Here is a 118,297-nt window from a genome sequence, read left to right as displayed (position 1 = left end):
GACTCATATTAAGCATCTCCCATCCAAAATTAAATCTAGAATCGGCTTCCTATTTCGCAACAAAGCCTCTTTCACTCACGCTGCCAATCATACCCTCTTAAAACTGACTATCCTACCGATCCTCGACTTCGGCGATGTCATTTACAAAATAGCCTCCAACACTCTACTCAGCAAACTGGATGCAGTCTATCACAGTGCCATCCGTTTTCAAAGTTTATTTGTCACGTGCGCCGAATACAACAGGTATTTCACTTTACAGCGAAATGCTTACTTACTAACCAATAGTGTGGAGAAAAAAAAGTATGTGTGTGTGTGTGTGTAGGGTAAAGTAAATAAAGTAAAGAAATAAAATAACAGTAAAAATACATTTGAAAATAAGAGTAGCAAGGCTATATACAGACACCGGTTAGTCAGGCTTATTGAGGTAGTATGTACAGTACATGTGGGTATGGTTAAAGTGACTATGCATATATGAGGAACAGAGAGTAGCATTAACCATAACCATTTGATTACCTGTTCAGGAGTCTTATGGCGTGGGGGTAAAAACTGTTGAGAAGCCTTTTTGTCCTAGACTTGGCACTCCGGTACCGCTTGCCATGCGGTAGTAGAGATAACAGTCTATGACTGGGGTGGCTGGGGTCTTTGAAAATGTTCAGGGCCTTCCTCTGACACTGCCTGGTGTAGAGGTCCTGGATGGCAGGCAGCAATGCCCCACTGGGCCGTACACACTACCCTCTGAAGTGCCTTGCAGTCGGAGGCCGAGCAATTGCCGTACCAGGCAGTGATGCAACCAGTCAGGATGCTCTCGATGTTGCAGCTGTAGAACCTTTTGAGGATCTCAGGACCCATGCCAAATCTTTTTAGTTTCTAGGCTTTGTCGTGCCCTCTTCTCGACTGTCTGGTGTGTTTGGACCATTCTAGTTTGTTGTTGATGTGGACACCAAGGAACTTGAAGCTCTCAACCTGCTCCACTACAGCCCCGTCGATGAGAATGGGGGTGTGCTCGGTCCTCCTTTTCATGTAGTCGACAATAATCTCCTTAGTCTTGGTTACGTTGAGGGATAGGTTGTTATTCTGGCACCACCCGGCCAGGTCTCTGACCTCCTACCTATAGGCTGTCTCGTCGTTGTCGGTGATCAGGCCTACCACTGTTGTGTCATCAGCAAACTTAATGATGGTGTTGGAGTCGTGCCTGGCCATGCAGTTGTGGGTGAACCGGGAGTACAGGAGGGGACTGAGCACGCACCCCTGGGGAGCTCCAGTGTTGAGGATCAGCGTAGCAGATGTGTTGCTACCTACCCTCATCATCTGGGGGCGGCCCATCAGGAAGTCCATGATCCAGTTGCAGAGGGAGGTGTTTAGTCCCAGGTTCCTTAGCTTAGTAATGAGCTTTGAGGGTACTATGGTGTTGAATGCTGAGCTGTAGTCAATGCATAGCATTCTCACATACAGTAGATGTTCCTTTTGTCCAGGTGGGAAATGGCAGTGTGGAGTGCAATAGAGATTGCATTATCTGTTTGGGTGGTATGCAAATTGGGGTGGGTCTAGGGTTTCTGGGAAAATGGTGTTGAAGTGAGCCATTACCAGCCTTTCAAAGCACTTCATAGCTACGGACGTGATTAGCACAGGGCTGTAGTCATTTAGGCAGGTTGCCTTTGTGTTCTTGAGCACAGGGACTATGGTGGTCTGCTTGAAACATGTTGGTATTACAGACTCAATCAGGGACATGTTGAAAATGTCAGACACCTGCCAGTTGATCAGCACATGCCCGGAGCACACGTCCTGGTAATCCATCTGTTCCCGCAGCCTTGTGAATGTTGACCTGTAAAGGTCTTACTCACTTCGGCACAGTCGAACGGAACAGCTGATGCTCTCATGCATGCCTCAATGTTGCTTGCCTCGAAGCGAGCATAGAAGTGATTTAGCTCATCTGGTAGGCTTGTGTCACTGGGCAGCTTGCAGCTGTGCTTCCCTTTGTAGTCTGTAATAGTTTGCAAGCCCTGCCACATCCGACGAGCGTCAGAGCCGGTGTATTATGATTCAATCTTTGCACTGTATTGGCGCTTTGCCTGTTTGGTGGTTCGTCGCAGGGCATAGCGGGATTTCTTGTAAGCTTCCGGGTTAGAGTCCCGCACCTCGAAAGCGGCAGCTCTACCCTTTAGCTCAGTGCGAATGTTGCCTGTAATCCATGGCTTCTGGTTGGGGCATGTACGTACAGTTCCTGTGGGTACGCCGTCCTCAATGCACTTATTGATAAAGCCAGTGACTGATGTGGTGTATTCCTCAATGTCATCGGAAGAATCCCGGAACATGTTCCAGTCTGTGATAGCAAAACAGTCCTGTAGTTTAGCATCTGCTTCATCTGACCATTTTTTTGTAGACCGAGTCACTGGTGCTTCCTGCTTTAATTTTTGCTTGTAAGCAGGAATCAGGAGGATAGAGTTGTGGTCGGATTAACCAAATGTAGGGCGAGGGAGAGCTCTGTATGCATCTCTGTGTGTGGAGTGCAGGTGATGTAGATTTTTTTCCCTCTGGTTGCACATTTAACATGTTGATAGAGATTTGGTAGAACTGACTTAAGTTTCCCTGCATTAAAGTCTCCGGCCACTAGGAGCGCCACCTCTGGGAGAGTGGTTTCCTGTTTGCCTATTTCCTTATACTGCTGGCTGAGTGTGGTCTTAGTGCCGGCATCTGTCTGTGGTGGTAAATAAATAGCCACGAAAAGTATAGCTGAGAACTCTCTAGGCAAGTAGTGTGGCCTGCAATTTATCATAATATACTCTACTTCAGGCGATCAAAATCTGGAGACTTCATTAGATTTCATGCACCAGCTGTTGTTTACAAATATGCACAGACCGCCCCCCCTCGTCTTACCGGAGTGTGCTGTTTTATCCTGCTGGTGCAGCGTTTATCCCACCAGCTGAATATCCATGTCTTCATTCAGCCACGATTCCGTGAAACATAGAATATTACAGTTTTTGATGTCCAGTTGGTAGGATATTCGTGATCGTACCTCGTCTAGTTAATTGTCCAATGATTGCACGTTGGCGAGTAATATAGACGGTAACGGCAGCTTTCCTAGTTGCCTTCTGCGGGTCCGGACGAGGCGTACTGCTCTTCTTCCTCTGCGTTGCTTCCTTTTGCGAATAAATGGGATGTCTGCCCTGTGGGGTGTTTGGAGAATATCGTGTGAGTCCTGCTTGCTGCTGTTGTTTTTGTTGAAAAAATCTTTGTCTAATCCGAGGTGAGTGATCGCTGTCCTGATATGTAGAAGCTCTTTTCTGCCGTAAGATACGGTTGCAGAAACAAAATAATTTACAAATATTGTGAAAAAAACACATAATAGCACAATAGACCGTAAAACGGTGGCCATCTCCTCCGGCCGCATATACCTCGTTGGCTGGTCCTCGCTACATATTCGTCGCCAGACCCACTGGCTCCAGGTCATCTATACGTCTTTTCTAGGTAAAGTTCCGCCTTACCTCAGCTCACTGGTCACCATAGCAGCACCATAGCAGCACAAGCCGATTCCAGATTTAAATTTTGGATTGGAAAAGCTTAATGTGAGTCTGGGAGGATAGTTTACAGTCTAACCAGACACCTAGGTATTTGTCGTGTCCACATATTCTAAGACAGAACCGTCCAGAGTAGTGATGCTGGACGGGCGGGCAGGTGTGGGCAGCGATCGGTTAAAGAGCATGCATTTAGTTTTACTTGCATTTAAGAGCAGTTGGAGGCCATGGAAGGAGAGCTGTAAGGCATTGAAGCTCGTCTGGAGGTTTGTTAACACAGTGTCCAAAGAAGGGCCAAAAGTATACAAATGGTGTCGTTTGCGTAGAGGTGGATCAGAGAATCACCAGCAGCAAGAGTGACATCATTATACAGAGAAAAGAGTCGGCCCGAGAATTGAACCCTGTGGAACCCCCATAGAGACTGCCAGAGGTCTGGACAACAGGCCCTCCGATTTGACACACTGAACTCTATCAGAGAAGTAGTTGGAGAACCAGGCGAGGCACTCATTTGAGAAACCAAGGCTGTTGAGTCTGCGAATAATTATGTGGTGATTGGCCATGGCCAAAGCTTATGTGGTGAGTCGTAAGCCTTGGCCATGTCGATGAATACAGCTGCACGGTATTGTCTCTTATCTATGGCGGTTATGATATCGTTTAGGACCTTGAGCGTGGCTGAGGTGCACCCATGACCAGCTCGGAATCCAAATTGCATAGCGGAGAAGGTATGGTGGGATTTGAAATGGTCGGTGATCCGTTTGTTAACTTGGCTTTCGAAGACCTTAGAAAGGCAGGGTAGGATAGATATAGGTCTTTAGCAATATAAGTATTGGGGGTCTCCCCCTTTGAAGATGGGGATGACCGCGGCAGCTTTCCAAACTTTGGGGATCTCAGACAATATGAAAGAGAAGTTAAACAGGGTAGTAATAGGTGTTGCAACAATTTTGGCGGATAATTTTAGAAAGAGAGTGTCCAGATTGTCTAGCCCGGCTGATTTGTAGGGAATTGTCCAGATTTTGCAGCTCTTTCAGAACATCAGCTATCTGGAATTGGGTGAAGGAGAAATGGGGGATGCTTGGGCAAGTTGCTGTGGGGGGTGCAGGGCTGTTGACCGGGGTAGGGGTAGCCAGGTGGAAAGCAAGGCCAGCCGTAGACAAATGCTCATTCAAATTCTCAAATATCATGGATTTATCGGTGGTGACACTGTTTCCTAGCCTCAGTGGAGTGGGCAGCTGGGAGGAGGTGCTCTTATTCTCCATGGATTTTACAATGTCCCAGAACTTTTTGGAGTTTGTGCTACAGGATTCAAATTTCTGTTTGAAAAAGCTAGCCTTTGCTTTCCTAACGGCCTGTGTATATTGGTTCCTAACTTCCCTGAAAAGTTGCATATCGCGGAGGCTATTCGATGCTAGTGAGGTACGTCACAGGATGTTTTTGTGCTGGTCAAGGGCAGTCAGGTGCATGCTTATTTAAGATGGTGAGGAAAGCACTTTTAAAGAATGACCAGGCATCCTCTACTGTCGGAATGAGGTCAATATCCTTCCAGGATACCTGTGCCAGGTCTGTTAGAAAGACCTGCTCATGTTTTAGTGTTTTAGGCAGCGTTTGACAGTGATGAGTGGAGGTCGTTTGACCGCTGACCCATTACGGACGCAGGCAATGAGGCAGTGATCGCTGAGATCCTGGTTGAAGACAGCAGAGGTGTATTGGAGGGCAGGTTGGTTAGGATGATATCTTTGAGGGTGCCCCTTCTTTACAGATTTGGGGTTGTACCTGGTAGGTTCATTCATAATGTGTGTGAGATTTAGGGCATCAAGCTTAGATTGTAGGATGGCCGGGGTGTTAAGCATGTCCCAGTTTAGGTCACCTAACAGCACAAACTCTGAAGATAGATGGGGGGCAATCAATTCACATATGGTGTCCAGGGCACAGCTGGGGGCAGAAGGTGGTCTATAGCAAGTTGCAACAAAGAGAGACTTGTTTCTGGAAAGGTGGATTTTTAAAAGTAGAAGCTCAATATGTTTGGGCACAGACCTGGATAGTAAGCCAGAACTCCGCAGGCTATCTCTGCTGTAGATTGCAACTCCGCCCCCTTTGGCAGTTTTGTCTTGTCAGAAAATGTTATAGTTAGGGATGGACATTTCACGGTTTTTGGTGTTCTTCCTAAGCCAGGATTCAGTCATAGCTAGGACATCTGGGTTGGCAGAGTGTGCTAAAGCAGTGAATAAAACAAACTTAGGGAGGAGGCTTCTATTGGCAAAATAGGTATAGTACCCCCCAAAAATTATTCAGGTAACAGTCCTGTGTGGTCTAGACAGCTACCGGTCCTCGGCTAGCAGGCTAGCAGATAGGCATTCAGGGGACGTCGCGACGTGGGAGCCAGTTGAAAAAACCCCTCGGGCGGATTACGTCGGGAGTCCAGTCGTGAAGGAGTGGTGGGGCTCTGTATCGGCAATAAAAGGGGTCCAGGCCAATTGGCAAAATAGGTATTGTAGCCCAAGGAGTGGCTTTGTGTCATGCACAAAGTAGATGTCCTAACCGACTTGCCAAAACTACAGTTTGTTAACAAAACATTTGTGGAGTGGTTGAAAAATGAGTTTCAATGACTGCAACCTAAGTGTATGTTAACTTCCGACTTCAACTGTCAATTTTTCAACCACTCCACTAATTCTTTGTTAAAATTAACAAACTATAGTTTTGGCAAGTCGGTTAGGACATGTCGGTGTTTATTGACTGTACTTTTGTTTATCCCACGTGTAACTCTGTGTTGTTGTTTTTTGTCGCACAGCTTTGCTTTATCTTGGCCAAGTTGCAGTTATAAATGAGAACTTGTACTCAACTGGCCTAACTGGTTAAATAAAGGTGAAATTAGTATATATATTTTTTTAAATAGCCCAATACAGTGGCTTCAAAAGTATTCAACCCCCTTGGCATTTTTCCTCTTTTGTTGCCTTATAAACAGGAATTGAAATTGATTTTTGGGGGGGTTGTATCATTTACACAACATGTCTACCACTTTGAAGATGCAAAATATTTTTTCTGGTGAAAAAAAAAAGAAATTACACACAAAAAAACAGAAAACTTGAGGGTGCATAACTATTCACCCCCCCCCCCCCCCCCCCCAAAGTCAATACTTTGTAGAGCCACATTTTGCAGCAATTACAGCCGCAAGTCTCTTGGGGTATGTCTCTATAAGCTTGCCACATCTTGCCATGGAGATTTCTGCCCATTCTGGTGTACAGCAATCTTTAAGTCATACCACAGATTCTCAATTGGAATGAGGTCTGGGCTTTGACTAAGCCATTCCAAGACATTTAAATAGTTCCCCTTAAATCACTTGAGTGTTGCTTTAGCAGTATGCTTAGGGTCATTGTCCTGCTGGAAGGTGAACCTCCGTCCCAGTCTCAAATCTCTGGAAGTCTACAAACAGGTTTCCCTCAAGAATTTCCCTGTATTTAGTGCCATCCATCATTCTTTCCATTCTGACCAGTTTCCCAGTCCCTGCCGATGAAAAACATCCCCACAGCATGATGCTGCCACCACCATGCTTCAGTGTGGGGATGCTGTTCTCGGGGTGATGAGAGTTGTTGGGTTTGAGCAAGACATAATGTTTTCCTTAATGGCCAAAAAGCTCAATTTTAGTCTCGTCTGACCAGAGTACCTTCTTCCACATGTTTGGGGAGTCTCCCACATGCTTTTGGCGAACACCTAACGTGTTTGCTTCTTTTTTTCTTTAATTAAGCGATGGCTTTTTTTCTGGCCACTCTTCATTAAAGCCCAGCTCTGTGGAGTGTACGGCTTAAAGTGGTCCTATGGACAAATACTCCAATCTCCGCTGTGGATCTTTGCAGCTCCTTCAGGGTTATCTTTGGTCTCTTTGTTGCCTCTCTGATTAATGCCCTCCTTGCCTGGTCCGTGAGGTTTGGTGGGCGGCCCTCTCTTGGCAGATTTGTTGTGGTGCCATATTCTTTCAATTTTTTTATAATTGATTTAATGGTGCTCCGTGGGATGTTCAAAGTTTCAGATATTTTTTTATAACCCCACCCTGAACTGTACTTTTCCACAACTTTGTCCCTGACCTGTTTGGAGAGCTCCTTGGTCTTCATAGTGCCGCTTGCTTGGTGGTGCCCCTTGCTTAGTGGTGTTGCAGACTCTGGGGACTTTCAGAACAGGTGTATATATACTGAGATCGTATGATACTTAGATTGCACACAGGTGGACTTGTATTATGACTTCTGAAGGTAATTGGTTGCACTAGATTGTATATGGGGGCTTCATAGCAAAGCGGTGAATACATATGCACTCACCACTTTTCAGTTACATTTTTATTTTAATTTCACCTCAACAATTTGGACTATATTGTGTATGTTCATTACATGAAATCCAAATAAATATTCATTTAAATTACAGGTTGTAATGCAACAAAATAGGAAAACCGCCAAGGGGGTGGATACTTTTGCAAGGCACTGTACTCTTCTTCTCCATTGTGCATGACACATTGACCACCAACATTCTGTCACTAGGACAATATCTATATTTTAATGTGCACTTTGGTTGTACCTAAGGAAAGTCAGTCTCACCCTCAATTGTATTGTTTGGAATGGCATGTTTGTCCACTGACGCTCCCTGGCGGGTCTGAGGCGGGTCCCTTCTGCTCCACTCAGGCAGAGTGTGGGATTAACAGAAATCTTCAATAATATTCCAACCGGAGAATTCCTTTGTCTTTAGAAATGCAATGGAACGCAGCTACCTCTCACTGGCGCGTGTGAGACTGAGCTCATGGCACTCTGCCAGACCTCTTACTCAATCAGCTCTTATTCTCTCTCCCTGCACAGTAGAAGCCTGAAACAAGGTTCTAAAGACTGTTGACATCTCGTGGAAGCCTTAGGAAGTGCAATCAGACCAAACGTTGCACCCTATATTGGATAGGCAAAGACTTGAAAACCTACAAACCTCAGATTTCCCACTACAGGCCACTAACAAAGTCAACTACTCACAACTAAGGTGGAAAAATAGGCTGCCTAAATATGATTCCCAATCAGAGACAACGATAGATAACTGTCCCTGATTGAGAAGCATACCCGGCCAAAACATAGAAACAGGAAACATAGAAATAAAGAAACTAGAATGCCCACCCTAGTTACACCCTGGCCTAACCAAAATAGAGAATAAAAGCCTCTCTATGGCCAGGGCATGACATCATGACTCTCTGAGTTTGTTACACAAGTGACTCATTGCTGCCTGTGATCAAAAAATAATGTATTTGTGCTTGACAAAGCAGAACTGATAATGCTAATGTTATAAAGTAATCCGCTTTGCCTCTGTGACTGAGACATCTGTAACACCCTCTTCAGTTCAAGTCAAAAGTCAAAGCCCTGTTTTTGGGAAAGAATTGTAATGTACTCACAATGTCTCTTTTCTGGCACTTCTCCATGGGTCTTACTCAGGGACAGCGTTTCAAATTGTGGTTAGAATTTCCCTCCAACTTTTCCTCTGACTCAGAGACCATGACCTGTCCAGCTGGCTGGGCTGGGCCTGATGGGAAAGATAGCTATTGGCTCTGTCAGCATCATATTAGAATGAACTATGTGTGAAAGAATCATTTTTAGAATGGCATTTTATGCAGTACACCATTAGGTATGTGTATTGGAGAATACATCAAATTATAATCTCATTCAATTTACATTCACATTTACATTTGTGTAATCCATCAGATGCTCTTATCCAGAGCAATTTAAAGTAATGAGTGCATAAATGTTCGTACTTCTAATCCAGCCATCTTTATTCAAATCTATACTGAACAAAAATATAAATGCAGCATGCAATAATTTCAACAATTTTCCTGTTCATATAAAGAAATCAGCCAATTGAAATAAATAAATTAGGCCCTAATCTATGGATTTCACATGACTGGGCAGGGGCGCACCCACTTAGGAGCCAGTCCCACCAACTGGGAAGCCAGGCCCAGCCAATCAAAATTTGTTTTTCAGCACAAAAGGGCTTTATTACAGAGAGGAATACTCCTCAGTTTCATCAGATTTCTGGATGACTGGTCTCAGATGATCCCACAGGAGAAAAAGACGGATGTAGAGGTGGTCTGTGGTTGTGAGGCCAGTTGGACGTACTGCCAAATTCTCTAAAACGGCTTATGGTACAGAAATTAACATTCAATTCTATCGCAACAGCTCTGGGGGACATTCCTGCAGTCACCATGCCAATTGCACACTCCCTCAACACTTGACACATCTGTGGCATTGTGTTGTGTGAAAAAACTGCACATTTTAAAGTGGCCTTTTATTGTCCCCAGCACAAGGTGCACCTGTTTAATGATTATGCTGATTAATCAGTTTTTTGATATGCCACACCTGTCAGGTGGATGGATTATCTTGGCAGAGGAGAAATGCTCACTAAAAGGGATGGAAACAAATTTGTGCACATCTTTTGAGAGAAATATACTTTTTGTGCGTATGGAAACATTTGGGGATCTTTTATTTCAGCTCATGAAACATGGGACCAACACTTTACATTTCAAATGTATAGTTTTTGTTCAGTATATTTTATTTCCTGAGATTGGTACATACAAAACATTTAACTACATAAAAGACAGAAACATGAACAAAACATGCCCTGTATGTTAAGAGGGGGTGATTTAATAGTTCAGACAAACTGATTACACAAGAGAGTTATGTTATTATGTGTTTAAGTTGTTTTGTCATATAGGAATTCCTCACACTTAGCCATACCCTCTTTCCAAACCCTATCTAATCCAGCAGGCCTGAAGCGTATTCACTCTCAAAATAATCAGATCCACTAACCGTGCTGTTTGGAAGGGAGTGTGTTGAACTTTGAAGGGCTTGTGACACTCTCAGTAGTGGTGGTCTGAGATGGGAGGAAAAGGGACATATCCTGAGATTGCATGGCCTCTCTCTCTCTCGTTTCCTCGCATCTGGTTTCCATCAGAGGTGCCAAGACTGGAGTTACTTCCAGCAAGACACAATAGAGCACCTTCATGCAGTTAACCCTAGTCGTTGCTTGGTCGTAACTCTGCCTGAAGTGTTTTCTTAACACAACTCATTCTCTCATTAGCATTTTAAAGTAATTTTCTTTAGGAGTTTCATTGTGTTATTGCGCTACATGTTACATTTCCAATTCCACAGTACATTGGGTTCACTGACAGACAGTAAATGGCCGATATCAGTCAGAATCAGGAGGGCAACATTATGAAACATGACCAGATTAGTTTTGTATCATGTTGAGGCCTTGTGGATGTTTTCCTATATCTTCTGAGCTATGGTTATGAGACCTGGAATGACTCCGCAGAGGGACGTTCCACCGGCCAACAACAGCGCCTGTCTCAGAGAAATCAATGACGCAGCTAACGAGGAAATGAGAAGACAAGGGGCCTTCTCTGTAATTGCATCCACATGGTCGAGCTCAAAGATTAAGCTTTTTAAGCCCATGAGCTTCATTACTATTTTTGTTTCAAGTCTTGGAGCCTGTCTGGGACTCAGAAGCCTCATGGTGATTCACTGATGCATCACAGATACCCATTATGTAAAGAATCCCTTCTGATCAGTTCAGCTCAACAACATGTACTAAGAATATACCTACTCGATTGAATCTCTCTTTGCTCACTCTAACATATATATTTGTATCAATAGACTTGATATTATACTTTTTACTATAGGTGTAGGCTATGGATGGCTTGACAGAAGTAACTACAACAGTTGAGCAACATAGGCTGCTAAAGTATGGCACTGATAGGGTTGTCAATATTCCCATAGTTGAGGTAAGAGGCATAGAATGTGGGTCTCAACACAGAGCTTGTCTTGTAAGAATCACAGCATTTAATTAGTTACACATGTTACTCACATGTTAAACCACCATTCAGACTGAGCTCACCGTAAACCACCATTCAGAGCAGAGGAGGCTGGTGGGAGGAGTTATAGGAGGACAGGCTCATTGTAATGGCTGGAATGAGCCCGTCCTCCTATAACTCCTCCCACCTGCCTCCTTTGATTCAGACTGAGCTCACAGTAAACCACCATTTAGACTGAGCTCACATAAACCGTGCTGACGTACTGCCCTCTTGTGGTGTAAACATAGAACTACTGTCTGGCCTATGACAATACAGGGATCTATCCATGTAAAAACAAACAGGAAGGGCACAGAAATTCATAACATACACCAGAATGGCAGAGCTATGCTAATTAAGCTGCCAAGTCATCCCTGTTACAGTATTGATGACAAAGAGGGACTCTTTTGTAGCACTTTGGCAGCTGTGGCTGGTGCTGTGTAGGTGGTTTGTGTGTACTTGTGATTTGTAAGCAGTCTTTTATGTGGTCTGCTCTATATATCTTGTTGACTTCCTGAACACAATGACCTTAGATGATCCAAGACCAACAGACTCTGTGGTAGCATGTGTCCCAAAAATCCCCATCTCTTCCCATCCCTGTCTCCATTTCCCTCCATCTCTTACCAAATTGACCATCGCTTCCCACCTATCTCACCATTTTTTTCCAAACTGGGAAACAGCAACAGCTGTATTTTGTCTTGTTACAGAAAACTCTTATTTTGAGCATGATGTAGGCCTACGCATAAATCTTACAATGTTTGCAAATAAAAAAAACTCATACAATACCATTTGTACTCATTATTTTATTCATGAAAATGTGTCATTAAATTAAGTAGTAAAAACATTCAGTCTATAAAATACATTAGCTCATACTCAAGATTTTGTTTCCTTGACTGCCACCTTTTGGTGGATCTGAAACACAACAATCCAATTTAATTTGCTGGAATCAATATTACTGTAACCTCCCCAAGTACCATTTCTATCTAGAGAGAGATGCAATTACAGTATTCAGTATAACAGAGTGATTTCTATTTCAATATTACAACAAGTGATGTGAATATTGTGCCACCATAAATCAAGACCCTGTATAATGGTTTCTGCATTAGTTCGATGCATAAGCCATCCATTTTACATAACGTTTTCCAGCATCCTTTGAGATGAGTTAGAAATAACAATGACAAGCAGGTGTCCAGCACAAATGACCTATGGGCTACGTTTCCCATAACATAGCAGTAGTTCTCCACCAGTGGATCAGCAGTTGAGAAAGGAGTTTGTCCTAACAATCTGAATGACCTTCCTTGCACTGTAGCTGTATTCAAACTGTGTGTGTTCATGGAAGAAATGCAAATATCCTGCAAGGAGAAACAAGGGTGAATATGTTAGAGCTATTTATTATATATTCAAAGCAAATGCAATGGAAACGTCATAATAAAAACAATATTACAATGTATGATATTGATATACCATATTGATATACAGCAGCATCCACCTCCTCTGCCATTCCAGAGAAATCCATCTCAATGGATCTTGGGAAGCCGCTGTCCATTGTGTTAGTTTTCTCATTATAACTGTCAATAAAACACAACCAAGACTATAACCTGTAATGAACAGTTATGTTTGCAGATAAGATCTCTCAACCAGACCAGACCAGGCTAGACCAGACCAGACAAGACCAGACCAGTCCAGACCAGACTAGACCCATGCCAGACCAGTCCAGACCAGACTAGACCCATGCCAGACCAGTCCAGACCAGACTAGACCCATGCCAGACCAGTCCAGACCAGACTAGACCAGACCAGTCCAGACCAGTCCAGACCAGACTAGACCCATGCCAGACCAGTCCAGACCAGACTAGACCCATGCCAGACCAGTCCAGACCAGACTAGACCCATGCCAGACCAGTCCAGACCAGACTAGACCAGACCAGTCCAGACCAGTCCAGACCAGACTAAACCCATGCCAGACCAGTCCAGACCAGACTAGACCCATGCCAGACCAGTCCAGACCAGACTAGACCCATGCCAGACCAGTCCAGACCAGGCTAGACCAGACCAGTCCAGTCCAGACCAGACTAGACCCATGCCAGACCAGTCCAGACCAGACTAGACCCATGCCAGACCAGTCCAGACTAGACCCTACTGTCCTACCTCCAGTAATCTTCCTCAGAGAACAACAGTGTCTTGCCGGTGACTGGGATGTACACAGCAGCATCCACCGTCCGCACGGTCTTGGGGAGTCCCAGTTTAAAGATGTATTTGGGGTAGCCCTCCACCAGGTTATAGCCATTCAGAGCCCACATTCTAATACCTGGAAAAATATGAAAATTTGTCAACAAAATTAACCTATGCCTCTATACCGACATCAACTTTATTAGATATCTACCGTATACATGACATAAATGAGCAAAGCAGAATTGTAGTTGTATATTCATGATGACAGAGGACTATGTCAGAACAGTGTTGCCAGCATGTAATTCACCACTGAATATGAAGACCATGTCTTTCTCAGGGTACTCATAGGCAGCATCCACTTTGTTGGGGAGGAAGGGCCAGGTGGATTTGATCAGGGTTTGCTCAGGCTCTGCAAACTCGGGATGGAGACGCTAGTAAAACCTGCCATCAAATAGAATACATCAACACACATTCATTTTGTCCATTATAAGCTAATAGTTTTTGCAGAAATGTTTTTTTCACGAATGGTCACACTCCCTACCTGTCTTTGAAGATGATTGTTTCTCCTCTGAGCTCAGTAACAGCATCAAAACTCAACATGGGGTCACATTTGTTTGGGGCATCTGGCTTCGGCTTCACTTTCCTGTGCCTGGGGTTCGGGCCTATAGGATTGAACGACATAATGAACATTTTACAATATGACACAAGTGTATGGAATTATATTCATTATTTCATTTTCTGTCTACTTCTGTTTCTGTTTGGGTTAATAACTGGAACACTGACCATGAAGAGCTTGAATGCCGGTGATATCATCTTCAGACAGTGGGTTACCCTGGCTATAGGAGTAGACTGGGTACATCAGAGCCCCAGGATCAGTAGAATGGGACAAGCCAAGGGAATGGCCAAACTCATGGGTGGCCACCAGGAAAAGGTTGTAGGCTACAGGGGAGGCAATATGTTTTTGTCATGTCATACATTTACCTGATCCCCACATAAATGGACAAAATATTTACCGTCTTTTGACCAATGTTCATCTTCATCAAAGTGTGTGTCTCCTCCAATGTCTCTGCCAGGGGCATAGGCATGGGCTAAGAGACCGTCAGGGCCGTCGAAGGGGTTGAAGTCTCCATGTTCTAAAGACAAGGAAAGGGCAGGGAGAAAATGATGTTTGAGGATGGTTTCAGTAAGTGTTCCCAGCATGCCAGCATTCAGTTAATTTCTTCTATGACGAGGTCTTGCACAACTCTAAACAAGGATCACTGAATGTTTAACAAAACTACAGTACAATGATCAAACTAATCAAGATATTCTCCAAATATTATGTATGTATAGTCTTACTGAGAAAAATGTATCAACTTGTAGGCCAGAATAAAGAAATGGGTCTACCTTTGGTCCCAAATAAAATCATGATGTCAGCCTTCCCCTCATGCAGTTTCTTGAAGGTCAGAGGAGTGACGTCAGCCCAGATGCTGAAGGCGTTACGGATAGCTCTGTCCACATCAGCCTTCTTCAGATCAGGAGTATAATTCACTACTCTGAATGACCATTCAATGAGAGGAACCATATCTTAATTCAAAAGAGACTTGACAAGTTTTATTTAAAGAAATGAGAGATGATAATATCCATTGAATCCAAGGTCATGTGGTGTATGTGGATTACATTAACATTATTACACCAATACCATAAATAATTAACCAATTAGGGTTATGAGACACTATATCACTCAGAGTGTTTGAGAAGCCTCACCTGAAGGTCACAATGGTGTTCTGCCATTTGAGGTGTCGGGGGAAGTGGTTGTATTCCCCCACGTCAGGGACACCACACCTGGCCATGCTCATCAGCTCCTGGGTGTTAGCGTCCAGGCTCCCCGTCACCTGGAGGTTGAAGAAGGACTGCATCTCCCTGATCTTAGCCTGCATGGCGTCTGAAGACCTGTCGGTCTTTGTTCCCTGAAGTCCAGCTCGAAGGTTGTAGAACCTGCGGAGGTATTTCTGAAGAGGAAAGCAATAGCATAAGTTAACAGCTTCATGATATGTAGCTGTTTAAGCATAGTCATATGGAATGGATGTAATAAAAACAAGTGGCAATGTAAGGAGCAAATTCACAAATGAAACAGTTTAAAAGTGTTCAATTTGAGAGGTTATAGTATTTCAACATCTTCTGGCATTGTCTAATTAACAATTTTGTTTAAATAAAACAATGATACTTTTGTTTATACTATAAATGATTGCATTCATCCTTACTTAGAGTATAGGGATAACTGTTAAATCAATAATAAAAAGATAAATATTCAGGGAACCAAACAGACATCGATAAACAAAAGGACATCAGACCCACAGCTTAAGTTTTCTTACCTCGGCTAATAGCCACTTTTTAGTCTCCTCCAGTGATGATAGAGGCATAGCAAATGACTGAGCAACCACCACAAGGAGCAGTAAATCTGTGATTTCCATCTTGTCTTGTCTTGGTGGCGTCCAGGAGCCAAGACTGTATTTATACTGTGTGTTTTAGTGTTTTTTCTAAGTGTGTGTGATTCATGTAAAAGTAACTGGCCACTTCCTCCTCAAAGACTGGCTGAAACTGCTGGTAGGTCAGAAAATGGAGTGCTTGTGGTTTAGTAAACTGCTTTGAACACACCCGAATATGCAGTGATGTCACATTGTTTTTGCCAAATGTTCATGACAATTTATTTTTGTCAATGATAACAAATGGCAAGTTACCAGTCTCATAACTTTTGTGTTACTATTTTCTGTTCTTCAAAAGAGAAATACATCTAAATGTCTGTATAACTAAAAAAAGTATATTTGGCTTTACAGAAGAAAGTGAATTAAATATTTGATCTTAAATGGTCAAGTACATACATCTTGATGAGTACACATTCAACTTTCAGACACCCATGACTGTGATACACTTCCATGTTATTTTTTGTTGTTGTTGAGCAAGACAGAGGATGACAGTTGGTGGCGATAGATAAATCAGTTAAAGGGATAATCTACTCGAAATACAACCCAACCTAATTTTCCACGTGCTGGTAACTTGGCAGGACAGAATGTATGGATAAGGCTAGCCTGTGTTTTGTAGAAGCAGAGTTTAAGTACTGGGGCAGGGCAGGTTAAGGCATGCCGCATACCCTGTCACTTGTATGTCTGCTGCCTCTGTGAGTGTGTGTGTGTCTGTGTGTGTCACCACTTGTGGTCATCTGTCTGCTGTAACAATGGAATTCCTGAATCCAGACTCTGAGCCAAGAGGAGTATTTTATGGCAATTCACAAGTAACATGACAATTAAGCAGCCTTACAACAGGCATGTAAAGAACAACCTTAACTGCAATTAACCCTACGTTTGTGACAGAGTTCATTGGGGTTAAAAGCTTGCCAAACATACACAGTGCACCTGTTGGAGATGCTGTTAAAGTCTAATATTGGTATTTATGAATATAGGCTGATGCTATTATACCTATATCACTGTTTTATCGCAGATACATGTGGCTATGTTGAGAGAGAGCATGAGCCAAACTGTTTTAGACTGTGGCAACAGAGCCACTGAGCTGAGTCATATTGAGGGGAAGGTTGCTGTAGGATTTTTGCAACTAACTAAGATGGTCACCCACATTAACAAACACAACTAACTAAAACATAAATAATACATCCAATTAAAACATTAACGTATCCAATAATACCTTTAAATCACTGATGGTAGAATGATACAAAAGATATTTGCCTTTAAAAATGCTTATTTATTGATTAGAGGGGAACAATGGGGTCTTTAAATAACAATGCAATTTACAACTTGATAAGAGCTATTGATAAGAGCTAGGTAAATGAGTAATCCGTTTGAATAAGGGAATTGTAAATAAAAATGACACTTATTTTATATATACCAGTCAAAAGACACACCTACTCATTCAAGGGGTTTTCTTTATTCTTACTATTTTCTAAATTGTAGAAAAATAGTGAAGACATCAAAACAATAAAATAACACATATGGAATCATATATTAACCAAAAACGTATTAAACATATAAATGTCGTAACATCTACTTGGATCTATCTACTTGGATCGGATTCTGCCCCAAGAGGTTTCTAAATGTATTTTTCCCAAGGGGTGCTTTCGAGAGATACCCCTCATGAATGATTGCGTTGCAGCTAGCATTAGGGGAAGACAGTGTGGTCAGTGGAGGAGGCACGGTGGCCTGTGACCATGCCTGGTTGGTTTTCCAATCCATCAATGGGAGTTACCGATCCATCAAGTCTGCTCCAAGTAGCAGGGTTACAGTTTCGAGGCTGGTAACATACACAGGGTGAACGAGCGATACGTCCTTGAAGTGCAGTTTCAGCATGACTCTCAATGTAGCAGCTAACCGATAGCTGCAGCTGTACATAGTCTATCGGTAAATAGCCCACCCAATTTACCTACCTCATCCCCATACTGCTTTTATTCATTTACTTTTCTGCTCTTTTGCACACCAGTATATCTTCCTGCACATGACCATCTGATAATTTATCACTCCAGTGTTAATCTGCTAAATTGTAATTATTCGCCTACCTTTTTTTTCTACTGTGTTATTGACTTGTTTATTGTTTACTCCATGTGTAACTCTGTGTTGTTGTCTGTTCACACTGCTATGCTTTATCTTGGCCAGGTTGCAGTTGTAAATGAGAACTTGTTCTCAACTAGCCTACATAAAGGTGAAATAAAAAATAAAAATAAAAATAAATATGTGAGAGACGAGGTAGTCTGAGTGATCCCTCGAAGTGTAGTGTCGCATTGTTCCACTTTTAACCAACGTTTAGTTGGCTTCAAAGCCCCTTTGAGATCATCTAACAATGTTTGAGAGATGAGTGATATTGACGCACCCGAATTAATCAATTAGCGCATGACAAGTTAAGCAGTCCTCCAGGACTGTTTCCAGGTATGGCCGTTTAGATTCGTGGTTAGTGGACATATTCCCCACAAACTGGAGTGGTCGTTCGCAACGAAGTGATGTGCGATTTCTGTTCAAGGTGGAACCAGATTGATTTTTCAGATTTTGAGTGGGCTTGACTTTAACGAAACGTTTGACTTTTTTCTTCGCAACCTTTGTATCAGAGTCTATAGACAAAGCCCGGGAGCTTATTTCTTGATCAAGCGAGCCCTGGATAGGGTCTTGAATGAGAGCGGGAGAAATTTGAATTTTAATGTCCTTGCTATGGGTGTTAATTCCTGCGGACCTGGTGTCTGGTAATTCCTCGTCTAGTTCTTGTGACTTATATTTTACCCTTTCCTCAAATTGTTCTCGCTTTAGTTCTTCACGTAGTGGAACTTCTGGAGAACATTGGTCTATGTTTTGATCGTCCTTCAACCCTTTGTTACCCTTGTGCTCTGACACTTTTTGTGGGTTGGGTGCAGGAACGTAGCGAACAGGTCGATTATAGCGGTAGTCGTTTTGATGAAGACGTACTTTATTTACGTAGTTATTTCGACCGTGGAGGTTATTGGAATCATGGTTTCGTGATAGAAACTGTTGTTGTGCGTCATCTCTCAACGCTCCAATACCTGATAATGCAACCTCTAACTGGAGTGAGTGTTCCTGGTCAAACTTCAAAACCGAGTGGTCAGGGCTCTTAGCGTTGTGAACTTTTGATCAAAAGCTGTGCTTGCAAGCTCTCTGAGTTGTAAGATAGGCAAGCCAACGTGGGCGGCAGGGCCCAAGTAGGTAATGAAGGTAGGATACATATTCGACAGGAACATTTGTTTAAAAGGTAACAGGTCTTCCATGCCTGTTTCAGTGAGTAGGCCAAAGTAAGCTGAACGAAGCCTATGATAGTAAGCTTGTGGGTGTTAGTTCCGAGCTTGTTTGACGGTGTTAGCCAGTGAGCTATGGTGTTTGTGAGTCGCAGAACCACTGAATTCTAATTTCAAAGCTGTGGCAAGTTTAGCGTAGTCATTTAGCACGTGTTGCTGTTGAAGACGAATTAACCTTGTCACTTGTCTATTCGACGTTCGCTTCAACAGGTAACCAATGTCAGAACCCTTAGCGTTCGGGTAGCCATCCAACGCGTTCTCTATGTCAGCTAGGAACGTCTCAGTATCGTGTGGCTGACCTGGAACGGGGTCAAAGGTGGGGAAATTATTGGTGAGTTTGTCAAGGTATTCCGCTCCAAGCGGGAGGAGAGGGTTGGCTTCATCCTGTGGAGAGATTGGGGCCGAAAGGCCAAGAGGAGAAGCCAAGCCTTGTTGTTGTTAGCAAAGAGGCACAATATTACTCAGTGCCGGATGGACAAAAAGGAGAAGACTGCAGGACACATGAGGGAGGCAAGGTCTGAAACCTATCTTCTTTACTCCTGTGAGTACAGGGCTCCGGTTGCTTGGATTGGTAGTCACGCTGTAGAGCGTGACCATTCTGGACTTCCTCCAGATGGTGCCTAAGGGTGGTATTCTGCTGTTTTTTTCCCTTTGTTGTATTTCTGTGTTTGGCCTGGTATGGTTCTCAATCAGAGGCAGCTGTTGATCGTTGTCTGATTGAGAATCATACTTAGGTAGCCTGTTTTCCCCATTTTGGTTGTGGGTGATTATTTTCTGTTTTGTGCGTATTCCTTACAGAACTGTTTCGTTTTCCCTCTTCATTATTTTTGTAATTTCAATGTTCAGTTTATTTTGTTTATTAAAATGAACACTTACCACGCTGCACCTTGGTCCTCTTCTCCTTCACCTGATGAAAACAGTTACAGAATCACCCACCAAAAAAGGACCAAGCAGCGTGGTAACCTGGAGCAGAGGGTCTGGACTCCTGGAATTGGGAGGAGATTTTGGAGGGCAAGGGACCCTGGGCACAGGCTGGGGAATATCTCCGCCCCAAGGAAGAACTGGAGGCAGCAAAAGCTGAGCGGCGGTGATATGAGGAAGTAGCACGGCAGCGCGACAGGCACGAGAGGCAGCCCCAAATTATTTGGGGGGAGGGGCACATGGGGAGTGTGGCGGAGTCAGGTTGGAGACCTGAGGCAGCGTTGTACTGGTCAGGCACCGTGTTATGCGGGGGAGCGCACGGTGTCGCCGGTACATGCTCATAGCCCAGAGCGCTATAGGCCAGCCCCCCGCAAGTGCCATGCGAGAGTGGGCATCCAGCCAGGGCGTGTTGTGCCGGCTCAGCATGTCTGGTCTCCGGTACGCCGTTTCGGCCCAGGGTATCCTGCGCCGGCTCTGCGTGCTGTGTTTCCGGGGCGCTGGGAGGGTGCAGTGCGTCCTATGCCTACGCTCCACCCGTGCCGGGTGAATGTGGGCATTGAGCCTAAGGGAGAGGTGCGAGTAGTATGCACCAGATCTCCAGTGCTCACCCACAGCTTGGTTCAACCTGTGCCTGCACTCTGGATGGTCCGGGCTAAAGTGGTCATTCAACCTGGAGGAGTGGTGCCAAGGCTGCGCACCAGAGCTCCAGTGCTCCCCCACAGCCCGGTCCATCCGGTGCCTCCTCCACGCACCAGTCCTCCTGTAGGTCTCCCCAGCCTGGTGGTCCTGTGGCAGCCCCACGCACCAGGCTGTCTCTCCGTCTCCTCTCTCCAGGCCATGTCCGGGACTGCCAAAGCCGCCCGTCTGTCCTGAGCTGCCAGAGCCGCCCGTCAGTCAGGAGCTGCTGGAGTCGCCCTTCACTACGGTGCTGCCAGAGTCTCCCGTCTATTCCGGGTCCGCTGTTAGGGTCCCCAGTACGAGGTCGGCGGCGAGGGTTTCCGCTCCGAAGGCGCCACTTAAGTGGCCCAAGACTATGGTCCATATCTCGATATGGTCCATATATCCATATCCCGCTGTAATTGCAATGAGACCTTGGTTGAAAATCTGCCACCTCCAGAAAAAAAACAGGAAGTGGAATTTCTCAGGTTTTTGCCTGCTATATGAGTTCTGTTATACTCACAGACATAATTCAAACAGTTTTAGAAACTTTAGAGTGTTTTCTATCCAATACTAATACTAATATGCAAATATTAGCAACTGTGACTGAGGAGCAGGCCGTTTGATATGGGCACCTTTCATCCAAGCTACTCAATACTGCCCCTGCAGCCATAAAAAGTTAAGCACCATAGATCAAAGCTGGATGAAACCCAAACACTGTTGTGCTCAAAATATATCTTCATGAACAAAAAGGCACAGGGCGGACGCAAAGTGCAACATTTAAGTACTCAGGAAATAGTAGGAGAGATTCCTCTCAAGAAAACAAGTAACATTTACAATGAACGACAAAGTCAAATGGCAGAGGGAGTATATATACAGTGAATGAGTGAGCATTGGAACCAGTTGTGTGTAATGATGACGAGACAAGTCCGGGTTGATGAGTGTGGGGTGTTTGCCAGCAGTAGGTTCGGCAGCAGATTTAAATGCCGGTGACGCAGAACACCTGAGTTGGACAGGAGGGGGAGCCAAAGTGAAGACTTGTGTGACACCCATGTTCTTCAGCCTAATCATTTTGTCTATTTTCCCCTCTTAATTTCGCTGACTGTTTTGACTTGCTAGTACACATGTAGCCCATAGCCTGTTTTAGTGAAATGTCATCATTGAATGTTATAAGAGCTTTCTTTGTCTGCTTATATGCCCCCTTTATTTATCAAATGGTTCTGACTTGGTGGATAGGGAGATTACTGTAAGAACTGCCCAGGTTCTGAATTATTTCGTTGTACATTTCAAAAGTGCTGAACAAATTGTTATATTGACTACGTCCGTCTAAGCTCGATCATTTACAAATTGCCTCTTATCTGCTCAGGGCTCCCTTTTGGCATAGTTGGAACATCTCAATTGTCAGTAGTCTACAAAATTTGTTTTAGCAAGTCAGCCATATCAGCTTTGTTTTAAAAAAAGGCAGTAAATAAGGCTAATTGAACTGTTTCGCTGATAGCCAGGCATAGTAGTGGTAAGGATTCACTCCATGGTGTTGAAAAGATGTAGGCCCTAACAGTTTGTGGGCACCGTTTGTCACTGTTATGGTGCAATTCATGTATTGATTAGTGTTGTGTTGTACATTGGCTTTGCTGGCATGCATAAAATAAATAAAAAAATGTGAGTTTACCCCACCAGGATTTACATGCTAAAATTACCATTGCAAACAGCATGCTCTACCAACTGAGCCACACAGCACCACAGGACCAGAATGGTTATCTAAATGTTAGAGAGAGACAGGGCAATAAAAGATCCAGTGTAATAATAATCTATACTGGGTCATACTGGGTTCTGGTCCAGGTCACATTTAAGGGCAATTCTGCCACTTTTCAACCTCATATTCATTTTCTCCAGCACTTCACCAGAGTCTACACATGTGGAAAAAGGTGCGTTTCCATGACTTGTGGTTAAAAATATAAGAAAAGTCTTAATAAATGTTTCTCTGTGACTCACAGGGTATAACTAAAGGGAAACAACATTGATTTAATCAGTTAGAACACATCAGTCACACTATCATTAGAGACAGCAGCAAGGACACTTCTTTCATAAAACTATATATATACACTGAACAAAAATATAAACGCAACATGCAACAATTTCAAAGATTTTACTGAGTTACAGTTCACAGAAGGAAATCAGTCAATTTAAATGAATTAATTAGTCCCTAATCTATGCATTTCACATGACTGGGTAGGGGCACAGCCATGGGTTGGACTGGGAGGGCCCACCTACTTGTGAGCCAGGCCCACCCACTGGGGAGCCAGGCCCAGCCAATCAGAATGGGTTTTTCACCACATAAGGGCTTTATTACAAATAAGAAATACCCCGCAGCAGCTTATGGTAGAGAAATTAACATTTCATTCTCTGGAAACAGCTTTGTTGGACATTCCTGCAATCAGCATGCCAATTGTATGCACCCTCAAAACTTGGCATTGTGTTGTGTGACAAAACTGAACATTTTAGAGTGGCCTTTTATTTTCCCCAGCACAAGGTCCACCTGTGTAATGACCATACTGTTTATTAATCAGTTTCTTTTTGCATCTGGAAAATTTCTGGGATCTTTTATTTCAGCTCATGAAACATGGGACACTTTACATGTTACATGTTACATGTTGCCTTTATATTATTGTTCAGTATGAATAATCGACAGGATGCTTTGTAATTGATTAATGAAGTCTGCAGACATAGACAAGCTAAGATGTTCTGTTTATGATATAGTGTGTGTTTTTAGCTTAAGTATTAACTATTAGAACAAATATGGGAGAGGACAATCTGAATGCATTCTCAATCACGTCCCCTTGACTGAAAGGAAAACTGGAAAAGTAGTTGTCATTGTCCGCAACAATCCGTTCATTATGTCACAGTTTCCCAGCTTCACCATCTACATCATTTAGCAGATGCTCTTATCCAGAGTGACAATGGCTGCATTCATAGAGGCAGCCCAATTCTGATATTTTTTCCACTAATTGATCTTTTGAGCAATCAGCTCAGCAGTGAAATAGATGTGAAAAGATCTGTTACTTGTCAAAAGACCAATTATTGGAAAAAATATCAATATTGGACTGCCTGTGTAAACAAAGCCAGTCAATGCATTCAAATAAGGTAGGTAAAACCACAACAAATGAGTCATTAGAAGTAAACATTCCTGGGTGGCTCAGTGGTCAAATGCACAATAGTGCTAAGGTTTGAAACTAGATTGTGTCACAATCAGCTGTAACCGGGATCCCCATAGGACAGCGCAAACCCAGGGAAGGGTTCGGAAGGTATGACTTTCCTTGACTCATTGTGCTCTAGTGACTACTTGTGACAGGGCCAGGCGCCTGAAAACTGACTCTGGTCGACAGTCTAACGGTGTTTACTTCTAAACATTGGTGCAGTTGACATCCGGGTCAAGCGAGAAGTGTGATAAAAAGTAAGCGGGCAGGCAGGTCATGTTTCAGAGGACGTATGACTCAACCTTCGCCTCTCCTGAGTTGATTGAGGAGTTGCAGAGATGCACCAAAGGACCTAATTTGGTGAGAAACATGGGGGAGGGGGAATACGCTCAAAAATATATACAGTGCCTTGCGAAAGTATTCGGCCCCCTTGAACTTTGCGACCTTTTGCCACATTTCAGGCTTCAAACATAAAAATATAAAACTGTATTTTTTTGTGAAGAATCAACAACAAGTGGGACACAATCATGAAGTGGAACGACATTTATTGGATATTTCAAACGTTTTTAACAAATCAAAAACTGAAAAATTGGGCGTGCAAAATTATTCAGCACCCTTAAGTTAATACTTTGTAGCGCCACCTTTTGCTGCGATTACAGCTGTAAATCGCTTGGGGTATGTCTCTATCAGTTTTGCACATCGAGAGACTGAAATTTTTTCCCATTCCTCCTTGCAAAACAGCTCGAGCTCAGTGAGGTTGGATGGAGAGCATTTGTGAACAGCAGTTTTCAGTTCTTTCCACAGATTCTCGATTGGATTCAGGTCTGGACTTTGACTTGGCCATTCTAACACCTGGATATGTTTATTTTTGAACCATTCCATTGTAGATTTTGCTTTATGTTTTGGATCATTGTCTTGTTGGAAGACAAATCTCCGTCCCAGTCTCAGGTCTTTTGCAGATTCCATCAGGTTTTCTTCCAGAATGGTCCTGTATTTGGCTCCATCCATCTTCCCATCAATTTGAACCATCTTCCCTGTCCCTGCTGAAGAAAAGCAGGCCCAAACCATGATGCTGCCACCACCATGTTTGACAGTGGGGATGGTGTGTTCAGCTGTGTTGCTTTTACGCCAAACATAACGTTTTGCATTGTTGCCAAAAAGTTAAACTTTGGTTTCATCTGACCAGAGCACCTTCTTCCACATGTTTGGTGTGTCTCACAGGTGGCTTGTGGCAAACTTTAAACAACACTTTTTATGGATATCTTTAAGAAATGGCTTTCTTCTTGCCACTCTTCCATAAAGGCCAGATTTGTGCAATATACGACTGATTGTTGTCCTATGGACAGAGTCTCCCACCTCAGCTGTAGATCTCTGCAGTTCATCCAGAGTGATCATGGGCCTCTTGGCTGCAGCTCTGATCAGTCTTCTCCTTGTATGAGCTGAAAGTTTAGAGGGACGGCCAGGTCTTGGTTACACACAGGTGGATTGTATTTATCATCATTAGTCATTTAGGTCAACATTGGATCATTCAGAGATCCTCACTGAACTTCTGGAGAGAGTTTGCTGCACTGAAAGTAAAGGGGCTGAATAATTTTGCACGCCCAATTTTTCAGTTTTTGATTTGTTAAAAAAGTTAGAAATATCCAATAAATGTCGTTCCACTTCATGATTGTGTCCCACTTGTTGTTGATTCTTCACAAAAAAATACAGTTTTATATCTTTATGTTTGAAGCCTGAAATGTGGCAAAAGGTCGCAAAGTTCAAGGGGGCCGAATACTTTCGCAAGGCACTGTATATCCACAGTAAAACGACTTCTATATCAACATAACCTGAAAGGCCGCTCAGCAAGGAAGAAGCCACTGCTCCAAACCGCCATAAAAAAGCCAGACTACGGTTTTCAACTGCACATGGGGACAAATATCGTACTTTTTGGAGAAATGTCCTCTGGTCTGATGAAACAAAAATAGAACTGTTTGGCCATTATGACCATCTTTATGTTTGGAGGAAAAAGGGGGAAGCTTGCAAGCCGAAGAACACCATTCCAACTGTGAAGCACGGGGGTGGCAGCATCATGTTGTGGGGGTGCTTTGCTGCAGGAGGGACTGGTGCACTTGTGCACTTCACAAAATAGATGGCACCATGAGGAGGAAAATTATGTGGAATTATTGAAGCAACATCTCATGCTTGGTCACAAATGGGTCTTCCAAATGGACAATGGCCCCAAGCATACTTCTAAAGTTGTGGCAAAATGGCTTAAGGACACCAAAGTCAATGTATTGGCGTTACCTTCACAAAGGAGCGGCAGGTACCTTAGTGGTTAGAGTGTTGGACTAGTAAACGAACCCACTGTTCCTAGGCTGTCATCGAAGATAAGAATTTGTTCTTAACTGACTTGCCTAGTTAAATGAAGGTTAAAAACAAATCCCTGACCTCAATCCCATAGAAACTTTGTGGGCAAAACTGAAAAAGCATGTGCAAGCAAAAAGTCCTACAAACCTGACTCTGTTACACCAGCTCTGTCAGGAGGAATGGGCCAAAATTCAACCAACTTATTGTGGAAGGCTTCCTGAAACGTTTGACCCAAGTTAAACAATTTAAAGGCAATGCTACCAAATACTAATTGAGTGTATGTAAACTTCTGACCCACTGGGAATGTGATGAAAGAAATAAAAGCTGAAATAAATCATTCTCTCTACTATTGTTCTGACATTTCACATTCTTAAAATAAAGTGGTGATCCTAACTAACATAAGACAGGGAATTTTTACGAGGATTAAATGTCAGGAATTGTGAAAAATGGAGTTTAAATGTATTTGGCTAAAGTGTATGTAAACTTCAAACTGTATATATATATAAAAAGACAAACTTTTCTCAAAAATGCTGCTATCCTCAAAATCATTGCAAGACAAGTGTGAGTGTTAGTGTATGAAGGACAAGTACAACAGTACAACAGTAAGGTTGTTATTATAAGGGGGGATCTCCTTCTTCATCCACTCCTTCAGCCCAGGGCAGAGAGGTACAGTGGCGATAGTCTCCACTCCTTCTCTGCCTCCATCCCCCTCATTCTCCATCCCTTCACTCCAGATCCAAGCGGAGCAAGATCTTGTACTGGTTGGAGTCCTGTGAGGAGGTAAGAGAGAGGGATGATGAGGAGATGGAGGATAGGTGGAAGCGGAGGGTAGAACTCCTTTCCTTGGGGGGGGGGGGGGGGGACTAGAAAAAGGGGACTAGAAAAAAGGAGAATAGGAGAACGGGAAAAAACACTGGTTGAATTGGACATACAAGACCAACTGGCCCAGAGAGACAGGAAACACAGGGATAAATACACTGGGGAAAACAAGAGACACCTGGAGGGGTGGAGACAAAAACGAGGACTGGTGAAACACATCAGGGTGTGACAATCATCATCATCAGCAGCAGCAACAGCAGCAGAAGCCGCAGGAGGAGAGGAGAGGAGGAAGTACCCTGAGAACATTCACACATCACACACACACACAGGAAAACACACTAAATATAAACATATACATGTGGTTCTGACACACAGAAACACAAAGAAAATTCTGATAGAAATGTACTGTGTATAACAGACTGTTTTGTGTAGATCGCAGCCCAGCTCTCACCTTTCCTGTAGTCCAGGTCTGTCTGTCTATCTGTCTTGTAGGTTTCTGTGGAGGCATTTTAATGACATACAAGCTGATGACATTCAAGGTGATGACATGCAAGGTGATGACACACAAGTTGATGACACATAAGGTGATGACACACAAATGATGACACACAAGCTGATGACACACACCAGATATAGACAGTACATACTGTATGCATGTACACTGAGTGTACAGAACATTATGACATAGACTGACCAGGTGAAAGCTATGATCCATTAGTCACTTGTTAAATCTAATTCAATCAGTGTAGATTAATAAATATTGTTCATCCTTGAGATAACTGAGACATGGATTGTGTGTGTGCCATTAAGATGGTGAATCGGCAAGACAAAATATTTAAGTGCCTTTGAACGAGGTATGGTAGTAGGCGCCAGGCGCACCGGTTTGTGATACACACAAACATGGATATCTGATTTGTCTGTGTGTATCTGTCTATCTGTGTACCTGTCTTCTAGGTTTATGTGGAGGCTGGAGACCAGGGTGTTGATGATAAAGAAGGTAATCTGGCGTAGGTCCTGCCACATCCAGAACCCTAATACAACCAGCCTGACACACACAAACACAGACACAGAGAGAGCGAGAGAGAGAGAGACAGAGAGAGAGAGGAATCAGGTCAGACAATGGGAACAATGGGCACTTTTACAAATGCTTTGGAAATGTTAACATATGTTTCCCATGTCAATAAAGCCCATTGAATTTAATTGAATTGAGAGACAGAGAGACAGAGAACGAGAGACAGAGGAATCAGGTCAGACAATGGGAGCTTCCGATCTTTGTGTATTTGTGTGTGCGTGTTACCTGTGCACGTTTCCAAGGAGGAAGCTGAGTAGCAGATTGAAGGGGAGGAGCATGTATGACATCACACGCATTGGGGTGTGGGTCCACAGCAACCCCATGATGTTGCATAGCAATGCTGAAACACCAATCACAGCCTTGTAACATGACACATCTTTATTAAGATGAAAATAACAGGCCACAGTCTGTCAAGTATTCTGAAAAATAAATCTAATTATCACTTAGTTAGCATGATGTCACTCGGTGTGCATGTGTACCATACCTGTGTGTATCCAGGTGGGCAAGGCTAGATACATGACCAGCTCTGGGGTTGCCAGATTCCAGGGTAGATCTCCCCATTCAAGAGAGTCATTTCTCTGATCGCCTCTGGTCTCTGTCGGGGAGGACCACTCCTCTTCCTCCTCCTCTTCTTCCTCCTCTTCCTCCTCCTTCTCCTCTTCTTCCTCTTCCTCCCCCTCCTTCGTTTGCTCCTCTCTCTTCATCTTTTCCTGCCTCTCTATTTGTTCCTCTTCTTCTTCCTCCTCCTCCTCCTCCTTAATTTGCTCCTCTCTCTTCATCTTTTCCTGCCTCTCTATTTGTTCATCTTCTTCTTCCACCTCCTTCTCCTCCTCCCAGTCTGTTTCCAGATCTGTCCATCCATCAGGAGGAGAGGACTGATGCTCTGGTGGAGTGTTCAGAAGAGGCAGACATGGGACCAGGTCTGGTAGTGACAGGAGAGAGAGTGCGAGGAGAGAGAGAGAGAGCGAGGAGAGATTATTATTATTATCTTTAATTTGCTTTGGCAATGTAAATACAGTATATGTTTCCCATGCCAACAAAGCCCTTTGAATTGATTTGAATTGAATTGAGAGAGAGAGAGACACACACAAAACTAGATCACCTATTGGGAAACAAAGCAAAATGTATTGCTATCTGGCCCGAAATTGACAGTACACCATGGCAAAACATTTGACCATGATTACTGATCAAAACCTTGACAAAGTACAGACAGTGAGCACAGCCTTGCCATTGAGAAGGGTAGATACAGGAAAACCTGGCTCCCTGTAACATAAAGGCTATGCAGTCACTGTGCTATATTGTTGCCTGGCATCAAATGAGGGACAGTGTCTGACAGACCAACCAACCTGCACATTTCTTTGTGTTATTTACTTATTTTCTTACTGATATCCATTCCTAATTCAACCCCAACAATTTAGAGAGAGAGAGAGAGAGAGAGAGGCAGAAGATAAGAGAATTGAAGAGAAAGAGAGAGACAGAGATATAAGTCAGGAGAAGTGAACAGAAAGAAAGACAGAGAGACAAAGAGAGAGGCAGAATAGCAGTGAAGAGAAGGAGAGAGACAGTCACAATTATATTATGACTCACTAGCTATATGTCACATAATATCTGCTTGTACCATCATAAAGACTCATCGATACAGAGAACACATGACATGACCTACCACTGGTTTGTAGAAAGTGAAGGCCATCACTGTATCCACTGTGGTAGGCCTTGTCCAAAGCCTGAGGAGAGGATAAAGGTCATAGAAACAAACACTCTGGACTATCATTGCTCCACATCCAACATACCCCTGTTGAAATACAAGATACCAAACCCATTCACAAGGTTGTTAACTCTTGAGGTCCCACTCATCTCCACAATGATTGGTAAATCCACCTTAAGTTTATTTCTCTCTTATTTTATCCAGGTAAGGTGATTGAGGACACATTCTCATTTACAGCAACAACCTGGGGAACAGTTACAGGGGAGGGGGGATGAATGAGCCAATTGTAAGCTGGGGATGATTAGGTGACTACAACAGTATGAGAGCCAGATTGGGAATTTAGCCAGGACACAGGGGTTAACAGCCCTACTCTTATGATACGTGCCATGGGATATTTTAGTGAGCCAGGAGACCTGTTTAACATTCCCTACACAGGGCAATAGTGCCTCCTACTGGCCCTCCAACACCACTTACAGCAGCATTTGGTCTCCCATCCAGGGACTGATCAGGACCAACTCTGCTTAGCATCAGAAGCAAGCCAGCAGAGGGACACAGGGTTGTATGGTGCTGGAAAGATATGAACCACATACCTTACAAAACCAATTACACCTGCTTTCCCTACTGCCGATATGGCAGTTTAAAACTGTTGTTAAATAACTTCACTGAAGTGTGACATTGTCTCAGTTACTTATTATAACTTGTTTTAATAACCTGAAGTAATGTTTTTATAGCTGTCTTGTAGTTTATCTTTTTGGAACAGGAGTGGAGAAATTATTTTTTTCTTTCAGCATCTCTTGATAAAATGTGAATGTGTGTTTAAGTGTTATCTTTAACACTTATGCGAGCAGACAGTACTTCAACCACATAAAATACACACCTAAGAAGAACTGAAGTCTTATCAGAAACATGTTTTATAGTTTTAACAGCTTTTTATTTCCTTAAAACCTGTCAAACTGATGACATTTAGACATTTTGCACAGGAACAATCTTTCCACTGTTTGAGTTGTTGCATTTTCTCCCCAGTCCCTAAATGAACCAGGCAACTTTACCGGCGTTAGCTAGATTATAATGCATTCATTCTATCAAAGTAAGACATTATTCTGGTGAGCTCTACTTTATTTAGTCTTCTAGAGCAACAAGTTATGACAGGAGAGAAGCTGCATGTATCCAACCATAGATGACAAATGGCCTACCAAAAGTCGAAAATTATAAGCAGAAACGTATCTAAGTTAGGGGTGAATGTAGCCCAAGCGAGTAGACTATACCGAGAATGCAGAGTATCACCAAAGTCAATTATTATGGAATTATTATGGTGCATCAAACTGTGCAGGTAGCCTACTTTTACTTTGCATTTATGGTCCTTTCTAGCTTGAGTAAACAATAAACAGATTCATAAAAAAATCTTAATCTTTACACTGAAATAGGTTCTGATAGTAGTGTTTTGAATATGTCAGTGTGATCTGGGTTGTCACTAAGTTAGATCAGTTTGATGTGTGTGTCTCATTTGTATGATGAGTTTCATTTTGAGCAGGGAGTACATTGTTTTGACTGCTGTGTTTCTTTTTGCAAGATGTCTGTGGGGTTTGGGGAAATTGGCTAACTGTTTTGTGATTAGAGTTGAGTACCTGAGATGTAGTTTCAGCAAACGTGTGTTAACAATTGGGAAAAACTGTAATAAAAGTTCATAAAAATACAGCATTATGACATTTACTGTACTGCAAGTGATGACTCTACAGTACTCCTATCCTTCTGATATGCTTATGAGCTTCCACCCATAGAGATCCCATTACATTTCTAGAGGGGCCATGTCATAAACCCTCAAAGTAAAATTTTGGGGTGAAAATGGTAGCCATCTTGGTCAGTGATTAGTCCAAAACTATCCTAATTGGAATGATTGGCAGTAGAGGTGTAGGTGATGCATTTCCTGCTTTTTCTTATGCAGGAAAATAAAAGTCATGAGATGCATCAGCAATTGAAAAATTACAGTTGTAACTCCACAGAAGAAAATATATGATTATTGTTGCTAGGCAACCAGGTAGCGCTTTTAACTTGCGGTTTGTGCCCACCTTTATCCAGAGGTAATACAAAACTTATAGCTAGTGTCTAAAATAATGATATGGATTTAATATTTGTCAAATTATTGAGCATGTCCTGCAGATTATACTGAACGAAAATATAAACACAACAATTTCAAAGATTTTACAGAGTTACAGTTCATTTAAGGATATCAGTTAATTGAAATGAATTCATTAGGCCCTAATCTATGGATTACACATGACTTTGAATATAGATATGCATCTGTTGGTCACAAAAAAAAGGTACGGGTATGGATCAGAAGTCAGTGAGTATCTTGTGAGTCCACCAATTGCCTCATTCAGCTTGACACATCTCCTTTGCATAGAGTTGATCAGGCTGTTGATTGTGGCCTGTGGAATGTTGTCCCACTCCTCTTCAATGGCTGTGCGAAGATGCTGGATATTGGTGGGAACTGGAACATGCTGTCATACACGTCGATCCAGAGCATCCAAAACATGGATGATATGTCTGGTGAGTATGCAGGCCATGGAAGAACTGGGACATTTTCAGCTTCCAGGAATTGTGTACAGATCCTTGCGACATTGGTCTGTGCATTATCATGCTGAAACATGAGTTGGTGGCAGCGGATGGACCTAAGGATCTCGTCACAGTACCTTTGTGCATTCAAACTGCCATTGATAAAACACAATTGTTTTTGTAGTTTATGCCTGCCTATACCATAATCCCACCGCCACCATGGGGCACTCTGTTCACAACGTTGACATCAGCTAACCGCTCACCCACACACGCCAGACACGTGGTCTGCGGTTGAGAGGCCTGTTGGACGTACTGCCAAAATTCTCTAAAAAACCACTGGAGGAGGCTTAAGGTAGATAAATGAACTTGAAAGGTTTGAGAAATTAACATGAAAGGAACAACCCTGGTGGACATTCCTGCAGTCAGCATGCCAATTGCACTCTCCCTCAAAACTCGACACATCTGTGGCATTGTGTTGTGTGACAAAACTGCACATTTTAGAGTGGCCTCTATTTTCCCCAGCATAAGGTGCATCTGTGTAATGATCATGCTGTTTAATCAGCTTCTTGATATGCCACACTTGTCAGGTGGATGTATTATCTTGGCAAAGTAGAAATGCTCACTAACAGGGATGTAAACAAATTTGTGCACAAAATCTGAGATAAATAAGCATTTTGTGCAAATGGAACATTTTCTGGGATATTTTATTTCTGCCGCATGAAACATGGGACCAATACTTTACAAATAGAATAGACTTTTTGTTGTTGTTGTGTAAAATAAGCATCAGAAATGGTCCTTATTTAGCAAATCAAGATCCTGATATGGACCTCATTCAACAACATAATGCATTGTAACTGAAAATATATTATGAGGGCCTACCGTCAGAATTTGGCTCATATTGAGAAAATAAGATGTCCACATCAGGATCGTGATATTTAGTGAGTGTTAATGATTTAAGAGCAAACATTATACATTTACTGAACACAAATGCAATAATGTTTGCGTATGGTTGAAATGTCAAAACTCATGTCGACATTTATTCTTATTGAAGGAGAATGCAGTTACACAAATCTGCAAGGAGTTAGTAGAAACCATATTTATTTAAGCAAGTCAGCCATATCAGCTATTGTTTTTAAAAAAAGGTAGTAAATGAGTCTGAATTAACTTTTTTTGCAGACAGATGCGGCTCCACTGATAGCCAGGTGTAGTGGTGGTAACGATTCCCTCCAAGATGCTGAATGGAAAGCTCCACTGTTGGGACAGCTTTATGTTGGCACAGTTTGTAGACACTGTTTCTCACTGTTATAGTGCAATTAATATATTGTTTAGTGTTGCGTTGTGACTGTTCTGGCATGCATCAAAATGTACATGCCAAAATCACCACTGCCCATGAGTGACAGAACACTGATCCAATCACAGCACAACTATAAAAAACGACCAAAGCATACGTTCTGTATTTTTGCTGGCAGCCCCTCCACCACAGAAAGCACTGAACTAAGCTGAAACACCTGCATTTTGGAGCTGCCTTACTCAAGAGACCAAGTTTGTAAGTGGCTTTAACGATTTTTTAAAATTTTTTACATTGTTTGCAAACTGATATTTAACATAAATTATTGTCAGGGTGGGGAATTGCAAATGTGAATTGGGCAAAGCTGGAGGTAATAATGCATTTTGATTATAGCTTATTGAGATGCATGAAAAGCTTGATTTTATGGCTCTTTTAAAGCAAATTTCCTGCAAATCAATGATTCATGTTCACTACTTGGTCAATTGATTTGAAGATATAATCTACGCAAATACATTTTATGAATTGATAGTTCACCTCCCTGTTTTATTTTATTCGCTCACGAAATAGTATTTCAAGAAGATCGAAATGCATAGGTTATTTAAATTAAACTGATTGAGATCAATCAAATGATTGGCTTGCAGACGCAGTTTCACCTGTAAAACATTAAGAATTATTATAATTCAATTGACAATGATGATGGCCTATTTTGAAATGAGGTATGCCTAACTTGGTTTTTGAGGGTACTAAAAGTAGAACCTTTTCTTGAGACAATATCTGTGGGCATCAGTGACGCATATTCATGGATGTCAAGGGAAGCCAAGCTTACCCAAAAAATTGAATCTAGAGCAAAACATAATTGACAGAAAAAACTTGTATTGTTGCATCTTGTTGTACTTTGGTGACTAGCTAACTAGCTCAAATTGTTTCCCTTTCCTAAAGTTGCATAGGGCTAGGCCCCTTTTTTCTAAATTTTCTGCCTGAATGACGTGCCTAAAGTAAACTGCCTGTAGCTCAGGCCCTGAAGCCAGAATATGCATATAATTGGTACCATTGGAAAGAAAACAATTTTCCGTTTGTTGAAATGTTAAAATACTGTAGGAGAATATAACACAATAGAAATGGTAGGAGAAAATCCAAAGAAAAAACAACCAGAATTTGTTTTTTTGAGAGACCATTCTCTAAGAAATGCAAGAGAATTTGAAAATTAGCTCCGTGGATGCAATTCCTATGGCTTCCACAGGGTGTCTATGTTCAAGGTTTCAGGCTTGTAACTTCAAAAACTAATAAGAAATAACAGTTTTAGCAGAAGGACACAGTCTTAGAAATCCGTGTTTGTGCGCGCCATGATGTGCGCGCAAATGACATGCGCCATGAAGAAATTACGCACCTAAAATTGGTTTCCTATTGAACATACTTCTTTCCAAAATAAATATTATAGTTTGATTACATTTTAGGGTATCTGAGGAGTAAATAGAAATGCATTTTTGACTTGTTTAAACAAAGTTTAGGGGTAGATATCCGGATTCCTTTCTCTGCAAATTGAACGAGTGGTTAACTCAAATCGATGGCGCCAACTAAACAGACTTTTTGGGATATAAAGAAGGATTTTATCTAACAAAATGACACTACATGTTATAGCTGGGACGCTTTGGATGACAAATCAGAGGAAGATTTTCAAAAAGTAAGTGAATATTTAATCTTTATATGTGAATGTATGAAACCTGTGCTGGTGGAAAAATATTTTGATGTGGGGCGTCGTCCTCAAACAATCGCATGGCATTTTTTTGCTGTAATAGCTAATGTAAATTGGACAGTGCAGTTAGATTAACAAGAATTTTAGCTTTCAGCCGGTATGAGACACTTATTTACATTACATTTTTAAAATCCATAATATTTATGATTATTTATTTGAATTGTTCGCCCTCCAGTTTTACCGGAAGTTGCCCCGATTAATGAGGATATGGCTGACTTATGCCCCCTTTGGAGGAATTGGGTACCCCTAGTAAACTGAAAAATAATTTGTCAAAAATTGCTAATATGTGCATATAATAATTATTATTGGATAGAAAACACTCTAAAGCTTCTAAAACCGTTGGAATTATGTCTGTAAGTATAGCAGAACTCACAGGACAGGCATTCTTCCAAACTAGTTTTGTGGTCATGAAAGTTGGAGCAACTTTGACGTCATCGCCCCCACCCTTCCCAACCACTTATGGATCTGGGGACACTTTCTATGTCTTCCACTAGATGTCCTCATTCTGTAGAGCGTTTAATTGTTCAAATCCCGCGAGAATTGGCCCTATGGGAGTGATTTGAGTAAGTGCCGTGAGAAAAAAACCTGTGCGTTAGGCCGCGAATTGGTCACAGCCATTCCTTTGTTCCAGTACTCAGAAGAAGGACAAACGATGGCCGGTTGAATTGAAATTTGTTTTGTGTGTTTAAAACATCATAAAGCTTGCTTCTGCACTTAGTTTGACCTGTTTAGTCGACATATAATATGTAATTTTGAAGTTTTGATGCGCAACTTTTCCGGACCAGAGGACATTTTGGGTGCATTTCAGCTGATGTTATTAGCAGTAGCTAATACAAAGACGCAAGACTTGAAACCAAACAATGTATTGGGTAAGTATGAAGCCTTCCAGAACATTCTGAACGAAGACCATCGAAGGTAAGGGAATATTTATGCTGAAATCTGTGTTTCTGTTGACTCCAACATTACGGAGAAATGTAGCTTATATCTGAGCGCCGTCTCAGAATATTGAATAGTGTGCGATTTCTGTAACGTTAAAAATAAATGTAACAAAGCGATTGCATAAAGAAGCAGTGTATCTTTCTAACTATATGTAGAACATGTATATTTAGTCAAAGTTTATGATGTCTATTTACGTTATCTTGCCGCGCTACCTAGATTTCCTGCGGACATTTTTGAGTAATTTCTGAACGTGAACTCACTGTAAATGGACATTTATGGATATAAATGGCATATTATTAAAAAAAAAAAATGTACTGTGTAACATGTCCTATTACTGTCATCTGATGAAGATTTTCAAAAGGTTAGTGAACGATTTATTTTTTAATCCTGCGTTTGTTGATTGCATGTTTTGGCTATTCAAATGAGCTGTGTCTGGTGGTGGTTTGACATATATATGTGCTATGTTTTCGCCGTAAAACATTTTAGAAATCTGACTTGCTGGCTAGATGAACAAGGTGTTTATCTTTCATTTGAGCTATTGGACTTGTTAATGTGTGGAGGTTAAATATTTCTAAGAATATTTTTGCGTTCCATGCGCCACCTTTCCATCTGAACGTGGGAGGGTAGAGTCCCAAATGGGAACCGATATCTTAGAAAGGTTAAAGCTTGGACAATGACCCCAAGCATACTTCCAAAGTTGTGGCAAAATGGCTTAAGGACAACAAAGTAAAGGTATTTGATTGGCCATCACAAAGCCCTGACCTCATTCCTATAGAACATTTGTGGGCAGAACTGAAAAAGTGTGTGCGAGCAAGGACTGACTCAGTTACATCAGCTCTGTCAGGAGGAATGGGCCAGAATTCACCCAACTTATTGTGGGAAGGTATTGGAAGGCTACCCGAAACATTTGACCCAAGTTAAACAATTTAAAGGCAATGCTACCAAATACTAATTGAGTGTATGTAAACTTCTGACCCACTGGGAATGTGATAAAAGAAATATAAGCTGAAATAAATCATTCTCTCTACTACTATTCTGACACATCACATTCTTAAAATAAAGTGGTGATCCTAACTAACCTAAGACAGGGAATTTTTACGAGGATTAAATGTCAGGAATTGTGAAAACTGAGTTTAAATGTATTTGGCTAAGGTGTATTTAAACTTCCAACTTCAACTGTATATATATAATTTTGGGGGAGGCTTGCCAGTTTTGCTTGTTATGTTTTGCATTAATACGTGTCACATATCAGTTTGCAAACAATGTAAAAAATGTCATTGATTTAATAAATCCACATACAAACATGGTCTCTTTTTGTTTTTCTTGAGTAAGGCAGCTCCAAAATGCAGGTGTTTCAGCCGAGCTCAGTGCTTTCTGCGGTGGTGGGGCAGGCCAGCAGAAAATACAGAGCGTCGGGCCTGATTGGCTCAGTTTTCTGTCATGATTTGCTCAGTTTTCTGCACTCATGGGACAGTACGTCACACCCTTGTCTAAGGTTAGAGCTCGAAAAATTTTGCCCCTTGGGTGCTGCCATAGAGTTATATTAGAAGTGCCCATCCAAGAAACCTCAAAGTCATTGGCCACAGATAGAATGACATCAAATCATGTTAAGTCTACAGTAGCTTTGATTGGATTGATCATGTCAACATCCTACTTTCAAAATCTTAGCTAGCAAGCAGTCGTCATCGTGAATCAAGTCGACAATCTACTGGCAAAACATTTTCAATCTTTGTCATATGAAGAGAAATGAGAGATTAAACAGCTCAGTGCTCATCGGCCATTGGACATAAACATTACACAACAAGTTTGAAATCACAAATTCAACAATGAGTGGTTTGAAAGGAATCAGCGGCCAACTGTGAGTTCAAGACAACTGGGAACTGGGAAAAATGAGCTACGACTGGGATAATACGATTTGAACGGTCATTCAACTCGGCATTGTCAACTCGGCATCTTTCTCTATGATGACAGCATTTTCCTTACCGAGCACATCGCAGCAACATGAGTCCATAGATGTCTTATGCTGCTTCATAAATTATGTAGGAAGCCAGGGAGATATGTTACTGTAGCTAAGAAAGTAATACTAAGTGTATGTTGTGTAGTAAGCTGTTAGTAGCCCATGTGCCTCACCCTAATAATTTGGTCTATTTTCAACAACACGGTACTGTAAATAAATCATTCGTGGCAGGTGTGTGCTTGTTTGCTAACTTTTTTTGTACAGCTTTGAATGTGTTACTGATAGTAGCACACTGTAAGAATGGCCCATGTTCTGAATTCTGTCGCTGTATATTTCAAAAGTGCTGAACAAATAGTTATACTGTCCGTCGTTGCTCGCTCATTAATGTCTTAATCGAAATTACGGATGGCCTCTTATCCTCTGGGCGTCTCCTTATGTCGTAGTTTGTACATCACAATTGTCAGTAGACATCACATTTGTTTAAGCAAGTCAGCCATAAAAGCTATGTTTTTTTAAAAGGGAGCAAATGAGGCTGAATGAACTTTTCCGCTGCCAGACAAGGCTCCGCTGAAAGCCAGTTGTAGCAGTGGTAAGGTGTTGGGACTGCTGTTGGGACTCTGCTGTTGGGACAGCTTTATGTAGGCCCAGTTTGTCACCGTTATTGTGTAATTAATGTATTGCTTAGTGTTGTGATGTGTAATGGGTTTCCTGGCATTTAACCCACTTTTTTTATTTGCCCCACCAAGATTTACATGCTAAAATCGCCACTGATAAGACTAAGCATAGGTGATTTGATGATGTTGAAATGTTGAAGTTGAAATGGTGCTGGAATAGTGGAGGCAGCTCCTGTTTTCTTTGTGACTTGCGGTAACTCTCCGTCGTTCTAAATCAATAGTTGTTTAGTATTCTGAAAATGTCAGAAACATTAACTTACTTGACCATGCTGTAGGTCATGTAACTGTTTGTTACATGCCATATGCTTTGTGGGCTACAGCAGAAAGAGGTTGTTCTCCGGTTTTGTGATGAAACAAAGGTGTAGTTGAATGTATTGTCTGAGCCTTTAGGTCTAGAATCTCGATTGTAAGGCATATGAGCTGGCAGGTTATAGAGCAAACAACTCATTTATCACAACACATACTGCAGGTTGTAATACGGCTTTTTTGGGGGGATTGGCTTCCTCAATGATTTTACCCACACACCTCTATTGGTGAGCATAGGCAGACGTTGCATTTGGAGAATGCATTTTATGCGTATTCTTTAACAGGGCTCTACAACCTTGTTCATGGAGAGTTATCATCCCGTAAGTTTTCATTCCAACCCTAATAGCTCACCTGATTCTAATAATTAGCTGGTTTATAAGATTAATCAAGTTAGTTACAACTGGGGTTTGAGTGAAACCTTACAGGATGGTAGCTCTCCAGGAATAGGGTTGGAGAGCCCTGTAATGATAGGATATTCAATAGGCTACATCTGTCGGTACAAACTTTGATTGAGGAAATGATGAAGTCATTTAAAAGACATTTACGCTCCCTCACCTGAAAAGCGTAGCACTACAACACTGCTTATTTTCAACATATCAAAAAACATGTCAAGATCAGGATATGGAAGAGAAGCTTCATATCTTGAATTTGACGAGAAAACACAGATATCCGATGTATACAGTCAGTATTTGTCAACATGAAGAGAGAAAATAGGATGACACATGAGTCCACAGGAAATGTCCATGTGTGATATTAGGAGTAATCCCAATATCATACACAGTATGTTAAAAAGACCCATTGTGATTCAGAATTCGTCAGGATATGGTTAATATCCACGAAACTCAAAGCATGCATTGGAAATGATCTGTATACTCTGGAATATAAAAAATGTATATCCCCTGATATGGACCCTTTTTTACCCAGTTTAGTCTCAAAATATATGTAAACAGACCATAAATGTCTCAGATTTTTCTTTTCTTGGTAAACTGTGAGCACTATTATAAGATACTTGTTGAATTTACAACTTGTGTAAATCCTATCATATACTGATTTGAGTCAGTGTATGGCTGTGGATTGACTACATTGTTTGAATGAAATGTTGGCAGATTGGTAGTTAACTTGAACAAGGAATGGAATCATTCCTCTAAAATTGTCTGGCAAGCAAAGACACAGGTCTGGGGGAAGGGGGTTGGGGATTGTTTTCAGGTCTGGGGGAAGGGGGTTGGGGATTGTTTTCAGGTCTGGGGGAAGGGGGTTGGGGCTTGTTTTCAGGTCTGGGGGAAGGGGGTTGGGGATTGTTTTCAGGTCTGGGGGAAGTGGGTTGGGGATTGTTTTCAGGTCTGGGGGAAGGGGGTTGGGGATGGTTTTCAGGTCTGGGGGAAGGGGGTTGGGGGTTGTTTTCAGGTCTGGGGGAAGGGGGTTGGGGATTGTTTTCAGGTCTGGGGGAAGGGGGTTGGGGCTTGTTTTCAGGTCTGGGGGAAGGGGGTTGGGGATTGTTTTCAGGTCTGGGGGAAGGGGGTTGGGGATGGTTTTCAGGTCTGGGGGAAGGGGGTTGGGGATTGTTTTCAGGTCTGGGGGAAGGGGGTTGGGGATTGTTTTCAGGTCTGGGGGAAGGGGGTTGGGGATTGTTTTCATGTCTTTTTAAAAACATTTTTTTTACCTTTATTTAACTAGGCAAGTCAATTAAGAACAAATTCTTAATTTCAATGACAGCCTAGGAACAATGGGTTAACTGTCGGTTTCAGAATGATGATTTGTACCTTGTCAGCTCAGGGATTGGTTATTAGTCCAACGCTCTAACCACTAGGCTACTCTGCCTCCCCTATGGGAAGGGTTGTTGTCAGGTCTAGGGGAAGGGGGTACGAGTAGAGGGCTGGGTTTAGAGGTATAGAGGTTGTTTTGGGGTCTAGGGGAAGGAGGTTAGGGGTTGTTTTGGGGTCTAGGGGAAGGAGTAGAGGGCTGGTTGGAGAGGTAGAAGGCTGGTTGGAGAGGTAGAGGGCTAGGTGGTGAGGTAGAGGGCTAGGTGGAGTGGTATCAAGGTTGTTTTGGGGTCTAGGGGAAGGAGTAGAGGGCTAGTCGGAGAGGTAGAGGGCTGGGTGGAGGGGCAGAAGGCTCGGTGGAGAGCTGGGTGAATGGGTAGAGGGCTCGGTGGAGGGGTAAAGGGCTGGGTGGATAGAGTAAGAGTTGTTTTGGGGTCCAACCTCCCAGTTGTAGGGGTAGAGGGCTTCAAGGATCCGGTAACCGTTGGCCACACTGCAGTTGAGGGGCATGCCGCTCATGACGATGACGTACATGGAGCCAGGGTCTGGTGGACAGATGTCCGCCTCTCCAGCGAATGGCGACACAGTGAGGGTGTGTGCATAGGGAGAGGAGTGGGTTGGCTGGATACTGGACATACCACCGTCCACATAATGCTGTGAGACAACACACACAGCTTTTATAGCATTATTTTTCTATTCCAGAGATAGCATACCTGATTCAACTTCTCAACCAATCATCAAGCCCTTGACTACTTGAATCAGGTGTGCTAGTTCAGGGCTACAACAAAATTGTAAAATGTTTGCTGATAGCCTGACTGGAGTGTGTATGTCTTACATGCAGGTGTAAAAGTGTTTGAGGGTGTGCATTAAGTGAAAGTATATTAGTATTATTATTAGCCTACAGACAGTGAGCAGTGTGAGCACTCACCACTCCTTTGTAAGACGGTGGCTGTATACCATGGTACCCAGGGATAAAGCAGCTGCACAACAGCGCCTCCATGTAGGGAAAAGAGGAATGCAGTTAAACATCACTGCCTAATATACAGACAGTATGACCAAGTTCTTCACATGTTGATTCTTCTATCTAATGCTTTAGGGTGAACAAGGGTCAACTGAGATTTACACAAAATATTAGCTTTCTTAATGTCATAGTCTATAGCAATGCACACGCACTCAACCCCCGCCCAAACACCTGCACAACGTCCTCTCGGGATGTGAACTCTGACACCACAGTATTCTGTCCATCTGGAATGCGTGTCATGACGACGGCGAGGCGTCCACTGGCCCGGATGTGGGCGTCGTCTGGTAGTGAGCGGCGCAACAGACCTTCTATCCACACAAACACGTTCCTCGCCAGGTGCAGTGGCCCCCTACTCTGCAGCGCAAACCTCAGCATCTCATCACGCACCATGTCTGCATGTCACACAGTCAACATGGCACACACACAGACAGAGGCACAGAGAGACAGACATAGACAGTCAGCATGACATACAGTCCGCATGGCACAGATGTAAGCTACACTTGCAGTGTGATTAAACCATTAATCAATGCATCTCACATTACATGAGGGTCTGGGTTGAGGGCCCTGCACTCCCCTGGCTACAATAATACCTCACATACTGGGACCCACTACATCTCCCTCAATGGCCACACCTCAGACTCAGCTACACTTTTACAGGGTGTCTGACCCCAAGTAGTTGTGCACGTCTCAGCTGTTTGTTCACCTCGCTAATAACCCATCCACATCGCCGGATTATATGTGAAAAAGTGAAAATCTGAGGCCAATGTAATGTTCTCTAGTGGCGCCGTGATTGGCTCAGTGTTCTGTCACCCATTGGGACACCACGTTACCGCCAAGTCTAAGGGTAGAACTTGAAAATTCAAGCCCCTTGGGTGCTGCAATAGCGTTACATTAGAAGTGCTCATCAAGGAAGGCTCAAGGTCATTGGCCATAGCTAAAATTACATCAAATCACATGATATCTACAGTAGCTTTGATTGGAGTGATCAGGTCAAAATGCTTTCAAAATTTTATTTTGAATATTTTCATCATGAATCAAGTCGACAATCTTCTGACAAATCCTTTTTAATCATTGTCATAGAAAGATAAATAATGAAGTGAAATTATAGATAGAACGTATCGGTGCTCATCTGCCATTGAACATAAACATTACACAAGAAGTTGGGAATTCCTAATTCAACAATGAGTGGTTTGGAAGAAATCAGTGGCAAACTGCAAGCATTGCAAAGCAATCACTAGCCTGCTATTCAGTGGAGTGGCTGTGTGGTCCCAAGTCTGGGTTTAAGGGTCTCTTTTCCAAGCTTAAAATGATAAAAATTGACATTTGACCATGCTGTCAATGAAGCATGATTTTTTCCGCTCTCAAAGCAACTGTTAACTCGGAACTGGGAAATCTGACTTCAGTGAGTTCAAGACAACTGGGAACTTGGGAAAAAAACAAGCTCCAACTGGAAAAATACTTTTTGAACGGTCATCCAACTTGGAATTGTAAGTCAGGAACTCGGGCCTCTTTCTAGAGCAACGACCTGAAGATCACTGATGTCATCACGATTTGACCTCTCAGTTGTCTTGAAAGCACCATAAATCCAGAGAATGCCAGACTTAGATGACAAAGTTTGATGACAGAATTCGCTCACGGAGGACTGCCACTCAACTTTCCTGTTCAAGTGAGTACAGCACAACAAAGTGAGTCCAAAAATGTATTGTATGCTGCTGCATAAAGGATGTAATATGACAGGGAGATATGTATACTGTAGCTAAGAAAGTAATACTAAGTGTATGTTGTGTTGTAAGCTGTTAGTAGCACATGTGCCTCACCCTAATGATTTGGTCTATTTTCCCCTCTTAATTTCAACTACTGTTCTGAATTGGTGGTGCACATGTAGCCTATAAGCTGTTTTAGAGAAATATAATCATTGAATATTGTTAGAGCTTTCATTGTCTGCTTATATGCCCTCTTTATTTATCCTACGGTTCTAACCTGGTGTACAGGGAGAACGCTGTAAGAATTGCCCATGTTCTGAATTCTGTCGCTTTACTTTTCAAAAGTGCTGAACAAATAGTTAAACTGACTACGTCCGTCCTAGCTCGCTCATTAATGTCTTAATCGAAATGACAGATTCCCTATTATCCGCTTATTGTCCCCTTATGCCATAGTTTGTACATCTCAATGGTCGGTAGAAATCACATTTGTAATTACAAAACCTGTTAAGGATATGGCAGACTTATGCCCCCTTTGGAGGAATTGGGTACCCCTAGTAAACTGAAAAAAAAATCTGTCAAAAATTGCTAATATATGCATATAATAATTATTATTGGATAGAAAACACTCTAAAGCTTCTAAAACCGTTGGAATTATGTCTGTAAGTATAGCAGAACTCACAGGGCAGGCATTCTTCCAAACTAGTTTTTGTGGTCATGAAAGTTGGAGCAACTTTGACGTCATCGCCCCCACCCTTCCCAACCAGTTATGATTCTGGGGAGACTTTCTATGTCTTCCACTAGATGTCCTCATTCAGTAGAGCTTTAAATCGTTCAAATCCCGCGAGAATTGGCCCTATGGGAGTGATTTGAGTAAGTGCCGCGAGAAAAAAACCTGTGCGTTAGGGCTCAAATTGGTCACAGCCATTCCTTTGTTCCAGTACCCAGAAGAAGGACAGACGACGACCGGTTGAATTGAAATTTGTTTTGTGTGTTTAAAACATCATAAAGCTTGCTTCTGCACTTAGTTTGACCTGTTTAGTCGACATATAATATGTAATTTTGAAGTTTTGATGCGCAACTTTTCCGGACCAGAGGACATTTTGGGTGCATTTCAGCTGATGTTATTAGCAGTAGCTAATACAAAGACGCAAGACTTGAAACCAAACGATGTATTGGGTAAGTATGAAGCCTTCCAGAACATTCTGAACAAAGACCATCGAAGGTAAGGGAATATTTATGCTTAAATCTGTGTTTCTGTTGACTCCAACATTACGTGGAAATGTAGCTTGGAACTGAGCGCTGTCTCAGCATATGGAATAGTGTGCAATTTCTGTAACGTTAAAAATAAATCTAACACAGCGGTTGCATAAAGAAGCAGTGTATCTTTCTAACTATATGTAGAACATGTATATTTAGTCAAAGTTTATGATGTCTATTTACGTTATCTTGCCGCGCTACATAGATTTCCTGCGGGCATTTTTGAGTAATTTCTGAACGTGAACTCACTGTAAATGGACATTTATGGATATAAATGGCATATTATTGAAAAAAAAAAAAAATGTACTGTGTAACATGTCATATTACTGTCATCTGATGAAGATTTTCAAAAGGTTAGTGAGCGATTTATTTTTTAATCCTGCGTTTGTTGATTGCATGTTTTGGCTATTCAAATGAGCTGTGTCTGGTGGTGGTTTTACATATATATGTGCTATGTTTTCACCGTAAAACATTTTAGAAATCTGACTTGCTGGCTAGATGAACAAGGTGTTTATCTTTCATTTTAGCTATTGGACTTGTTAATGTGTGGAGGTTAAATATTTTTAAGAATATTTTTGCGTTCCATGCGCCACCGTTTCAGCTGAACGTGGGAGGGTTGATCCCCGATTGGGAACCAGTATCGTAGACAGGTTAATGTGTGGAGGTTAAATATTTCTAAGAATATTTTTGCGTTCCATGCGCCACCGTTTCAGCTGAACGTGGGAGGGTAGAGTCCCAAATGGGAACCAATATCTTTAAGAGCAAGTCAGCCATATAAGCTATGTTTTTTTTATGCAGTAAATGAGGCTGAATGAACTGTTTCGCTGCCAGACAGGGCTGCACTGATAGCCAGGTGTAGCAGTGGTACGTTGTTGGGACAGCTTTACGTAGGCCCTAACAGTTTGTGTGTGTCACGACTCCTACCGAAGGTGGCTCCCCTTCCTGTTCGAGTGCTGCTCGGCGGTCGTCGTCACCAGCCTACTAGCTGCCACCGATCCCTTTTTCCCTTTTCTGTTGGTTTGGTCTGATTTGTTTCACCTGTTTCTTGTTTAGACTTTTAGTTTGGCTATTTAAGTCGGTAGGCCCTCCTGCTCTTCGTGCGGGCTTGTTTATTCCCACTTTGCATGTGTGGTAGTGCGATCTTGGTTTGGTTCCTGTTTTGGGCATTTGTTTTATAATGCTCAGTTTCGTTGTATAGACTATTTTGCCCGGTGCTGAATAAAGCGCTATTCAGAACTTTCTGCCTCCTGCAGATCCAGGATGAATGGCGGCTCTGGCAGATCCTCGATGACTGGCGGCTCTGGCAGATCCTGGCTGACTGGCGTCTCTGGCAGATCCTGGCTGACTGGCGTCTCTGGCGGATCCTGGCTGACTGGCGGCTCTGGCGGATCCTGGCTGACTGGCGGCTCTGGCGGATCCTGACTGACTGGCGGCTCTGGCGGCTCCATGCTGACTGGCGGCACTGGCGGCTCCTTACAGAATGGAGTCTCTGGCGGCTCCTTGCAGACTGGTGGCTCTGGCGGCTCTGGACAGACGGGAGACTCTAGCAGCTCTGGACAGACGGGAGACTCTAGCCGCTCTGGACAGACAGGAGACTCTAGCAGCTCTGGACAGACGGGAACACCCGTAGGGAGGAGACAGAGAGACAGCCTGGTGCGTGGGGCTGCCACAGGACTGGCTGGAGAGACATCCAGGAGGCTTGGTGTTAGGAGGAGGCACCTGAAGGACCGGGCTGTGGGGGAGCACTGGAGCTCTGGTGCACTACTCCCCCAGGTTGGAAAACTACTTTAGCCCTAACCCTCCAGAGTGCAGGCACAGGTTGAACTGGGCTGTGGGTAAGCATCTCAGATCTAGTGCCTACTACGCGCACCTCTCCCTTAGGCTCCACTCCCACATTTGCCCGGCACGAGCGGAGCGCAGGCATAGGACGCACTGCACCCTCCCAGCGCCCCGGAGACACAGCGAGCAGAGCCGGGGCAGGATACCCTTGACCGAAACGACGTACCGGCGACCAGACACGCTGAGCAGGCACCATACGCCCTGGCTGGATGCATACACTCGCATGACACTTTCGGGGGGCTGCCCTATAGCGCACCGGGCTATGGGCACATACTGGCGACACCGTGCGCTTAACCACATAACACGGTGCCTGACCAGTAACGCGCTGCTTATAATAAGCACGAGGAGTGAGCTCAGGTCTGCTACCTGGCTTTGCCCCACTCCTCGTGTGCCCTCCCCCAAAAATGTTTTGGGGCTGCCTCTCGTACCTGTCGCGCTGCCGTGCTGCCTCTGTCTGTTACCACGCCGCTTGGTCTTTGGTTGGTGGGTGTTTCTGTAAGGGTTTTCCTCCTCTTCGTCTGAAGAGGAGAGGCAAGAAGGATCGGAGGACCAATATGCGGCATGGTAGGTGTCCATGGTTCTTTTAAGAAGAAATACTCAACATGAACACAACTGATACAAAAACAATAAACGTAAAACGAACGAAAACCGAAACAGTACCGTGTGGTGAAAAAACACAGACACGGAAACAAACACCCACAATCAAACAGTGAAACCCAGGCTACCTAAGTATGATTCTCAATCAGAGACAACTAACGACACCTGCCTCTGATTGAGAACCATACTAGGCCGAAACATAGAAATCCCAAAATCATAGAAAAACAAACAGACTGCCCACCCCAACTCACGCCCTGACCACACTAAATAATGACAAAACAAAGGAAATAAAGGTCAGAACGTAACACTAAAGTTTCCAAAACCGTCAAAATATTGTCTGTGAGTATAACAGAACTGATATGGCAGGCGAAAACCTGAGGAAAATCCATCCAGGAAGTGCTGTTTTTCTGAAACAAATATTTTCTATTGCAAGCCTATCCTCCAATTAAAGGGATATCAACCAGATTCATTCCCCTATGGCTTCCATAAGGTGTGAACAGTCTTTAGACATAGTTTCAGGCTTTTATTCTGAAAAATTAGCGAGAATGATCACATCGCGTCAGTGGATAGCCAGATAGTCCTCAGATTTGTGCATGCGCACGCACCGGGAGCAAGACCTTTTCTTTCTCTCTTCTATTGAAAAGGCTACCGTCCGTTTGAAATATTATCGATTATTTATTGTAAAAACAACTTGAGGATTGATTATAAAAAACATTTGACATGTTTCTACGAACTTTACGGATACTATTTGGAATTTTCGTCTGCCCGTCGTGACCACACGAGCCTGTGGATTACTGAACAAAACACGCCAACCAAATGGAGGTTTTTGTCTACACAGAGAATCTTTATCGAGAAAACAAACATTTATTGTGTAACCGGCAGTCTCGTGAGTGCAAACATACCAAGATCATCAAAGGTAAGTGATTCATTTGATTGCTTTTCTGACTTTCGTGACCAATCTACTTTGCTGCTAGCTGTTTGTAATGTTTTGTATGCCGAGAGCTGTCCTCACATAATCGCATAGTTTGCTTTCACCATAAAGCCTTTTTGAAATCTGACACGCCGGCTGGATTAACAACAAATTAAGCTGTGTTTTGGTTTATTGTACTTGTGATTTAATGAAAATTAAATATTTTTTGTATTTTCATTTTAATTTGGCGCTCTGCAATTCACCGGATGTAGAAGAAAATGATCCCGCTAAAGGGATCGGAGCGGCAAGAGGTTTAAACTTCTTATGGCTGCAATCCCGTTAACGGGAGCGATATGACAACATCCAGTGAAAGTGCAGGGCGCCAATTTCAAAACATCAAAAATCTAATAATTTAAATTCCTCAAACATACATGTATCTCATACCATTTTAAAGCTAATCTGTTTGTTAATCACACCACAGTGTCCGATTTCAAATATGCTTTACAGCAAAAGCACCACAAACGATTATGTTAGGTCACCACATAGCCACAGAAAAACACAGCCATATTTTTTCCAGACAAAGAGAGGAGTTTTCAAAAGCACAAATAGACATCAAATTAATCACTAACCTTTGATGATCTTCATCAGATGACACTCATAGGACTTCATGTTACACAATGCATGTACGTTTTGTTTGATAAAGTTCATATTTATCAAAATATGAGTTTACATTGGCGCGTTACATTCACTAGTTCCAAAAATATCCAGTGATTTTGCATAGCCACATCATTCAACAGAAGTACTCATCATAAATGTAGATGATAATACAAGTTATACACATGGAATTATAGATATACCTCTCCTTAATGCAACCGCTGTGTCTGATTTAAAAAAAAGTTTACGGAATCCAATACGAATAATACTATGCATATATTAGCAACTGAGACTGAGGAGCAGGCCGTTTACTTTGGGCAACTTATTCATCCACGCTACTCAATACTGCCCCCCAGCCATAAGAAGTTAACATAGCTAACATTTGCCATCTAGCCACAATTTGGATATATCATACACATGCGAATTTGTCACATACGTTTTGCAAATTTGTAAGCATATTGAACGTTTTTGCTAATTCATACCTTAATGCGTATTGCTACTTTAACATACAATACAAATTGAAAGTAAAGAACATGCAAAATGGGTGATGGACATCAACAAATTTATACGCACCATACGAAACATAAGATACCATACTAAATGGAGTGTTGCGATTTACGTACAGAATGGTACGAAATGCTCTGAGAACAGGTGATCACACATACTGTAATTTAGCCAGCACTGCTATCATCCTCTTTCACCACCTCACCAAATCTTTCCCAGACACAATTTTCTGGCCCTTCTCCTTATTTTCAATTCTCCTTTCACAGATTATGTCTCATTAAATTAATCTCTGACAATGTCCTTTTTGTCTCAATGGATTGACTAACTTTTTCCGCCTTTTTCTGCCATTCCCAAAATAATTTGGCAATTGGCGTGAAGGCTATTTGGCGCAAGTACAGTTAGCCTAAAATAATGAAAGAAAAAAAATCAATGTAGCCAATCAATATGAATTGTACAATAATTATAAATGTATGGATTTTTTAAAGTATTTGATTTTTATTCAACCGCCCACAATATTTAACGATCCTAAACCCATCCGCCCTGCAAATATAACCAGGGAGACTCCGGGTTATGAGTCAAGCCATGCATTACTATACTCTAGAGCTCTGTGCTGGGTCCCTTACTCTTCATCATCTACATCCTCTATCTTGGTCAGATCCTACGTCACTTCAACCACTACTAAAGCGATGACACCCAGATGTTCCTCAGCACCAAATCTCTCCTCAACCCACCTCTGACCCACATTGAATCCTACCTCTCTGCAATAAAAACACGTATGCAACAAAACTTCCTTAATCCCTACAGTGATAAAACAGAACAAATCCACCCTCACCAAAGCTGGCTACCTCACCCTCGACATTGTTGACACCACTGCCTCTCCCTCCCTCCATGCACTCAAGCCAAAATTCCAAAGGCTGGGCCTAAAATTGTGTATAAGAGATCATACAAAATATTTTGCTGTGACTCATATGTGGATGATGTTAAAACATATTTGTTGGTCTGATGTGATTAATAAGGAGCATCCAGATGCTGCACTTTTTGAAATTGCTTCTTCCAATTATTGATAAAGTAACTGACTGTTGGGTTGATGTTGGTTGATGAAGAAGTGAAAAACTGTATGGTTAAAAGAGATGTGGCTAATATTTATGTCTACATTATTGAAAATTACTGCAAATATGTCTAAATATGACTAAACTCAAAAAAAGAAGAAGAAACTGTATTATGAAGCCAACATCAAGGATATAAAGAATGATGGAAAAAACGTTTGAGGGCAGAAAGACAAATTCAGCTCCATCTTTCATCGAATCAGATGGCTTATTCATCACAAAACCATTTGATGTAGCCAAATATTTTTATTGATTATTTCATTGGCAAAGTGAGCAAACTTCGGCAGGAAATGCCAACAACGAACAGTGAGTCATTGTATTCATGCATGAACAAATCAATGTTGAAAGAAAAACAATGTAAGTTGAATCTTGAAAAGTTGTGTAGCAGTGGCATTGACTAGAATACAGTAGAATACAATATATACATATGAAATGAGTAAAACAGTATGTAAACTATTATTATTAAAGTGATGTAATGTAAATGGTTGAGTCTTTTGTTTGTAATGTATTCTTCGTGATGTGTCGGACCCCGGTAAGACCAGCTGTTGCCATTGGCGTTGGCTAATGGGGATCCTAATAAATCAAATCAAATCCTGGACTCCACCCTCATTCTTCGACCTCCGCAACAATGCCAAAATCAGGTCCTCCCTCTCCCGTCCTGCCAATGAAACCCTCATACATGCATTCATCTCCTCCATCTTGACTACTGTAACTCACTACTCTCCGGCAAACTAAATCTCTCTCTATAAGCTCCTTGCTGTCCTCAGTCCACCTGGTCATGCTGCTGCTCCAGTTTCAACTGTTCTTCGTGCGGCTATGGTACCCTGACCTGGTCTCTAGACGTGCTACCTTGTCCCGGACCTGCTGTATTTGATTCTCTCTCTACCGCACCTGCTGTCTCTAACTCTGAATGATCGGCTATGAAAAGCCAACTGACATTTGCTTCTGAGGTGCTAACCTGTTGCACCGTCTAAAACCACTGTGATTATTATTATTTTACCCTGCTGGGTCAATGAAAATAAAACCTAATATAACTCAAACTGAAAGCATTTGCATTTTTGCGCAGTCCAGGCAGTGCTAAGAGGGATAGTTTGAATGTTTGAACATCTTGGCAATGTACTGCCTTGGTTCCTCTCTAGGGTTCTTCCTAGGTTCCTGGCTTTCTAGCGAGTTTTTCCTAGCCAGTGTGCTTCTACATCTGCATTGCTTGCTGTTTGGTGTATAGCACTTTGTGACATTGGGGGATGTAAAGGGCTTTATTGATACATTTAATTTCATTTGAAACGGTTCAAAACTCTACAGCCCGACACCACACCCGCACTAAATCCTGGTAGCACATCACCACTTTCCTTCGTGAACTCTCCTGGCTCCCTGAAACTCCCTCCCTTCAGCCATCACTATCTTTCAGTCCATCCTAAAGCCCCACCTAAGCCCCCCCCACACACACACACACAAATAAATACACTACACACACAAATAAATACACTACAAAGACACTCCTCTTTTCACCATACTGAGCATAAACCTAACCCTTACCATACCCCTCACCCTAAACCAGATTCATATCCTAACCCCAATCCCGTGCCTTACCCTAAACCGTGTTTGCATCCAAATCCCATCACTACCCTCCCCATACATCACAATCTTTCCCTTCTTGGAGCCCACCTCTCTCTTAAATTATGTTTTGTTTAGTCTGATGTTTTGTTTTGACTCCTGTTATTTTTGTATACTTAAAAAAAAAAATGTTTTATTGTAAAGCGACGTTGGGTCCTTGAAAATCACTCTATTAGTCCAATGTTATTACATGTACATTCAGCCAACAATAAAACATTAACAATGTAATGTACCGAATAAACCTTCTCACCTAGGCTGGATCCACAGACCAAAGCAGCAGCTACCAGGGACCCGGCCGAGGCCCCCATTACCTTAGGGGCTGCTTGTAGCACCAACGGGGCCAGGTCCAACATGCTCTGGGCCACACCCAACTGGTAAGTGGCTTGGAACCCTGATGCAGAGAAGGAGATGGACAGAGGAGCAGGCTCAGATTGACCAGCCATAAGTGGACTGGACAGAGAAGGAACAGACTGTTGACCAGTAGAGAGAGATTCCATCGACTGCCCAGTGGAGAGAGACTGACCATCCACAGACTGAACATCCACAGAATGACCAGACACAGACTGCCCCCTGGGAAGCGGTTCCATAGACTGACTAGCAATGAACTGACTAGCAACAGACTTCCCATTGGATAAAGACTGAACAGCATCAGACTGACCACTGGACTTTGCTGGAGACATGTTTAGGCTGCAGGAATAACAACCGGACTGTCTTTGGTGTCCAAGGAGAGGAGAGGAGAGAAGAGGATGTCTGACTAGTCTTCTTCAAAACCTCTATGGGGTATCAGTCTTCTTCTCACCAGGAGAATATCTGAGCTTTTAGCAAGCAGAGCAGTAGCGTGGTTATTTTCCAAACTTCACATCAATGTCTATCTAGACTTGTTTGAGGTTCTTGTTTGAGGAGGTGAAACAGAGTGAGTAGATCCGAAATTCTTCACTTGAGTTGCTCTTTAAGTAGTCCAGTAGAGAGTAAGTGTATCAGTCCACACTAGTTCAGTCTGATGACAGTGATTAGCAGCCCCTGGCTCTCTAGGTGAAAGGTGTGCCGTCCTCAATTTTACACATCATAGACTATCAATCAAATTAGATTAAACACAATCAGTTGGAGGTCTCTTCTCTCCCAGACCTCTTCTATCCCAGTGTGTGCATGTGTCTCTCTGCTGTGTTGTGAATGAATAGTCTGCTCTGCTGTCTCTCTGTACTGTAGAAACAGGAAGCTGATCTACGTAGCCATGGTAATCAGAGCCCAGGGCCCTATTCACAAAGCGTCTCTGATAGTTACTGGTGATCTAGGATCAGTTCCCATATTTTACTCATTATAATCTAAAAGGCAAAAGTGATCCTACATCAGCACCCCTACTCTGAGGCGCTTTGTGAATACGGCTCCATGTGATGTTCTAAAGCATCAATCTGATTTTGTTTCAGCTCCCCACTGAGACTGATCTGATTTCCTCACTGCCTCACAACTTCAACCATGGTGCCTTGCTGCCTACACATACATAAGAAGGGTGTATTCACTAGAAACTAAACAGAAGCAAACAGAACCAAACTGGGCAGGATCTACCTTCATTCATCCAATAGAAGCATTTCATTGCAATTTTTATTTCGTTAGGAGTAAACAAACCGTATCCATTCAAAACTGTTTTGCTACGGTGTCTGACTAATACATACACCACTGATAAGGGTGCCCACCCCCATAGGGTCTCAAAGACTGGAGTCTGTGTATTGTGTGGTTTAAGGATCAACTCTGCATGTGTTGCTTGTTCAGTTCAGTGATATAACAGAGTGTCATGAACTACAGTCATACACACACTACAGTCATTCACAACCACCGGTTCAGGAACATCACAGATGAAATCATTTTTACAAAACATTTGAATTGAAGCATTAAAGGATAATCTGGGATTCAAAAACATCAAAGTGGACACCCTGACACTTTTTTTGGTAAACAGCTGAGGGACGGGGCTGGAGAAATGTGGATGTACCAATAATAAATGACCCCTTTAATACACTTTCTGAAATTGGCCAGCAGACAGGACACAGGAGCTGGTAAGAATTAGTTCTTAACTGGCTTGTTTAGTTAAAAAAAAAAAAAAACAGAAAAGCTATATAGGTAGATTTTTTTTTTTTTTTAAACAAAGATCAGAAAGAAAACTCATCAAAGATACCAACCTTTGTCTTCATCAGACTCCTCCTTCTTATTCTTCTCCTTTTTCTCTACCTCTGAAAGAAGAGATGAACAGATTAACATTTAGGAAAAAGTCTAGTCCACATAAAGACAGTTCATTTCACAATTGGTAATTTTATTTATTTCCACTAGATGGAAGCAGTGTATAATGTAACTGGGACATCTGTGACAGGCTGGTATTTACCCCACACAGTGAAAAACATGGAGCCTATTTCACTGACATTCATAATCAAATAACTATAAAAAAAAACACAAAACGTTATCAAATGAAGAAATTGTGGTGCAAATTTGTATGTTATATGCTATTTTAGTAAATCAATAAGACATAAGATGGTGCGATACTGTATAAGGTGTGATATATACTGTACAGACCAAACATACTGTATACAGTGTTATTACTGTATAGGCCAAACATACTGTATAAGGTGTTATTACTGTATAGGCCAAACATACTGTATGAGGTGTTATTACTGTATAGGGCAAACATACTGTAAGGTGTTATTACTGTGTAGACCAAACATACTGTATACAGTGTTATTAATGTATAGGCCAAACATACTGTAAGGTGTTATTACTGTACGGGCCAAACATACTGTATACAGTGTTATTACTGTACGAGCCAAACATACTGTATACAGTGTTATTACTGTATAGGCCAAACATACTGTATACAGTGTTATTAATGTATAGGCCAAACATACTGTATACAGTGTTATTACTGTATAGGCCAAACATACTGTATAAGGTGTTATTACTGTATAGGTCAAACATACTGTAAGGTGTTATTACTGTATAGGCCAAACATACTGTAAGGTGTTATTACTGTACGGGCCAAACATACAATATACAGTGTTATTACTGTACGGGCCAAACATACTGTATAAGGTGTTATTACTGTATAGGCCAAACATACAATATACAGTGTTATTACCGTAAGGGCCAAACATACAATATACAGTGTTATTACTGTAAGGGCCAAACATACTGTATAAGGTGTTATTACTGTGTAGGCCAAACATACTGTATAAGGTGTTATTACTGTATAGGCCAAACATACTGTAAGGTGTTATTACTGTACGGCCAAACATACAATATACAGTGTTATTACTGTACGGGCCAAACATACTGTATAAGGTGTTATTACTGTATACGCCAAACATACAATATACAGTGTTATTACCGTAAGGGCCAAACATACAATATACAGTGTTATTACTGTAAGGGCCAAACATACTGTATAAGGTGTTATTACTGTGTAGGCCAAACATACTGTATAAGGTGTTATTACTGTATAGGCCAAACATACTGTATAAGGTGTTATTACCGTATAGGCCAAACATACAATATACAGTGTTATTACTGTAAGGGCCAAACATACTGTACAAGGTGTTATTACTGTGTAGGCCAAACATACTGTAAGGTGTTATTACTCTGTAGGCCAAACATACTGTATACAGTGTTATTACTGTACGGGCCAAACATACTGTAAGGTGTTATTACTGTACGGGCCAAACATACAATATACAGTGTTATTACTGTACGTGCCAAACATACTGTATAAGGTGTTATTACTGTGTAGGCCAAACATACTGTAAGGTGTTATTACTCTGTAGGCCAAACATACTGTATACAGTGTTATTACTGTACAGGCCAAATATATTATATAAGTTGTTATTACTGTACAGGCCAAACATACTGTATACAGTGTTATTACTGTATAGGCCAAACATACTGTATAAGGTGTTATTACTGTATAGGCCAAACATACTGTATAAGGTGTTATTACTGTATAGGCCAAACATACTGTAAGGTGTTATTACTGTACAGGCCAAACATACTGTATACAGTGTTATTACTGTATAGGCCAAACATACTGTATAAGGTGAAAATCTGAGATGACAGGGTGAGTAACAAAAGGCTAAGCTGTGTCTCAATATATTTCATTTGTGATTTTCATGAATAGGAATATTTTCTAGGAATATTTATGTCCGTTGCGTTATGCTAATTAGTGTCAGTCGATGATTACGCTCCCGCATGCGGGATGGGTAGTCACTAGAGGTTTTAAGCAATGGCTTTTTTTCTGGCCACTCTGGCTTTAAAGCCTAGCTCTGTGGAGTGTACGGCTTAAAGTGGTCCTATGGATTGATACTCCAATCTCCACTGTGGAGCTTTGCAGCTCGTTCAGGGTTATCGTTGATCTTTTACCACCAAACTGAGGAACTCATCTTAACCTTGCGCAATACCCTAGATGCTGTTGCACCCCTAAAAACTAAAAACATTACTTATAAGAAATTAGCTCCCTGGAATTCAGAAAATACCCGAGCTCTGAAGCAAGCTTCCAGACAATTGGAACAGAAATGGCGCCACACCAAACTGGAAGTCGTCCGACTAGCTTGGAAAGACAATACTGTGCAGTATCGAAAAGCCCTTACTGCTGCTCGATCATCCTATTTTTCAACTTAATTGAGGAAAATAAGAACAAAACAAAATTTATTTTTGATACTGTCGCAAAGCTAACTTAAAATCAGCATTCCCCAAGTGAGGATGGCTTTCACTTCAGCAGTAATAAATTCATGAACTTCTTTGAGGAAAAGATCATGATTATTAGAAAGCAAATTACGGACTCCTCTTTAAATCTGCGTATTCCTTCAATGCTCAGTTGTCCTGAATCTGCACAACTCTGCCAGGACCTAGGATCAAGAGAGACACTCAAGTGTTTTAGTACTATATCTCTTGACACAATGATGAAAATAATCATGGCCTCTAAACCTTCAAGCTGCATACTGGACCCTATTCCAACTAAACTACTGAAAGAGCTGCTTCCTGTGCTTGGCCCTCCTATGTTGAACAGAATAAACAGCTATCTATCCACCAGATGTGTACCAAACTCACTAAAAGTGGCAGTAATAAAGCCTCTCTTGAAAAAGTCAAACCTTGACCCAGAAAATATTAAAATATATTGGGCTATATCGAATCTTCCATTCCTCTCAATTTTTTTTGAAAAGGCTGTTGTGCAGCAACTCACTGCCTTCCTGAAGACAAACAATGTATACAAAATGCTTCAGTCTGGTTTTAGACCCCATCATAGCACTGAGACTGCACTTGTGAAGGTGGTAAATGACCTTTTAATGGCATCAGACCGAGGCTCTGCGTCTGTCCTCGTGCTCCTAGACCTTAGTGCTGCTTTTGATACCATCGATCACCACATTCTTTTGGAGAGATTTGAAACCCAAATTGGTCTACACGGACAAGTACTGGCCTGGTTTAGATCTCAGCTGTCGGAAAGATATCAGTTTGTCTCTGTGAATTGTTTGTCCTCTGACAAATCAACTGTACATTTCGGTGTTCCTCAAGGTTCCGTTTTAGGACCACTATTGTTTTCACTATATATTTTACCTCTTGGGGATGTCATTCGAAAGCATAATGTTAACTTTCACTGCTATGCGGATGACACACAGCTGTACATTTCATTGAAACATGGTGAAGCCCCAAAATTGCCCTCGCTAGAAGCCTGTGTTTCAGACATTAGGAAGTGGATGTCAGCAAACTTTCTACTTTTAACCTGTTAGATCTCTAGGGGCGCTATTTCATTTTTGGATAAAAAACGTTCCCGTTTTAAGCGCGATATTTTGTCACGAAAAGATGCTCGACTATGCATATTGACAGTTGACAGTTGACACTTGACAGTTTTGGAAAGAAAACACTCTGAAGTTTCAGAATCTGCAAAGATTTTGTCTGTAAGTGCCCCAGAACTCATTCTACAGGCGAAACCAAGATGATGCATCAACCAGGAATTAGCAGAATTTCTGAAGCTCTGTTTTCCATTGTCTCCTTATATGGCTGTGATTGCGCAAGGAATGAGCCTACACTTTCTGTCGTTCGCCCAAGGTCTTAGCAGCATTGTGACGTATTTGTAGGCATATCATTGGAAGATTGACCATAAGAGACTACATTTTCCAAGTGTCCGCCTGGTGTCCTGCGTGGAATTCGGTGCGCAATTGCCAGCTGCTGGGACTTTTCCATTTGATATAGGGGAGAAACCATGTGTCCAAGAACGATGTATCAATGAAGAGATATGTGAAAAACACCTTGATGATTGATTCTAAACAACGTTTGCCATGTTTTCAGTCGATATTATGGAGTTAATTTGGAAAAAAGTTCGCGTTTTGAGGACTGAATTTTCGGATTTTTTTTGGTAGCCAAATGTGATGTATAAAACGGAGCTATTTCTAATACACAAAGAATCTTTTTGGAAAAACTGAGCATCTGCTATCTAACTGAGAGTATCCTCATTGAAAACATCAGAAGTTCTTCAAAGGTAAATTATTTTATTTGAAGGCTTTTATGTTTTTGTTGAAATGTTGCGTGCTGGATTCTAACGCTAATGCTAACGCTAAATGCTAACGCTAGCTAGCTACTTTTACACAAATGATTGTTTTCCTATGGTTGAGAAGCATATTTTGAAAATCTGAGATGACAGTGTTGTTTACAAAAGGCTAAGCTTGAGAGATGGCATATTTATTTCATTTCATTTGCGATTTTCATGAATAGTTAACGTTGTGTTATGCTAATGAGCTTGCTGATAGATTTACACAATCCTGGATACAGGGGTTTTTTCATAGCTAAACGTGACGCAGAAAACGGAGCGATTTGTCCTAAACAAATAATCTTTCAGGAAAAACTGAACATTTGCTATCTGAGAGTCTCCTCATTGAAAACATCTGAAGTTCTTCAAAGGTAAATGATTTCATTTGAATGCTTTTCTGTTTTTTTGTGTAAATGTTGCCAGCTGAATGCTAATGCTAAATGCTACGTTAGCCATCAATATTGTTACACAAATGCTTGTTTTGCAATGGTTGAGAAGCATATTTTGAAAATCTGAGATGACAGTGTTGTTAACAAAAGGCTAAGCTTGAGAGCTAGCATATTTATTTCATTTCATTTGCGATTTTCATGAATAGTTAACGTTGCGTTATGGTAATGAGCTTGAGTCTGTATTCACGATCCCGGATCCGGGATGGGGAGATCAGAAAGGTTAAACTCGGACAAAACAGAGATGCTTGTTCTAGGTCCCAAGAAACAAAGAGATCTTCTGTTGAATCTGACAATTAATCTTAATGTTTGTACAGTCGTCTCAAATGAAACTGTGAAGGACCTCGGCATTACTCTGGACTCTAATCTCTCTTTTGACGAACATATCAAGACTTTTTCAAGGACAGCTTTTTTCCATCTACGTAACATTGCAAAAATCAGAAACGTTCTGTCCAAAAATGATGCAGAAATATTTATCCATGCTTTTGTTACTTCTAGGTTAGACTACTGCAATGCTCTACTTTCCGGCTACCCGGATAAAGCACTAAATAAACTTCAGTTAGTGTTAAATACGGCTGCTAGAATCCTGACTAGAACCAAAAGATTTGATCATATTACTCCAGTGCTAGCCTCCCTACACTGGCTTCCTGTCAAGGCAAGAGCTGATTTCAAGGTTTTACTGCTAACCTACAAAGCATTACATGGGCTTGCTCCTACCTATCTCTCTGACCTGGTCCTGCCGTACATACCTACACGTACGCTACGGTCACCAGACGCAGGCCTCCTAATTGTCCCTATAATATCTAAGCAAACAGCTGGAGGCAGGGCTTTCTCCTATAGAGCTCCATTTTTATGGAATGGTCTGCCTACCCATGTGAGAGACGCAAACTCGGTCTCAACTTTTAAGTCTTGACAGAAGACTCATCTCTTCAGTGGGTCATATGATTGAGTGTAGTCTGGCCCAGGAGTGTGAAGGTGAACGGAAAGGCTCTGGAGCAACGAACCGCCCTTGCTGTCTCTTTTTTTTTAAACAAAGATCAGAAAGAAAACTCATCAAAGATACCAACCTTTGTCTTCATCAGACTCCTCCTTCTTATTCTTCTCCTTTTTCTCTACCTCTGAAAGAAGAGATGAACAGATTAACATTTAGGAAAAAGTCTAGTCCACATAAAGACAGTTCATTTCACAATTGGTAATTTTATTTATTTCCACTAGATGGAAGCAGTGTATAATGTAACTGGGACATCTGTGACAGGCTGGTATTTACCCCACACAGTGAAAAACATGGAGCCTATTTCACTGACATTCATAATCAAATAACTATAAAAAAAAACACAAAACGTTATCAAATGAAGAAATTGTGGTGCAAATTTGTATGTTATATGCTATTTTAGTAAATCAATAAGACATAAGATGGTGCGATACTGTATAAGGTGTGATATATACTGTACAGACCAAACATACTGTATACAGTGTTATTACTGTATAGGCCAAACATACTGTATAAGGTGTTATTACTGTATAGGCCAAACATACTGTATGAGGTGTTATTACTGTATAGGGCAAACATACTGTAAGGTGTTATTACTGTGTAGACCAAACATACTGTATACAGTGTTATTAATGTATAGGCCAAACATACTGTAAGGTGTTATTACTGTACGGGCCAAACATACTGTATACAGTGTTATTACTGTACGAGCCAAACATACTGTATACAGTGTTATTACTGTATAGGCCAAACATACTGTATACAGTGTTATTAATGTATAGGCCAAACATACTGTATACAGTGTTATTACTGTATAGGCCAAACATACTGTATAAGGTGTTATTACTGTATAGGTCAAACATACTGTAAGGTGTTATTACTGTATAGGCCAAACATACTGTAAGGTGTTATTACTGTACGGGCCAAACATACAATATACAGTGTTATTACTGTACGGGCCAAACATACTGTATAAGGTGTTATTACTGTATAGGCCAAACATACAATATACAGTGTTATTACCGTAAGGGCCAAACATACAATATACAGTGTTATTACTGTAAGGGCCAAACATACTGTATAAGGTGTTATTACTGTGTAGGCCAAACATACTGTATAAGGTGTTATTACTGTATAGGCCAAACATACTGTAAGGTGTTATTACTGTACGGCCAAACATACAATATACAGTGTTATTACTGTACGGGCCAAACATACTGTATAAGGTGTTATTACTGTATACGCCAAACATACAATATACAGTGTTATTACCGTAAGGGCCAAACATACAATATACAGTGTTATTACTGTAAGGGCCAAACATACTGTATAAGGTGTTATTACTGTGTAGGCCAAACATACTGTATAAGGTGTTATTACTGTATAGGCCAAACATACTGTATAAGGTGTTATTACCGTATAGGCCAAACATACAATATACAGTGTTATTACTGTAAGGGCCAAACATACTGTACAAGGTGTTATTACTGTGTAGGCCAAACATACTGTAAGGTGTTATTACTCTGTAGGCCAAACATACTGTATACAGTGTTATTACTGTACGGGCCAAACATACTGTAAGGTGTTATTACTGTACGGGCCAAACATACAATATACAGTGTTATTACTGTACGTGCCAAACATACTGTATAAGGTGTTATTACTGTGTAGGCCAAACATACTGTATAAGGTGTTATTACTGTATAGGCCAAACATACTGTATAAGGTGTTATTACTGTATAGGCCAAACATACTGTAAGGTGTTATTACTGTACAGGCCAAACATACTGTATACAGTGTTATTACTGTATAGGCCAAACATACTGTATAAGGTGAAAATCTGAGATGACAGGGTGAGTAACAAAAGGCTAAGCTGTGTCTCAATATATTTCATTTGTGATTTTCATGAATAGGAATATTTTCTAGGAATATTTATGTCCGTTGCGTTATGCTAATTAGTGTCAGTCGATGATTACGCTCCCGCATGCGGGATGGGTAGTCACTAGAGGTTTTAAGCAATGGCTTTTTTTCTGGCCACTCTGGCTTTAAAGCCTAGCTCTGTGGAGTGTACGGCTTAAAGTGGTCCTATGGATTGATACTCCAATCTCCACTGTGGAGCTTTGCAGCTCGTTCAGGGTTATCGTTGATCTTTTACCACCAAACTGAGGAACTCATCTTAACCTTGCGCAATACCCTAGATGCTGTTGCACCCCTAAAAACTAAAAACATTACTTATAAGAAATTAGCTCCCTGGAATTCAGAAAATACCCGAGCTCTGAAGCAAGCTTCCAGACAATTGGAACAGAAATGGCGCCACACCAAACTGGAAGTCGTCCGACTAGCTTGGAAAGACAATACTGTGCATACTCAGCATTCCCCAAGTGAGGATGGCTTTCACTTCAGCAGTAATAAATTCATGAACTTCTTTGAGGAAAAGATCATGATTATTAGAAAGCAAATTACGGACTCCTCTTTAAATCTGCGTATTCCTTCAATGCTCAGTTGTCCTGAATCTGCACAACTCTGCCAGGACCTAGGATCAAGAGAGACACTCAAGTGTTTTAGTACTATATCTCTTGACACAATGATGAAAATAATCATGGCCTCTAAACCTTCAAGCTGCATACTGGACCCTATTCCAACTAAACTACTGAAAGAGCTGCTTCCTGTGCTTGGCCCTCCTATGTTGAACAGAATAAACAGCTATCTATCCACCAGATGTGTACCAAACTCACTAAAAGTGGCAGTAATAAAGCCTCTCTTGAAAAAGTCAAACCTTGACCCAGAAAATATTAAAATATATTGGGCTATATCGAATCTTCCATTCCTCTCAATTTTTTTTGAAAAGGCTGTTGTGCAGCAACTCACTGCCTTCCTGAAGACAAACAATGTATACAAAATGCTTCAGTCTGGTTTTAGACCCCATCATAGCACTGAGACTGCACTTGTGAAGGTGGTAAATGACCTTTTAATGGCATCAGACCGAGGCTCTGCGTCTGTCCTCGTGCTCCTAGACCTTAGTGCTGCTTTTGATACCATCGATCACCACATTCTTTTGGAGAGATTTGAAACCCAAATTGGTCTACACGGACAAGTACTGGCCTGGTTTAGATCTCAGCTGTCGGAAAGATATCAGTTTGTCTCTGTGAATTGTTTGTCCTCTGACAAATCAACTGTACATTTCGGTGTTCCTCAAGGTTCCGTTTTAGGACCACTATTGTTTTCACTATATATTTTACCTCTTGGGGATGTCATTCGAAAGCATAATGTTAACTTTCACTGCTATGCGGATGACACACAGCTGTACATTTCATTGAAACATGGTGAAGCCCCAAAATTGCCCTCGCTAGAAGCCTGTGTTTCAGACATTAGGAAGTGGATGTCAGCAAACTTTCTACTTTTAACCTGTTAGATCTCTAGGGGCGCTATTTCATTTTTGGATAAAAAACGTTCCCGTTTTAAGCGCGATATTTTGTCACGAAAAGATGCTCGACTATGCATATTGACAGTTGACAGTTGACACTTGACAGTTTTGGAAAGAAAACACTCTGAAGTTTCAGAATCTGCAAAGATTTTGTCTGTAAGTGCCCCAGAACTCATTCTACAGGCGAAACCAAGATGATGCATCAACCAGGAATTAGCAGAATTTCTGAAGCTCTGTTTTCCATTGTCTCCTTATATGGCTGTGATTGCGCAAGGAATGAGCCTACACTTTCTGTCGTTCGCCCAAGGTCTTAGCAGCATTGTGACGTATTTGTAGGCATATCATTGGAAGATTGACCATAAGAGACTACATTTTCCAAGTGTCCGCCTGGTGTCCTGCGTGGAATTCGGTGCGCAATTGCCAGCTGCTGGGACTTTTCCATTTGATATAGGGGAGAAACCATGTGTCCAAGAACGATGTATCAATGAAGAGATATGTGAAAAACACCTTGATGATTGATTCTAAACAACGTTTGCCATGTTTTCAGTCGATATTATGGAGTTAATTTGGAAAAAAGTTCGCGTTTTGAGGACTGAATTTTCGGATTTTTTTTGGTAGCCAAATGCGATGTATAAAACGGAGCTATTTCTAATACACAAAGAATCTTTTTGGAAAAACTGAGCATCTGCTATCTAACTGAGAGTATCCTCATTGAAAACATCAGAAGTTCTTCAAAGGTAAATTATTTTATTTGAAGGCTTTTATGTTTTTGTTGAAATGTTGCGTGCTGGATTCTAACGCTAATGCTAACGCTAAATGCTAACGCTAGCTAGCTACTTTTACACAAATGATTGTTTTCCTATGGTTGAGAAGCATATTTTGAAAATCTGAGATGACAGTGTTGTTTACAAAAGGCTAAGCTTGAGAGATGGCATATTTATTTCATTTCATTTGCGATTTTCATGAATAGTTAACGTTGTGTTATGCTAATGAGCTTGCTGATAGATTTACACAATCCTGGATACAGGGGTTTTTTCATAGCTAAACGTGACGCAGAAAACGGAGCGATTTGTCCTAAACAAATAATCTTTCAGGAAAAACTGAACATTTGCTATCTGAGAGTCTCCTCATTGAAAACATCTGAAGTTCTTCAAAGGTAAATGATTTCATTTGAATGCTTTTCTGTTTTTTTGTGTAAATGTTGCCAGCTGAATGCTAATGCTAAATGCTACGTTAGCCATCAATATTGTTACACAAATGCTTGTTTTGCAATGGTTGAGAAGCATATTTTGAAAATCTGAGATGACAGTGTTGTTAACAAAAGGCTAAGCTTGAGAGCTAGCATATTTATTTCATTTCATTTGCGATTTTCATGAATAGTTAACGTTGCGTTATGGTAATGAGCTTGAGTCTGTATTCACGATCCCGGATCCGGGATGGGGAGATCAGAAAGGTTAAACTCGGACAAAACAGAGATGCTTGTTCTAGGTCCCAAGAAACAAAGAGATCTTCTGTTGAATCTGACAATTAATCTTAATGTTTGTACAGTCGTCTCAAATGAAACTGTGAAGGACCTCGGCATTACTCTGGACTCTAATCTCTCTTTTGACGAACATATCAAGACTTTTTCAAGGACAGCTTTTTTCCATCTACGTAACATTGCAAAAATCAGAAACGTTCTGTCCAAAAATGATGCAGAAATATTTATCCATGCTTTTGTTACTTCTAGGTTAGACTACTGCAATGCTCTACTTTCCGGCTACCCGGATAAAGCACTAAATAAACTTCAGTTAGTGTTAAATACGGCTGCTAGAATCCTGACTAGAACCAAAAGATTTGATCATATTACTCCAGTGCTAGCCTCCCTACACTGGCTTCCTGTCAAGGCAAGAGCTGATTTCAAGGTTTTACTGCTAACCTACAAAGCATTACATGGGCTTGCTCCTACCTATCTCTCTGACCTGGTCCTGCCGTACATACCTACACGTACGCTACGGTCACCAGACGCAGGCCTCCTAATTGTCCCTATAATATCTAAGCAAACAGCTGGAGGCAGGGCTTTCTCCTATAGAGCTCCATTTTTATGGAATGGTCTGCCTACCCATGTGAGAGACGCAAACTCGGTCTCAACTTTTAAGTCTTGACAGAAGACTCATCTCTTCAGTGGGTCATATGATTGAGTGTAGTCTGGCCCAGGAGTGTGAAGGTGAACGGAAAGGCTCTGGAGCAACGAACCGCCCTTGCTGTCTCTGATCTTTGTGGGCTATACTCGGCCTTGTCTCAGGATGGTAAATTGGTGGTTGAAAATATCCCTCTAGTGGTGTGGGGGCTGTGCTTTGGCAAAGTTTGTGGGGTTATATCCTTCCTGTTTGGCACTGTCCGGGGGTATCATCGGATGGGGCCACAGTGTCTTCTGACCCCTCCTGTCTCAGCCTCCAGTATTTATGCTGCAGTAGTTTATGTGTCGGGGGGCTAGGGTCAGTGTGTTATATCTGGAGAACTTCTCCTGTCTTATCCGGTGTCCTGTGTGAATTTAAGTATGCTCTCTCTAATTCTCTCTTTCTCTCTTTCTTTCTCTCTCTCGGAGGACCTGAGCCCTAGGACCATGCCTCAGGACTACCTGGCATGATGACTCCTTGCTGTCTCCAGTCCACCTGGCCGTGCTGCTGCTCCAGTTTCAACTGTTCTGCCTGCGGCTATGGAATCCTGACCTGTTCACCGGACGTGCTACCTGTCCCCGACCTATTATTTGACCATGCTGGTCATTTTTGAACATTTGAACATCTTGGCCATGTTCTGTTATAATCTCCATCCGGCACAGCCAGAAGAGGACTGGCCACACCTCATTGCCTGGCTCTTCTCTAGGTTTCTTCCTAGGTTTTGGCCTTTCTATGGAGTTTTTCCTAGCCAACGTGTTTCAACACCTGCATTGCTTGCTGTTTGGGGTTTTAGACTGAGTTGCTGTACAGCACTTTGAGATATCAACTGATGTACGAAGGGCTATATAAATACATTTGATTTGATTTGATTTTGATTCATGTTGCCTCTGATTAATGCCCTCCTTGCCTGGTCCGTGAGTTTTGGTGGGCGGCCCTCTCTTGGCAGGTTTGTTGTGGTGCCATATTCTTTCCATTTTTTAATAATGCATTTAATGGTGCATCGTGGGATGTTCAAAGTTTCTTATATTTTTTTTATAACCTGTTTGGAGAGCTCCTCAGGCAACACTGCCTGAGCCATGTTCCTGTTTTAGGGTGGCCTAAACAGAATGTGTGAGGTGACAGGTGAGTCAATTTTTTTTGTGTCACATAACATCATATAAAATATCATTCATGATCAGGTTTTATTTTGGATTAGACATGGAACATGGTGGACCAATACCAGGTTGCACAAGAAATGTATCACATGGTTTTAAGATGTCAGATTAAAATCTCCAACAGTAAACATTGTATATCTGCTATGGATGTGGTTATGAAGCTACTGAGAATGGTTTGTTAGTTAATATTATTTTGATAAAGTGGTGACATTTTGTTCCAGTGGTGCAGTTTAGTGTGTTGACATTTTTAAGTGGTTAAAAGCAAGCTCCTGTGAGTCTGGTTTGTGCAATGTAAGATGTGTGCTTAGGGTGTTTGCGTACACACTGGCTCATCTGCTTTAGGCCCTGGATTGTGAAAGCCCTTAGCGGCAGAACACATTCTGATTGTGAAGACATCAGAGGCACTCAACCTCGCTAAGAATTGTCACGCCCTGACCATAGTAAGCTGTTTATTCTCTGTGTTGGTTGGGGCGTGATAGTGACTTGGGTGGGTCATCTAGGTGTTTTTGTACTTCTATGGTGGCCTGATATGGTTCCCAATCAGAGGCAGTTGTTTTTCGTTGTATCTAATTGAGGATCATATTTAGGTAGCCATTCCCTAATTTGTGTTTGTGGGAGCTTGTCTATGTTTTTTTCAGCACTATTTGTATTCACGTTTCGTTCGTTGATTTTGTTGTTTTTGTTCGGTGTTCATTTATTAAAAGGAAAATGTACGCCTACCACACTGCACCTTGGTCTAATCATTACAACGAGCGTGACAGAAGATCACACCTAAAACGGACCAAGCAGTGTGGCCAGGAGGAATGGACATGGGAGGATATCCTGGATTGAGAAGGACCCTGGACGCAGGCCAGAGAGATTCGCTGTCCGAAGGAGGAGATAGAGGCAGCGAAAGCGGAACGGCGACGATACGAGGAGATAGCTCAACGAAGCAAGCACGAGAGGCACACGGGGAGATTGGTGGAGTCAGGGTTCAGACCTGAGCCAACTCCCCGTGCTTACCGTGGGGAGCGTGTTATGCGGTGATGCGCACGGTGTCTCCAGTGCAGTTCCCGTGCTAGAGTTGACATTCAGCCAGGACGAATTGTGCCGGCTCAGCGCTCCTGGTCTCCCTTACGTCTCCTCGGTCCAGGATATCCTGCGTCGTTCCTACACACTGTGTCGCCAATGCGCCTTAACAGCCCAGTGCGTTCTGTGCCAGCTTCCCGCACTTACCGGGCTGGAGTGAGCATCCAGGGTTGTGCCAGCTCTGCACTCTAGACCTCCAATGCGCCTCCACAGTCCAGTGCGTCCTGTGCCTCTTCCCCGCACTCGCCCTGAGGTGCATGTCATCAGCCCGGTGCCACCTGTACCGGTCCCACGCATCAGGCCTCCAGGGCACCTCCACAGTCCAGTACGTCCTGTGCCTCTTCCCTGCACTCGCCCTGAGGTGCATGTCATCAGCCCGGTGCCACCTGTACCGGTCCCACGCATCAGGCCTCCAGTGCGCATCCATAGTCCAGTACGTCCTGTGCCTCCTCCTCGCACTCGCCCTGAGGTGCGTGTCACCAGCCCAGTACCATCAGTGCCGGCACCACGAATCAGGCCTCCAGTGCGCATCCAAAGTCCAGAGCTTCCGGCGACAGTTCCCAGTCCAGAGCTTCTGGCGGCAGTTCCCAGTCCAGAGCTTCCTGCAACAGTTCCGGTCCAGAGCTTCCAGCGACAGTTCCCAGTCCAGAGCTTCCGGCAACGTTTCACAGTCCGTAACCTCCTGAGACGGTCCACAGTCCGGAACCTCCTAAGACGATCCACGGTCCAGAACCTCCTGAGACGGTCTGCGGTCTCGGAACCTCCAGCGACTGTCTGCGGTCCGGAGCCTACAGCGACGGTCACCTTCCGGAGCCTCCAGTGACGGTTGGCGGTCCAGAACCTTCAGCAGGGATTCTCAGTCCAGAGCCTCCTGCGCTGATCTACGGTCCGGTTCCTCCGGCAACGATCCACGGTCCGGAGCCTCCGGCAACGATCCACGGTTCGGAGCCTCCGGCGACGATCCACGGTCCGGTGCCTCCAGCGACAACCCATGGTCCGGATCTTCCGGTGATGCGCCCCGCACTGAAGCCGCCCCCGACGTCCTGTGTCATCCATCATAGATGCCCACCCGGAACCTCCCCTATTGAGTCAGATTCTGCGGTCGGAGTCCACACCATTGGGGGGGGGGGGTACTGTCACGCCCTCACCATAGTAAGCTGTTTATTCTCTGTGTTGGTTGGGGCGTGATAGTGACTTGGGTGGGTCATCTAGGTGTTTTTGTATTTCTATGGTGGCCTGATATGGTTCCCAATCAGAGGCAGCTGTTTATCGTTGTCTCTGATTGGGGATCATATTTAGGTAGCCATTTACTCATTTGTGTTTGCGGGATCTTGTCTATGTTTAGTTGCCTGTCAGCACTATTTGTATAGTTTCACGTTTCGTTCATTGATTTTGTTGTTTTTGTTCGGTGTTCATTTATTAAAAGGAAAATGTAAGCCTACCACGCTGCACCTTGGTCTAATCATTACGATGAGCGTGACAAAGAACCAGGATTCAATACAGCCACCGGAGGGGATGGCTGCCTTTTTGCGGGCTCCCAACCAACTGTGCTATTTTGCTTGATTTTTCGCATTGTTTATAACTAATTTTGCACATAATGTTGCTGCTAGCGTCTCTTATGACTGAAAAGAGCTTCTGGACATCAGAACAGTGATTAATCACCTCAAACTGGACAACAATGTTTTATTTAAATGAGTCCGACGCTAAGGATATACTGCTTATATATATATATATATATAAAAGCGTGACGACACCCAAAGTGCAAAATATTAAAGTACACAGGAAAATAGTAGGAGAGATTCCTCTCAGGAAAACAAGCAACATTTACAATGACCGACAAAGACAAATGACAGAGGGAGTATATACAGTGCCTTGAGAAAGTATTCGGCCCCCTTGAACTTTGCAACCTTTTGCCACATTTCAGGCTTCAAACATAAAGATATAAAACTGTATTTTTTTGTGAAGAATCAACAACAAGTGGGACACATTCATGAAGTGGAACAACATTTATTGGATGTTTCAAACTTTTTTAACAAATCAAAAACTGAAAAATTGGGCGTGCAAAATTATTCAGCCCCTTTACTTTCAGTGCAGCAAACTCTCTCCAGAAGTTCAGTGAGGATCTCTGAATGATCCAATGTTGACCTAAATGACTAATGATGATAAATACAATCCACCTGTGTGTAATCAAGTCTCCGTATAAATGCACCTGCACTGTGATAGTCTAAGAGGTCCGTTAAAAGCGCAGAGAGCATCATGAAGAACAAGGAACACACCAGGCAGGTCCGAGATACTGTTGTGAAGAAGTTTAAAGCCGGATTTGGATACAAAAAGATTTCCCAAGCTTTAAACATCCCAAGGAGCACTGTGCAAGCAATAATATTGAAATGGAAGGAGTATCAGACCACTGCAAATCTACCAAGACCTGGCCGTCCCTCTAAACTTTCAGCTCATACAAGGAGAAGACTGATCAGAGATGCAGCCAAGATGCCCATGATCACTCTGGATGAACTGCAGAGATCTACAGCTGAGGTGGGAGACTCTGTCCATAGGACAACAATCAGTCGTATATTGCACAAATCTGGCCTTTATGGAAGAGTGGCAAGAAGAAAGCCATTTCTTAAAGATATCCATAAAAATTGTCGTTTAAAGTTTGCCACAAGCCACCTGGGAGACACACCAAACATGTGGAAGAAGGTGCTCTGGTCAGATGAAACCAAAATTGAACTTTTTGGCAACAATGCAAAACGTTATGTTTGGCGTAAAAGCAACACAGCTCATCACCCTGAACACACCATCCCCACTGTCAAACATGGTGGTGGCAGCATCACGGTTTGTGCCTGCTTTTCTTCAGCAGGGACAGGGAAGATGGTTAAAATTGATGGGAAGATGGATGGAGCCAAATACAGGACCATTCTGGAATAAAACCTGATGGAGTCTGCAAAAGACCTGAGACTGGGACGGAGATGTGTCTTCCAACAAGACAATGATCCAAAACATAAAGCAAAATCTACAATGGAATGGTTCAAAAATAAACATATCCAGGTGTTAGAATGGCCAAGTCAAAGTCCAGACCTGAATCCAATCGAGAATCTGTGGAAAGAACTGAAAACTGCTGTTCACAAATGCTCTCCATCCAACCTCACTGAGCTCGAGCTGTTTTGCAAGGAGGAATGGGAAAAAATGTCAGTCTCTCGATGTGCAAAACTGATAGAGACATACCCCAAGCGACTTACAGCTGTAATCGCAGCAAAAGGTGGCGCTACAAAGTATTAACTTAAGGGGGCTGAATAATTTTTTTAGTTTTTGATTTGTTAAAAAAGTTTGAAATATCCAATAAATGTCGTTCCACTTCATGATTGTGTCCCACTTGTTGTTGATTCTTCACAAAAAAATACAGTTTTATATCTTTTTGTTTGGAGCCTGAAATGTGGCAAAAGGTCGCAAAGTTCAAGGGGGCCGAATACTTTCGCAAGGCACTGTATATACAGTGATAGAGTCGGGATTGGAACCAGGTGTGTGTAATGATGACGAGACAATTCCGGGGTTGATGATTGAAGGGTGTTTGCCAGCAGCAGGTTCAGCAGCAGCTAGAAGGCCAGCGACGCTGAACGCCTGAGATGGACACGAGGGGGATTCAAAGCAAAGGCTGGTGTAACTACAAGGCCCAAATCATAGTCCACAGCCTGAAGAAAACATGGAGGAAAAGTGGGAGGAGTGCGGGTTGCCTTGTAAGAATTTGCAGACAAGTAGATAAACCACCACTACCCTCCGTATTATTGGCCAACATGCAATCATTGGAAAACAAACTGGACGATCTACGATTGAGACTATCCTACCAATGGGGCATTAAAAACTGTAATATCTTACAAATCTCAGAGATGTGGCTGAACGACGACACAGATAATGAAGAGCTGGCTGGCTTCTCTGTGCATCTGCAGGACAGAGCAGCTACGTTTGCTAAGAAAAGGGGTGGGGGTGTGTCTATTTGTCAATAACTGCTGGTGCGCTATGTCTAATATTAAAGAAGTCTCATAGTATTACTAGACTGAGGTAGACTACCTCATGATAAACTGTAGACTACGCTATCTACAAAGATCCATATTATTCGTAGCCGTCTATTTACCACTACAAACCGATGCTGGCACTAAGAAGGCACTTAACGAGCTGTATACGGCCATAGGCAAACAAGAAAATGCTCATCCTGAAGCGGGGCTCCTAGTGGCCGTGGCTTTTAATAATGCAGGTTGTCACATGTGCAACCAGAGGATAAAAAACTCCAGACCACCTTTACACCACACACAGAGACTCATACAAAGTTCTCCATCGCACTCCACTTGGCAAATCTGACCATAATTCTATCCTCCTGATACCTGCTTAAAAGCAAAAACAGGAAAGTACCAGTGACTCAATCACTCAGTAAAGCAGGAAGTACCAGTGACTCAATCAATATGGAAGTGGTCAGATGACATGAATGCAGGACTATTTTTGCAATGATACAGACTGGAATATGTTCCGGGATTCATCCAATGGTATTGAGGAGTATACCACCTCAGTCACCGGCTTCATCAATAAGTGCATCGATGACGTTGTCCCCACAGTGACCGTACATACATTTCCCAAATGAAAGCCATGGATTACAGGCAATATCCGCACAGAGCTAAAGGCTAGAGCTGTCGCTTTCAAGGAGCCGGAAACCTATCCGGACACTTATAAGAAGCCCTGTTATGCCCTCAGACTAAATATCAAACAGACAAACCGTCAATACAGGACTAAGATTGAATCCTCCTAAACCGCTCGTCGGATGTAGCAGGGCTCGAAAAATATTACGGACTACAAAGGGAAACCCAACTTCGAGCTGCCCAGTGACGCGAGCCTACCAAACGAGCTAAATACCTTTTGTACTCGCTTTGAGGGAAGCAACACTGAACCATGCATGAGAGAACCAGTTGTTCCGGACGACTGTGAGATCACGCTCTCTGTAGCCGATGTGAGCAAGACCTTTAAACAGGTCAACATTCACAAAGCCGAGGGGCCAGATGGATTGCCAGGACGTGTACTCAAAGCATACGCCGACTAACTGTCAAGTGTCTTCACTGACATTTTAAACTTCACGTCAGTAGCCATGTAGTGCTTTGAAAAGCTGGTCATGGCTCACATCAACACCATCATGCCGTAAATGCTAGACCCACTCCAATTCACATACCCCCCCAACAGATCCACAGATGACGCAAGCTCAATCGCACTCCACACTGCCCTTTCCCATCTGGACAAAAGGAACACCTATGTGAGAATGTTGTTCATTGATTATAGCTTAGCTTTCAACACCATAGTGCCCACAAAGCTCATCACTAAGCTAAGGACACTGGGACTAAACACCTCCCTCTGCAACTGAATCCTGGACTTTCTGACAAGCCATACCCAGGTGGTAAGGGTAGGCAGCAACACATTTGCCACGCTGACCCTCAACACTGGGGCCACTCAGGGAGGCGTGCTTAGTACCTTCCTGTAATCCCTGTTCACCCACGACTGCGTGACAAAGCACGACTCCAACACCGGCATTAAGTTTGCTGACGACACAAGTAGGCCTGATCAACGACAACGATGAGACAGCTTATAGGGAGGAGGTCAGAGACCTGGCACCATCCCATCTCCTCCTCCATGCTTCATGGTGGGAACCACATATGCGGATATCATCCGTTCACCTACTCTGCGTCTCACAAAGACACAGCGTTTAGAACCAGATTTCCACCGGTCTAATGTCCATTGCTCCTGTTTCTTGGCCCAAGCAAGTCTCCTCTTCTTATTAGTGTCCTTTAATAGTGGTTTCTTTGCAGCAATTCAACCATGAATGTTTAATTCACGCATTCTCCTCTGAACAGTTGATGTTGAGATGTGTTTGATACTTGAACTCTGTGAAGCATTTATTTGGGCTGCAATTTCTGAGGCTGGTAACTCTAATGAACTTATCCTCTGGAGCAGAGGTAACTCTGGGTCTTCCTTTCCTGTGGCGGTCCTCATGAGAGATAGTTTCATCATAGTGCTTGATGGTCTTTGCAACAGCAATTGAAGAAACTTTCAAAGTTATTGAAATGTTATGGATTGACTGACCTTCATGTCTTAAATTAATGAGGGACTGTCATTTCTCCTTGCTTATTTGAGTTGTTCTTGCAATAATATGGACTTGGTCTTTTGCCAAATAGGGCTATCTTCTGTATACCACATCTACCTTGTCACAACACAACTGATTGTCTCAAACGCGTTAAGATTGATATGAATTCCACAAGGCACACCTATTAATTGAAAGGCATTCCAGGTGACTACCTCATGAATCTGGTTGAGAGAATGCCAAGAGTGGGCAAAGCTGTCATCAAGGCAAAGGGTGGCTACTTTCAAGAATCTCAAATATAAAATACATTTAGATTTATTTAACACTTTTTTGTTTACTAAATTATTCCATATATGTTATTTCATAGTTTTGATGTCTTCACTATTATTCTACACTATAGGAAATTGTCAAAATAAAGAAAAGCCCTTGAATGAGAAGGTGTATTCAAACTTTTGACTGGTACTTTATTTATATATATTTATTATCAGTTATAATGAAAAACAAAGAGTTATGGATACTGGATACCCACTGTACATCACTGACTTCCCATGGCTCAATACTACTATCGATGCAGCTGTCTACAAAGATGGTAAGCTACTATTATATCACAACAACAAAGGCCATGCCAGCTCAATTTGAACATTTCATTTTGTAAAACTCCTTTTAATTGTTACATTTTTGTTTATCCAAGACTTTATCTACTTCTTCGTTGGACAACAAGTTCATAAGTACGATTATACCCAGAAACAAGTTGTTGGAACTGAGAAAGCAAATACCTAGCTCAGATGCTGAAGGATTTTGATATGAAGTGACCAAAAACATTTAATGGGAAATGAAATGTTTGTGTCCAAAATGCAATAAAGGCTATGCAAAGCTGTATAAAACTGTTTGCATACTTCTAACATGTTGAGTTCAGTCCAATGTTTTGGGTTGCCTGTAAGGAAAACATTTTGGTAATATTTTCAGTTTCATGAATCAATACCGTGAGAAAGGAATGTGTTACATAATACCAACATGCTCCCAGCACATCAGGCAGAAATTAGTGGGTGAGTTTCTATGGCTAATTTCATAAACATTTCCTAAATCACATATTTCATTTCAGACATCTACAAGTACGGTTGAGATTGTAATGAAGCTATCAAACCAGACCGAGAGTATCTATTTTATTGGAGCTGTGTGCCAATTGACACATTACGACTAAGGGAGGACAACACTGCCTATTTGACACGTGCAATTCAACAGTTCAGCCAAATAACTCCAGTATAGTAAACTTAGTCCAAATAACTCTAGTCTAATACAGTTGTTGTTTAAAAATCATGGCCAAAATAAGGCCATATGTCATTTGGACATTTTGGAAATATTAGAAAGACTATTGACTTGCAAAAGCAGGAAACAATATACTTGGTAACCAAAGTAACAAGCCCAGTGTTGACAGGTAGGGCTATAGGACATCCCTTTATCCCGTTTCACACTCTTAAGAGCTGGATTGAGGTAAACAAGATATAGTTCAGGGTTTTCCATAGAGTAATTATTCTTACCACACACCTCATGGTAATAGGTGCAGGTAGAACTGCTGCAACTGCAGGATTGAGGGCTTGGAAACCATGTGATTCACCACAGACCTTAAGCATGCTCTTATCTATAAAGTCATGGACTGTAAAGAGCTTGTTCATTTAAAGATGGAGTGGCTCTGGCCCTGGATCCAAGTGCTGTGCTTTCTAGTGCTCACAGACCTGTTGTGGACTTTACCTATCTCTAAGGAACAATGGCCAAGGCTTGAGGACTTGGAACTGGCTGAGGTTTGTGTCTTCATCCACTCTTTAGAAAATCGTCTGGAAAATCCTATCTCTAGAAAAAAAACTGTATTGGAATACATTGATTGTGTTTTGACTATTTTCCCAGGTATTGGTATTCTAGTTATTGTCTGTTTTTCAATGGTAAATGTTGAGTACATTTATGAGGTGCACTTTAGAACAACTTAATGTTAAGACCACTTTAGGTCAAGCAAAATCTGTCGTCTTCTGGACAACTTAAAGTTGTGCCTACTTTAGGACAAATAAGACTTATTTGTCCTTATAAGAGAAGTGACCTGCTATCAGTGGAAGTTTGGTTAGTAACCAGCTGTATGATAGGGTTACCTGAGGAGGTTCTACCACATGAGCCCCAGCAGTGGCCCCCAGCCCCGTAATAGGAGGGCCACCGCCAACTCAGCCCTGGGGGAAAAGATCAGGGAGATGCAGGGTTTCTTCAGTCTGAAGCAGACTGGCAGACTGGACCTCCAGACACTCTCTGTGATGAGGAAGCATAGGTGTGGAGTGCCTGACATGGAAAACTACAGCTTTTACCCTGACCAGATCAAGTGGAAGAATTCCACCATCACATACAGGTGCATATTATTATCTGTTATCTGTCTAGTATCGGTTGTCGGTCACAATGTCTTATTTTTTGCTGACAATTGTCTTCCATCTGTGTTATCCATCTTGTTGTACCATTTTTTTTATCCCCTGCCCCTGCCACACAGGATGCCTTTTGCCTCTAGCCAGGCCGTCATTGTAAATAACAATTTGTTCTTAATAGACCTGACTGGAAAAAATAAAGATAAAATAAATACATTTCATCTTTTGGGATTTGCTCTATTGATATTCAAAATATCTGTCAGAATATAGATATTACTTCCTAAAACAGACTTTCAAATGTTTTAACTGCAGGGAATTACACTGAGTGTAGTAAACATTAGGAACACCTGCTCTTTTCATGACATAGACTGACCAGGAGAATCCAGGTGAAAGCTATGATAGCTATGATACTGATGTCACTTGTTAAATCCACTTCACTCAGAGTAGATGAAGAGGAGGAAACAGGTTAAAGAAGGATTTTAAGCCTTGAGACAAGTGAGACATGGATTGTTTATGTGTACCATTCAAAGCGTGAATGTGCAAGACAAAAGATTTAAGTGCCTTTGAACGGGGTATGGTAGTAGGTGCCACGCACACCAGTTTGAGTGTTTCAAGAACTGCAACGCTTCTGGATTATGCTCAACAGTTTCCCATGTGTATCAAGAATAGTCCACCACCCAAAGGACATCCAGCCAACTTGACACAACTGTGGGAAAATTTGGAGTCAACATGGGCCCGCATCCCTGTGAAATGCTTTCGACACCTTGTAGAGTCCACAGCCCAATGAATTGAGGCTGTTCTGAGGGAAAAATGGGGTACAACTCAATATTAGGAAGGTGTTTCTGTTTTGTACACTGTGTATAAAAGGAATGACATAATCCCCAAAATGAACCATGTTTCATCATAAGATCACAGTTTTGTTTCATCACTGAATTGTATAGTGGTTCAAGCATTGGGCCAGTAACCAAAAGGTTGCTGGTTGAATCCCCAAGCTGGCGAGGTAAAAATCTGTCGTTTTGCCCCTGAGCAAGGCAGTTCCAGAGGCACCGAAGACATCGATGTCGATTATGCCCCCCCCCCCCCGCATCTCTCTGATTTAGAGCGGTTAAATGTGGAAGACACATTTCAGTTGAATGCATTCAGTTGTTTAACTGACAAGGTACCCCCCTTTCCCTTTTAAAACCAGACAGCTGCCAATAGATTACCAGCTCACTGGATCTAACTAGACAAGTTTTTTATGCTTTCTTTCAGGCTGCTTCATGTTTTTCTGTGTTGTCTGTGTGCCAATGACCTGCAGGATTGATCAGTACACCCCTGACCTTACACAGGAGGAGGTGGATACTTCCTTCCGTTTGGCCTTGAAGATCTGGAGTGACGCGGCCCCACTGAAGTTCATCAAGGTCAATCACGACAAGGCAGACATCATCCTCTCCTTCGCAAAAAAAAGTATTCTGACCCTGAATCATTCTCCGTTCAGTTGAGCGTATTTTCTAATAGAGGTGGTAGAGAATGTATGTGGCTGCATGTGAGGTTTTAATTGTGCTATAATTATATACTTATTGGAACCAGTTTCCAGGTACATGCATGATAATCCATCTCGCTCCATCCATCCTAGCTCACGGAGACTTCTTTCCCTTTGACGGCCCCAAGGGTGTTCTGGCCCACGCCTTCGCACCAGGGGAGGACATGGGGGGAGATGTGCACTTTGACGAGGACGAAATCTGGACGATGGGGCATTCCAAGCTAGGTAGGACCACTGTTATAAGCATAACATGATCTGAATTTATTTTTTAAAACACAATGAATTAGGATTCAAAATATGTTTGTAGACAAATATACATTTTCTTATTGGATGCTGTTTTAGGTTATAACCTGTTCACTGTTGCGGCTCATGAGTTAGGCCACTCCCTGGGCCTCTCCCATTCCAAAGACCCCTCATCTCTCATGTACCCCAACTACAATTATTACATTGGAGCAGAGTACACACTTCCACAAGATGACGCACTGGGAATCCAGGCGCTGTATGGTAAGTAGAAATGAGCAATAACATAATTATCACGTGGTACATTTTTGGGTAGATTTCTATCTAAACATTGGAGACTTTGCTTTTATTTCCAAGGCAAGCCAGTCAGAAAACAGGATCCACCAAACCTTCCTAAGAAGTGCGATCCCAACTTTTCTGTTGATGCAGTGGCAGTGTTCGGGAAGGAAATTATGTTCTTTAAAAACAGGTAAAGGAGTTTTGAATTATGCAATATCATTTTTATAGTATAGGTTCTTATTTGCCCCAACACAGCGGTTTGTTTTCCTCCAGGTACATGTGGTTGAGGACAACATGGACGACATACTGGAACCGCCTGAGAGAGGGCCCCAGCAGCACATACCTCCCCAGCATAAACTCTCCTGTGGACGCAGCCTATGACATCCCTGCCAAAGGCGTGGCATATGTCTTCACAGGTAATGTGCTGCCTGATCGTCTCAAAGGCCTCACTTAGGCTTTCGTAGCATGACAGGGCTAGATTTGAAACAGAACGTTGTTTCAAAGAACCACTGGACCTAAATTATAGCCCTGCGTCAAAATTGTCGCACTTCATGCAAGAAACTCTCAAAGCTCATTGGCATCTGGCAGTTCTTGTTGTATGTTTTCATAGGGTTCCAGATGCAGTAAACGTGCCCTGTGTTTCAGGTCCTAAGTACTGGGTGGTTCGACAGCTTAAGATGAAAAGCCACTTTGGCTCCATACATGACTATGGATTCCCAGCCAGAGTAAGGAACATTGACGCTGCTGTTCATATCAGTGAATATGGAAAAACCTTCTTTTTCATAGGACACGATTACTATAGGTAAACATCCTCTAACAAAATGTTTTTTGGTAAATGTATAATACAATATTATGTTGCAGAAAATATACTGTTCCAAAGTCCACTGTTTAGGTAGGAGCAGTATGTTTTCACTGTAGCAATGTTTTGATGAATAGGCATTCCAGCACCTGAGAGGCAAAGCCTGCCATCTAGTGTTTAACAATGAGACATTTGTTAGAAAGGAACTGCACATAAGCTATCCGTCATTTATTTATAAGTTCAATGTTTATTTGTTATCTATTGTACAGATACGATGAACACAGGCGTAGGATGGATCCAGGATTTCCAAGAAACATCCAAACAGACTGGCCAGGTATTGGGAGGAGTGTTGATGCTGCATTTGAGTTACAAGGTAGCCATAAAACACTTCACCATGTCACCTTGACTTAAATTGCATACATTATAATATCATGACACTTTTGTGTTACCTTGATTACTAGGCCCCCTTTAACAAAACATTATCACATTTCTCATCAACAGGTACTATATATCTCTTCAGTGGAACAAAGGCATACAACTATGACTACAGACAGAACCAGGTGCTGAATCGACTCCTAGCCAATGCATGGCTGGACTGCTAACATATCTGTCAAAGACACTAGATGTGACCCTACCTACAGACACTCTTATACAGAGCAACTTACATAAGCAATTCGATTTAAGTACATTGCTCAAGGGCACATCGACAGATCTGTTTCACCAATTTGGGTCGGGGCTATGAACCAGCGACCTTTTGGTATCTGGCCTAACGCTCTAACCGCTAGGCTACCTGTCTCTGTTACAAAGCTTGTTACCGACCTAGCCCAACTTGGAAAGAACATCTGACAAGAGTGTACCTGCTCAATCAATTGAACATATCCTGAAGTATACCTTAGGGATATGAGTATGCCAGATTTTATACGTAGCAATCGGTTTATTGTTCCGGCACAAACACGTCTTTTGTAGCTTTGATGCAAATATCAAGAATTGCTGTTCAAAGTAGTTTATTTATTTGATATTTTAAATCGGATTAATTGAATCTTGTATTGAGTAAGATTAATATGCAGTATCTAAGTACCATCTAGCATGAACCAAGATAATTCACTAGCTGAATGTTGATGAAAGTGTTGCAAGAAGTGAAATTGCATCATCAAGCAACCATCTTCAAGGCCATTTCACTTAAATCCTTGTGGTAACTTACTGTATGGGTACAGAACAGAAATTACAAATGAATTAATTGTATTATAATGTAGTAACATGTTATGCTTTGAAATGTATTTTGAAGTTTGATTGTTAATAAATGTGCTTGACTGATCAAAGATATTCAAACTAACCACTGTTTTATCCTTACAACTTATGTGTACCTACAGCATGCCTAAACCTCACCCTAACAATCACCCAAAACTCTACACACCACCTCCAACAATGTTATCAGGAGAACTCTCCCTCTTCCTTGAGGATAGGGGTTTGTCCAAAAGTTTACAGTAATGTTCAAGAGCACAAAGCTTACCTTGGCATCTCACTCATGTTCTGAATGGAACCATGTACACCCCAGACTGTTAGGGATCATTCAAAAGAGAATTTGGACAGGGCAGAGTGATAGAGAAAGAGAGGGAGTCTCCCCTCTGCATTACCACAGGTTTGGAAATTGTCTTTATACGGGTTCCGCGGTCCTGTTTCTGGCCTGTTTTGGTCTGTGTTAGGCTGCCCCCGCCAGTGCTCCAGAGGTCCAAACATCATCAGAGGACGACAAGACAGTCGATGAGGTAATTTATCTGAAGAATTGCATCACATGGCTCAGTATATTGCTACCCGTATCGTCAGTATTATCTCAGAATAAGGCGGGAAAATACAAGTTAGCCTACTTGTTATGCTTGTACTGTTTCGCATGAGAGTCGTAATAGGCATGAGAAAACCGATTGTTTAAAATGTTGTCTCTAATCCTCCTCCAACGCCAGGACTATCTGTCTCAATAGTACACAGATGTGGGGTTGACAAACTCAACTTCCCAGAGTATTATCAAGCCAGACTTCAACAAGAGCCTGGAGGCCATCCAGGCACTCTTTGGCCTGGAGGTCACTGGGGTTCTGGACAAAAACACTCTGGAGGTGATGAAGGAGTCCAGATGTGGAGTGTCTGACATCAGCAGATATGAACACTCCACAGGAAACCAAAATGGGAGAAGAACACTGTTACCTACAGGTGTAGTGAAAGCTCTGACTGTAGATGAGCACTTTGACTTCTTTTAAAATGCATTACGTTTGACAGCTATAATCAAGGAAAATAATATGGTATTCATGGTTCATTGTTGATCATCTGTTAAAAATGTCAAATCCGTTGTTGCCCAGCCTGGGTCATTGTGCAATGCCTGCACTGCAGGAGTAAAACGGGTCCCTTTTACTTGTCAGGTAATGTCAATGAGTGAGTGCTGAATGACTTGTGTTTGACAAAATCACTCAGTACACACCAGACCCGAGGCAGTGATGTACGTAGATGCAACTATAGCCCAGGCCTTCTAGATCTACAGTGATGTGATCCCCCTGGACTTCAAACAGATCTACACTGACACTGTCAACGTCATGATCCTCTTCAAGGGTGGATGTGAGTATGGACTATGACAATGGTATTGACTCAATACCATCACTACACTACTGATGAACGTCTTAAATCTTGCTTGTCTCAACACAGATCATACAGACTTCTATCCTTTTGATGGGCCAAATGCTGTCTTAGCCCATTCCAACTCCCCTGGACTGAACCAAGGTGGGGACACACACTTTGATGACGATAAAACCTGGACACTGAGCCAGAGGGGTGGCCATCTGAACACACAACTCTATTTAAGACATAGTGTAGCCCGATTCACTGATTCAACACACACATGTAATGTTGTACTCAGGAGTGAATCTGCTGTTGGTGGCTGCCCATGAGTTTGGTCATCCTCTGAGGCTGAACCACTCCAGGGACCGGGGAGCTCTGATGTTCCCCACCTATCAGTATGTCAACACCAATGGATTCACACTGCCTGATGATGACAGACATGGGGTCCAAGCCCTGAATGGTCATGAAACACATTGACAGCATTTCTATAGAATAATTCTGTTCACAGTATGTGTTTTTTATTACCATCTTTATTGAATACTATTGGTATGTTTATGTGATGTGTGTTATCTTAAAGATATCCGTAAACATGACAGCTAATGATTTGTGTACTCCCACTCTCAAACTCTCTCTCGTACAAACAGTATTTACTTCTCATATTTCCACAGGTGACAAATACTGGGGAATAAGGGCTTATGCAAAGACGATCCTCCCTGGCTATCCAAAGCAAACTTTGGCTTCCACTCATCAGTGACTAAGGGAAAACCTTATTTGTGGGCAACAAATACTGGAGGTGTTTGGAACATGGTTTAATTAGACACCAATAATTGATACGTCATGCATTTTTCTGTATGATAATATGCATCATTATATTTATAAAAAAATCTAAATAAAATAATTTGATATTATGTTTCAGCTTTGATGAGGCAAGATGCCAAATGCACTATGGATATCCCCAATCCGTAACTCAGGATTTTCCAGGCATTGACTCCAAAGTGGATGCTGTCTTTCAGAACTTTGATGATCACTTACTGTAAAACTGTATTTGTTATTATTACATACATGAGTTAATAAAGCATTCAGCACAACTTTTTTTTACTGATAAAGCCAATTTTTATAGGTTACCCTCTGGAGAGCCTTGCGGTTGAGGGCGATACAGTTGAAGTACCAGGCGGTGATACAGTCCAAAAGGATGTCTCAATTGTGCATCTATAAAAGTTTGTCATGGTTTTAGGTGACAAGCCAAACTTTTCAGCCTCCTGAGGTTGAAGAGGCACTGTTGCGCCTTCCTTCTTCACCACACTGTCTGTGTGGGTGGACCATTTCAGTTTGTCTGTGATGTGTACGCCGAGGAACTTAACTTCCCAAGTTCTCCACTGCTTTCCTGTCGATTTGGATAGAGGGTTGCTCCCTCTGCTGTTTCCTGAAGTCCACGATCATCTCCTTTTGTTGACGTTGAGTGAGAGGTTGTTTTCCTGACTATTGAGTTGGAGGCGTGCATGGCCACGCAGTCATGGGTGAACAGGGAGTACAGGAGGGGGCTGAGCACGCACCCTTGTGGGGCCCCAGTGTTGAGGATCAGCGACGTGGAGATGTTGTTTCCTTCCTTCCCCACCTGGGGCGGCCCGTCAGAAAGTCCAGGACCGAATTGCACAAAGGGTTGATGACCCAGGGCCTCAAGCTTAATGATGAGCTTGGAGCAGGTATTCCTAACCTGAGGTACGCTTACCACCAGCAGTAGCTCAATCCCGTCTGGGGTAAGCCAAATAAACTTGTGATTCACATTTTAAAAAAACTATAAAACAGTATATACTGTAAAACTATATTCATTTTTATTACATACATGAGTTTATAAAGCCTTCAGCACAACTTTCTTTTACTGATAAAGCCATTTTATTATCCTATAGGTTACCTTTACTTCTCAGATGGTCCAAGGCAGAGTGAGTACTACTGGGTGATACATGTTCGCCTGAACTACAGCTGGCTGGATTGCTGCTAAGATACTACTACTATTTATTATTTTATTAGACTAGTCAGTTAAGAACAAATTCTTATTTACAATGACAGCCTAGGAACTGTGGGTTAACTGCCTTGTTCAGGGGCAGAACTACAGATTTTTTCAAATCCTTTTTAATCATTGTCATTTGAAGATAAATAATTATGGTCCTCCTGTGTGGCGCAATGGTCTAAGGCACTGCATCACAGTGCTAGCTGTGCCACCAGAGATTCTGGGTTTGAGCCCAGGCTCTGTCGAAGCTGGCCGCGACTGGGAGGCCCATGCACAATTGGCCCAGCATTGTCCGGGTTAGGGAGGGTTTGGCAAGCAGCGATATCCTTGTCTCATCGTGCACTAGTGACTCCTGTGGCTGGCTGGGTGCAGTGCATGCTGACCAGGTTGCCAGGTGTACAGTGTTTCCTCAGACACATTGATGTGCATTGTGCTTTGTTGGGTTATGTTATGGGAGTTGCAGCAATGAGACAAGACTACTACCAATTGGGGAGAAAAAAGGGGTAAACATTTTTTTTCAAAATAAATAAATAATGAAGAGAAATTATAGATAAAACGTATCAGCGCTCATCGGCCATTGGACATAAACATTTCACAACAAGTTGGAAAATCGCAAATTCAACAATGAGTGGTTTGAAATGAATCAGTGTCTAATTGCAAGCATTGCAAAGCAATCATTATCCTGCTATTCAGTGGAGTGGCAGTGTGGTCCCTAGTCTAATATTAAGGGTCTCTTTACCTAGTTTGAAATTATAAACATTCAAAATTGGACATGCTTTCAATAATGTATGATTTCTGCCACGCTCAAAACAACTGTTAATGTAAACATTACTAAAGTGGCATTATTTAAAGTGACTAGTGATCCATTTATTAAAGTGGCCAATGATTTGAGTCTGTATGTAGGCAGAAGCCTCTCTGAGGCAATCACGATATCTACATGTACATACTACCTCAATCACCCTGACTAACCGGTGTCTGTATGTAGCCTCGCTACTTTTATACCCTCGCTGCTGTACATAGCCTGTCTTTTTACGGTTGTTTTATTTCTTTACTTACCTATTTTTCACCAAACACCTTTTTTGCACTATTGGTTAGAGCCTGTAAGTAAGCATTTCACCTGTTATATTTGGCGCACGTGACAAATAAACTTTGATTTGATATAGAACTAAATCTTATTATCAATAGTAGTAGTACTTAGTTAGTAGTACCTTAGTAGCAATCCAACCAGCCGTAGTTCAGGAGAACTGGACCATCTGAGAAGTAAAGGTAACCTATAGGAGAAAAAAACGGTCTTTATCAATAGAACAAGTTGTACTGAAGGCTTTATTAACTCATGTATGTAATAATAATGAATATCGTTTTACAGTATTTATTTATTATTTTAACAAATAAGTAATGTGAATCACATTTTTATTTGGCGTACCCCCGTCGGCATTGCGAGTCCCCCTTCATGGTTAAATACTGTAAAGAAGTGATTACTGTCTTTGATTTGTAAGTGATTGCTGTCTTTGATTTGCATCAAATGATATTCAAATAACTGTTGGAATATAATAGACTAATAGAATATAATAAACACATTAACCGTTACTCTCTCGCGGGAATTCCACTAACGGTCCATATGTAGCCAAACGTAGCTGCTGCTCATTCCGTTTGCTCGAAAATTGATAAATGGTTAACAAAAGTAAGGCCTGCCTCCATAGAGACACATACTGTACCAGCTATACTGGTAGTACTGCTACTACCAGCAGTACTACACCTGCACCTGTCGACGACACAAGTTGTTCTGCTTCCACAAGCGCATCCAATGCTAGCATCAGTAATTCTACATTTGTTGTTAGCCCAGCTAGCATGGACACTGACAGTTGTGATTCTGATGCAGCCGAAGAGTTACTGCCCCCATACCCGGGAAAGCACCGAACAACAGACATGGACGTTGGACCATCGAAGAGGCACAAATATGATGAGAACTACATTGATTTGGGGTTCACTTATATTGGGAGTAGTGCCTTTCCGCAGCCACAGTGTGTTATATGTGCAAAAGTCTATCTCAGAACTCAATGAAATGTTCACTCTTACGCAGACGTTTAGAAACAAAACTAAGCCAAAAATAAGCCACAGGAGTTTTTTGAGCGAGAATTAAGATGACTTTTGAGTAGTAAAACATGTATAAAAACAACAAATACCATTAATAAGAAGGGACTAGAAGAGCCTTATATGGTGAGCTACCGAGTGGCAAGGACAGGCAAGCCCCATACTATTGTAGAAGACTTAATAATTCCTGCTGCCGCGGATATGGCTGCGACAATGCTGGGGGAAAAGGCCCCACAAAAAATCAAAAAACACTTTCACGACACATCAGTAACATGGCAGGAAATGTTTTGAAACAATTACTGCTTCGCATACAAGCCAGTTATTTCTATGCGTTACAGATGAATGAGTCAACAGACTGAGCCTTGCACAGCTCCTGGTATATGTCTGTTATGTTTATGGGGGGTCAATTAAGGAAGACATCCTCTTCTACACACCACTGGAAACCAGGACAACAGGAGAGGATATTTTTTAAGTACTGGACAGCTTTGTGACATCAAATAGACTTAGTGGTCAAGATGTGTTGATATCTGTACTGGTGGAGCAAAATCCATGACAGGGAGACATAGTGGAGTTGCTCTCGAGGTACACTGCAGCAACCATCGAGAGGCTCTTGCTGCCAAAGGAATGCCTGTCAGCTTGAAAGACGTTATGGACACTACAGTGAAAATGTGAAACTTGCAAGGCCCCCTGAACATTTGTGTATTTTCTGCACTAAGCAGTGACCATGTAACACTTTTACAGCATACAGAAGTGCGTTGGCTATCAGGTGGCAAAGTATTGACACATTTTTTCAAATTGAGAGACGAGCTTAAAGTTTTCTTTAATGACTATAATTTTCACTTGTGTGACCGCTTGCATGATGACGAGTTTCTCACACGAATGGCCTATCTGGGTGATAGTTCTCTCTCTGCTACAGTGTGCAGGACTAGAACATTCATCATGATGCTCTCTTAGTTGCACTTAATACAGACTAGATCTTAGTCATTCAAGGTTACAACAGTGAAACACACCCTTATTAAGACATGTCAGTTCCCCAATACCTAGCCTTTGCCTCAGTATCCCACTATGTTGCAGACACAGAAAGACAGCAGGAGGTTAATGAGGATTGAGAACAGGAATGGGGTCTTTGCTCTCATTATGCAAAGGTTATCAGAATAAATTCCTTTAGTTCAGTTATATCACTGCTGATCTGACAAATATACACATTTAGGGGAGTGCAGTTGAAGATCAATGTGTTTGGATAATTAACATTCTTATAAAGAAAAAATATATTCATTTTAGCTATGTTACTTTGCTCTGTCACAATTTTTCTTTTGAGTTGCATCAGTTACTTTTCCAGATATATCTCATCCACATAAGATTGTCATTGTATACACACTCTTTTGAAATGGTCAAGAGTGTGGATCGTGGCCTACATTGCCACTAGTATTTGGATGTGGTGTTATGATGCAATGCCCACTCTATCCATCCACAGACAGATGATGAGGGGCAGCAGGCTCTACAGTCCTTCACCACCCAATCTTTCACGGGGACTCCCCCCGAGTCAACCTTCTCCAGCTTGGGTTCTGCATCCTCTATGCCTCCCTTCCCCTTCCCCACAGGTCTCTCCTGTTCTTAACTGACTTGCCTCGTTAAATAAAGGTTAAAAAAAAGGTTAAAAAAAAATACTAAAGACAATGATTTTAATCACTATTATTCAAGTAATTTCTGTAACACAATGAATTCAGATGCTACATGCTTCCCCCTTTACACTTAGATGCATGGAGGAGAAATGTAGGTGATGTGTAGTAGACTATGGTACTATAAGCTGAGGGCTGAAGTCACTAATTGAAGTCACATGGTATGTAACCCACAGGAGAATCAGTCTCTCTGTGATGAAGTTGCACACTTGGAGAAGTTTGTGCGAGTAAAAGAGGAGCACAGGTGAGTACACTTATGGCTGTGCATGCAACCCAATACCTTCCCTCGAACTGCATTGTATTGATGCAAAAACATTTTCACTTTCGGCCACTGATTGACAGGTACTTTGAAAACTGTTTTTGTTGTCTAATCAGACATCTCTTGTGCTTTGTTTTTCAGGTTCTTACTGAAATCACTTTTGCAGTACCAGTCTGTGTCAGAGGGGGAGATGCTTATCGCTGCCAGTACCAGTTCTCACTCCCCTATGACATTCAGCTCCAGCCCAACGTGGGCGTCTGGCCCCTAAGCCTGGCCTTGGTAAGAAGACCAAGAAAGAACGAAAGGAAGGAGGCAGGGAGAATGGAGAAGAAGACGGTGCGTAGAGCCATGTTTATACCAGACTACCTGTAGATTAGACACATTCTTATGTCCTGTGATGATGGGAAGCACAAAGTATTCTCCATAAAATATATTTTCCTCAGGACCAAAAAGAATGTTGAAAAGCAGAAGGTTGCTGACAGGGGTCTCGTAAGCTGGTTCAGCTCATCGCTCTGGACTCCTCAGGACGTCCTGTCTTCCCCATAGTACTTGGGGGTCTGACTGTGTACAGTCTAGGGGATGTCTATGTCTCAAATCATACTTATGCCTCACATTTGCTCTGTACAAACACTCTCCAAATGATCTTACATGGTTTTCTCCATATCTCCTCATTAGCATGACCACTCTTAGTTGAAAGTACTGATCAGATTTTCACCAAATTGTCCTCCCATTTTTCTCAGGGTCATTATCCATGAAAGGAGACCAGGAGAAGCTATTCAAGACTGTTGGGACACACCCCATGACTGTTCTCAGATCAGTGGGTAGAGAATAATGAATGATGTCCTTCATGTTCAAGATGATCACAGACAGCATGCTATTCCATGACCAGTGTGCCATCTACCCAGTGAGCTTCTGCAAGTCACACTTCTTCTCCAGCATGAAGAGCCCTGATCAGCAGTGCCTCTACACCTGCCAGATTAAGGACAGGGGTGGTGGCCCACAGGTAGCCTCACACTAATTTAGCTACAAAACATTATGAAGTCAAATGCTAAGTAAGTCAAATAGGTGTTGTGAGACAGCTTATGAATGTGCTTGCGAGAAGTGTTTTCCTTATCAAACCATCTCTTTTCCCCCCACTTTGAGATAGTGCCTGAGGAAAACCATAAGAATGCCATAGCTGCTTCCTCTTCCCTCACCTGCTGAAGGCCATTGGTGCTCTAAGGTACCTGCTTGCTGTTTAGACTGGCTTATAGAATCGGTGGATACATTTCATAGTATGATTTTTCTCTCATTATCTTACATTTATGGCCCACATCATGTCTTCAGGAGCAGACTTTTTTTGTTTCTCCCACTCCACCGTCCAGAACCTTATCCAGCGCTTCCCAAGAGACACAAGTGCTTCAATTGCGTCTCTAGTACTCAAGTATGTCAGATACCTCACAGGAAATGAGTTGAACATTGCACATTATCTTTGTGGAGATTGCAATTGGTGCATTTCCTGAATTCAGAGGAACTGACCTTAATATGCTCTCTCATATCTGCTAAAGTACGTAGAGCTAAACGACTTATGTGTTGCTTATTGGTTTGATATGTCCCTGTACAGTTATCTCTGGATCCGTTTCGAGGTGTGTCGTCCATGGCCAGGCTCTACACAGCCTGTTGGAGGACAACACCTCGGGCAACTTTGAGCCCTACCAGAGACACCAGGGCTTTGATGACAGCATGAGGGTGGAGCACAATCTAGAAGGTGAGGCAGAGCAGTTTGGCACAGACTTTCTCTACAAAGCTGTACCCTCTAGGCTATTTCTCTACCTACAGTGAGGGAAAAAAGTATTTGATCCCCTGCTGATTTTGTTTGCCCACTGACAAAGAAATTATCAGTCTATAATTTTAATGGTAGGTTTATTTGAACAGTGAGAGGCAGAGTAACAATGGTGGAGATTAGGAGCACTCCTGGGATTAGGAGCACTCCCTTTAAGAGTGTGCTCCTAACCTCAGCTCGTTACCTGTATAAAAGACACCTGGGAGGCAGAAATCTTTCTGATTGAGAGGGGGTCAAATACATATTTCCCTCATTAAAATGGAAATCAATTTATAACATTTTTGACATGCGTTTTTCTGGATTTTTTTGTTGTTATTCTGTCTCTCACTGTCTAAATAAACCTACCATTAAAATTGTAGACTGATCATTTCTTTGTCAGTGGGCAAATGTACAAAATCAGCAGAGGATCAAATACTACTTTTTTCCCTCACTGTACCTGTAGCCCCTAGGCTATTTTTCTACCTATCTGTACCCCCTAAGCCCTTTCTCTACCTTCCTGTACCCATCGGGCTCTATCTACCTACTTGTATCACCTACGCTCTTTCTCTACCTACACTATCGGTCGAAAGTTTTAGGACATCTACTTATTATGCTCAGCAGAGCAGCACAGGGGAACCCAAGGGCAGACTCAGACCAGGAAACAGGGATGAATGAACCAATATTTTTTATTGTAACACAGGGAGAGATGAAGTGCAGATCCAGGGAAGCTTGGATGAGTTGTAGGAAACCAGATATGGAGGCTGAGGTTGGAATGAGCTGTGTTGGGGCAGGGTAAACAGGTCCGGAGGGGAATCTAAGGGAGTGATGATGAGTTGAATCCAGAGCAGGGTAGAAGGGTGGTGAGATGTGGAACAGGAGACAGGAACCAGAGTCAGAGCAGCAAAACTGCAGTGAGAGGAGAAACAGCACCAGGCAAAGAAATAGGCAGAGCAGGATACAAGATCTTAACTTATTGGTGACAGGGGGCAGTATTTTCACATCCGGATGAAATGCATGCCCAAATTCAACTGCCTGCTACTCATCCCCAGAAGATACGATATGCATATTATTTTGGATTGAAAACACTCTGAAGTTTCTAAAACTGTTTGAATCATGTCTGTGAGTATAACAGAACTTAAGTAGCAAGCGAAACCCTGAGGAAAGGTCACTCTTTTCAATGAGCTTTCATTGGGAATCCAAATTTCTAAGGGACCTTCTTGCAGTTCCTACCGCTTCCACTGGATGTCACTAGTCTTTAGAAATTGGTTGAGGTTTTTCCTTTGTGTAATGAAGAAGTAGCCCTGTTCAAAACGAGGGTCACTTCAAGTGTACTGTTAGATAGAGGTGCGTGACCAGAAAGGTAGCATCAGTTTGTTTTCTTCCTGCATTGATCACAGATAACTCCGTCTTCAATTTATCGATTATTTACTTAAAAAAATACCTAGTTGTATTACAAAAGTAGTTTGAAATGTTTTGGCAAAGTTTACAGGTAACTTTTGAGATATTTTGTAGTCACGTTGTGCAAGTTGGAACCAGTGTTTTTCTGGATCAAACGCGCCCAAATAAATGGAATTTTGGGATATATATAGACTGAATAAATCGAACAAAAGGACGATTTGTGATGTTTATGGGACATATTGGAGTGCCAACAAAAGAAGCTCGTCAAACGTAAGGCATGATTTATATTTTTATTTCTGCGTTTTGTGCTGCGCCTGCAGGGTTGAAATATGTTTTCTCTCTTTGTTTACGAAGGTGCTACCCTCAGATAATAGCATCGTTTGCTTTCCCCGAAAAGCCTTTATGAAATCTGACATGTTGGCTGGATTCACAACACGTGTAGCTTAAATTGGTATCTTACGTGTGATTTCATGAAAGTTTGATTTTTATAGTAATTTATTTGAATTTGGCGCTCTGTATTTTCACTGTTTTTTGGCCAGGTGGGACGCTAGCATCCCACATATCCCAGAGGGGTAAAATAAAAACAAATAGCTAGACGCATGATCTGGCAGAGTGGAAGTGGCAAGAATGAGTATTTGTAGAGGTCTTGATTATAGAACGGGTTGCAGCTGGTTTCCAACCACACAATCACACAGAGAAGAAGAGGGAGGGGGAGAGAACTGGGGGAATGACTGCAGGTCAAGGAGACACCGGATGTCCACTAAGGAGTGTAAGCAGGACAGATGTGACACATTCAAAGGCTTTTCTTTATTTTTACTATTTTCTATATTGTAGAATAATAGTGAAGACATCAAAACAATGAAATAACACACATAGAATCATGGAGTAACCAAAAAAGTGTTAAACAAATCTAAATGTATTTTAAATTTGAGATTCTACAAGTAGCCTTTGCCTTGATGACAGCTTTCCACACTCTTGGCATTCTCCCAACCAGCTTCGTAGTCACCTGGACTGCATTTCAAATAACCGGTGTGCCTTGTTAAAAGATTTGTGGAATTTCTTTCCTTCTTAATGCATTTAAGCCAATCAGTTGTGTTGTGAGAAGGTATGGGTGGTATACAGAAGATAGCCCTATTTCACATTACGGCAAGAACAGCTCAAATAAGCAAAGAGAAAGACATTCCATCAGTACTTTAAGACATGAAGATCAATCAATACGGGATATTTCAAGAACTTTGAAAGTTTATTCAAGTGCAGTCGCAGAAACCACCAAGAGCAATGATGAAACTGGCTCTCATGAGGACCGCCACAGGAATGGAAGACCCAGAGTTACTTCTGCTGCAGAGGATAAGTTCATTAGAGTTAGCAGCATCAGAAATTGCAGCCCAAATAAATGCTTCACAGAGTTCAAGTAACAGACAAATCTCAACATCAACTGTTCAGAGGAGACTGTGTGAATCAGGCCTTCATGGTCGAATTGCTGCAAAAAAAATCACTACTAAAGGATACCAATTAGATAAAGCGACTTAGTTGTGCCAAAAAACATGAGCAATGGACATTAGACTGGTGGAAATTCGTATTTTCGTCTAGAGTCCAAATTTGAGATGTTTGGTTCCAACGGATGATCTTCGCATGTGTGGATCCCACTGTAAAGCATGGAGGAGGAGGGGTTAAGGAGTGGGCGTGCTTTACTGGTGACACTGTCTGTGATTTATTTAGAATTTAAGGCACACTTAACCAGCATGGCTACCACAGCATTCTGCAGCGACACGCCATGCCATCTGGTTTTGCCTTAGTGGGACAATCATTTGTTTTTCAAAAGGACAATGGCCCAACAAACCTCCGGGTTGTGATCTTTCACCTAGATATCCCTAATATGATGACTGCTTGCTTTTTTCCATTTTTACTAACGACATGCCACTGACTTTGAGTAAAGCCAGAGTGTCTATGTATGCGGATGACAACTCAACACTATACACGTCAGATAATACAGCAACTGAAATGACTGCAACACTCAACAAAGAGCTGCAGTTAGTTTCAGAGTGTGTGGCAAGGAATAACTTAGCCCTAAATATTTCTAAAACTAAAAGCAGTGTATTTGGAACAAAACACTCACTAAACCCTAAACTTAAACTAAATACTGTAATAAATGTGGAAATTGAGCAAGTTGAGATGACTAAACTGCTTGGAGTAACACTAGATTGTAAATTGTCATTGTCAAAACATAATGATGCAGTAGTAGCTAAGATGGAGAGAAGTCTGTCTGTAATAAAGTGATGCTCTGCCTTCTGAACAACACTCTCAACAAGGCAGGTCCTACAGGCCCTAGTTTTGTTGCACCTTGTCTACTGTTTAGTCGTGTGGTCAGGTGCCACAAAAAATAACTTAGGAAAATTGCAAATGGCTCAGAACAGGGCAGCATGGCTGGCCCTTGGATGTACACAGAGAGCTAATATTAATCATATGCATGTCAATCTCTCATGGCTGAAAGTGGAGGAGAGATTGGCTTCCTCACTACTTTTATTTATGAGATGTATTGACATGTTGAATGCACCGAGCTGTCTGTCAAAAGTAATGGCACACAGCTCGGACACCCATGCATACCCCATAAGATATGCCACAAGAGGTCTCTTCACAGTCCCCAAGTCCAGAACAGACTATGGGAGGTACACAGTACTACATATATACATGATTACATGGAACTCTATTCCACATCAAGTAACTGACACAAGCAGTAAAACTTGATTTAAAAAACTTCTCTGGGATATGTGGGACGCTAGCATGAAATTGCAGGGCGACAAATTCAAAACAACAGAAATCAGAAAGCAAAAAATTCCTCAAACATACAAGTATTGTACACCATTTTAAAGATAAACTTCTCGCTAATCCAGCCACAGTGTCAGATTTCAAAAAGGCTTTACGGCGATAGCACACCTTGCGATTATGTTTGGTCAGCGCCAAGTCACAGAAAAACATTTTCCAAAGAAGGAGAGGTGTCACAAAACTAAAAAATAGCATTATAAATATTCACTTACCTTTGATGATCTTCATCTTGAAAACAAGACTCCCTAAATTTTATCAGCATATCGATTGCGCAACCAGGGGTGGAAAGACCTTGGATCATTGTTACTCTAACTTCCGCGACGCATATAAGGCCCTGCCCCGCCCCCCTTTCGGAAAAGCTGACCACGACTCCATTTTGTTGATCCCTGCCTACAGACAGAAACTAAAACAAGAGGCTCCTACGCTGAGGTCTGTCCAACGCTGGTCCGACCAAGCTGACTCCACACTCCAAGACTGCTTCCATCACGTGGACTGGGACATGTTTCGTATTGCGTCAGACAACAACATTGACGAATACGCTGATTCGGTGTGCGAGTTCATTAGAACATGCGTTGAAGATGTCGTTCCCATAGCAATGATTAAAACATTCCCTAACCAGAAACTGTGGATTGATGGCAGCATTCGCGTGAAACTGAAAGCGCGAACCACTGCTTTTAATCAGGGCAAGGTGTCTGGTAACATGACCGAATACAAACAGTGCAGCTATTCCCTCCGCAAGGCTATCAAACAAGCTAAGCGTCAGTACAGAGACAAAGTAGAATCTCAATTCAACGGCTCAGACACAAGAGGCATGTGGCAGGGTCTACAGTCAATCACGGACTACAGGAAGAAATCCAGCCCAGTCACGGACCAGGATGTCCTGCTCCCAGGCAGACTAAATAACTTTTTTGCCCGCTTTGAGGACAATACAGTGCCACTGACACGGCCTGCAACGAAAACTTGCGGTCTATCCTTCACTGCAGCTGAGGTGAGTAAGACATTTAAACGTGTTAACCCTCGCAAGGCTGCAGGCCCAGACGGCATCCCCAGCCGCGCCCTCAGAGCATGCGCAGACCAGCTGGCCGGTGTGTTTACGGACATATTCAATCAATCCCTATACCAGTCTGCTGTTCCCACATGCTTCAAGAGGGCCACCATTGTTCCTGTTCCCAAGAAAGCTAAGGTAACTGAGCTAAACGACTACCGCCCCGTAGCACTCACTTCCATCATCATGAAGTGCTTTGAGAGACTAGTCAAGGACCATATCACCTCCACCCTACCTGACACCCTAGACCCACTCCAATTTGCTTACCGCCCAAATAGGTCCACAGACGATGCAATCTCAACCACACTGCACACTGCCCTAACCCATCTGGACAAGAGGAATACCTATGTGAGAATGCTGTTCATTGACTACAGCTCGGCATTCAACACCATAGTACCCTCCAAGCTCGACATCAAGCTCGAGACCCTGGGTCTCGACCCCGCCCTGTGCAACTTGGTACTGGACTTCCTGACGGGCCGCCCCCAGGTGGTGAGGGTAGGCAACAACATCTCCTCCCCGCTGATCCTCAACACTGGGGCCCCACAAGGGTGCGTTCTGAGCCCTCTCCTGTACTCCCTGTTCACCCACGACTGCGTGGCCACGCACGCCTCCAACTCAATCATCAAGTTTGCGGACGACACAACAGTGGTAGGCTTGATTACCAACAACGACGAGACGGCCTACAAGGAGGAGGTGAGGGCCCTCGGAGTGTGGTGTCAGGAAAATAACCTCACACTCAACGTCAACAAAACTAAGGAGATGATTGTGGACTTCAGGAAACAGCAGAGGGAACACCCCCCTATCCACATCGATGGAACAGTAGTGGAGAGGGTAGCAAGTTTTAAGTTCCTCGGCATACACATCACAGACAAACTGAATTGGTCCACTCACACAGACAGCATTGTGAAGAAGGCGCAGCAGCGCCTCTTCAACCTCAGGAGGCTGAAGAAATTCGGCTTGTCACCAAAAGCACTCACAAACTTCTACAGATGCACAATCGAGAGCAACTGCTCCGCCCTCAACCGTAAGGCTCTCCAGAGGGTAGTGAGGTCTGCACAACGCATCACCGGGGGCAAACTACCTGACCTCCAGGCCACCTACACCACCCGATGTCACAGGAAGGCCATAAAGATCATCAAGGACATCAACCACCCGAGCCACTGCCTGTTCACCCCGCTATCATCCAGAAGGCGAGGTCAGTACAGGTGCATCAAAGCTGGGACCGAGAGACTGAAAAACAGCTTCTATCTCAAGGCCATCAGACTGTTAAACAGCCACCACTAACATTGAGTGGCTGTCGCCAACACACTGACACTGACTCAACTCCAGCCACTTTAATAATGGGAAATGATGTAAATATATCACTAGCCACTTTAAACAATGCTACCTTATATAATGTTACTTACCCTACATTATTCATCTCATATGCATACGTATATACTGTACTCTATATCATCGACTGTATCCTTATGTAATACATGTATCACTAGCCACTTTAACTGTGCCACTTTGTTTACATACTCATCTCATATGTACATACTGTACTCGATACCATCTACTGTATCTTGCCTATGCTGCTCTGTACCATCACTCATTCATATATCCTTATGTACATATTCTTTATCCCCTCACACTGTGTACAAGACAGTAGTTTTGGAATTGTTAGTTAGATTACTTGTTGGTTATTACTGCATTGTCGGAACTAGAAGCACAAGCATTTCGCTACACTCGCAATAACATCTGCTAACCATATGTATGTGACAAATACAATTTTATTTGATTTTATTTGATTTGATCAAGGAATCCCAGTTCCACAATAAATGTTTGTTTTGTTTGATAAAGTCCATCATTTATGACCAAATACCTCCTTTCTGTTAACTCGTTTAGCCCAGTAATCCAAATGCTCAATGCGCAATCACTTACAGTGCCTTGCGAAATTATTCGGCCCCCTTGAACGTTGCGACCTTTTGCCACATTTCAGGCTTCAAACATAAAGATATAAAACTGTATTTTTTTGTGAAGAATCAACAACAAGTGGGACACAATCATGAAGTGGAACGACATTTATTGGATATTTCAAACTTTTTTAATAAATCAAAAACTGAAAAATTGGGCGTGCAAAATTATTCAGCCCCCTTAAGTTAATACTTTGTAGCGCCACCTTTTGCTGCGATTACAGCTGTAAGTCGCTTGGGGTATGTCTCTATCAGTTTTGCACATCGAGAGACTGAAATTTTTTCCCATTCCTCCTTGCAAAACAGCTCAAGCTCAGTGAGGTTGGATGGAGAGCATTTGTGAACAGCAGTTTTCAGTTCTTTCCACAGATTCTCGATTGGATTCAGGTCTGGACTTTGACTTGGCCATTCTAACACCTGGATATGTTTATTTTTGAACCATTCCATTGTAGATTTTGTTTTATGTTTTGGATCATTGTCTTGTTGGAAGACAAATCTCCGTCCCAGTCTCAGGTCTTTTGCAGACTCCATCAGGTTTTCTTCCAGAATGGTCCTGTATTTGGCTCCATCCATCTTCCCATCAATTTGAACCATCTTCCCTGTCCCTGCTGAAGAAAAGCAGGCCCAAACCATGTTGCTGCCACCACCATGTTTGACAGTGGGGATGGTGTGTTCAGCTGTGTTGCTTTTACGCCAAACATAACGTTTTGCATTGTTGCCAAAAAGTTCAATTTTGGTTTCATCTGACCAGAGCACCTTCTTCCACATGTTTGGTGTGTCTCCCAGGTGGCTTGTGGCAAACTTTAAACAACACTTTTTATGGATATCTTTAAGAAATGGCTTTCTTCTTGCCACTCTTCCATAAAGGCCAGATTTGTGCAATATACGACTGATTGTTGTCCTATGGACAGAGTCTCCCACCTCAGCTGTAGATCTCTGCAGTTCATCCAGAGTGATCATGGGCCTCTTGGCTGCATCTCTGATCAGTCTTCTCCTTGTATGAGCTGAAAGTTTAGAGGGACGGTCAGGTCTTGGTAGATTTGCAGTGGTCTGATACTCCTTCCATTTCAATATTATCGCTTGCACAGTGCTCCTTGGAATGTTTAAAGCTTGGGAAATCTTTTTGTATCCAAATCCGGCTTTAAACTTCTTCACAACAGTATCTCGGACCTGCCTGGTGTGTTCCTTGTTCTTCATGATGCTCTCTGCGCTTTTAACGGACCTCTGAGACTATCACAGTGCAGGTGCATTTAAACGGAGACTTGATTACACACAGGTGGATTGTATTTATCATCATTAGTCATTTAGGTCAACATTGGATCATTCAGAGATCCTCACTGAACTTCTGGAGAGAGTTTGCTGCACTGAAAGTAAAGGGGCTGAATAATTTTGCACGCCCAATTTTTCAGTTTTTGATTTGTTAAAAAAGTTTGAAATATCCAATAAATGTCGTTCCACTTCATGATTGTGTCCCACTTGTTGTTGATTCTTCACAAAAAAATACAGTTTTGTATCTTTATGTTTGAAGCCTGAAATGTGGCAAAAGCTCGCAAAGTTCAAGGGGGCCGAATACTTTCGCAAGGCACTGTAGTTCAGACAAAAAGTCAAAAAAGTTATATTACAGTTCGTAGAACTTTAGGATGTTTTTAACCTGTTGCGACTCTAGGGGCAGTATTTTCATTTTTGGAGAAAAAAACATTCCCGTTTTAAACGGGATATTTTGTCAGGACAAGATGCTAGAATATGCATATAATTGACAGATTAGGATAGAAAACTCTCTAACGTTTCCAAAACTGTAAAGATATTGTCTGGGAGTATAACAGAACTGATGTTGCAGGCGAAACCTGAGAAAATCCAATCAGGAAGTGCCCCATATTTTGAAAGCGCTGAGTTCCAATGAGTCCCTATTGAGCTGTGAATGTGCTATCAACCAGCTTACGCTTTCTACGTATTCCCCAAGGTGTCTACAGCAATGTGACGTAGTTTTACGCATTTATGTTGAAGAATAGCCGTAGGCGGCTACATTGCACAAGTGCTCACCTGATGCCCCCAGAGAGATTCTCGTGTAAAATACAGAGGTAGCCATTACTCCAATCGGTCCTACTGAAAAACTGATTGTCCCGATGGATATATTATCGAATAAATATTTGAAAAACACCTTGAGGATTGATTATAAACAATGTTTGCCATGTTTCTGTCGATATTATGGAGCTAATTTGGAATATTTTTTGCCGTTTTCGTGACTACAATTTCCGGGCGATTTCTCAGCCAAACGTGAAGAACAAACGGAGCTATTTCGCCTACAAAAATAATATTTTGGGGAAAAAAAGAACATATGCTATCTAACTGGGAGTCTCGTGAGTGAAAACATCCAAAGCTCATCAAAGGTAAATGATTTAATTGGATTGCTTTTCTGATTTCCATGACCAAGTTACCTGCTGCTAGCTGGACAAAATGCTATGCTAGGCTATCGAATAACTTACACAAATGCTTGTCTAGCTTTGGCTGTAAAGCATATTTCGAAAATCTGAGATGACAGGGTGATTAACAAAAAGGCAAAGCTGTGTCTCAATATATTTCATTTGTGATTTTCATGAATAGGAATATTTTCTAGGGATATTTATGTCCGTTGCGTTATGCTAATTAGTGTCAGGCGATGATTACAATCCCGCATGCGGGATGGGGAGTCAGTAGAGGTTCATACATCTTCAGTTATGTTTCAACCAGACAATTCCTTTGTCTTTAGAAATGAAAAGGACCGCAGCTAGCTCTCATGGTCGTGGGCCTGACTGTGCTCATGGCATTCTGCCAGACCTCTGACTCAAACAGCTCTTATTCTCTCTCCCTTCAAAGTAGAAGCCTGAAACAAGGTTCAAAGACTGTTGGCATCTAGTGGAAGCCTTAGGAAGTGCAATATAACCCCATAGACACTGTATATTGGATAGGCAATGACTTGAAAAACTAAAAACCTTAGATTTCCCACTTCCTGGTTGGATATTTTCTCAGGTTTTTGCCTGCCATATGAGTTCTGTTATACTCACAGACATCATTCAAACAGTTTTAGAAACTTCAGAGTGGTTTCTATCCAAATATATTATATGCATAATCTAGCTTTTGGGCCTGAGTAGCAGGCAGTTTACTCTGGGCACCTTATTCATCCAAGCTACTCAATACTGCCCCCCAGTCCCAAAGAAGTTAAAAAACAGATAAAAAAAACACCTCGTGGAACAGCAGGGACTGTGAAGCAACACAAACATTGGCACAGACACATGCATACACACACATGATAACATACGCACTAGACATACACATGGATTTAGTACTGTCGCTATGTGGTAGCGGTGGAGTAGGGGCCTGAGGGCACACAGTGTGTTGTGAAATCTGTGAATGTATTGTAATGTTTAAAAATCGTATAAACTGCCTTCATTTTGCCGGACCCCAGGAAGAGTAGCTGCTGCTTGGGCAGCAGCTAATGGGGATCCATAATAAATACAAATACAAATACTGCAGTATACAACATAGAAGCTTATCAGGTTCGGATCATCTTACTATGCTTCTTTACCCAAGATTGGCCCCCGATTGCTAATCAATCAGTTCATTATTCTCCAGGCTCCGCTTTGCATCAAAATTGATAACCTTGCAATGAGTGACATGTATCCATCTTGATTTTCCCTGGACTTTTACTGCTGGACTCGTTATGAGCAAAACTTGATAAGGACCTTCCCATTTTGGCCCTAATGTGTCTGTTACATATGCATATCACCCACTGTCCTGGTACTACGTCATGTCTCCCCTCTGGAGTTATTCCCCGTGTCTCTTTACCTTGTCTGTCTGCTTCCCCTACTGCATTAGAGAGTTGTGTGCAATAGTTAAGCATTGTGTCACTCATAAGGTGAAAGTCTGCTTTTTTCAAATCTAACATACCTGGTAGTGACATGGGTCAACCTGTGACAACATCAAACGGACTCAACCCTGTGGTTTTGTTATGTGTTGCCCATATACTACATAATACCGTAGGCAATGCATCTGGACATGCCAACCCTTCTTGATGCAACTTTGAAAGTCTCTCTTTCAAAACTCAATTTGTGTGTTCTACCTGTCCACTCGATTGAGGATGATAAGGGCAGTGTAAGTTGCCAGTCTATGTTCAGAAGACGAGCTACCTCCCCACACCATTTTCCTGTGAAATGAGTGCCTTGGTCAAAATCTAATTGTTCCAGATATCCCCATCTGGGTATGATTTCTTGAATCAGAATTTTTAGCTGCGTGTTGTGTAGATCCTTTCTTAGTAGGGGAAGCTTCAACCCATTGTGAGAAACGATCAACAATGACGAGCACATCTTCATGTCCTTTACATTTTGGCAGCATGATGTATTCAAGCTGTAGATGTCTGAAGGGTCCTGGTGGGGCTTGTCGTGTCTGTACTTTCACTCGTCCCTTGGTGTTGTTTTCCATACAAGTGTTGCAATTTGCCACGACAGCCTCAGCCTCTTTCCCCACACCAGGATTCCACCATTTTCCCACAAAATGATAAACTATCTTGTCCACACCAATGTGTCCCAAAGAGTGGATCTGTGTCACCAGGTAGGATAAGAGTGCATTTGGCGCTACACATCTCAGGTTGTATTTCCACACACCTTCTTGATTGAGTTTGCATCCTGCAGCCATCCATTCCCACACTTCATGTTTTGTGTATCTCCAATGTGTTGCAATGTATGCAAGGGGTATCCAAGGTGTATCTATTAATCAGTTTAGGCGACAGAGGTGTTCTCTTAGCAGCCACCATGGCAGCACTGTCAGCCAAATCATTACTTTTACCCTCGTCTGTAAATCTTTTTCCATGTGCTTTCCTTTTCAAAATTGCAACTTGTTCAGGTAACTGGAGAGCATTCAGTAGAGCCATCACCTCTGGTCCATTCTTCAAAGGAGCTCCCAGTGATGTCATGAATCCTCTGTTTTTCCATATTTTTCCAAAATCATGGGTAACACCAAAAGCATACCTTAAGTCTGTGTAGATAGTAGCTGTTTTTCCTTCAGCTTGTTTACATACTTGTGTCAAAGTCACCAATTCCACCACCCGTGCTGATGTTCCTGCAGGTAACGTGCCTGTCACTATCACATTGTCCACTGTAGTAACTGCCCAGCCTGCCTTCCTCACACCCCCCTTCACAATGCTTGAACCGTCTGTGTATAAGATATACTCAGGGTTTTTCAACGAATGACTCTATTAACCCACCAGACTCTATTAACCGACCAAAACAACTCATAACAGTCGTGTTCAAGTAACGTGGTATCTGTAGGATACATCAGAGAACTGGATTACATGGTGTCTTTTCAACTATACACATGTCCCATAGATCTTTACTCACTACTTTAGTAGCATCCATAGCTTCCTTGCTAATGGGATATTGTTTTGTGCAAGGTGGGGCAACACCTGTCAAGCACACTGGTTCCATATCCAAAGTTCCTAAATTGTTTTTATTTGTAGTCCAAATAGCATGGTTCTGAACTGTAGATCCCTGCAGTTGCCTAATTTGCCACGTCAACTTCCCTCCAGAAATATTCAATTTAGAGTCAAGTTGCATAATAACATCAAGACCTAAAATAGGTTGTTCAAATGAGCCTATCCCACACCGCTGCATCAATCTTCATTGGACCAACGGAAATTGATAATGGTCTGTTTCATATCTGTCTCCCCCTCCCACTCCTGTTGCTCTCATCTTCTTGCCCATGTCCTGAGGACATATGCAGTGCCTTGCGAAAGTATTCGGCCCCCTTGAACTTTGCGACCTTTTGCCACATTTCAGGCTTCAAACATAAAGATATAAAACTGTATTTTTTTGTGAAGAATTAACAACAAGTGGGACACAATCATGAAGTGGAACGACATTTATTGGATATTTCAAACTTTTTTAACAATTCAAAAACTGAAAAATTGGGCGTGCAAAATTATTCAGCCCCTTTACTTTCAGTGCAGCAAACTCTCTCCAGAAGTTCAGTGAGGATCTCTGAATGATCCAATGTTGACCTAAATGACTAATGATGATAAATACAATCCACCTGTGTGTAATCAAGTCTCCGTATAAATGCACCTGCACTGTGATAGTCTCAGAGGTCCGTTAAAAGCGCAGAGAGCATCATGAAGAACAAGGAACACACCAGGCAGGTCCGAGATACTGTTGTGAAGAAGTTTAAAGCCGGATTTGGATACAAAAATATTCCCCAAGCTTTAAACATCCCAAGGAGCACTGTGCAAGCGATAATATTGAAATGGAAGGAGTATCAGACCACTGCAAATCTACCAAGACCTGGACGTCCCTCTAAACTTTCAGCTCATACAAGGAGAAGACTGATCAGAGATGCAGCCAAAAGGCCCATGATCACTCTGGATGAACTGCAGAGATCTACAGCTGAGGTGGGAGACTCTGTCCATAGGACAACAATAAGTCGTATATTGCACAAATCTGGCCTTTATGGAAGAGTGGCAAGAAGAAAGCCATTTCTTAAAGATATCCATAAAAAGTGTCGGTTAAAGTTTGCCACAAGCCACCTGGGAGACACACCAAACATGTGGAAGAAGGTGCTCTGGTCAGATGAAACCAAAATTGAACTTTTTGGCAACAATGCAAAACGTTATGTTATGCAACATAGCTCATCACCCTGAACACACCATCCCCACTGTCAAACATGGTGGTGGCAGCATCATGGTTTGGGCCTGCTTTTCTTCAGCAGGGACAGGGAAGATGGTTAAAATTGATGGGAAGATGGATGGAGCCAAATACAGGACCATTCTGGAAGAAAACCTGATGGAGTCTGCAAAAGACCTGAGACTGGGACGGAGATTTGTCTTCCAACAAGACAATGATCCAAAACATAAAGCAAAATCTACAATGGAATGGTTCAAAAATAAACATATCCAGGTGTTAGAATGGCCAAGTCAAAGTCCAGACCTGAAACCAATCGAGAATCTGTGGAAAGAACTGAAAACTGCTGTTCACAAATGCTCTCCATCCAACCTCACTGAGCTCGAGTTGCTTTGCAAGGAGGAATAGGAAAATAATTCAGTGTCTCGATGTGCAAAACTGATAGAGACATACCCCAAGCAACTTACAGCTGTAATCGCAGCAAAAGGTGGCGCTACAAAGTATTAACTTAAGCGGGCTGAATAATTTTGCACGCCCAATTTTTCAGTTTTTGATTTGTTAAAAAAGTTTGAAATATCCAATAAATGTCGTTCCATTTCATGATTGTGTCCCAATTGTTGATGATTCTTCACAAAAAAATACAGTTTTATATCTTTATGTTTGAAGCCTGAAATGTGGCAAAAGGTCGCAAAGTTCAAGGGGGCCGAATACTTTCGCAAGGCACTGTATGTTTTGCACAATACATTGCAAATACAGTGACTTCAACACCCATATCTACTAAGGAATCTATTGCATAAATTCCATCCGAGGGAGTCTATTAGTTTACCTCCACAGCATCCAGCAAACTCGGATGCTAAGCCGGAGAGAGATTCTTAAATTTCTGCATCAACATTGTGTTATTGGGGCTGTTGTCTTGATTACATTTTCTCTTAGATGGACCCTGCTTCTCCTGGCGATTCCTCATAAGAACACTTTTTCTTTTCCGACATTCTCGTTGCCAGTGACCAGATATCCCGCCAAAATGACATTCATCAGGTTTCTCTTCTGCTGAATAAATAATGTTGTTGGTTTCACTAGGAACTTGCACAACTCTGATAACAGCCGGTTTATTATGTTGATTGATGTCTCTGTCCAGCCGTGACAGTCTGTCGATGATGCCCGTGTCGTTTTGTCTCTCCCAGTCATTAGTTGTGGAAACCAAAGTTTTTTGCAAATCATCATGTATAGATTGTATCAGCTGAAGATTGATTGGCCCATTTTTGGAGGAATTTAGAGAATCTTCATCTTCCATGTCAGGTAACCCACTGTGTCTAACTACCTCTGCTCTAAACCTTTCTTCAAATTCAACTAATGGTTATTTCGGTTTTTGAACACATTTAGTAATCTCTCCCCAATTGGTGGTTGCATTGGACAGACCCTGAAGGAAAACATATATGGAACTCCATCCATCAGCCACATCTTGCTCTTCACCACCCACAGCTCTATAAACCTTTTCTTCAAGTACACCACGTTCACAGTGTAACCCATCATAAGGATGTCCGGGGACATTGTAAAGTCCATGGAGAATAAGAGCACCTCCTGCCGACTGTACTGAGGCTAGGAAACACTGTCGTCACCGATAAATCCACTATAATTGAGAATTTCAATAAGCATTTTTCCACTGCTGGCCATACTTTCTACCTGGCTACCCCTAACTGCCCGGCACCCCCCGCAGCAACTCGCCCAAGCCTCACGATTTCTTTTTCACCCAAATCCAGACAGCTGATGTTCTGAAAGAGCTGCAAAATCTGGACCCTTACAAATCAGCCGGCTACACAATCTGGACCATCTCTTTCCAAAATTATCTGCCGAAATTGTTGCAACCCCTGTTACTAGCCTGTTCAACCTCTCCTTTGTATCGTCTGAGATTCCCAAAGATTAAAAAGCTGCCGCGATCATCCCCTTCTTCACAGGGGGAGACACTCTAGACCCAAACTGCTACAGACCTATATCTATCCTACCTTGCCTTTCTAAGGTCTTCGAAATCCAAGGTAACAAACAGATTACCGACCAGTTCGAATCCCACCGTACCTTCTCCGCTATGCAATCTGGTTTCAGAGCTGGTTGTGGGTGCACCTCAGCTACGCTCAAGGTCCTAAACGATAGTATAACTTCCATAAGAGACATTACTGTGCAGCCGTATTTATCGACCTGGCCAAGGCTTTCGACTCTGTGGTCATTCTTATCGGCAGCCTCAACAGCCTTGTTTTTTCAAATTACTGCCTCGCCTGGTTCACCAACTACTTCTCTGATAGAGTTCAGTGTGTCAAATCGGAGGGCCTGTTGTCCGGACCACTGGCAGTCTCTATGGGGGTGCCACAGGGTTCAATTCTCGGGCCGACTCTTTCTGTATACATCAATGATGTCGCTCTTGCTGCTGGTGATTCTCTGATCCACCTCTACGCAGACGACACCATTCTGTATACTTCTGGCCCTTCTTTGGACACTGTGTTAAGTAACCTCCGGATGAGCTTCAATGCCATACAACTCTTCTTCCATTGCCTTCAACTGTTCTTAAATGCAAGTAAAACTGTCATGTACTGTCATGTTGTGTCTTGTTTCTGTCCTTTCCCTTCACCCTGTCTCCCTCTGCTGGTCGTTGTTAGGTTACATTTTCTCCCCCTCTTTCCCCCAGCTGTGCCTTGTCTCCTCCTAACTACCTCGTCACCCCTTTTCCCACCTGTTCCCTTTTTCCCTCTGATTAGTCCTCTATATCTCTCTCTGTTTCTGCTCCTGTCTTTGTCGGATTCTTGTTTGTGTTGTTCATGCCTGAACCAGACTATCGTCATGTTTGCTGCAACCTTGTCCTGTCCTGTCGGAACCTGCCGGTCCATCTGAGCCTACGTTTTGTTTTGTTATTAAAGAAGCTCTGTTTACGTTAATTCGCTTTTGGGTCCTCATTCACGCACCGTAACAGAAGAATCCGACCAAGAATGGACCCAGCGACTTCGGATCCTCTCCACTCAGCCGTCGAGATCCAGGGAGCGATGCTAGGCAGACACAAGCAGGAATTGTCTGCTGCTCGACATGCCGTTGAGACCCTGGCCACCCAAGTCTCCAACCTCACAGAACAGGTTCACCATCTCCGCCTCGATCCACCGGCCACTTCCAGGGCTTTCGAATCTCCGGAGCCCAGAATCAATAACCCGCCGTGTTACTCTGGGGAGCCCACTGAATGCCGCTCGTTCCTCACCCAGTGTGATATTGTGTTTTCTCTCCAGCCCAACACTTACTCCAGGAGCACTGCTCGTGTCGCCTACGTCATATCTCTCCTTACTGGACGGGCTCGTGAGTGGGGCACGGCAATCTGGGAGGCAAGGGCTGAGTGTACTAACCAGTATCAGGACTTTAAGGAGGAGATGATACGGGTTTTTGATCGATCTGTTTTTGGGGAGGAGGCTTCCAGGGCCCTGTCTTCCCTATGTCAGGGTAATCGATCCATAACAGACTACTCTATTGAGTTTCGCACTCTTGCTGCCTCCAGTGGCTGGAACGAGCCGGCTTTGCTCGCTCGTTTTCTGGAGGGTCTCCGCGCAGAGGTAAAGGATGAGATTCTCTCCCGGGAGGTTCCTTCCAGCGTGGATTCCTTGATTGAACTCGCTATTCGCATTGAGCGACGGGTTGATCTTCGTCACCGAGCTCGTGGAAAGGAGCTCGCGTTCTCCGTTGCCCCCCTCTCCGCATCACTACCATCTTCCTCTGCCGGCTCGGGTGCTGAGCCTATGCAGCTGGGAGGTATCCGCATCTCGACTAAGGAGAGGGAACGGAGAATCACCAACCGCCTCTGTCTCTATTGCGGTTCTGCTGGTCATTTCGTCACTTCATGTCCAGTAAAAGCCAGAGCTCATCAGTAAGCGGAGGGCTACTGGTGAGCGCTACTACTCCTGTCTCTCCTTCAAGATCCTGCACTACCTTGTCGGTCCATCTACGCTGGACCGGTTCGTCAGCTTCCTGCAGTGCCTTAATAGACTCTGGGGCGGAGGGCTGTTTTATGGACGAGACCTGGGCTCGGGAACATGACATTCCTCTCAGACAGTTAAGGGAGTCCACGGCCTTGTTCGCCCTGGATGGTAGTCCTCTCCCCAGGATACAGCGTGAGACGCTACCTTTAACCCTCACTGTTTCTGGTAATCATAGCGAAACCATTTATTTTTTAATTTTTCGTTCACCTTTTACACCTGTTGTTTTGGGCCATCCCTGGCTAGTTTGTCATAATCCTTCTATTAATTGGTCTAGTAATTCTATCCTCTCCTGGAACGTCTCTTGTCATGTGAAATGTTTAATGTCTGCTATCCCTCCTGTTTCCTCTGTCTCTTCTTCACAGGAGGAGCCTGGTGATTTGACAGGGGTGCCGGAGGAATATCACGATCTGCGCACGGTGTTCAGTCGGTCCAGGGCCACCTCTCTTCCTCCACACCGGTCGTATGATTGTAGTATTGATCTCCTTCCGGGAACCACTCCCCCCCGGGGTAGACTATACTCTCTGTCGGCTCCCGAACGTAAGGCTCTCGAAGATTATTTGTCTGTAGCTCTTGCCGCCGGTACCATAGTCCCCTCCTCCTCTCCCGCCGGAGCGGGGTTTTTTTTTGTTAAGAAGAAGGACGGGTCCCTGCGCCCCTGCATAGATTATCGAGGGCTGAATGACATAACAGTGAAGAATCGTTATCCGCTTCCTCTTATGTCTTCAGCCTTCGAGATCCTGCAGGGAGCCAGGTTTTTCACTAAGTTGGACCTTCGTAACGCTTACCATCTCGTGCGCATCAGGGAGGGGGACGAGTGGAAGACGGCGTTTAACACTCCGTTAGGGCACTTTGAATACCGGGTTCTTCCTTTCGGCCTCGCTAACGCTCCAGCTGTCTTTCAGGCATTAGTCAATGATGTCCTGAGAGACATGCTGAACATCTTTGTTTTCGTTTACCTTGACGATATCCTGATTTTTTCACCGTCACTCCAGATTCATGTTCAGCACGTTCGACGTGTCCTCCAGCGCCTTTTAGAGAATTGTCTTTTTGTGAAGGCTGAGAAGTGCTCTTTTCATGCCTCCTCCGTCACATTTCTCGGTTCTGTTATTTCCGCTGAAGGCATTAAGATGGATCCCGCTAAGGTCCAAGCTGTCATTGATTGGCCCGTCCCTAAGTCACGCGTCGAGTTGCAGCGCTTTCTCGGCTTCGCGAACTTCTATCGTCGTTTCATCCGTAATTTCGGTCAGGTGGCAGCCCCTCTCACAGCCCTTACTTCTGTCAAGACGTGCTTTAAGTGGTCCGTTTCCGCCCAGGGAGCTTTTGATCTCCTCAAGAATCGTTTTACATCCGCACCTATCCTTGTTACACCTGACGTCTCTAGACAGTTCATTGTCGAGGTTGACGCGTCAGAGGTGGGCGTGGGAGCCATTCTTTCTCAGCGCTCCTTCTCTGACGACAAGGTCCACCCTTGCGCGTATTTTGCTCATCGCCTGTCGCCGTCGGAACGTAACTATGATGTGGGAAACCGCGAACTGCTCGCCATCCGCTTAGCCCTAGGCGAATGGCGACAGTGGTTGGAGGGGGCGACCGTTCCTTTTGTCGTTTGGACTGACCATAGGAACCTTGAGTACATCCGTTCTGCCAAACGACTTAATGCGCGTCAGGCGCGCTGGGCGCTGTTTTTCGCTCGTTTCGAGTTCGTGATTTCTTATCGTCCGGGCTCTAAGAACACCAAGCCTGATGCTTTATCTCGTCTCTTCAGTTCTTCAGTAGCCTCCACTGACCCCGAGGGGATTCTCCCTGAGGGGCGTGTTGTCGGGTTGACTGTCTGGGGAATTGAGAGGCAGGTAAAGCAAGCACTCACTCAAACTCCGTCGCCGTGCGCTTGTCCCAGGAACCTTCTTTTCGTTCCCGTTCCTACTCGTCTGGCCGTTCTTCAGTGGGCTCACTCTGCCAAGTTAGCCGGCCACCCTGGCGTTCGGGGTACGCTTGCTTCCATTCGCCAGCGCTTTTGGTGGCCCACCCGGGAGCATGACACGCGTCGCTTCGTGGCTGCTTGTTCGGTCTGCGCGCAGACTAAGTCCGGTAACTCTCCTCCTGCCGGCCGTCTCAGGCCGCTTCCCATTCCCTCTCGACCGTGGTCTCACATCGCCTTAGATTTTGTCACCGGACTGCCTTCGTCAGCGGGGAAGACTGTTATTCTTACGGTTGTCGACAGGTTCTCTAAGGCGGCTCATTTTATTCCCCTTGCTAAGCTTCCTTCTGCTAAAGAGACGGCACAAATCATCATCGAGAATGTTTTCAGAATTCATGGCCTTCCGTCAGACGTCGTTTCGGACAGAGGTCCGCAATTCACGTCTCAATTTTGGAGGGAGTTTTGCCGTTTGATTGGGGCTTCCGTCAGTCTCTCTTCCGGCTTTCACCCCCAGTCTAACGGTCAAGCAGAACGGGCCAATCAGACTATTGGTCGCATCTTACGCAGTCTTTCTTTTCGCAACCCTGCGTCTTGGTCAGAACAGCTCCCCTGGGCAGAATACGCCCACAACTCGCTTCCTTCGTCTGCGACCGGGCTATCTCCTTTTCAGAGTAGCCTCGGGTACCAGCCTCCGCTGTTCTCATCTCAGTTCGCCGAGTCCAGCGTCCCCTCCGCTCAGGCCTTTGTCCAACGTTGCGAGCGCACCTGGAAGAGGGTCAGGTCTGCACTTTGCCGTTATAGGGCGCAGACTGTGAGGGCTGCTAATAAGCGTAGAACTAAGAGTCCTAGATATTGTCGCGGTCAGAGAGTTTGGCTCTCCACTCAGAACCTTCCCCTTAAGACCACTTCTCGCAAGTTGACCCCGCGGTTCATTGGTCCGTTCCGTATTTCTCGGATCATTAATCCTGTCGCAGTTCGACTTCTTCTTCCGCGATATCTTCGTCGCGTCCACCCGGTCTTCCATGTCTCCTGTGTCAAGCCCGTTCTTCGCGCCCCCGCTCGTCTTCCCCCCCCATCCTTGTCGAGGGCGCACCCATCTACAGGGTCCGTAGGATTTTGGACATGCGTCCTCGGGGCCGTGGTCATCAGTACCTAGTAGATTGGGAGGGGTACGGTCCTGAGGAGAGGAGTTGGGTTCCCTCTCGGGACGTGCTGGACCGTGCGCTGATCGATGATTTCCTCCGTTGCCGCCAGGTTTCCTCCTCGAGTGCGCCAGGAGGCGCTCGGTGAGTGGGGGGGTACTGTCATGTACTGTCATGTTGTGTCTTGTTTCTGTCCTTTCCCTTCACCCTGTCTCCCTCTGCTGGTCGTTGTTAGGTTACATTTTCTCCCCCTCTTTCCCCCAGCTGTGCCTTGTCTCCTCCTAACTACCTCGTCACCCCTTTTCCCACCTGTTCCCTTTTTCCCTCTGATTAGTCCTCTATATCTCTCTCTGTTTCTGCTCCTGTCTTTGTCGGATTCTTGTTTGTGTTGTTCATGCCTGAACCAGACTATCGTCATGTTTGCTGCAACCTTGTCCTGTCCTGTCGGAACCTGCCGGTCCATCTGAGCCTACGTTTTGTTTTGTTATTAAAGAAGCTCTGTTTACGTTAATTCGCTTTTGGGTCCTCATTCACGCACCGTAACAAAAACGAAATAAATGCTCTTTAACCGATTATTGCCCGCACCTACCTACCCGTCCAGCATCACTACTCTGGACGGTTCTGACTTAGAATATGTGGACAACTACAAATACCTAGGTGTCTGGTTAGACTGTAAACTCTCCTTTGAGTCTCATATTAAGCATCTCCAATCCAAAATTAAATCTAGAACCGTCTTCCTATTTCGCAACAAAGCATCCTTCACTCATAAAACTAACCATCCTACCGATCCTCGACTTCAGAGATGCCATTTACAAAATAGCCTCCAACACTCTAATCAACAAATTGGATGCAGTTTATCACGTTGCCATCCATTTTGTCACCAAAGCCCCATATACAAGCCACCATTGGGACCTGTACACACTAGTTGGCTGACCCTCGCTTCATACTTGGCGCCAAACCCACTGGCTCCAGGTCATCTACATGTCTCTGCCAGGTAAAACCCCTCCTTATCTCAGCTCACTGGTCACCATAACAGCACCTGCCCGTAGCACGCGCTCCAGCAGGTATATCTCACTGGTCACCCCCAAAGCCAATTTCTACTTTGGTCACCTTTCCTCCCAGTTCTCTGCTGCCAATGACTGGAACAAACTGCAAAAATCACTGAATGTGGAGACTCATATCTCCCTCACCAGCTTTAAGCACCAGCTGTCAGAGCAGCTCACAGATCACTGCACCTGTACATAGCCCAACTGTATTATAGCCCATCCAACTACCTCATCCCCATACTGTATTTATTTAGTTATTTATCTTGCTCCTTTGCACCCCAGTATCTTTACTTGCACATTCATCTTCTGCACATCAATCATTTCAGTGTTTAATTGGTATATTGTAATTACTTCGCCACCATGGCCTATTTATTGCCTTACCTCCCTTATCTTACCTCATTTGCACACACTGTAGATTTTTTTCTACTGTATTATTGACTGTATTTGTTTATTTCAATGGTAACTCTGTGTTTTTGCATGTGTCAAACTTCTTTGCTTTATTCTTGGCCAGGTCGCAGTTGTAAATGAGAACTTGTTCTCAACTAGCCTACTTGGTTAAATAAAGGTTAAATAAAAAATAAATACAATAAAAGATTGTAGTTTCTTACAATGCTTCAAATTGTCCCACGTTTTCATACCCAGTTCTCTGGGACGTTTCAAAGTTTTCGACCATTCATCCAACTGTTTGGAGAAGCTGATTTATGTCTGAATACTGTCACTGGAGGCTTCTCTTTATTACCTTTTACAGCCTGTGTTCTGGTTGGCCTAAGACATCATCCGTTACCGCTATCAGTATCTGTTGACTCAAAGCCAGGCAGTGCTGACCAGATGCTTGAAACCCGATCATCCTTGCGTAACTCGGTGTGAGAGTGGATTTGAAGGGACATATGGTCCTCCACATGTTGGAGCCAAGTCTGATTTTACGACCCTTGCCAGTAATTATTGAATCTTTTCTTTCAAGGTTTTGATCTGACAAGAAAGAGCTTTCAAACTATCCTTATCTCTCTGCAATGTCCTGTCATGATTCTCCAGAAAGAATTTCTCATCCCGTTTTCTTTCTTCGGCTAATACAGTTAAAGACCATTGTGTCTTTGTCAAGGAATTAGACATGCTGAACTTCTGAACTTCTGGAGAGAGTTTGCTGCACTGAAAGTAAAGGGGCTGAATAATTTTGCACGCCCAATTTTTCAGTTTTTGATTTGTTAAAAAAGTTTGAAATATCCAATAAATGTCGTTCCACTTCATGATTTTGTCCCACTTGTTGTTGATTCTTAACAAAAAAATACAGTTTTATATCTTTGTTTGAAGCCTGAAATGTGGCAAAAGGTCGCAAACAGAAAATCACATTGTATGAAAATCACATTGTATGATTTTAAGTCATTAATTTGCATTTTATTGCAAATTAATTACTTAAAAATCATCAATGTGATTTTCTGGATTTTTGTTTTAGATTCCGTCTCTCACAGTTGAAGTGTACCTATGATAAGAATTACAGACCTCTACATGCTTTGTAAATAGGAAACACTGCCGATTTGGCAGGTTATCAAATACTTGTTCTCCCCACTGTATGTGTGTGTGTGTATATATATATATATATGGCCAAAAATATGCTCGTCAACATCTCATCCCAAAACCATGGGCATTAATATGGAGTTGGTCCCCCCCCCCCTTGGTTGTGATAACAGCCTCCACTCTTCTGGGAAGACTTTCCAATAGGATGTTGGAACATTGCTACGGGGACTTGCTTCCATTCAGCCACAAGCATTAGTGAGGTTGGGCACTGATGTTGGGCTATTAGGCCTGGCTCGCATCTATGTTCCAATTTATCCCAAATGTGTTTGATGGGGTTGAGGTCAGGGTTCTATGCAGGCCAGTCAAGTTCTTCCACACAGGTGACAAACCATTTCTGTATGGACCTCGCTTTGTGGGCCTTCCCCAAACTTTTCCCACAAAGTTGGAAGCACAGAATCGTCTAGAATGTCATTGTAAGTTGCAGCATTAAGATTTCCCTTCACTGGAACTAAGGTGCCTAGCCCAAAGTATGAAAAACAGCCCCAGATGATTATTTCTCCACCAAACTTTACAGTTAGCACTATGCATTCGGGCAAGTAGCTTTCTCCTGGCACCCGCAAACCCAGTAGTTCGTCGGAGTGCCAAATGGTGAAGCGTAATTTATCACTCCAGGGAACGCATTTCCACTGCTCCAGAGTCCAATGGCGGCAAGCTTTACACCACACCAGCCGACACTTGATATTGCGCATGGTGATCTTAGGCTTTTGTGCGCCGGCTCGGCCATTGAAACCCATTTCATGAAGCTCCCGGTGAACAGTTCTTGTTCTGACGTTGCTTCCGGAGGTAGATAGTTTTGGAACCAAGGACATGCGATTTTTACATGCTACACGCTTCAGCAATCTGCTGTCCCTTTCTGTGAGCTTCTGTGGTCTACCACTTTGCGGCTGAGCCATTGTTACTCCTAGACATTTCCACTTCACAATAACAGCACTTACAGTGGACTGGGGAAACTCTAGCAGGGCAGAAATTTGACAAACCGACTTTTTGGAAAGGTGATGACATCTGATGACAGTGCCACGTTGAAAGTCATTGAGCTCTTCAGCTCATAAGAGAGCTATCGGGAGAGCTCCCGGACGACTTGTACTATGGTGCATTAAGTTTGTTGGAACCTCTCCAGCTTGCTGATAACAAAGAATGATTAATTTTAGTTTGACTTTGAGTCCCTGTTGTTAATTTCCATGACATCACCAAGTAACAAATGAGAAACACAATATTCCGTTTTTATGTAAGATTTTTTTTTACATGCTGGCCTTTTGTGAAGACAAATGAACATGCCATGATTTACTCGCATGTATGTAATTAAAATAAAGTTCCCATGCAGCAGAAATGTATGATTGATGATGGGAAGATAATTGAAAAGATGTTGCCTCAGATGGAGCGATGACTAACGAGAGTTACACTTCTTATGTTCAGCTTCATGAAAAGGCTATACACAGGAGTGATTACTTTCCCAGGTAATTATGGAGTTTATATTTATGACGGTCATTTCACAAAACTGACAAATACCATAATATCAAAGATGTTGTTCTCCATATTTTCAAAGGTGTTATTCTCCAGAGAGAGAGGTGCTAGTTTACATGTGCCCAGAGAGAGAGGTGCTGGTTTACATGTGCCCAGAGAGAGAGGTGCTGGTTTACATGTGCCCAGAGAGAGAGGTGCTGGTTTACATGTGCCCAGAGAGAGAGGTGCTGGTTTACATGTGCCCAGAGAGAGAAGTGCTGGTTTACATGTGCCCAGAGAGAGAGGTGCTGGTTTACATGTGCCCAGAGAGAGAGGTGCTGGTTTACATGTGTATGTCTAAATTGTCCTCTTGGCACTTCTGCTTCACAAACCACTAGGATATCTGCTGAAGATGTTTTTTTTCTGCTAGCGTTAATTCATTTGTTGACCTTAATGTCCCTGTAGATTGTCAGAGTGCTTCATGCTTGGTCGTTCCCCAACATACATCTCTGATAATTAGAGTTGCAGTCATTTCAAGCCTTATGTCATGTCAGCACACCTGCAAACCACTTCTAACAGTAGAGTTACAAAACAACTGTCATTCAAATACAGTATAGCCTAGCATCACGATAAACAACACACTGTAAAAAGGAGGATTTTGTTTTTGATTCTGTATTTAGCCGTACAGTGTCTCCTCAGAGGATTATAAATGTCTGAGACCCTGTGTGTTCTCTTAGACGTCGGTATGTGTATGCATAATTGGATTTTCATTAACAGATAGTCACTTGAATGTATTTCTTTGTCTGAGCCTGACTATAATCTGTCTATTCACTCATCTTGTTTTTCTACTCCCACACTCGTAGAGATCCTGCAGTGCTAGCACTCACATCTGTGTGTAGGAGGCATGTCCAGACTCAGAATGATGCCTGTGCTGCACTGTTCTCTACCATGAGGTGCTAATAATATGCAGACAAAATACAAATCCATTCAGACATGCCTTTTTCATACATTTGTATATGCTTTTCTTATAAGAGAAAAGAGCAAATGCACAGTTGCAGACAGTTCTTTCTAAATCTACTTGGTACACCAACATGTTTTTTTTTCTTCATAAAAATGAAAGCCCCTGGAAACAATAATTGCATACAGTATCTGTTTTATGGAATTTGCATGCAATATCTCTGGCAGATACACTTTATCTGATAATATGACATTATTTAAGATCATTTTCACTGCAGTCATGATATCAGCGCTCTGCAGGCAAACACTGTCAGACACCATATGGACAAGAAATGCATGTCCTCCTCTAGCATTTACCATATGCAAGACTGTTAACCATACCTTCCTGTGCATAGAGCTACCCTTTGTCTAATGATGCATTAATGCTGCATGTTTCTATGGCAAGTCAATGACTGATGATCACCTACCTATGAATAAATATAGGATGTCACTTATTTTCCATGTCACACAAATGTTTAACTGTATGTAGAGATAGAGCCCTAGGGGTGCAGGAGGACCTGCCCCTTTGCCCTCCTATTAAATAAGTGCTCTTTTGATTGGTGGCGTTTTTTAAAACTTATTACTTATTTTATTTTTTTGTCTATTTTCTCTATTGTAACTTTACATTCAATGAATTGCCTATCAAACTAGACCTTGTTTCCTAATTCATGATTCTTGAAAATAGTCCCCTCTCCCAACCTACCACTGCGAGTGTGGTAGTGCGTTGCTGCCAATGACTGTATAATAGCTTTGATGCAACCAAAAGTTTTACATTGTGCTGGACTCTTGGTTATGAAAAATGTGGGAAATTGAGAAAAAAATAACCCTATTACAATATAGCCGGCTTTACCCCTGCAAACAACTTTTCCTGTCTGCAAAGGCAAGTCTATAATATCAAGAACTCTACTTACCAACCGTAAAGTTGAATGTGTCTCTCGATATCAAAAAATATGTTTAAAACTAGGTTTTATCCAGGATGGTTTAATATGCCATACTGTAGCTAAGAAAGTAATGCTAAGTGTATATTGTATAGTAAGCTGTTAGTAGCCCATATGCATCACCCTAATAATTTGGTCCCTTTCCCCCTCATAACTTAGCCTACTGTTCTGCCTTGGTGGTGCACATGTAGCCTATAGCCTGTTTTAGAGAAATGCAATCATTGAATATTGTAAGAGCTTTCATTGTCTGCTTGTATGCCCCCTTTATTTATCCTACAGTTCTAACTTGGTGTACAGGGATAATATTGTAAAAACGGCCCATGTTCTGAATAATGTCGCTGTACATTTCAAAAGTGCTGAACAATTATATTGACTACGTCCGTCCCAGCTCACTCATTAATGTCTTAATCGAAATTACGGATGGCCTCTTATCCGCTTTTCGTCCCCTTATGTCATAGTGTGTACATCTCAATTGTCAGTAGAAACCACATTTGTTTAAACAAGTCAGCAATATCAGCTATGTTTTTTTTAAAGGCAGTAAATGAGGCTGAATTAACTGTTTATCTGCCAGACAAGGCCCCACTGATAGCCAGGTGTAGCGGTGATAAGGATTCACTCGATGGTGTTGAAAAGAAAGCTCTGCTGTTGGGACAGCTTTTTGTAGGCCCTAACAGTTTGTGGGCACCGTTTGACACCGTTAGGCCTCCCCCTTGTTGCAAGGAGTGCAGGTGGGAGCTCAGGCTTGTTCTTTCCAACTGTGCCAACCATAGTGATCTTCCTCTTCAGGAGCTGGTGGTTGAGTTCATAGGAGGTGGAGAAATTGTCACACGTGACATTCTGCCCCCTCAGTCCAACTGTCACATCAAGCCGCATCCCCTGGTTCTTCTCTGGGCCTCCACTGGTCGGCTTCCCTGTATAGACATGCATCTTCCAAGCGTAGCTGGATTGTGGGTCACAGGCCACCCATATCTTGATGCCATACTTTGCTGGCTTACTGAGCATATACTGCCGGAAAGGACAGCGACCTTTTGACAAAAGAGATCACTATCAGTAATTAGTGTCAGTGTCACAGAAAACAATCACTTAAATCAATGATATTACAGCAATACCTAATAAAATTAACAGTAAAAATCACTTACATTACAGATATGCATTTTGTTTTTACCTCTGAATGGAACCAGTTGCTCAGCCACTGTTACTTCAGGCCCAGGGTTGTAGAGATATGGCAGACGCTCCACCCACTTCTTCCAGATCTCTCTTATGGTCGCCAGTTTGTCTCTCACACGTCTTGCAGGTCTTGACTCACGGTTGACAAATCGTAGCGTTCTTGAGAA

The 118,297-nt window shown here is 42.6% G+C and overlaps 2 protein-coding genes and 1 pseudogene across 3 annotated transcripts; 1 reads left to right on the top strand and 2 right to left on the bottom strand.

Annotated features, from left to right (window-relative positions):
- Positions 1-12,494: 12,494 nt before the first annotated feature.
- Positions 12,495-16,085, bottom strand: LOC110503376 (collagenase 3-like; annotated as a pseudogene). Its single transcript, XR_016491398.1, has 10 exons — positions 15,890-16,085; positions 15,282-15,526; positions 14,922-15,070; positions 14,549-14,668; positions 14,319-14,474; positions 14,077-14,197; positions 13,843-13,976; positions 13,512-13,671; positions 12,829-12,932; positions 12,495-12,716 (listed from the first exon to the last, which is right to left on the bottom strand). The product of XR_016491398.1 is annotated as a collagenase 3-like (transcript).
- Positions 16,086-27,734: 11,649 nt separating this feature from the next.
- Positions 27,735-53,637, bottom strand: LOC110503375 (uncharacterized). Its single transcript, XM_090218754.1, has 9 exons — positions 52,720-53,637; positions 42,457-42,677; positions 42,193-42,258; positions 41,706-41,918; positions 29,993-30,053; positions 28,814-29,251; positions 28,555-28,669; positions 28,201-28,302; positions 27,735-27,753 (listed from the first exon to the last, which is right to left on the bottom strand). Exons 1-9 carry the CDS (start codon positions 53,147-53,149, stop codon positions 27,735-27,737), a joined length of 1,665 nt encoding a protein of 554 aa, XP_090074880.1. The 5' UTR covers positions 53,150-53,637.
- A 22,415-nt stretch (positions 53,638-76,052) lies between these two features.
- On the top strand, positions 76,053-115,909 carry mmp20a (matrix metallopeptidase 20a (enamelysin)). Its single transcript, XM_090218074.1, is given in 29 exon segments — positions 76,053-76,172; positions 76,506-76,759; positions 78,067-78,215; positions 78,385-78,516; positions 78,634-78,795; positions 78,889-79,000; positions 79,084-79,226; positions 79,456-79,612; positions 79,879-79,982; positions 80,111-80,169; positions 81,313-81,375; positions 81,568-81,766; positions 81,769-81,813; positions 82,070-82,210; positions 82,298-82,423; positions 82,509-82,670; positions 84,118-84,164; positions 88,165-88,232; positions 88,389-88,505; positions 88,507-88,583; positions 88,691-88,725; positions 88,727-88,828; positions 89,104-89,250; positions 89,385-89,469; positions 89,523-89,650; positions 89,849-89,883; positions 89,885-89,994; positions 115,767-115,772; positions 115,893-115,909. Coding segments are annotated over 29 exon segments (3,102 nt in total).
- The last annotated feature ends 2,388 nt before the right edge of the window (positions 115,910-118,297 follow it).

Source organism: Oncorhynchus mykiss, chromosome 24, assembly GCF_057628025.1.
Source record: "Oncorhynchus mykiss isolate SJ-2025 chromosome 24, ASM5762802v1, whole genome shotgun sequence".
In the NCBI taxonomy this organism is placed as follows: Eukaryota; Metazoa; Chordata; class Actinopteri; order Salmoniformes; family Salmonidae; genus Oncorhynchus; species Oncorhynchus mykiss.
This window is presented reverse-complemented; position numbering and strand designations above follow the sequence as displayed.

Bases quoted from the DNA above. Each gene is read 5' to 3' on its own strand.
- LOC110503375 (XM_090218754.1), bottom strand. From the start codon at position 53,149: ATGTCTCCAGCAAAGTCCAGTGGTCAGTCTGATGCTGTTCAGTCTTTA. The intron at 42,678-52,719 runs GTGAGAAGGTTT...TGTGACATGCAG, and splicing joins GGTCTGTGGATCCAGCCTAG to ACATGGTGCGTGATGAGATG. The intron at 29,252-29,992 runs GTAGGTCATGTC...TGTCACTACCAG, and splicing joins TCACTTTCTACAAACCAGTG to ACCTGGTCCCATGTCTGCCT.